The sequence below is a fragment of the Myotis daubentonii genome, chromosome 1 (assembly GCF_963259705.1).
Source record: "Myotis daubentonii chromosome 1, mMyoDau2.1, whole genome shotgun sequence".
Taxonomy (NCBI): Eukaryota; Metazoa; Chordata; class Mammalia; order Chiroptera; family Vespertilionidae; genus Myotis; species Myotis daubentonii.
In genome coordinates, this window is record NC_081840.1 from 1,701,373 (window position 1) to 1,806,971 (window position 105,599).

Sequence of the window (105,599 nt, forward strand, 5' to 3'; positions counted from 1 at the left end):
CGTCAGGCTGTTTGCCGGCCCAGGACTCGGACTGAGGGCAGTGTCCGGGGTGGAGTCCTGGGCTGCCAGGGGCTCCCCCACCCTCGGCCCCTGCCCCTCCTTTGTCCATCGGGTCTGAGGGTCCCTCCTCCTGGTGGAGCCAGTGCGAGGGTGTGTGCGCAACACCGCGCCCCGGGTGCCATTTCCCTGCAGTGCACGTGGCTTTAATCTGCAGCATTTCCCCTGAAGAAATCAAATCCATTTCCTCTGTGCTTTCCCCACCAGAGGTCAGAGAGCCCTGGCACCCAGAAACCAGACACCATTTAATCCAGCTCAGGTTTATTTTGTGCAAACAGCTGAGCAGTGGTCCACGGGCTGTGAAGTCTCACTCGGCCCCCTCAGCCCGATGCCACCTGCATGGTGCAACCTCTGGGGGCCTGGCTGGGCTGCGGGGTGTCCCTGCCCCCCGCCCCATCCTCACTCCTCTTCCTAGGACAGTGAGGGTGCTGAGTGGGCGGTCTGGGGCGCCAGAGCTGGGCTCCATGTCAGCAGAGTGAGTTCCGTGACAGAGTCTCACCTGCGGGCCTGCGGAGGCCGGCAGGGGCGTTCGAGGTGAACAGGCGTCATTTGGGAGCGCCTCCTGCCCCTCCCACGTAGAAACCACGCGGGGGTCCTGACAAGCTGAGGGAGGCCGTGAGTCCCTGTGGGAAGCCGAGGCCGCAGTGCCCCTCCCGCGCCGGGAATCAGCGGCCCTCCTGCTTCCAGTCCTCAGTCCTCCATGTCTGCTGACGGGATGTGACGCTGTCAGCATCCGGCCCAGGTGCCCTGCCGGCTGGCACGTGGTCTTTCTCCGTGTGCTGCTCCCACAGGGCACTGCTCACCCTTGTTTCCTGGACGGAGGTTTAGCCCCGGCCTCAGTGCCTCCGTGAGCAGGCGGCCTGCACTCCGCCTCCCGGGACCAGGGGCACAAGCCGCTGTGGGGTGACCCCTCCCGCAGGCCCACCACCCTCGGCAGGCCGGTGTGCATGTCACGTGGGTCGGGGCAGGCGATCACATCCGCTGCACTCTGCGGGCAGTGGGGTGGGTGGGCAGGGACCCCAGGCCTGGCGGGAACGTGACCTCCATGAGTACCCAGAGGACACCTGGTCACGGCTCAGACACAGGCTTGACCCGGCGTGGAAAACGTCCAGTTCGTTGCACTGTCTCAAGCACAACCGAAAGTCAGAACCAGGGAGAAACCGTGCCCAGCACTGCAGCTCTGTGGTCAGCGCATCGAGGAGACGGGGTGACGCGTGGAAGCCCGCGGGCCTGGAGGAGCCTGCCGTCCGCGGAGCGGTGAGGCCCGACCTCGCTGCAGCCCCCGGGCGGCCTCTGCTGTCACCAAACCCTAAGGAAGGACCTACGACAACGAGGTGTGCAGCAGCATCGCCCCAGCTGCCTGTCCTCACTGGGACCTGCAGGACCCTCTCCACGCTGCCTGGTGCCCTCGGAGGACGGATCTCCCGCTCGCCACCCAGGTCCTGGGGGCTTGACATGCTTGCGTTAGTAGGAAACAGGCCTCGAGTGCCTGGGCCCCGGGCAAGAGGCAGCTAAAACCAGCAGCCGCCAGAATGGGCAGCTGTGTCCAGGGGAGGGGGCTCAGGGTGGATGCAGGCTGGGCCCCAAGTCCTACAGCTCAGGTGCCAGCGAGGTGACTGGGCGCTGCAGGCTGACCATGGACTGACGTCTGACGGGGCCACAGCAGCCGACCACAGCAAGCACTAACCTAGGGATCAGCCCAAGTGCCGTGACAGTGCGGCGGCACTGGGAGCCGGCGGCAGGCCCAAGGGCTCCCCACACAAGGACGCACGGGCGACGCCCACGGACGGACGCGGCAGCTGAGGCTGCGGGCTCGGGACAAACCACGGAAGGAGCGAGGCCTTCCGCGGGCTTCAGGGAATAGGTTTCTCTCCTAAATCTGACATTTCATCCCTAACGAGGTATCTTATGCAGGTTTGTACAACAAACAAAAAGGCGACAATTGTAGATTGCTACTGAGGGTGCCCTAGTCTTGTGCCCTGCAGCACGAGCTGCACAGACTCCTGCTAGCGAGAGGGCGCTGCACGCCCTCCCCCACAACCTTCCTGCACCGACCCGCCTGGGTGCGTGCACGGCCAGGTCATCGCCTGCGGCCTGTAGTGCTGTGGCTGGAGTGTCTCCAGGCGGTGAGCGCATTCTGGCCTGGGCGGCTGCGGCGTGGCCTCCATCCTGGCATGGCCAGCGTCTACCCCTCCAACGCGGCCTTGGGTTCCCATCTGGGCGCCTGGTGTGGAATGTGTGCGGGAACCTGCGTCCCTGGGAGGAGGTGCACCACGTGGGAGTGTGTCCAGTGGTGGGAGCACTGACCTTCGGCCTCGACGTGGCTGCTGTGGCAGCCCACAGGGTGTGGTCAGCGACGAGACCCTGACCGCAGCCACTGCCCCACGCGGACAACCGCGCAGGCTCCAGTTACTCAGCTGAGGCTGTGGTTCTGGAACGAGACGGAAACAAACATGGTGAAAGCAAGTGTGGGGCGTTGAACGTGCCCACATGTCCAGACGCGTGGATGCGGTGTGTCCGAGAGCGCGGCTCAGAACCGATGGCGCACGGCACACCTGGCCGCCCTGAGCGCCGCCCGAGCTCCTTCAGATGACCTCCCACTCGTCCTCCAGGTCCTCAGGGTGCGAGGTGGCGGCCGGGCTGCTCTGGGCACCGTGTGCGTGGCTGAAGGTCCGTGTGAGCCGCTGGAGGAGGTAGCCGGGCGGGCCCACCGCCCACAGCTCATCTGACGAGGTCACTGCAGGGACAAGAGCGGCCACAGTGAGCACCCAGAGCTCCACGTCCTGACGGGGCCTTTCTGGGTGTGGGGCCAGACGCCCCTGACCTGTGCCTCTGTTGCCTCAGGTTGCCCTGTCCCCTCCTGGAGGCCCTGGCAGAGCCGGGTGTAGCTCCCCTCCCTCAGGGTCACCCAGGGCTGGCTTTGGGGACAGGGAGTCCGGGGGAGCCGCCTGGACAGCCGCTGACACGGTCCAGAGCCTGGATTCGGGGAGGCCCGCGCAGCCCACACCCGGACCTGCCTGTGAGGCACGTGGCGTGCCCGGGCACTTTCTTCCAGTAGTCCCCCGCGGGGTGCTTGTCGGTGACGCCGTAGCGCCGGGCGAGGTCCCCGTTGGGGCAGCGGGCCCACACGGTCCTGGTGCTGAGCGCCAGCTGGCAGGCCTGCAGCCCTGCAGGCAAAAAGGGCATCTGTCCTCAGACCCCGACTGTGGGCGGATGCATCAACCCTCCCAAGAGCCTGCTCTCTCCCCACTGCACCCGTCCCGCCATGTGCCCGTCCCGCCACTGTGCCCGTCCCGCCATGTGCCCGTCCCGCCACTGTGCCTGTCCCCACGTGACACCTGAGGGAGAGAGTGCCCTTCGGCAGAGCCGCCGAGAGCCCGAGAGCCCGAGACAGAAGGACAGAGGGTCCGGAGGTGCTGCTGAGCCCCGCTGAGCCCCGCTGGCCCGTGCACGGCGCCGGGGCCAGGCTGCAGTGGCACCTCGGGGTGGCTGAGGGGCAAGAAGCAGCCAGGCGACGGAGAGCCAGGGTGCAGGCTGGGCCCTCACACCAGCAGCCCTCAGGCACGAGGAGCCGGGTGTGAAACCTTGGCTGCCAGGCAAGGCTGATGGCCAGGGCCTGCCTGGGGGGACGGCGCACGCCGCCCACGCCCACCTGGCACGTGATCCCAGTCGGTCCCCACGGGCATCTCCTCGGTGATCCCGACGCGGACGTGCACGTTGCACCGGCTGTCGAGCGCCCACAGCATCTGGTCGTTGGGGCTGCAGTGGACGCTGACCAAGGTGACCCCGGCAGGCTGCGCGCGGGAGGGAAGGAGTGGGAGGGGGTGGTTATTTTTGGACAGAGCAAGGCCGAGAGGTGTGAACCGAGGTCAGTGACGCGGCAACGGGAGATTCTAGAAACTTTCGCTGATTCCTGCTTGCTAGCCTGCCAGCCACTCAGCCACACATCACCACCCACACATCCACTCATGCCCCCACCCAACAGGTGTACTTGAGCATCTACCACATGCCAGGCACTGTGCCAGGAGCTGGCAATCAATTTTCTTGTCTCCTGGATTTTGTGAAATTTTTTTTTAATGATTTCAGAGAGAGAGGGAGAGGGAGAGAGTGATAGAAACATCCATGATGAGAGACAATCATTGATCAGCTGCCTCTTTTAAACTGTTACTGGGGATCAGCCCCGCAACCCGGGCATGTGCCACTGAGCCACACCGGCTGGGTGTCTCCTGGATGTCAAGTCCTGTGAGAGACAGCCATTACTCAAATAGTCACAGAGAAACAGGAGGCCGCCCCAGGCAAAAGCTGCCCAGGTGAACGAGGCGCCCAGACCACATAACTGGGTCAGACCCAGAGGTCAGGGAAGCCGGCCTAGATCCCACCCTATACCCAGATGGCAGGATGAACAGGGATGACCCAGAGAGGAGGGCAGGGGAGAGTGTGCCAGGCAGGGGAAGTGTCTGCAAAGCAGGGGGCACGGGGGCACGAGGGGCTGAAAGCCTTGTGAACCACTGGAGGAGGTAGCCGGGGGCCCACTGCCCACCGCTCAGGCGGCTGGAGTGGGCGGGGCTGGGCCGGGCAGCACTGTGCAAGGGGCATCTCCTCCATCAGCAGTGGAGGCCTGCTGGGCACCAGGGCCCGGGACGCCGGGGCTGATGGTTCAGAGAGAACTCTGGAGACATGCCTGAGAGCAGACGCAGGAAACAAGATGCAACGTGCAAAACTGAGGACGCAGGGAGGTTAGGTGGGCGCACCCCTGCATCAGGGAGGTCAGAGGGCACACCACATGCATCAGAGAGGTCAGAGGGCACACCGCCTGCATCGGGGAGGTCAGAGGGCACACCACATGCATCGGAGAGGTCAGAGGGCGCACCGCCTGCATCGGGGAGGTCAGAGGGCACACCGCCTGCATCGGGGAGGTCAGAGGGCGCACCGCCTGCATCGGGGAGGTCAGAGGGCGCACCGCCTGCATCGGGGAGGTCAGAGGGCGCACCGCCTGCATCGGGGAGGTCAGAGGGCACACCACATGCATTGGGAAGGTCAGAGGGCACACCACATGCATCGGGGAGGTCAGAGGGCACATCGCCTGCATCGGGGAGGTCAGAGGGCACACCGCCTATATTGGGGAGGTCAGAGGGCGCACCGCCTGGCACTTGGAAGAATGGGGTTAAGTGGAGGCAACAAGGAAAAGACTGCGGGTGATACGGCAACAAAGGATCTCACAGATGTCACCCACTGTCTGCCACCCACCTGAGAGCTCCTGAACACGGCCCGAGACATACTGCTTCACAATGTCACCTGGGAAAGTCCCAGGGACCTTACTCCAGTGGCCAAGCAGGGCCAATCGGGTGAATAGCTGCAGTCTGTGCAGGCTGCTCTGTACACACACCGGCCATTTTCAAACTAGGAAACGCTCTCTTGTTGAACCCAAGTCCCTCCAGAGTAAGAACGGCTAGTGGTTCTCAAACCTTGGAGTCCCTGGACGTGTGTGGGGGCTGTTAAAACGGCACATTCAGGCCCTAGCCGGCCTGGCTCAGTGGTTAGTTTCAGCCCACAGTTTGAAGGGTCCAGGGTTTGATTCCGGTGAAAGGCATGAATCTTGGTTGCAGGATCGATCCCCAGCCCCAGGTCGGAGCTGCAGGAGACAGCCAACCAACGTCTCTCTCCCAAATGATGTTTCTCTGTCTCTCCCCCCCCTCCCACTCTCTCTAAAATCAATGACAAAATGCCCTCGGGGGAAGATTCACAAACAAACAGAGGCCGCTGGGGGCCGGGGCCCTGAAACAACCTGTAGACAAACACCCGGTGCTTCTGATCCAGGGGCCACTAGGCTCTCCACTCTGTCCAGCACAGGCAAGGCGAGACCACACACACGCACAGACATGCGTGTGCACACACACACATGCACACACGCAGACACACACACACACGGCCCAGCTGGTATTGAGGCAGAAATGGAAAAGCTCATCCTAGAATTCATGTGGGGCTGCAAGGGACCCCGAAGGTCAGAACAGTCTTGAAAAAGAACAAATTTGGAAGACTCGCACTTCCTGCTTTCAGGACGACTCGGACGCTACGGCGGTCACACAGCGAGGCCGGTCCCCTGAGACAGGCCAGTCCACGGAGCAGACCTGAGAGCCGTACCACGTAGTCGAGTGGTGCTGCCCAGGGCGCCGAGACTGCGAGTGAGAAAGAGCGTCTTCCCAGCAAATGGAGCCGGGACAGTCCTTGCCTCACGCCCCCTTCAGAGCAACGCGAACGGGTCAGAGTCAGCGTGGGAGCTAGACCTGCCAATGGTCCTTACATGACACCAAAGGCAGCAGCGACACAAAGGTAAAATGGGCTTCATCAAAATTCACAACTTCCGTACCTCAAAGGGCACCACAAGGAAAGTGAAGAGACGCCCCAGAAGGGGCGAGAACACTTCCAGATCACGTACTGAATAGGGCCTAGGGCAGGGGTGGGCAACCCCTGGCACGCGTGCCATGTTTGGCACGCCAGTAACTCTTGCTGGCACGCGAAACCTTCTCTTATAATCTTCCATTTATAATTTTTTTCTTAATACGACATTTTTATTTTTCAGATAAATTCAGTGTAGGTGCATCTTAGATAAATAAATAACTTTACACAACAGGTTATCTTAAAGACCATAGACATGGACTGACAAGAGAGGGGAAGAGCAATTTCTATGCCTCTGCCTTAACTCTCCCTGCCTTCCTAGATCCGACCAGTGTTTTGGTTTCATCCACATACGCTTGTGAATCTTTGTTCTCAGTGATGAATTTTGTTAAGTCTCGTCATAGGAGTAGCCTGACGGATGAAAGTGGTAGCTCGTGCATATCTCTGAAGGTCACGAAATATATACCTGATGTAAAATCTCTGTCATCAGTGATGCAGCAGCAAGACTTTTGCTGCTGCATCACTGATGAGAGATTTTACATCAGGTTTATATTCAACGGAGTCATAAAGTTTTCTGTCGGACTATCAGTGTACATGTATACATTGAAAAATAAATGTATTTTTCATCATCATAGACTGTGTTTTTGTCACTCGAATAAATTTTATTATTTCTTCAAGGTTCTTCACATACGTGCACCTTGAGAGCTATCAAGTAGGCGTAACATGTTCTCAAAAAATTAGGGTTGGCACGCAGAAGAATTTTGAGTCAGAGATTTTGCTGGTTTCGGCAAGCACTCACAGAAAGGTTGCCCACCTCTGGTCTAGGACCCCGAATACAGAACTTTTAAAATCCAACAACAACAAGAAAAACAACCACATTTTTTAAAGGACAAAGGACTTGAAGAACCACTTCTCCAGCCCTGGCCGGTGTGGCTCGGTTGGTTGAGCATCACCCCAGGCACCAGGTGAGGGTTCAAGCCCTGGTAGGGCCAGTGCAGGAGGCAGCCGGCCCATGTTTCTCTCCCTGTCTCTCCCCCCCGCCCCCTTCCTCTCTCTCTAAAAATCAACTAAAACATACATCTTAAAAAAGACATTTCTCCAAAGATATGCAAAGGCCAGCAAGCACATGCAAAGGTGCCCGGCATCATTCACTAGCCCGGGGGAATGCCAGTCAGAGCACAGCGCAGCCCTCCGCACACCCACAGGGCGTCTGGAGAAAGGAAACGGAAAAGAACAAGCTAGGGAGCGCGTGGAGAACAGGGACCCTCCTCCCTGCCATGGGTGTGAAGTGGCGGGTGTGGAATGGAGAGCAGGCTGCAGGCCCAGGGGTTAACAGCCCCACCCAGCAATCCCACGCGGGGACATTTACCAGAGCCCTGGAGCGGACCTCAGACCACAGGCAGGAAAGGCCACAGCAGTGGAAGTCTTCACAAGAGCCCACGTGCCCGCACCGGAGGCCCGGACACAGAAGGTGGTGCCTCGGCGCCCGCCTGGCCCGCCCCCAAGCGACACGGCAACAGAGGGAGTCACGTGAATTGTCGGCTCCCCAGGGGGTTTCACAGTGATGGTTACATTCACTGTAGCCTATTAAGTGTGCAACAGCATTACTTAAAAACAACCTCTCATTATAGGTTATCGTTACACACTGAGCAAGAAACACGTTACTGCCAAACGATGCTGAGCACCGCCTGAGCCTGGGGAGCGGAGCGTACTGTGCGGGGAGGTCGCACTCGCTGGACGGACACGCAGGCCTGCGAAGTGCAGAGAGCCAGCTCTGCCTGCAGGGGGATCTCACTCAGGACCGACCCTGACACAACACGGGCCTCAAAGCCCCCCTCAGGCCGCGTGCCTGAGCTGTTTCCAGGAGGAAAACCCATTGAGAGGAAGCGGGTCAGTGCTTCCAGGGGTGGGGACTGACCCTGGCTGGTTACAGGGCTTCCTTCTGGGTGATGAGAATGTTCCGGAGCCCTGGCCAGTGCGCCAAGTGGTTAGTGCCGGCCCGTGCACCAGAGGGTCGCAGGTTCGATTCCCCACCAAGGGCATGTACCAGGTTGCAGGTCCAATGATTTCCGACCCTGCTCGGGGTACATGTGGACAGCAACCAATCGATGTGCCTCTCACATGGATGTGTCTCTCTCCCTCTCTCCCTTCCACTCTCTCTAAAAATCCAAGGGAAAATTATTCTCACTCGGGTGAGGATTACAAAAAAAAAAAAAAGAGAGAAAATAAGGGACAGAAAAGCATCCCTGCAGATGGTCAGAGAGACATGCTTACAAAACAGACAGAAATGATCACATTAAAAAAAACAAAGCATGTTCTCAGCCTTTCTCATTGCGGGACATGCGGTGGGTCGGCGAGGCCTGTGGAGCAGTGGCAGGTCCCTGGGAAGAGCCCTGGAAACAAGGCGACCGGACGCCACGCACCTCCAGAGACCCGTCCTACCTTCCCCGCGTCATTGACCTTGAACCCACCTCCCGCCCGTGCAGGAGGACCTCAGTTTCCTTGCGGGTTCGGGCCTGCACCGCGCACCGCGAGGCTGAGTGGGGTGTGTCCCGTCCTGCCCCGTGGCCCTGCGGCGGCTGTACTTTCTGACCGTTGGGTCTTCCTGCAGAGCCCCTTCCTGCTCAGGTCTGTCACTTGCAGGTCAGCTGGGACTAGATTCCCCGGGCCAGGCCTGTCTCAGTGCAGGGGACCCTCAGGGCGAGGGGGCAGCAGGCAGGGAGCTGGGACACTTTTTCTCTGGTCAGCCTGTGACCGGGGCTGATCCCTCCGCCACCGTGTCCCCTGCCAGGCTGGGGCGCGGGTTCTGGCTGCCTGGCCTGCTGGCTGAGCCTCACGGCCCGGGGGTGAGCCTGCTCTGCCCACACTGGGTCCGGCGGGAGCCCCCGATTCCCGGAGCTGCTCCGCCGTCACCGTGGCACCCGCCTGGCTCAGGGCACTTTCCTGGGAGAAGGGCCCGGCCCAGGGAGCCCCGCTGCGGGCTCGGAAGCGACAAGCTCTCGGCTTCTTTCCTCTCCTGACCGGCAACTGCAGAGCCGGCGGCCCCTGTGACTGCCCCGCGCCTGGCCTGGGGGTGACTTCAGAGACTGCACCTGCCGCCTTTCCTGCGCGGCCGCCACATCCTGTTCCTCCCGCGCGGAGGCCGTGACGAGGCCTGTGACCCCTTCTGCCCAGCACCTGAGCCCGTCACGGCCGGCAGCACAGTGGCCGTGACGCTGCAGAAACTCTCCCTGCGCACTGGCCGCTGTCTCCGTGGCTGGGCACGCGGCAGCTGCTCAGATGGCCCCGGCGCCCAGGCCCTGCTGGCCGCCGCTGCACACGCAGGCCTGGGGCGGCCTCTGTGCGGGGAAGGCCCAGCTCTGCTCCTCCAGGACTGATGCAGACCCTTCCTGGGCTGGCAGCTTTGGGGAGCACTGGGTCACCCGATGGCAGCCCATCTGCGCCTGGTGGTCTTTGCTGGGAACCACGCCGTCCAGCGCAGGAGACAGAGGCTACGGACACACGCCCCCGGGAAGGGTGGTATTTCTCAGGACCAGGGTTGGAGAAGAGAGCCCCAAAACAACGGTGCTCTAGGAACAGAGGTAACGGGGGATAATGAAGGAAGTGGCAAACACAACCTCATTTTCCTCAAAACGGGTTGTTGCGTCAGCAGCATTGGCTACCACGCGGGAGGCGGCAGCGCGTGGTCCTGAGCAGCTAACGTGCCGGGGAGCCCAGGAGCGGGGGGGGGCGGGGGGGGTGTTGACGGCGCCCGGCTCTCAGCACGCAGCCCACGCTCTGCGCGCGCTCAAACACCAGCACCGCTTGGGAGACGATTCCAGAACCAACTCACACCTGCCCTTCCCCCCTCCCGAAACACGCTCCATGATGAGGGAGAGTTAAAAAGGTTGGGCCCAGCCAGTGTGGCTCAGTGGTTGAGTGTGCTCACGAGACAGCCCCAAAGTGGGCAACACCTTCTAGAAAGTAGGATAAAAGCAGAAAGAGAGGGAAAGCAGGAGAGAAAAGGTAAGCAGAGGCCAGGTTAGGAAGCCATGGGACAGAGCATGACCCCGAAAGAGCAAACAGAGGAGCAGGAGGGCCGAGGCAGGAAGGAGGCTGCTACCAGCACAGGACATGGCCCAGAACTAAGGCCATGGTCCGCTGGCACAAAGGACAGGCCTCCTGGGCACAGCGCCATTGTCCTCAGAACACGGAACAAAGAGCTTACAGACGTCCGGAGGAGAAGCAGGTCAAATCTCAGGGACCAGAGCGGCTCAGGCCACGCTGGGCGCCAGGAGGCGGTGAGGAGGACGTCCTGCTTCTCAGGAAACGGCCCCCAGCCTGGACGGCCGTGTCCAGCACGGTCAGGGTGACGTGGGAGAGACTTTTCAGACATGCAATGTCTCCAAGAGGTACCTACCACGCACCTCCTCAGGAACGGACTGGAGGATAAACCCTCAAAACAAAGGAAGAGGAAGACGCGGGATCTAGGAGCGAGGGCGACCCCAGCTGGACAGGGTGACCAGGCCGGACCCGAGTGGCCAGAGCGTCCCAGAGGGATCCTCCAAGATGACGACCTGAAGTGTCCGAGGGACGGAGAGGAAACGGAGCTAAGCGCCCGCCCCACGGGAGCCGGAACCGGAGCCTGCTTTCTGCAGCTGCGCTCTCCTCGCCCACAGCGGAGCGCTGACTCCCGTGTCCCCCAAGTCTAAACCCTTGTGTGTGGTGGGCAGGGAGGGAAGGCGGACGGGGAGGGGCCTGGAGCAGGGCTGCTGACCCACAAAGTTTGGGTCCTTTGTCAAATATGTTTTTCTCTCCGATTATAAAAAAATGTCCTGCCCATTATAGGTAAATACAGAAAACAGCAATGAGAGGTCATGATCCCTTAACCAAAAATAGTCACTTTGCTATTGATTCTTCTAGGAACGTAGTGGGATTTTCTCGTTTTGGTTTTGGTTTCTGTTTTTCACAACATGGAACCACACCACCTTCCTCTGAGCGCGCTGTGGGCACAGTGAGAACAGACGCCACTGACCGTCCCCGAACCCTGTGTGCACGTCCCCGAACCCTGGCGGCAGCGCCGGCACAGGAAGCGGGGCAAAGGCCGGCTCCAAACCACTAAAGCCCTCCTCCACTCGGAACAGTCCTCCGGATCCGTACTCGCCAGAACACGATTTTAAAGTGCATCCTCAATTATTTACATCAACTGTTGTCATGACCTGCTAGGCGGGCTCCTCACGCCAGGCAGGCCAGCGCGCTCACCAGGCACCCTCTCTGGGCCAAGGGTCATGTTTACGGTGACCACAAACGGCTTTGGGAACATGCCTGACCCTTTTCTGGGACGGGTTTGTGTTAGCAGGCGACTCAGAGCTATGGACTGCTTTTTCCATCACTGACGTGACCCGCAAGATATTCAGAAAAGGGGGGATGGAAGGAAGGAGGAGGGGCCTCAGCCAGAGCTCCTTTCGTGTGTCGCTGCCTTCACACTGCTCCAACGTGTACGCTCTTAAATGCAACCACAGGCTCACCAAACGTGTTTTGTAGCTGATGCTTTTACCCAGTGCTTCTGTGAGCACTTCTCCAGGGAACACAGCTCTCGCGCGAGGCCGTCGCGGCTGCAGCGGTTTCGCTGTGTGGGTGTCGTCCCTCAGCAAGGCCCCGAAACATCCCCTTGAGGAGCAGTGGCCTCCCAGGCCCTGCCCAAGCAGCCAGCAGTACTTCTGCTCTCTCATTAAAAGCCAGGGTGTCTTGCCCGGCTGGTGGGGCTTAGCATCGACCTATGAACCAGGAGGTCACAGTTCGATTCCCGGTCAGGGCACAGGCCCAGGTTAAGGGTTCAATCCCCAGTGTGGGGCGGGCAGGAGGCAGCCAATCAATGATTCTCTCTCATCATTGATGTTTCTAGCTCTCACTCCCTCTCCCCTCCTCTCTGAAATCAATAAAAGTAATATTAAAAAAGAGATATATATTTAAAAAACCCCCACAAAACCAGGACATCTTGGTACCCTGGGGTGAGATCCCAGCACAGAGGGTGGAGTGACATCGAGGGTTAGGCGGCACTGCCTTAGATTGGGAGCAGAGAGTAGAATTCCCTTCACCGTGTTCTGCTCTGGTGCTGAGACGATAGTTCATTCTGATGGATCAATGGAAGGCCCAGCCCAGGGGAAGGGGTGGCGGCGGGGGGGGGGGGTGGGGGGGGCACACTCTCTAACACCAGAGCTTCCCAGCGTCTCCCTGTGGTTGGGCCTGAGCTTTACTAAAGATCTGGCTGGACGTTGGAGTTCCATCTCGTTCCCTCCATCCCCAGCAGCAGCAGCATTGTGAGCGTGCGTTCTCAGGTACTAGCTATGCCCTGTTTGCATGCTTGTTTTATTTTGTTGCTCTTATACTAAGCATAACTAAAGCAGCTGAATTTAAAATAATTTTTAAGTGTTAGTTTGGCCATTTGCAGTCACATTTGTCTTGGTTTTCCAGGTTTCTGTCTTTTCCAGGAAAGCTGCAATCCAGGCAGAACCAAGGGCCCCAGAGAAACTGACAGCGCCAGTCCGCACAGGGAGTTGGCGGGAGCCTCCCAGGGGGCGCTAGGACCAGGGGGCGGAGGGGACCAGGGGGCGGAGGGGGCCAGGGGGTGGAGGTGAGCATAAGGGGCTAAGCAGATCCCTGTGAAAGAAGAGGGGGGCCTGCTGGGGTGTGGGAGCTGGACCACCTGCTGGACCAGCTTCCTTTATGCCCACCCAGCACCAGCAGCGCGGGAAATCCCATCAACTGTGCTCGCATCAGAGCTAATTTTCAGGTGGACAGAAAATCTCCAACTGATGCAGAAAACTCCAAAGAGATGCTAAACACAACTGTAAATGTTTTCTCCGAATCTTTCTACACGTTAGCAAGTCTGAAAACTGGGTCATTTGTTTGAGTGCTTTGTAAAACTTCACCCCAAACTGCTACAGGAGAGAGGTCTCAGGGCCGAGACTAGGAAAGAGAAACGGAGAGACTGCGGTAACCAGACTTCTGTGGCTCACACGTCGTACCCTTGAGCATCCATCCATCACCTCTTCCATTTGCCCCAAATGCAAACGTCCTACATGCAGACCAGGAAGCGCAGGCAAAGAATAAGACGCCGTAGAGAGAGGTGGGGCGCGGCTGAAACACGTGAACCTGTCTGCATTTGACCACCGGGACTCAACCAAGTCGTCCTGAAGTTCTAAGTCCTCTCCATGGACTCAGAACGAGCAGGGGCAGGGATAAGCACGCACTGGGAGGGGGGGAAGATGTGCTTCAAGCGCTAGCCTGGCACATGTGGAGTGCCCAGCAAGGGTGCCCATGGCCACTTCAGAACGCAGCAACAAAGTGCTCAGCCGCTGCCCAGGAGCAGCGGCCCCGCAGACGGTGCTGGGAGAGCAGGCCCGGGGCCCGTCTCGCTCAGCTACTCACTAGGGCTGTGGCGGCCACACGGAGCTGTCCAAGTACCACGCTTCCACTGCCAGGTGGGAGCCACTCCTGCCCTCAGCCCTGGGGAAGCAGGAGAGGGACAGAGAGCTGGGAGAGCCGCGCAGACAGGCTGGTGCAAGGGCAAAGCCTGGTTTCCCCACAGGAGCCCATTTCCCAGCCCCCTGTGTGAGCACATCCCACGGCGCTGTGTACCGAGTGCGACATGGCTCAGCTCAGCAGGCACTCGGCACGGCCACTGCTTCCCACACCGTTAGCAGTCGGGCTTGCTCAGAGCACAGCCTGCAGGCCTCCCAGGAGCCTGTGCCACAGTGGCCACTTCACTGGGCAAGGCTGCTGGTCACTGCAGGCAGCAGCACACTCCAAGTTCAGCTTTCTCCCCCCAGTTTCAGCTCTGTTTCCGAGAGGTTATTCTAGAATCTAAGAGGAGGAAGGAAGAGGAGTGTGGTTTCACGGTCTCCCACACAGCCCCATGGATGAGCTGCGGGCCGGCCGAGGAGCAGCAGAGGCAGGCTGGCCTGGCCCCGTGGCCTCGGCTCACTGCCCGGCACGCCCACCACACTCGGCAGCATCCTCACCACCACCCGCGCTCATCCACCCAGCAGCGCTCCGACCCTGGCAGGATTCCATGCTGGGGCCCCACACGCTTTCCAGTCCAAGGTTATTCCAGGTCGTCGACGGGCCTGGGAGCTGTCGGAGGATCACGAACAAGCCAAGTACAGGCAAGTGGGAAGCAAAAGGCTGACGTGACACAGAGGAACCAGAGGATAGAAAGAGAGAGAGAGGCCAACAAAACCAAAGGAGGGGTTTGAAAGGATCAACAGAATTATCAAAACTTTAGCTGGGTTAAGTAAGAAAAAAAAGGAGAAACAAATGACTAAAATCAGGAAGGAAAGAAGGGACATAACTGCCAACCTTACAGAAATAAAAAGGGTCATAAAGAAAAACACGAACAAGCAATGCCAATAAATGAGACAACGTAGGTGAAATGAACAACTTCCAAGAAAGACATACTGTTCATACTGAATGAAGAAGAAAACAGGAAGTTGTGAGCAGACCTATAAGAAGTAAAGAGCCTGAATCAGTAATTTAAAACATCCCTCCAAGAAAGGCCCAGGCCCACACTGATAAATTCTAGCAAATGCTTAACACCCACCCTTCAGAAACTCTTCCAAAAAACATAAGAGAAAAAAACACTCCTCATTTCATTTAAAAGGCCAGCAGCACCCTGATCCCAAAACCAGACACATGACAAGAAAAGAAAACCAAAGGCTAACCGCCCTTAGGAATATGGACACAAAAATCTTCAACAAAATCCAGCAAACCGAATCCAGCAAGGTCCAGCAAGGCCGTGTCCACGGCCAGCAGGGTCATCCCAGAATAAAAGGCGGCCCACCGCACAAAGTCGGTCAAATCCGCGCATCACATTCATAAAGGAGAAGCCCACACAACTATCTCAGGAGACGTAGAAAAAGTACCTGAAAAAATCCAACATCCTTTCGTGATAAAAACATTCAACAAAAATTGGAATAGAGCCCTAGCCAGTTTGGCGCAATGGATAGAGCATCGTCCTGCGGACTGAAGGGTCCCAGGTTCAATTCCGGTCAAGGGCATGTACCTTGGTTGTGGGCACATCCCCAGTAGGAGATGTGTAGGAGGCAGCTGACTGATGTTTCTAACTCTCTATCCCTCTCCCTTCCTCTCTATAAAAAAATCAACAAAATATATTTTAAAAAATACGATTGAGGGGAACTTCCTCAACTTGCAAAAGGGCATCTATGAGAACGCTCCCAGCCAGCAGCGTGCTTAACGTGACAGGCAGGATGCCTTCTCCTGAGGCCAGGCACAAGACAGGGATGTCCACTCCTGCCAGTGCCATTCGACACTGTACAGGCGGCTCCAGCCAGGACAATTAGGCAAGACAACAAAATAAAAGACATCCAGATAGGAAAGAAAAAAGTAAAATTATCTCTATTTGTAGACAACATGACCTTATATATAGGAAACCTTAAAGAACCTACAAATAAGATATTAGAACTAATAAACAAGTTTACCAAGATTTCCAGATACAAGATCAATATACAAAAACTTAACACTAGCAATGAATGATCTGAAAATACAATTAAATTCCATGTACAAAAGCATCCAAAAGAATTAAAAACATACTTTGAACATCCAGCAGCCCCTCACTACATTTTTCAACAGAAATCCACTAAGCATAGCAACCAGGCCCCTCAAATCTTTAGGGTAACCAGACAGGGTGCCGGAGTCAGACTTCCGCTTCTGACCCAGCGGCGGGACAGCCACGGGCAAAGGCAAGCCATTGAGATCACACTGCAAACTGAGATGCGGGGTGCGGGGGCCAGTGGAGGGGGAGTTCTTGTGTAAGCCAGGACAGATTACCTCCAGGCCACCTGATACTGACAGATTACCTCCAGGACGAGACTTTAGGGGACTTTCACTTTCTTCTCTACACTTCTGGGCACTGGCTTTTAAAAACATGCTCATTTTGTAAAACCCGCGTTTGGGAGGTCAACGGATGTGGCCACCTTGTCCCCCGACACGTCCCTGCCCTGCTGTGGGAGGCCACCTGTGCAGCGAGGCGCTTTTCCGACAGCCGCCCCTAGCAACGCCTGTCTCACGGAGGGGCATGTTGGGGCAGTTCCCTCGAGCTTACCTGGACGGGTGGCTCAATTGTTATCCAGGCCGGAAGCATGAGACTGGGGTTCAGAGGCTGGGTGCCCACGCGGAAGTACACGCCGCCCCTGGAATCACAGGCCCACACGTGCTGGTTTCCACAGGCCAAGCTCGTCAGTTTTGCAGCTCCTGGAGACAAGGAAACACACAAACACGAGTTACCTCTGTAAAATGACTACTCTTTCACGGACTCTATCAACTTTAACTTTATTTTGCAAAGGAAGAGATGAGGAGCGTGACCAAGACCACCTGCCAGGCGCCACACAGCAGCCCCTCTGTACCAGGCGAGGCCGTCCCGGTGCCGTCAGCCTGGGGCCCTGAGCCACTGAGCACGGGGACTCGTATCTCCACGTGGGCCTATGGTTAGCGCCTTCAGAGGCGATATTACCAGCAACAGCAATAGGGACAAGCGGAGAGGATGCTCCCTTCCCTGCTGACCCAGCTGGAGGTAAGGTGAGCGAACACAGCCCCCGAACCTTCACTGTCCTGTTCCTCTTTCTCCTTGTGGATTAAGCTGATTTGAAGAGGTAGGGAGGAAGGAGGAGCCTTTAAAGAGAAACCACATTTGATTGACAGTCTCTCTGGCAACCACCAACAGCTGCTGTGGGGCCGGGTTGCAGTCAGGCCCTCACTTTGAACCTCATCACAGCACCCAGTGTCCCGTCCGCGTGAGGCCATCGGGACCAGACACGGAGGCAGGTGCCCAGGGTCCCACGGCGGGGACGTGGCTCAGCCAGGAGGCTGAGGGTGAACTGAGGGTGAAGCCAGGGTGGCCTGACCCCACACCAGCTACCTTGGCCCCTGGAAACCACATCCAGAGCGCAGACCTCACGGTTCAGTTCCATCAGCTCTGACACATGGACCAACCTGGTCACCCCGTCCCGTCAAGTTATGGGCCATTTTACCACCCCAGAGGGTTCCCTCAGGCCCCTTCCCATCACTGCCAGGCCACGACCCTGTGGATTTCTACTACAGGGAGTCCGGCCTCGCCTAGGCCTCCACGGAAACAGTCCCAGGTGCACGCTGGGTGTGGCTTCTCCCGCTCAGGGCCCCTCTTTCACGGCCGAGGACGATTCCCCTGCAGCAAACACCACGCGAGCCCATCCGTTCACCTGCGAGGCACCTTTGGGCCACCTCCGCGCCTTGCTGTTGGGAGGAAAGCTGCTCCGCGCATTCTGGCAGACCTCTGGGAGCAGCGGTTTCTCTGGAGTAGCGCCCAGGAGTGGAGCTTCTGGGCCCCAGAACAGATGTCCACCTGGCCAGTGTCCCCAGTGACATGACACACCCACCAGCTTTCGTGCGGCACCTCTTCTGTCCCCCTTCCAGTAGGTGTGAGGGCATCTGGCCGCCTTTAACCTGCATGTGCCGAGCCCCGGTGCTGAGGCTCCGGGTGTGCTGCCGGGGCACTGGTGTGTCTTCTCTTGAGAAGTGTCCATTCAGGTCTTTTGCCCATTTTTCAAGCCGAGTGGTTTGTCATCGATGACGAAGCCAGAGGGCGGGTCATCTGGACTTTAAAACTGGGAAAGAGGTGGTGCAGCTGCCCCTGCTGGCGGTGCTGCCTTGGCACCCCACGCAGTTGCCCTGGCATCGGATGACTGCCACGTGTCTGCACCAATGGGCACGGGTCTTGCTGTAGCAATCCTGTCACGTGCCTTTAGTATGAGACAAACTTAGAAGTAGAACTCCCACAACACAGAAGTCCTCAGCACCCCTTGTGCATTTCTCAAAGATGATGATTTCTCTTATGCTGAAATTAACTGCCTTTTCCTCTCAATTCTATATAATAAAAGCCTAATATGCAAATCGACCAAATGGTGGAATGACCGGTTGCTATAACATGCACTGACCACCAGGGGGCAGACACTCAACACAGGAGCTTCCCCCAGCCCTCAGGTCCCAGGCCAGCCAAGGTGGGTGCCAGTGGTGGCGAGGCAATCAGGGGGGCAGGGCCAGCGAATGGGCAGCGCCAAGCTGGCCAAGGCGGGTACCAGCAGGGGCCCCCCAATTGCCCTGCTGGTCACCGCACAGATCGGCCCTGATTGCCAGCCAGGCTTAGGGACCCTACCTGTGCACAAATTTTGTGCACCAGGCCTCTAGTATTTTATAGGATGGCTTACCAGGGAGTTCAAGAGACTCCCTAGGGATCTAAGTTACATATTAAAACATTTGCACCAATCAAAGTAAAGGAGCTTCAGCAGTAAGTCCCAGAAGTAGCTGAGAAATGCTAACTGGAAGGCAATGCTATGCTGGGGTCTGCAGCCGCCCTGAGAGCAGCTCCAGGCAGCAGCTGCCTTGGGAGGCACCTGGGGGGAGGCACCTGGGAGAGAGGCACACTGGCGGCCGCTCAGAGCGAGGGGACACACCATGCAGAGCACAGTCACAGTATCAGGGGCACATTCCTTTAGAACAAATACAGAAGCTGCCGAAACCGGTTTGGCTCAGTGGATAGAGCATCGGCCTGTGGACTGAAAGGTCCCGGGTTCGATTCCGGTCAAGGGCATGTACCTGGGTTGCGGGCATATCCCCAGTAGGAGATGTGCAGGAGGCAGCTGATCGATGTTTCTAACTCTCTATCTCTCTCCCTTCCTCTCTGTAAAAAATCAATAAAAAAAAATAATAATACAGAAGCACCTGGAACCTCAACGGCCTCAACCAGCTGATCCTGGACTGAAGAGCAGAGAACGGCCCACGGGGGCTCACTCCGCTCTCCCGGCTCCGGTCCGTCCACAGAGGGAGGGGGAGGTCGAGGCAGGTGGCAGACACCCTGCCCTCTCACACACTCCATGGCTCCCAGTCCTGAGTTAAGCGGGGCCCCATCCGGCCAGCGGGCTATGAGCAGAAGTGACTGTCCCTCCTGAACGGAACCACTGGAGCTGGCGCAGGGCCCTCCAGCTGCAGTGCCTGAGGGGCCGGGCGCAGAGCACCGGGGGGACCAGTGCTCCCACCCCGGGCACGACGGCCCTAAGACCGAGGCTGACAGCCAAGCTGGCGGGAGAGCAGGCGGCGTTCACTGTGAAGTCGCTGATACTGGGGCCTGTCGCTACACAGCCCAACCAACACACGCAATTTTCCTGCCACTTTCGGGTTTTTCTCTCCCATTAAAAAAAAGTTTTAATTACTTTATTCAACAGATCAGACTTCTTCCCTTAACAGCAAGTGGCACCTACTTGGTGTTTTACTGTATCGGGCTGCACACTTTCCTGCACACATTTCCAAAGGCATGACTGACACCAAGCACTTCCCCATCCGGCGCTGAGACCCATGACTGTCATCACAGACCTCACTGTGCTGACCCCTGTGCCTGACAGTGCACATGTGCCAGGGCTCTTAGACATCCACAAAGGATGCCAATTGTGGGGAGCGGATATAGGGTTAAGCCTCCGACTGATCTGTTGGCAAAGTCACAAACAGGTCTTCGAGTCTTAACCCAATCTGAGAGGTGGCCGCTGATTTACACACGTTAGCATTTAAAAAAAAAGGGGGGGGGGGAATTTGCCAGAAGCTGGTCCATCCTTGCTGCTTGACAGTCGCTGCAGGAAGAAACATCTGCACAGCATATGTTTCAAGGGACCTGGGGTCTATGGCATACTGTTCTTAATATGTTTGCTCCCCTTCTTAGCGCTACGTGTTCTAACCAGGGATCACCTCTCCGGGAAAGGTTGTTTCCCCAGGTGGGGATTTTCCCCTGGAGTTAGGGATTAACAGGACTAAGGAAGGGAATCAGTAAAACCCCTTAACTAAGTGCCAGGCGGGTAGTTAATCACCTTAACTACGAACAATCACGCTTAAGCTACATAATCTTTACTTAGGATAATCTCCTTCAGTTACTTCCTTGTAGCTTAACAGAACAGTAGAGTAGTGACCTTGGAATGGAGATAAGAAACGCCCTAATCTTTGGAATAGAATGGATAGGATTAAAATCAAATGGTATAAATACAGATGTAATGGGAGAATAAAGGGAGACCCTCGCTATGCTGATCAACTGAACGCTGCCTCCGTCCACACCTTTGGGAACCTCTGGACCTGCTGGGGCTGGACCCCAACAGCCAATGTGCTTCGAAAAACTAAGGTTGTAATAAATTGCAAATTCCATGCTGTTGTTATAACTGGGCTCAATAGCGAAACATTTAAGAATTCTCTTCATTTCACCTAAAGTAGCAATTGATTTGGTAGTTTGCACAGGGGCAGAAGAGGGATGCTACCCCTTTAAGAAGAAATTAAAGGCAGAAACTGTGTTCATGACTTGACACTTTGCTCCTTAAAATTGCAACTTCTGTGTGCCATATGGGGAAGACCAGTGACATTCCAGACTTTACAATGACCTGGCACAGCCAAGGTCAATACCAGCATGAGGCAGCCCAGCTCGCGTGGTCGGCACCGGGAAGACAGGCTTCCACTTGAAGGTTGTAAGGCTGGGGCACTAGTACCGAGAGGCCAGGACTGAGAGCAGGGGCCAGGCATCTCTGAGGCAGCTAACATTCCACAGGATGTTCCCGCCACCATCTCTCCGCGGTGGGCGCTGTTCCCCGTAGGAAGGTGAGGAACTGGGTTTAATGGGAAGACAGCAGCTTGCCAGGCCCAGCTCTGGGCACAGCCAGCACTGCCTCTGCTGTGAGTCCCGCTCCTCAGCCTGGCCTCCTGCCACCTGCTGTGTGACCCACTCCGGGCTTGGCTGGATCCTGGCACTGGTTTGCTAAGGATGAATTTATTTTTTTTTTTTGCTAAGGATGAATCTGCAGGCAGGAGGCTGGGCGGCTCCGTTCTCTGCGCCTGCACCACCGGCAGCAAGCACCCACTGCCTGTGCTCAGACGGCCAAGCACATCCCGACTCAGATGCAGCTCCCCCTCGAATGGAGACTCACATCCCCCGAAGCTGTTTCTCCCCAGAAAGCATGGCCACCACCCCAGTGAAGCCCAAAGGCACCGCCAAGCCCTGCCGTGCCGCCAGCTGCGCCAGGAGGAACAGGCTGAACATGCAGGGAGGCAGAGCTGTGGGCTGGAGCCTCGAGCAGGGAGGCCCCGGCGGAGCTGGTGCGCTGGGTGGAGCCAGGCACGACGCCCACTCCCTCTGCACCAAGCTCTCAGCGTGGCAGGACACAAACCGCACCTGGGCTTTGCGCCTCCACCAGGAACCTCGGCATCTCCCACACAGGTCTGGCTGGGGCTGTGGGGGTGGGCTGGGGCAGGCAGGAGGGCCACGGCCATCAGTGACAACTAACAACGGCTGGCAAATGCTCTCAAAGGCGGAACAGTGGCCCTGGTGCTGGGATTAGGTTCAAAAGACAGTGTGAGGACGTGGACCTGGGTTGCAGGTTCAATCCTGGCCCTAGTCAGGCTCCTACGGGAGGCAACCAATCGATGTGTCTCTCTCACATCTGTCTCTCTCTCTCTAAAAGTCAAGGAAAAAAATATCTCTCGGGTGAGGATTAACAAACAAACACAAAAACATGACCCTGGGCGATGCCTAGCTCTGGCCAGAGCGAGCTTGCCTAGTGGAGGGCCGCTGGCTGCTGCAGCTGTGCTGGATGTGTGGGGCCTGGCTGGACAACAGATGAAGGTCTCAGCATGGCACCCTGTGGAGCCACCTGGGCCGACCTGTGGTGGGTGGTGAGCGGCCCCTGCATCAGGAGGTGCAGCCTTCTTGCTCTTCCCGCTCCATGTTTGTGTGGAGACTTGTGGCTGAATTCTCAAACAGCAAGTGCTTGCACAGCATTGCTGGCTGTCAGTTTACCGGGAGACCATATGGCAGAGTATTTCTAGGGCCCATCTGGACCCTCTGGAGCCCCTGGCACACCCTCTGCCTCAGACCAGCCACACCTAAGCTGCCATTCAATCAAGAATCTGCCTGTAGCCCTGACCAGTTTGGCTCAGCGGATAGAGCGTTGCCCTGTGGACTCAAGGGTCCCAGGTTCAATTCCGGTCAAGGGCCTGTACCTTGGTTGTGGGCACATCCCCAGTGGGGCGTGTACAGGAGGCAGCTGATCGATGTTTCTCTCTCATTGATGTTTCTAACTCTCTCTCCCTCTCCCTTCCTCTCTGTAAAAAATCAGTAAAATATATTTAAAAAAAAAAAAAAGAATCTGCCTGAATAACCTTGTTTGGGCTCATCCTATTACCTCATTTCTTAGAACACAAATGAATGATTTATCAAAGGCACCTGCTGTGTGGCCTGCCCTGTAACCAGAGGAGAATCGGAGAAGAGCAGTGGGAGGTGCAGTGTCAATCCCGTCTGACTGAGCACCGAGCCTGGCTAGCTGAGCACCGAGCCTTGCTAGCTGAGCACCGAGCCTTGCTAGCTGAGCACCGAGCCTTGCTAGCTGAGCACCGAGCCTTGTTAGCTGAGCACCGAGCCTTGTTAGCTGAGCACCGAGCCTTGTTAGCTGAGCACCGAGCCTTCCTAGCTGAGCACCGAGCCTTCCTAGCTGAGCACCGAGCCTTCCTAGCTGAGCACCGAGCCTTCCTAGCTGAGCACCGAGCCTTGCTAGCTGAGCACCGAGCCTTGCTAGCTGAGCACCGAGCCTTGTTAGCTGAGCACCGAGCCTTCCTAGCTGAGCACCGAGCCTTGCTAGCTGAGCACCGAGCCTTGCTAGCTGAGCACCGAGCCTTGTTAGCTGAGCACCGAGCCTTGTTAGCTGAGCACCGAGCCTTGCTAGCTGAGCAGCTATTCTATGCTGGGAGGAGAAAGTGAATGGGTCACTGCTCCTGGCGCAGGACACGCATTTTTCAGGCTGTAAAGCACGAAGCTGCATGCCATATTCAGACTGGCAGAGGCAATGGCACCAACGGGATTACTTGAAGCAGTTCTCTGCTGCAGCTTCCTATGAGTCTGCTCCTCCTGAGCCTGAAAACCCCCAAACAAGGTGGGAAGTGAAGCTCCTATAAAAGTAAGCAGCCCATTTCATCTGCAAGAGCAGCTAATCAACCTCCGAAAGCCAGCAGCTTACGAAGTGTCATACGAGAATTCACACAAGAGGGACCCAGGGGCCCGTCACACCCGCAGGCACGACACACAGGACGGCATACCTAGCTGGGCAAGGTCCAGCCGGGTCCAGTGCAGGCCGGTGGGGCAGCTGGCGGACAGCGTCCTGATGAACACCTGGCCCAGGCTGTCCAGCGCCCACAGAGCGTCCTGGCAGGCGGCGTAGGCTCTCATCTCGGTGTCGGGAGGCAGTTGCACCGTGGACGGGCGGGACTGCGCGTGCTGGGCGCCCACGCTGCACAGGTCCTTGCTGCCCTGGCACAGCCACAAGGAGCTGCCTGCAGGAGAGTTCAGGGGTGTCACTGACAAAAGCAGCCGCTGCCTCTGGACAGCTGACACCAACGGCTCCCTTGCTCCCTCGCCACCGTGACAGAAGCTCCATGTGCTTTAAGGTAGCGCTGGAGGGCACACCACGACTGAGCAAGAAACAAGCCCAGATATTTTAAAGAAGTGAGGGCAGCAGGGCTTATGGGGCTTTAGGAAGGCTACATGTTGGCCCAGTGGCTCTGACCCAGGACGTGCTATAATGAAACACTGGTGTGTTCCCTCCACGCTCTGGAGGGCGTGGGGTCAGAGGGCCTCAGAAGCACAGAACCCAGGGGCTGGCCTGCTCTGCAGGGGGCTGGGGCTGGGCCTGCCGAAGCTGGAAAGCCTTCCCTTCCTGTCCCTCCACCATGTTCAGATCCTTAGGTGAAGAAGATTCAGCTTAAAATGCGAATAACCCCCCAGGAAGTGAAAAGCTTGGGCACATGCATTATCTAAAACACGATCTAAAACCTGTGGCCAGGATGTTTTGGAATTCAAGACTGCTTTGGTTTGAAGACCTAGGGCAGTGATGGCGAACCTATGACACGTGTGTCAGAGGTGACACGCGAACTCCTTTTTTTGGTTGACTTTTCTTTGTTAAATGGCATTTAAATATATAAAATAAATATCAAAAATATAAGTCTTGGTTTTACTATGGTTGCAAACATCAAGAAATTTCTATATGTGACACGGCACCAGAGTTAAGTTAGGGTTTTTCAAATGCCGACACGCCGAGCTCAGAAGGTTCGCCGTCACTGGCCTAGGGCAGTACCTCGGCCTGTGTTAAGTCCAGGCCGGCAGCGCCCCGGTAGCAGTAACGCTGCTGCAGCGCGTCAGTCAGCGTGCGCAGGCCCCTGGCTGCTGTGCCATGGCCCGCTGAGATGGCTGAAGTCACTGCTGCCAGCCCCGGCGGCTACTGCATGTTCCCCTCCTCAGGACGTGCTGTCACGACTCACTCAGCTCCACTGCTCTGGATCCTGCTCTCCTGGTCAACTGGGCCCAGCCCCAGGGGCCCGCGGCTCAGCCCACAAGGGCTGCTGGCCTGTGACACAAGCCACCTTGTCTCTGGTTCACTCAGCCACGCCCCCACCCCAACAAGGCCACAGGCAGACTGTGGCTTTCACTACCACGGCCACGGCACTGCTCCCCACCAACCTTCCTTCGCGGGAGCAGGGGAGGCCAGCACAAAGGCCCATTTGGTAGCAGAAGCTGTCCCGCGGGGAACAACGTTGTTCCAGTGAGTGCCTGGAAAGAAGAAACAGAAGCAGGTGTTAGAGAAAGAAGGACCTAACCACCCCCAGAGCGTGGGTGCTAGACCACAGCAGGCCCTGCAGCTCACTGCTGGTCCCAGCCTATCCTTACATGGAGGGCTGAGCCAGCACTCGAGAGCCGGCCCGGCCCTCTGTGGGCACCGGCAAGCAGAGCCAGACTTGCCCAGGGACGAGGAGCTGGTGGAAACCCACAAAGCAGGGGTGCGTTTACAGGAAGGACGGGTGCATGTGGACTTGCACCTCATTACCGATCTGGCTAGAGCCTGGCATTTTCAACAGCATGATAATGTTCCTCCAGGAAACGGACTATTCTCTCTTCTTAGGCTCTTCAGGTTTTGGGTGGTTTTTTTCATTTAAATAAAAAATTATTAATGTAAAACTGAGCTCCATTTGCTTTCCATCATGATAGGTCCCCAGTGGAGACTGATCGCACACCACCAGACCCTGGGATCCAAGCGGCAGCAACGACAGATGAAGGAAGGAAACGGACGAGCACCAAGAATGCCTCCGTCCCGATCACCCCACACTGGCCTGTCGCCTTCGCAGGCTGAGCGCCTGACGCTTTCCTTGACGCGCCGGCCCCTTCCTCTGAGGGAAGCTGCCTCAGGCGGCGTGAAGTCTAAGCAGTGCACCCACCGATGAGACTCCCCTTGGCGACGTGGAGGTCATTCTTGCCCGAGGAGATCCAGACGCCGCTGTTGTTGACCCCCAGGAGGCTGGGCTGGCACTGAAGCTGCTGAGACCAGAACGCCGTGCGCAGCTTGTCGGCCACCTTTTCCACGGGCGCCTGGGCCGCCGTAGCCACCGAGTGTGTGGCGTGCAGGATGGTCTGGAACAGGCTGCACTGGTCGAACACCACGTAGTCTGTGATGCTCACCTGCGGGGACGGGCAGACACGGTCAGGGCCGCCCTCCCGCCGCGTGCACGTGCGTCGGTGAGGACGGAGACGGTCAGGCCGGACACCACCGAGCCGCTGTCGTGACCCCGGGGGGCTGGAGTTAGAGGTGGAAAATGTCCCCTTTCATACACTTTTCTACCACGTGGATCTGTTACAAGCCTGTGACTGAACATCACCCCCTTACACCTCCACGTCTTTTGTTCCGGTTAGTGAGAGAGAATTGTTTTGTTTTTAAATCTAGGTATTTCTCATGGGCACCCATGTACAATACTTAGACTATACAATAATAAGACTTAAGAAGGTAATATACGTAATAATTTATTATCTAAACTAGGCCTGTTAGTCCTTATGTCAGGCCAACAGCCTAAAGCCCCCTCTTGGACTGAAGGCAGCACCTGGCTCAGATGCCAGGCCCTTGCTTCTCTCACGTGACCTGAAAGGTGCTTTTCCAGGCGCCCCCTGAGGAGACCCCTCCTGCTCTTTCTAAAAGGCTTTCACGCACGTATCTGCCCTGCTGGGCTTGACCACAGGGGACTCGCTGCCCTATTCCTAGGACAGTCTCGTGCAGGTGACGGGCCCAAGTCTCGCACAAGGGACCTCCGTTTACAAACACAGGAATGAAAAGAAGGTTCCTGTAAAAGTCAGTACTGGGTGCAAACACTGCCCTCGGTCAGTGTGAGCTGCCGCCCTACCTGAAGCAGAAGCGGAGGCTTCACCGTCGGGCCCCCGAGGCCCCGTTCTCAGCCCGAGCCCTCAGAATGCTGGGCCCGCACACGCTGGCGCTGAGACCGCTCGGGGAGCCCGCGCTTCCCGGTGTGTGCACCTCGCCAAGGCCACACCAGGTCTGGGACAGACGCAGTCCCAGCACCCAGGACCCGCGGATGAGCAGGATGCAGATGTAAATAAAGTTGAGCAAACAGTGCTGCTCTCATGCTACAAAGAGTTAGTCTTTAGTAATGACACTAACTGCTTTCAAATACCTCAAAGGTGATTCTGCCGATTAAATTTCTCTAAAGATAATGATCTAAACATTATGAGAAAACGTACCTGCTTTCCTCTTGGCTACTTAAAAACAGAATTTAGTAGGCACGTACAGGTAAGCGTGTGTGTGTGCGTGTGCGTGTGCAACCATGTAACATGGTGACGAGTAGAGAGAAGGTATTTTAAGGCCCTTGTGTAACTCTTCGAGTGGCACCTGGCATGTAGATTAGAGACGTCTGTACACATACGCACACTCATCAAAGAGCAAACACACCGACTTCCCTGCATTCACACCTCAGGGACCAAGAGCAACAAGGCAGGTCTGAGGCGACAGTGACACCTGAGGCCGTGGACACCACGCTGAAGCGACGCTGCGTGTTCACAGGGGGAGTAGACGCCCCTTTGAGAACATCCCAGCCACCTGGCTGGCACCAAGCCACGGAAGGGGGCTGATGACACCCTCCCTTTCGGGAGCCAGCGGAGGGTTCCCCTGTTGAAATGCCTCCCACTCAGAGGACTTCCGAACAAGCAGAGAGAGAGGGACTGTAATTGTGGGTTGGGTTTCCCAACCCTATTGTCTAGTCTCTTTTCTTAGCGCGTCTGTCAGAATTAAACATTGTTATTACCCAGGTCTTCGAATGGACGCCAAGGATTTATTTCACGTAAAGCAGATTTCTAAACACCCACAGAAACAGCCTGCGCTCTGAGCAGAGCTCCGCGAGGCACCTCCTCAGGTGGGAAGTCTAGGGTCTCTAGTTGCTGGGACCCAGCAGTCTGACTCAGTAAACTGAGCACTGTTACTCCCCCCCCTCCCCCAACCTCTTTAGGGCAAAGGGAGGGGCTGCAAGGGGGCAGCAGCCCCACCCCAGGGAGACCCGGGCCAACCGGAACACCCACTTGCCACCAGTGGTCGTCCTCCCCTTGGGGCTTCTTGGGAACAATGCCGGTTCTGAACCACAGGGTTCCGTGGATGTCCAGCGCCCACAGGGTCTGCTGGTCCCCGAGCGCCACACAGACAGGTTCCAAGGCCTGCCTTTCGCTGAAATGGAGGAGGACATGGGAGTCAGCAGCCAGGCGAAGCCCCAGCGGGTCTAGGACTGCCAGCAGAGGGCACCCTGGGGGGTCGGCCTGGGAGAAGACACCCCACCCACAAGATCCCAGGAAGGAAGCCGCATTTTGAGTTAAGTTACTGTGCAACATCAATTGTTCAAACGCGTCGTAGCTTCTGAAAGACATACACAGACCCAGAATGACAGGAAAGCTCTTGGAAGAAAACGGCCTAAGAAAAAAGTGGGCAGAGGCCCAGCAGGAATCCAGGCCCCCAGGCGCCTCCCCTCCCTGTCCCCCCTTCGCTGTGCCAGGCTGTGCCGGGCAGCTGCAGCTGGGCAGACGCCGCTCTCTCTGGGCTTCTGGTGCCATCTCACCAGCCTCCAGGCTCTGCTGGGCTCCACTCTGCGCGATGCCCTCGGCCTCTGCAGGTGGAGCCGGGGGCCCAGTGCTTGCTCCGCTCCCTGGTTCAGGAGCATCTGCACTAACCGAGGGGTCAGTTCACACTCCCACTGGGAGCTCTGTGAGGCAGGGCAGGCTCAGTGGTCTTCGCACATGCAGTGCAGCAGCTCTGGCTTACAATGGGGACTTGCTCAACTTTCCTGGGTTGCTAAATGCAAACCAATATCCGAATCTAATTTTCTAAGGGCTATTAATAATTTCATATTAGCAAGATGATTGGATAGTAATTCTGTAATTAAAATTTTGCAAGGCATAATGTAACCAATAAATTACAGTTCAGAGGTCAATTTCAATTGACTAGGAGGATAATAAAGAAAAGTATTTGGCTCTACAGCATCCGAGATTCTAAAAGAGAACCCCCCCCCCCACCCGCCCCCGACACTGGGCAGTTCTGAATAGACAGTCCTGAGAAACGGGTGGTGTGTGCAGCTCGGGGTTGCACAGGAGGCAGCAGCATTGACAAAGCTGCGCTCTGAGCCAACATGCAGTGCGTCAGAGATAGACAGAATGTGTCTCCAAGGTCAGGCTGCTCAAGCCGGTTCTGACAACTGCAGAGAACACCATTACCATGGAAACCCCCAGGGAACCAGCTCTTCCCGGGAAGGCTCCCCTGGACGCCTGAGGGGCGCCCTGCTGACAAGGACCAGAGGAGGGACACACAGGCCCGGTACCTGACGATGTCACACTTCCACTGCTCCCCTTCAGGACAGAGGCTGCTCACGCCCTCCCGGTACAGGAGGGCTCTCTGCTCCGTCAGCGCCCACACCACGCTGTTCCGGGCTGTCACCTGGGACAGTGGGTACGGGCAGTCGACCTTTATGGCTCTGGCACAGGGGCGATCCACGCTGAGACCTGCCGGAGAGATGGACAGGAAGCCCCAAGCACACACAATCGGGCTGTCACACCTCACTGTCACGTTTACTTACTTTTCTTTTTGGTATTTTGCTATATTCCTTTGTAATAAGTGCTTTTTAAAAGATCTAGTCAGCCCCTGGTTGGGTGGCTCAACTGGTTGGAGCATCATCCCACACACAGAGAGGATGCAGGTTTAATCCCTGGTTGGGGGTATGTACGGGAGGCAACCGGTCCATTTCTCTCTCACGTTGAAGTTTCTCTCTCTCTCTCTCTCTCTCTCTCTCTCTCTCTCTCTCTCAAATCAACAAAAACAATCTCAGGTGAGGATGAAAAATAAATAAAATAAAAGGTCTAGTCAATTACCCAAGGGGAGGGAGGCGGGGGGAGGTAGAAGAGGGTAATTGGGGGATGAATGGTGATGGAAGGAGACTTGATTTTGGATGGTGAACACACAATATAATATACAGGTGATGTATTATAGAATAGTACCCAAAACCTATATAATTTTATTAACCAATGTCACCCCAGTAAGTTCAGTAAAAAAGGGAAAATAGGTGTTGTCAACACACAACGGGGAAATGGTGCTGAAATGTAACATCAGGTGCAGCATTTTAGACGCCCTTGGGAAACCCAGGAGTAACAACGGAGTCTGGTACGTAAGGTGTCCTGAAAGGCGCGGGAAGCCCGTGCCAGAGCGAGATGCTAGCCTCTGGCTCCATCTTGTTGCCTGCTTTGTTCCCACGGCCTCTAGGATAACAGCTTCTTGCACACAGACGTGCGAATCGTCAGAGGAATTCTCCTTACCAGAACGTGCCTCTCCCGAGGAGGCAAGTGAAGGATGTACAGAATGACTATTTATCAGAGATTTGCAGGAACCGCATGACCAGACTCACATCATTTGGCACAATCTTCCTTGGACCCTGCTGGTGCCCAGATGTCTTCAGTCACCCATCACCTCTTGCCCCTCCCACTCCCCCTTCCCCAGACATAAAAGAAGCCTGAGCCGCCCACCTTCTAGGCTGGGGACTTCTCCGTAAATAAACCTTCCCTCGCCCCAAATGCTGACATTGTGAGTTTGGCCTTTTGAAGCATCAGGCACATGGCCTTTGGACAGGTAACACCCAGAGCAAGAGAGCAGCCAGACCCCAAAGAACGGGGCCCAGGCCGAGAGCAGCCAGCTCTCAGAGATGCCCTTCCCTGTGGACATTGTGCCCCTTGGAGCTTCAGGGTGAGCAGAGGGGTCGGCAGCATCTGAGGCCTCCAGCCACCCTCTCAGAGCAGCTCCAACGAAGGGCCGCTCGCCCTGCTTTTACCTGGTGTGTGTGTGTGGAAGGGGCGCCCATGTTAACATGAAGACCCTGTGTTTCCTAGGTGAACAGCATGGCCCATTGCTGGGGCAGCACCTGACTCCCCAAGGGGCTCTCACCCTGACTCCTGGCACCTCTGCCCAGCGAGCAGCAGGCCCTCCAGGAGAGCGGGCAGGACCTGCACCCCATATTGCATGGTCTTCAATGTGCTCCCACTGGTCACACACACATCTTGCTCAATCGCAGGCCTTGGGGTGTACTTCCTCCCACAAACTAGGTGTGACTCACCTGCAGGACTTCTTACCCCACAAGTCCTCGGGCCTCCCTGAGACTGTAACCCAGTAGGTCTAGGGCAGTGGTTGGCAAACTGCAGCTCGCGAGCCACATGCGACTCTTTGGCCCCTTGAGTGTGGCTCTTCCACAAAATACGTGCGGGCCCTGACCGGTTTGGCTCAGTGGATAGAGCATCGGCCTGCGGACTGAAGGGTCTCAGGTTCGATTCCGGTCAAGGGCATGTGCCTTGGTTGCGGGCACATCCCCAGTGAGGGGTGTGCAGGAGGCAGCTGATCGATGTTTCTAACTCTCTATCCCTCTCCCTTCCTCTCTGTAAAGAATCAATAAAATATATTTAAAAAAATACCATGTGCGGGCACACATGTACAGTGCGATTGAAACTCCATGGCCCATGCGCAGAAATCGGTATTTTGTGGAAGAGCCACACTCAAGGGGCCAAAGAGCCTCATGTGGCTCGCGAACCGCAGTTTGCTGACCACTGGTCTAGGGGGTACAGGGCTCATCTGAAACCACTGCCCTGGAGACTGCTGGTTATGAGGCCACCCGCTCCTCACCCCCAGGCAGGAGCACCCGTTTCCCCACCAAGAACCAAACTCAAATCCCCAGAGCTCCTTCCACTGGAAGGAAGACACAGAAGTAGGCCAGGGGCCAGGGCTGGCCCATGACCCAGGAGCTGCCCCCAGGGCTCCAGCAGGCTTCTGGGATGCGCTGGCCCTCCCACAGCTGGGCTCTGAATCTACAGGAAATCAGCCCTGATAGTTCGTAAGACTGATCACAACATTTGGCACCAGCAATACTGCTGGTTAGAAGACTGATCTTTACGGAAATCCAATATGGTCTCTTGACAACCAGAAAAGAGCTCCTGGCTCTGGCCGGTTGCTCAGTGGTTAGAGCACCAGCCTGCAGACTGAAGGGCCCCGGGTTCAATTTCCAGTCAAGGGCACATACCTGGGTTGCAGATACCTGGGCCCAAGGTCGGGGCCCATGCAAGAAGCAACCAATCGATGTGTCTCTCTCACATCGATGTTTCTCTCTCTTTTCCCCTCTCCCACTCTAAAAATCAATGGAAAAATATCCTTGGGTGAGGATGAACAACGAATTCCTGCCCCCATCCTCCCCAGTCCCGTGAATCACTGCTCTGGGACCCACATGGACACGGACTCTCATTAGACCCCCCCACCTTTTTTTTAAAAAATATATTTTATTGATTTTTCACAGAGAGGAAGGGAGAGAGATAGTTAGAAACATCGATGAGAGAGAAACATCGATCAGCCGCCCCCTGCACATCCCCCACCGGAGATGTGCCCGCAACCCAGGCACACGCCCCTGACCGGAATCGAACCTGGGACCCCCCAGTCCGCAGGCCGATGCTCTATCCACTGAGCCAAACCGGTTTTGGCTCATTAGACCCCTTTTAATAAACAAGTCCCCCTGCATATCCTCCAGCAGCGAAGGCCCCCTCAGGGCAGTTTCCGTGAACTGCTATTTGGAGCAGACGACTCCTCGTTTTTGCTGACCTACATGTGAGTGCGTGCAGGGCAGCGGTCTCTCAGACCCCACCCTGCCACTAGGTAAGAGACACGCAGTGGCACGAGGAAGGAGAACAAGGTTCTGTTTCTGCTCCTCACTAAGTAATCCCATTCGTTCTTGCCCTACATTTGTCCTGGTTGAATCTGAATCAGTAGCAGGAAATAGCGAGTATATCTGTTGGCAAGCACTCTTTTTTTAGAAGGTGTTAATTTAAATGGCTTTTCACACAAAGCAGGGCGCAGACAGCAGCCATCCCCCCGGGCGCGCCCTTACCTGTCTGCAGGTACAGGTCTCCGTTGGTCCTGATGACCCAGGCAGCGTCCTCACTCAGTGCCACAAACACGGCCTGGGGCAGCGCCTCGTACCAGTGCCGTTTGCCCTTGATGGTCACTTTGCCACAAGCAAAAGCCCGGTTAGACTTCTGCTCAATCTTCCAGAGGAGGGCTCCTGTGCAGATAAAGCGCCCGTCAGATCATGTGGGAGCCTTCCCCTGGGCGCTGGGGAGGGGGTTCTCAACACCGCCCTGGCTGCAGCCTCACTGGGAAGAGCCCTCAGTGCCAGGTTGATCTGGGGCCTCCACCTGCCAGTGTGGCTCTGGGTGTCCTGTCACGTAGTGTCGCCCATCTGGTCTCATCTGTGAAATGGCAAGACCACCTCACCAACACAGCACACGGCACTCATCACACTGAACAGGGGCGGGGCCTTCATGCCCAGGTGGCCGAGGTGAGCCCCCGTGAACACGGGAGTCGCAGTGGTGCCCTGCCGCGGGCGGGAGTCCTGCAGGCGTCAGAGGGGAGTCGCTTCCGGACCAGCTCCATGGACAAGACGCAGAGGAGGAGGCACCTGACTGGGGCTGTGCTTTCTTCACTCACGGGGTCTGATGGACATGAAGAAGGGGAGGGACGGCGAAAGGGAAGATGGGGGCCTCGTAGACGGGGGTGTGGCACAGGCTGGGCACCCGTGTGTGAGAAGCCACTGCCCAGGAATGACGGAAAGCACAGCAGCTGGGCTAGAGGGTGCGCCTGAGGAGAGGAAGCAGGACAGGTGCCCCAGCAAAGCCCCCCTGAGTGCCATGGCTCAGGGCTCAGGTGCTGACACAGAACACCCACCTTCTGGAGGCAGAGCTCTCACTGGAGAACGAGGGACAGGAGGGTTGGAAACATAAGGCAATGAACAGGGTCAGGGAAGAACCGAAGCGTCTAAATGGCTGAGGAGATGAGCCCAAAGGGGATGACAGAAAGAACTGAAACACTCATAATGCCCACTGGTGGAGGAGGCGGTCTCAGTCAGCCTCTAAGGAAAGCACTTTTCAAACAAGCAAACCCGACAAGCTAGTATTTTAAACAGTGACAAAGCCCAGGGGGAGCTAAGGGAATCACCGCGAAGGCACAGAGGACAGTCCAAGGTCAGACGCACTCTAGGAGGACTTCCTACCAGCACCCTAGCAACAAACCAGGTACTGCCGGCAGACACACAGAAACACCTCTGTTCTGCCTGCCCGCCCCCCAACAGGCGAGGTGGGAAACACCACGACTGAACAGTGAGCAGGCACTGCAGCCCAGCGGCTCCTCATTCAGGGATGCCGGCACCCGTTAGGTCAAAGTGGACGATCGTGGCAGCACACAATGGGTGCTTTTTCTTTCTACAGTCAGGGAGCAGATCAGTCACCCAGAGAAAATATGTATATAGCTCATTTAAAAATGATTTCTCAAAAGGAAACCAAATAGCCTGAACATATCCCACACGTGCACCGGCCCATCTTCCTTAGTTCAGCTGCGTTAAAGCAAGGCTAAGAAACAGAAATGCACTTTATTTTTATAAGGAGCACGTTAACATCTCCCTCCACATCCTCAAAATTCAAGTTATTCGTCTAGCCTACGGAAAATGTTCACGTGTTACCGCTGCCATTAATAAAAAACAAAAACTCAGACTGAGCATCCCTTCACACTATTTAACTGACAGCAAACGAAGCATCTGTCTGGAGAAAGCCCTCCTCCTGGGGGTGGGGGGGGGGGCGCGGAGAGAAGCTGACTGTGGAATGGGCTGCAGGGACCCCCAGTGCGGGTGGTGACCCTGGGGCGGGAAGCAGAGCAAGCGAACCTGAGGGCGAGACTGCCACCTGCTGGACGGCATCTTCGAACTTCTGCCAGCGCAGCCCGGCGCCCCGCAAGGCACTGCAGAACAGGCCGCCTCTGTAGTCCAGGCACCAGACGTGCTTCTCGGAGACCCCCAGGCTGAGTACGCCGTGGCCGGGGCCAGAGTAGCCCATCCAGCTTTCTGCAAACTAAGGAGAGCGGTGAGTTCTGTGCAGGGCACGCGGCTGCGTTGCTGCAGTCACCCTGGGGGGCCCTGTGTGCTAAGCCGTCCTTCCTGACATCATGCTTCCAGGGCAGACCTGGCCCTGCCCACAGGAACAGCCCACCAACAGACGTGTCTGTGCAGCACCTCACCACCGACATTAGCAGGAGCAGCTCCGCCACCATCTTGGTTGTGTGTGTTTTCATCAATTTTAAAGGTATTTATTGTTGGAAATATGACAGATATCCATTTCCCCGCACTGACCCCTTCCAGCCCACACTTTCAGTCTCTGTCCCAATCCTCGCGCACAAGGCAATCTGGCCGGGATGCTCCTGGTTTGTGGGGTGAATTGTGAGGACTAAGGTTTTCCTCAGGGGCATGAAGGCAGGAGAAAGGTCCTCAAAGTGCCAGGCGCCCTCTCCTCTGGGGAAGGACTTTTCTAAGCTCTGGCCCGAATCCCTAGAGCCTGCCCCACACCGCGTCCGCCTGGTGATGCCGTTTGCTGTCACATGCACTGTGGCACGCCTGGCTCCAAACTGCTGGCAGCCGAGGCACTAGAACAGACAGACACGCCAGAGACTGACGGAGGCCAGGCCGTTGGCACTTCGTCCCAGAACCAGGGAGCTGTGCGTCCCACTTTCGAGACAGCAGGTCGAGAGGGGTCTGGGAGCAGCCTGGCCTTTCTCTGGCTATGTGTCTGCAACAAGCAGAATCCGAAGTAACCGCTTGAGCTAAAGCTGACCCGTTTCACTGGCTATGTGTAAGCCACTCAGCTGTCCCAAGGCTCAGTTTCTTTCTCTGTGAAGTGGGACAACAGTGCCCACCTCCTGGCTTGTTCTGTTTTTAGAGAAGTAACGAGTTAACTTGTGATGCCTGGCATGGTGCCTGCCCAAACGGCACTGTTACCAGCGCCGAGAACCTGGCGGGATGTGCAGGAAGCGCAGGTGGCTGCCGCTCACACTCACAACCGCACTCACCCCCACTTGGTAGGAAAAGTTACCACACACGGATCATTCTGAAACCAAATACCTCGAACAGTAATTACCTGCTCAGGGAAGTGAACACTAATTAAAAAGCACTTTTTAAATAAATGACCAAGGACGGTTCATAATCGTCTCCTGCTGCGTGGGCTCGGAGGCCCGAGGCACTGGACCCAGCCTGCGGGAGCCGTGGCGCCAGTGCTGCAGGCCGAGGAGCCAGCGCCGGGCTCCTGCAGCTGGTGCCGTGGGCAGCCTGAGGCGGCGGCGAGGACAGTCCCTGCCTCCCACCTGCTCAGAGCTCTCTCCACCGCCAGTGCTGGTCCTCTGCCCACCGGTGTCTGGAATGGCCCGGCCAAGTCAGGCCTCCCCGAGGCGACCAAAACTAGTGCCTGTGCTGGCAGGACGCTGCTCCTGCGGAGACGCGGGTTATGGAGCAGGGACACAGGTCAGCACGAATCCAGGCCATCCGCAGGCCCTGCACTGGAAATGCCCCCACCCAGACTTCAAACACTTGTCCCGCAGGTTTTGCAGTAGAAATAGAACCTCTTCCCATAAAAAGGAACACAGGTCGCCGATGACGTCCCTGAAGCTGAAGACCACATACCTGATCGGACTTCAGCAGCCCAGTGTCGTCGTCGGCCGGCTGGCTCAGGTCCTGCAGGGAGCGGCTGCCTCCGAGCTCCGCCACACTCGTCTCCGAGGATGAAGAGGGCAGCCCTTGGGCATAGATGTCCTCCTCGTCGCTGGACGTCTGCACCTGATCCCGTGAGGAATGCTGGGGGCGAGGGTCCTGGGCGCTGGCCGTCGAGGCACAAACGGGAGGAGTCAGCCATCCGCCCACACTCCCCAGGTCACATTCGGAAGCAACCACTGCTCTCTGGCCCGTGCCATCATCAGTGACGGCATGCCAGGGATGGGAACCGAGGTGGCCAGGAGCCGCCACGTGCATCAGCAGGCCCTGCTCTCCGCCGGTCTCCTTGGCGCTGCCTTTGTTCACTCTGGTCTCCAGCAGCCTGTCCCCAGCACTGGGGGCCCAGCTAGGGCTGGACGGCACGGGGGGCAAGTCCAGGAGAGAGGCTTCAGACACCGTGCACTGGGGATCCTCAGGCTCGCAGCCCCCCTCCTCCTGGGCCTCAGCAGGGCTGTCCTGGTCTTGGCAAGGTGACTGTCTGCTACTGGGTCCACTGTCCGCAGGATGAGGCTCCCTCTCGAGCTCTGTGACCTCGCCACCTTCCACGTCTCCCCTCGGGTGCAGGGGTAGGCGCAACCCGCAACCATGCAGCTCCGTCTCGCCTGCCGAGCTCCATCGCGGTATCTCCAATCTGTCATCTTCGCTGAGTAAGTCAGGGGCAGGCTCAGGCGCCTCCAGGACACTGAATGCTTCCGGGTCATCGTTCTCCTGCAGGACACCATTCACCTCGCCACTGAGGCTGCTCTCCCAGTCGGGAGACTCTGTGCTCACCCGATCCACGATGCTGCCCAAACTTGAGGTCGTGGACAGCAGGTCTGTGTTCAGGGACTGGGGACTGTCATCAGGAAACTCACAGCAGGGAGTCGATTCAAGGGAACTGTGCCAAGCGCTCCTGCCTCCACCTTCTAATTTAAAATAAGAATGTTTAAAATGAGGTATGGTCCTCCATAAAGACACGAATCAAAAATAACAATTTTAAGACCCTGGCCAGGTCGCTCCGTTGGTTAGAGCATCATCCCCAATACGCCAAGGCTGTGGGTTTGACCCCGGTCAGGGCTCACAGAAGTAGTGATCCATGAATCCAGACGTAAGTGGAACAATACTTCTCTCTCTTCTCCTTTCTCTCTAAAAGAGTTCTGGCTCGCCCTGACCGGTTTGGCTCAGTGGATAGAGCGTTGGCCTGCGGACTCAAGGGTCCCAGGTTTGATTCCAGTCAAGGGCATGTACCTTGGTTGCGGGCACATCATAGTAGGGGGTGTGCAGGAGGCAGCTGGTCGATGTTTCTAACTCTCTTTCCCTCTCCCTTCCTCTCTGTAAAAAAATGAATAAAATATATTTTTTTCAAAAAAAAGAGTTCTGGCTCAAGAAAAATATATTTTAAGTAAAGAAAAAAATGTTTTAAACAAATGAAAAAATACTTTTTAAACTGGCAAAGAACAAACCTCTTAAGTACAAGTGACACCAACGCAGGGATATTTTAAATGGATGCAAACATCCCACATGCCATGGGCTCTGAGGCTTCCCTCAAGACATGTCACTCAGAAAAATAAAAGAACAAATGAACCACAGACCAACTTTTAGAAGCTATGAAAGTGCTGAGGAATCTGGTAAAATTCCCTTCAATACTGCAATGTCTTTAGCTAAGAGGAGCCTGAAGTTGAAGATATTCCATGTAAACCCCGCGTCTGGTAGCAAACACACCCGGCCCGGCGGTCAACATGAATGATCCACCTGGACACGGGGTCACTCTTGTCTCATGCCCTCCAGTGAGGTTCCCAATGTCTCTGTCTAGGAAGCGGTAGACACGAGTAAGCCAGACTTTTATTTAAAGACCGAAGAGCACAGAACCTGGCCGGAGGCAGGGCGCCCCACGCACAGGTGGGCGCTCCTATTTACCCTCACGGCGACGCTTCCCGCGTCAAGGGCAGAACTTGGCAGCGCGCCTCCTCTGGGGGAGGAACACTGTTTTGAGGACCCTCTCTGCTGACCTGTCGTGTGAAGGGCGAGTGCCCACTCAGCACCAGCACTCCCAAGGCCCCCGGGAGCGGAGGCACTGGCGTGTGCCCCACACAGACGTACCTGCCTTCTTCTTCCTCCTCCTCTTCTTCACTTTGAGAGGCTTCACAACGAGCTCCTGGTCGAAGTCTTCTGAGCTAATGACACTGAACCTCTGCGGGGCGGGCTGGCTGCCCCTGCCCAGCTCCAGGGCTGCCTGGGGCCCGGAGCCGCTGTCGGTGGAGTTGAGCGAGCTGCTCCTGCTCCTCGGCTCGCTGGCCACGGAGCTGGCCACGGAAGCGCCCCTGAGCCTCGGCTCCGAGACTGTGGCCCCTGGCGGCCTCTCTGTGTGCTGCGTGGGGACTTGCTCTGTGCATCCTGGCGTCTCCAGACTGTCTCCTACTGAGAAAGAAGAGTTCCGTTTTACCACCGTGTATCCAGGAGTCGACGTGCTCTTATGTTAACTTATCCCACACACCAGCCTCTGAATGCAGAGAACTCACAAAACTCAAAGAATCGCACAAATTATTCCAATCAACGGTTTTTGTTCTCCAGGCAGCTCATCTATCAAAGTCTCCACCGCTGTCTCGTCAGTAACTGCATAGGAAGGGACCACCACTGCGTACAGAGCGCCTCTCACTGACTCACGAATAATGGACAGAGGAGGGGCCTGTCTGCAAAGGGCCTGTGCTGCCTGTGCCACCCCGGGCCCTGGATATCCGTTAATGTGCCCAGGGGCTTTGAAAACATCTGCATGCCTGTGGTGACACTTCTCCACATCAGGGAGGAAAGGCAGGTGTCCACCAGAGCGAATTCAAGACCATGTTCATTAGCCCAGGCAGCGCCCGCTCCAGGCAGAGGCAGGGAGAGGAGCGGCCGGGAAAGCGCCCGGGCTCTGGCCCAGCACAGAGAACAGGCAAGTGTCCCCCTCCATGGCCCGCCCTTCTCTCACTCGACACCAGCAGGTCCCCAGGGCCCGAGCGGCTCCAGTCACTCCTCAGCACAGGACCGGGGGCCGCTTGGATCTACTGCGTGCCAGACACCGTTCCAGGTGCTGAGACGCGGCCGTCACCGGCAGCCGGCCCTCCTTTCCCGGGGTTGTCGGGCAGAGAGCGGCTCCTGGGGCTCACGGGACCGCAGAGCAGGCCCTGCTGCGTGAAGCCCAGGGCGGGGCGGTGCCTGTGCCAGGTCACACAGCGAATGGACGGCAGCGCTCGGTCTGGCGCTGCGCTGTCCGGCACAGAAGCCACCACCCACGGAGCTGTTTACATTCAGACGAATTAAAATGAAACATTGAAAGGCAGCTCCTCAGTTGCACTTGCCACTCAGTCCTCAGCAGCCAGGTGTGGACAGGGCCAGCTGCCGGACAGTGCGAATACAGAGCGAGGGAGGGACAGTCACTCCAACCCCTGGGGTGGTGGGGGAGGATGAGGAAGGCGGTGGGTGGAGGGACAGGGGTCCTGCACTTCCTACAGGCTTGTTGTAAAAGACCAACAGAACCCCGTGGCACTGCTCTGTGACATCAGAGGCCCCGCAAATGAAGGGGCTCTGGGACCGGATGCCCCGTGTTTGGCTCATGCAGCGCAGAGGTGGTGTCTTTGGGCCCCTCGGGCACCTTGTTGAGACTGGGCACCTCCCATGCGGCTGTTCTGAGGGTCTGTAAGATCGGGAATGTTGAGCACGTAGCCGTTCTGGTTCCCACCAGGAGCCAGTTCACTAAGCACCCAAGCATTAGTGCTGTGACGTGTGCCCGAGAAGCCACATAAGGTCCTTTGCTCGTGAGAATCTGGGCTCGTGTGAATTACCAAACAAAAGTCAAAGGCACAGAGGATAACAGTTCTACAGGACGAGCTGTGGTAGGTGAAGTATGTCCCAGACGACGGGTTAAATGTTGTAAAATCTTATGCAAGTCTAGGTCTTTTGCAGCATTAGTCCCACATGCTGCCTGGAGTATCAGCGGTCGGTTGAGTGGGCACTGAGTTCTCGCTCCCCCTCACCCGACCTCCCACCTTCCAGACCCATGGGAGCAACTCTACCAAGGGGAGACCTGCCTGATGCAGGCCGCAAAGTAGGGAGCCTTCAAGGACAGTGGCATACAGAGTATTTTAAGAATCATAAGAAGCCTGCTAGATGCCTTCGTTGTTCAGATAAAGCCACAATCATTTAGCAAAATGGTCAGTGTCATAAATAAAAGCTGCCACTGCACACACAGTACCTGCATTTCCAATACAAACCTACAGACGCTAGTCCCTCCGGCCTGCTCGAAATCCTTATGATGTTCCTATCTCCCTTTAAGAGAAATATTTCATGTTCTGTGCAGGAAACAGACACGATATCACCCGATCCTTCCAAACCAGCAATCGTGGCCTGTCCAGAAACAAAAGCAAAATCACAACCCCAGGCAAGACTGCTCTACTAGACCTGAGCACACACCAGCAGCATAGGGACCCAAGTACGTCCCCTGTGTTTTGCTATGAAACTTCATGGAAGTTGGTAGGTGGTCCAACCCACAGTCAGGTGACACTGAGCGGGGTCTGACTTGGCGTCTACTCCTCACCAGTAAATTCACATGCGTGAGGAGCAGTCTCCCACCTCCTGGCCGCTCTCTGGACCTTGTCCTCACCTGCTCCCCACTCCCTATGACACGGAGCTCCTCCTCCCTGCAGGACCTGCCTGGCGACCTCACACAGCTCTGCTTGTAAAATGAGAAACTGAAACTTTTTTTAAGTGTCTATATCTGACTCTAATAGTAATAATCTATTATCACCATGATTTTTAAACAGAAATGGTAAAATGACGTGTCTCCATTTGGGCAGAGGGACCAAGGGTACGAGAACAGGGTGGAAAGGAAGCTGGAGAGAGCCCCGTCGGCTCAGGCCGCCCTGGGGAGGCCGCGGGAGTCACTCTCTGCTACTGTTCCTGCCAAGCTGGCCTTCATTCACACACTCAGCCACTGGCAGTCAGGAGAAACATGACTCAATAGACTACAAAGAACAAGTTTAATTTTGTGCTTAAGTGCAAAAAACCCCCACCATTTCTTGGCCAGAAGCAGGACTATGAATAGCAAACCAAGTATTTTTTCTTTTTCTTTTCTTTTTTTTTTTAAATATATTTTATTGATTTTTTACAGAGAGGAAGAGAGAGAGATAGAGAGTTAGAAACATCGATGAGAGAGAAACATCGATCAGCTGCCTCCTGCACATCTCCTACTGGGGATATGCCCACAACCCAGGTACATGCCCCTGACCGGAATCGAACCTGGTACCTTTCAGTCCGCAGGCCGACGCTCTATCCACTGAGCCAAACCGGTTTCGGCTCAAGTATTTTTTCAAATCTACACAAATAATCAAACCTTCACCTGATTTCCTTGACTGGCCCAGAGGGACAAGTAAAGCATGAGAACCTATTCCATTCCCACCAGCACCTGAGCGGCAGCCCCAGATAAGCCTCGAGACACCAGGACAGGGTGCAGCACCTACCTGGCTGACAGTGTCTAGAAGGTAAACACTATATTCGTTCCAACTCAGCACCCAGCCTTCCCGGAAGAAGCAGGAAACCAGCCCCAGGTGCCTCTCGGGTAAGCTGCCACTTCCCGGGTCGAAGGAGTCCAGGCGCGGGTACAACTCGAAGGGCTTGACTCCTCCAGCAAAGGCATCTTTTAAGATAAACGTGGCTTGCACAGTCCCCTGGACGTCAGCCCTCCACAGCCGGAGCCCTGGCCGGGATGCGTACAAGGTCAGATCGCTTTGCTTACAAAGTCCTGGTATAAAACAAGCACCAAATTTCCCGGTGCTGGAATTAAAGAAAGAAAGAAACAAGACACGGCTGATTGAAAGCGACCGCTGCTGCTCACTCCAACAGGCATGTTTGCTAAGCCTAACAAACAAGACAGATTCCTGAGGACCCTTTTCTGTTTCTCTTGCTAACGGAACCAGCCAGCCCTGCACCCAGCCGACAGGTCTCTCCTCACATTCCTCCCGACACCCAGGAGGGTGCACCCATGAGCGCACCTCCCAGTTCCCAGGCCACCACGTCCTGTGTTCCCTGTGGCGCTGCACCCACTGCTTTAGCTGCACGCTCTTGTGTAATCCCCACGACCCTGCGAGGCAAATATTACGACTCCTGTTCGAGAGAAAACTGAAGCAGGAGCTGGCAACTCCGGTCTGCCCGCCGCCCCGGCTGAGACCGCTCCACTGCTCACCGCCTCACGCCCACTCCCCACGCACGAGCTTCATGTCTGGGGTCCAGGCTGTCCTTCGGGAGTTTTTCTAAACTGTCAGAGGGACCAAATCTCCCTTCTGAAACCATGAAATATCGAACACTAACAAAAGAACATGTGTCATACATGTGGTATATTGTTTGTGACGCATACACCCAGGAGCCCTCCCTCATGCTCCCGGGCCCCACGAAGTGCCTGCTGTTCTACTAGGGGTGGCCGCTAGGCTGCTAGTGCTCCCTGGGCCCTTCCTTTCGCTGATGGGTGAGCCACAGCCCATGTTTCCTGAATGAGCACTGTGGCTGCTCTCTGCACACTTCTGACACTTGCTTTTAACATGACACAGGAGCGTTTCTCAGATCCGTCCTTCCCGGGTAAGGCTGTGGCTCATTCACCGTCACCGCCACACAGTACCCCACGCTTGCTCACATACTCCCATGTGGATGCGATTTGAATGATTTCCCCGTTTCCGTTCTGCACAGCTACGCGAGGCGCATTTTTGCACGTGACCTCGAGTACACAGGTGCCAGTTTGTGGAGATCGCGGAAGCGGGACTGTGGGTTGCTGAGTGAGAGAAACTGAAGTCTGGAGACCACTTCAAACTTTCCCAGCGACCACCCCGACGACACTCCCACCAGCAGTCTCTGCGCCTCACTGCTCCACGTTGGCAAACCCCAGCCTTCACCAGCTCATGTGTTAAGAGGTTCAAATCAACCCTAAGTCCTGCTGATTCTCTCTCCAAAATATTTCTCTGGTTTTGAACAGTAGAAAGAGGACTGGCTTGCCCAGCGGCCGCTCAGTGGTTGAGTGTTGGCCCAGACACCAAGAAGTCACTGGCTCGATTCCCACTCAGGGCCCATGCCTGGGCTGCAGGCTCGATTCCCAGCTGGGGTGTGCAGGGGGCAGCCTATCAATGTTTCTCTCTCTCTCTACCTTCTCCCTCTCCCTTCTTCTCTCTCTGAAAATCACTAAAAACTAATTAAAAAAGAGTACTGGCTTCACATCGACACCTCCTAGCTATGTGGTGTGCGGCCCTTTTAGACCTCGGTTTTCTAGTCTGTAAAAAGGGAGAGTAACTCCCATCTCCAAGGCTGAGGTGAGGATTGAGTCCCCACAGTCGCTCACCTGCATGCACGCGGCTGCAGGCGCTCACAGCTGGGAGCTGCCCCTCACTCTACCCACGCGCCCAGAGAGTGTCGGTCCTGTGTGCTGTGTCTCTGCACCGCACAGCACCGCAGAACACCCATCCCCGCAGGGGACCCCAGGGGCCACAGATAAAGTATGTGGGTGCTTCTCTGCCCTTTGTGTCTCGCTAGGTCCCCACGGCACCTCAGTAACGACAACCCTCTGGACAGGGTCCAAGGAGGATACCATGGGTCAAATTCACTTTCAAACGAAGACTGTTACCAACTGAGGGTGTCCACAGACACCTCTCTAACCAGCAACGCCGTCTCATCACGGCCCTGAGACGCAAAGGAGTTCCAGCAGGGCGGCCACCCCTCCCCTGCCTTTCCTGTCAAATCAATTCTGCTTGGTGATCCCATGAGTCAATATGCCTTTTCCAGGGCCGGCAGGAGGTGACTGCTATGAACAGACCAAGCTGCTGACGGAAGGGCTGCTCAGGAGGGGGGGGGGGAGGGGGGGGCTGCCATGCAGAACAGAGAATAAGCTCCCCCTGTGTGTGGGGCACAGAGATCAATGCTGGCTGCACCCGCTGACCTCAGCCGCCCTCCCCCGATGGCACCGGCACTACCAGCCTCCCCGGCCCTCACCAGCGTGTCAGTTCCACCACACTTCCAAGCCAGCCCGCTGCCCACTCACCACCCCCCACCCTCTCCTCCTTCCCAGCCCGGGCGTCCTCTCCTGGGTACTCGTCCAGCTCCCACTGTCCCTCCCTCCACCCCTCCTCAGTCCCCCCACGCCCACCCTGCACAGAGTCCTACCAGGGGCCTGGTCACCCACGGGCTGCTGCTGCCTTTTCCCACGGCAGGCAGGCAGGTGGGCTTGGCCTAATCCTTCTTGCCACTTTTTCTTTCTGGCATCAGGTCAAAGGAGGGACAATCCCAGCCCAGAATCCTTCACCTCTTCCCCGTCTCCTCCCTCCCCCGCTGCCCCCCCAGACCCTGGCACCCCTGGCAGAGTGGCTGAGGGACAAACTTCCTCAGAGGCCGGGCCGAGGTGTCCAGGGCAGGCTGGGGGCCCTCCGGAACCCCAGGCTTAGAGCCGTGTGGGCTTGCACGCGGCACACCGGAACCCTGGGAAAACGTCAGCCCGTGACCAGCAGGCTGCACTCCGGGAAACTCACCTCTTCCTCGGCTGGGCCCCGACCTGGCGGACAGACTGCTCCTCGGTGTGGAAGAGCAGGCTTCGCTGCAAGGTGGACACGAGCAGCACCTTCTGGCTGTAGTCCAGCTGCACGATGGAGGACGGCTCCTCCAGCACCAGGTGGGACTTGCAGACGCCCTGGCAGAGGCAGGCCGGTTACCCCACGCAGGGCCCAGCCCCCACCTCCTCCATGACTAGGAAAGCACCCGCTCTGTTACTTTTATTTAGGCCAAGTTCCCCTTAAAGTGCACACTTTGCCGAAACCGGTTTGGCTCAGTGAATGGAGCGTCGGCTTGCAGACTGAAGGGTCCCAGGTTCGATTCCGGTCAAGGGCATGTACCTGGGTTGCGGGCACATCCCCAGTGGGAGATGTGCAGGAGGCAGCTGATCGATGTTTCTCTCTCATCGATGTTTCTAACTCTCTATCTCTCTCCCTTCCTCTCTGTAAAAAATCAATAAAGTCTATTTAAAAAAAAAAAAAAGTGCACACTTTAACTCGCATCACATGCGGTGTCAACCCATCGCCCTGAAATTATCTGGAAAAGTTCTTACTAAAGAGAAAACAGTCAAGGTTAACATCTATCTCAGACTACCTCAAGCTTGACAAGAAACATTAAAAATTCTGTATAATTTATTTTAAAATATCTCAGTAGATCATTCAAAGAAAAATTCATAAACACCTAAGCAGAAACATGTTGCACCACAAGTATTATTTATCCTACTAGAGGCCCGGTGCACAAAAATTTGTGCACTGGGGGGGGGGGGTATGGGGGGGGTCCCTCAGCCCGGCCTGTGCCCTCTCGCAGTCTGGGACCCCTCGGGAGATAACGACTTGCTGGCTTAGGCCTGCTCCCGGGTGGCAGAGGGGCAGGCCTAATCCCTAGGTGCAGCCCCTGGTCGGGCTCAGAGCAGGGCCGATTGGGGAGTTGGGACACCGCCCCGTCAAGCACAGAGCAGGGCAGATTAGGAGGTTGCGATGCCACCCTCAGTCACGCTCAGGGTAGGGCGATTGGGGGGCTGGGGCACCGCCCCCTGTCACACTCAAGGCAGGGTCGATGCGGAGGTTGTGGCGCCACCCCATCACGCACAGAGCAGGGCCAATCGGGGGTTGGGGCGCTGCCCCATCACGCACAGAGCAGGGTCCATCAGAGGGTTGGGGAGCTCCCCCCTGTCATGCACAGAGCAGGGCCGATCAGGGGGTTGGGGAGCTCCCCCCTGTCATTCACAGAGTAGGGCTGATAGGGGAGTTGGGGCACTGCCCGCCCCGTCACACACAGAGCAGGGCCGATCAGGGGGTTGGGGCGCCACCACTGTCACACTCAGGGCAGGGCCGATGGGGAAGTTATGGCTCTACCCCATCACACACAGAGGAGGGCCCGTGGGGGGGGGGGGGTTGGGGCGCCGCCCTCTATCACCCACAGAGCAGGGCCGATCAGGGGGTTGGGGTGCAACCACTCTCACACTCAGGGCAGGGCCGATGGGGAGGTTATGGCTCTACCCCGTCACACACAGAGCAGGGCCTGTGGGGTGGGGCGGTTGGGGCGCCGCACCCTGTCACACACAGAGCCGCAGGGCGATCAGGGTGTTTGAGTGCTGCCCCCTGTCATGCTGATCCCGGTGCCGGGAGGCCTCGTGGCTCCACTGATCCTGGTGCTGGGAGGCATATTACCCTTTTACTATATAGAATAGAGGCCTGGTGCATGGGTGGGGGCTGGCTGGTTTGCCCTGAAGGGTGTCCTGGATCAGGGTGGGGGTCCCCACTGGGGTGCCTGGCCAGCCTGGATGAGGGGATAATGGCTGTTTGCAGCTGGTCACACACCCTTCAGGGTGGGGGTCCCCACCGGGGTGCCTGGCCAGCCTGGATGAGGGGATGATGGCTGTTTGCAGCTGGTCACACACCCTTCAGGATGGGGGTTCCCACTGGGGTGCCTGACCAGTCTGGGTGAGGGGCTGAGGGCTGTTTTCAGGCTGGGACTGAAGCTCCCAACTGCTCCTTTTTTCTTTTCTTTTTTTATACTGGGCCAGCTTTAGCCTGGCTCCAGCTCTGAGGCTCAGCTGCTGAAAGCAGGTATCTGGTTTGTTTAGGTTCTATAATCGAAACTCTGTATCAACTCCAGCTCTGAGATCCCAGCTCGCTGAAAGCTGGTTTCTGGGGTTTTGTTTAGCTTCTATTTTTGTTACAATGTTTCTTAAACTGCAGGCTCAGAGGCCGGCAAGGCAGGCGGGGAACGTTGCAGTCCTCCGTCACTGAAGCAAGCAAGCCTCATGTTCAGTTTAAGCTGCCTGGCTGCTGGCCGCCATCTTGGCTGGCAGTTAATTTGCATATCGCCCTGATTAGCCAATGGGAAGGGTAGCGGTTGTACGCCAATTACCATGTTTCTCTTTTATTAGATAGGATTATAAAGGACCACACGGTACTTTCCATAAAATTAGTGTGATTACAACCAGCTAAGTTCATACTATACTCCCCCCCGCCCCCAGTTCAATGCAATTTTGGGGACATTTTATTCCTGCAGACTGAAAGGTCAGAGAAAACAGGAGGTTAGAAAGAAATTAAAATGGTATTAAATGTATTAAAGAACAAAAGTAATATCTAGAAGGCACTTTGCTGTTAACACAAACTCTCCTTCTTGGTGGCAGAGATCTGCCTGCATCCGTCACTCCTCTCCTGAGCCAGTTTCTCCGGGAAGAAGTACTGCTGTGCTATCACAGGCCTTGAGGGCCGCGGAGCAGCACTCAGACTCACCGTCAGGTTTACAGGGGACAATTCGCCCTCCAGACGCAGCTCCATGAACTGTGACAGGACCCAGCCGGGTAACCGTCACCACGATGAGGACACAGAAGCCCCATCCCCTCAAGCTCCAAGGACTGTTCAGGCAGATTTCCCACCCACATTTGCAGTTATGCAAACGGCAGCTTTTTAGTTTCTCACTTACCTTGCAACGCAATGAAATTTACTGTACTGCATTTTACAAAAACCTACATCCTCCTATGGCTTTATTTTTATAAATCTCACAGAGTCTTTAAAAAACAACGATCAGAACCTCAATAAAGCCGGGGAAGAAAGGATCAGACTGCTCAGGACACTGCTTCCTGCTGAGTAGTGTCCTGTGCGCTGCCCACAGGCCGGGCCGGCGAGTGGCGGTAGGAAAGGACACACGGGCACCCTCAGCAGTGTCACAGGACAGCTTCCGCACAGCGGTTCTCCCAGTGCAGCCTGCAATAGGCCACACCAGGGTGTCAGGCTTTTCTGATCAGAATGGCGACACTAACAAAGCTGCTCTCCTCCGTATTACATAATCAAATGTGTCAACACTTGGAAGACTGCCCTCGCTCAAGGGCTCAATATGTTCTAAGTGACCTGTGCACGTTACAAAATCGCATGTGGATCAAAGGGCCATTCTGACTGCAAGACGGACCAGTGGATTTTATGGTAAGAGCACAAAAAATTCACCTCACGGCTTCAGTTCCATACTGTAACTAACCTTTCAGGACACTGCCATTAGTCAGTTTGTGACAGAACTAAAGAAGAATACCCACAATTCTCTGGAAAGGCTATTAAAACACTCCTCCGTTTCTAACCACAGGCTGGAGTTTCCTTATGTCTTCCAAGCAAAACAATGTAATTGCGACAGACTGCGGGCCGTCTTCCCCAAGCCGGGTATGAAAGAGACTCGCAAGCATGTAAAGCAATGCCACTCTTTCTACTTGTTTTGAGAATATTTTCATAAAAATGTTATTTATGTTAACATAGAATAGGTCTATTATTATTAAAAATAAATTTAATAAGTATTTTTTCCTCTCTCAGGTCTGACGTCTAACAGGGTGCACTGAGCAGGTAGAACTCGTACAGAAAACAGCACTTTGGGTCCCCACTTTAGGAGTGTGAAGGGGTCCTGAGACCAGACAGTCTGAGCTACTGCTGGAGAGGACCCATCAGAAGTCAGTCTTGGGTCGGAGGGACAGAGCCACTCCGCTAGTAGTTGCTGAAGTCCTACCCCGCGCTCGGCGTGAAGGCTACAAATAAGAAAATGGAAGGGCCATGCCACCTCGGAGGGCAATGTGCAGGGGGAAGGCAGGCTGGCGGTGGGAGCTCGGTCTGCAGCTGAGCTCTGCCAGGAGTTAGCTTGTGGTCCCACCCTGCTGACTGTGGCTCTTGGAGTGGTTTCCTCCACTGACTGGGTGAGAACACAGCTCAGGGGACTCGTGGAGGATTAAATAAAGAAACGTGAGGGTGGGGCTGGACCTGGTCATCTCACAGCGGCAGGGCCGGGCGAGGGGTGAGCTGTGCGCCACTGGAAGCGCTGGCCTCTGTCCAGCTGATCAGGGAGGGCGTCACCTCGTTCCTACAAACCCTCAAGGAACTAGGAACAACGGTGGCTTCTTTTCTTAGTAGAAGAGACAAGAGAATGAAAAAGTGGATGGTCCAGTACAAATAAAGGCCATGGCTCTTTTATCACGAAGTAGAGGCTCATGAAACATTAGAAAAGTCCTTGAAAGAAAATGTTCCTAACAATTGAGATAACAGGATGATGATGGAGAACACATGCTGACTAACTAAAAATGCAATGATGAACACCATTTCCCCAAACACCAGGCCAGCGGTGCTTCTGAACATAATTTTACCTGGTCTAGGTCCAGAGAGGAATAGACAATTCTCCCTCTGTCGTCTCCAGAGAACAGTTTCATCCCATTGGGGCTCCACGCCAGGGCTGTGATGCTGTTTTTGTGAATCCCAGCGACATCAAATCTCCGGAGCTAGGAAGAAACAGTCACCGTCACACAAGAGACAGGAAGGATCAGCACGGGGGTGGAGCTTTGGGGACAAGGTGGACGGAACCATCCCATTTATGGGGGAGCTGGGTCCCATTTGCCTATGTGTAGGGAGCGGCTATAGGGTCAAGCCTCAGACTGACCTGTGGCAGGACCACAAACAAGGCCCAGCTTGGAGGGCACAGCCCTCCTAGGTACCTAATGGGTGTGGGAGGTGCAGCAAGTGCTGCTAAAACAAGGTGAAACTCACAAGAGCATTGTAAACATGTTGACCACTTCTCTTGTTTTGCTTTGTGTGCTCTGACTATAAAATAAAGCTTCAGCTTGAAGGCTGGGTCTCTCTGTGTCAGAGATCCACCTACTCCAGCTGTATTCTCTTTGTGTTTTCTGATCCTTCACGGCCCCCCGCTCAGGTTCACCCATGGCCGTGCTGGTGTGGCACATATGGCGCCCAAACAGGCACCTGAGTTTGGGGGAACTGCAGTTGTCAGGTGCAAGGACGCTCCCGTGAGGCAGGTGCAGAAAGCAAAAGTAGGGTAGGGAGCGAGGTTTGGTAGCAGCTAGGTGTAAAACATGGGAAATTGAGGATCTCAGGAAAGGGACCTCTAAAACAATGCCCAATGAAGCAATTTTAAATTTCTTAAATTAAGACTGTCCAAATCTGAGGACTACAAAGACAGAGCAGATCCTGAACCGTAGCTGCCCTGAACGCGGCATCTGGCACCCCAATAGGAATCTGGAGGAGAAGAGTCGCCTAAGCAAAAAATGAAGTGAAAAAGGAAAAGTGGAAATTCACTGGAAAGGTGGGAAGTTGACCGGAAAGATGGGGAAATTCACCGCACACAAAGCCTGTGCCAGCTTCGGAGTTGCGACCGTAAGTGAACAAGGAACGTTTAGATTTCAGCCAGGTTATAATGGGGCAGAATTCGAGTAAAAGGCAAAAACATCATTGTAAATTGTTAGCTTGCATGCTCAAGGATAAAGGAATTAAGGTGTCAAAAGGTCCTCTCTTAAATCAGGCTCAAGGAAAATGAGTGCCCTGGTCATCTTTAACCAGGTGGGCTCTTGTTTGCCTGCATTATGCCCACTTCGTATTGGGATCAACAGTCTGTCACACCCAAGGCCCCGGACCCTCTGGCTCTGGTGGGGTTGGCTCCCCAGCTGGAGAAAATGGGCTAACAGTCCTTTCACAAAGCGCTCTGATGCTCGTCTGACAATCACCACCTGACGCCTCGGGATGGGCAGGTTTTAGCTAAAACAACTCTAGATGCCAGTCAGTGCTGTGGAGAGCAGGATAGGGTGAGATCTGTGAACAGGCTGAGGTCTAAGCTGCATTCTGGTTTAAGTCCCAGGCCATGTGAAACATCGGAAAGATCCATGGAAAGAGCTCCGATTTATTAAGTCTTGTCTATGTGTTATGCGTGCTTGTCTATTGATTATTGTTTTATCTGTCTTTTTTATTTGGTTTAATTTGTCTATTGTTAGTCTATTAAGCATGCCTTTATCTTCACAGAAAACAAACAGTAGGTGGCCAGGCCATTACTAAATTTCTCCAGAGCAAACGGGATGTGGGGGTGGGGAGAGAGAATATGAGCGATACGTGTGGCCCATAACACAGGACAGGTTCTAGGAAAATTCTCTAGATGAGTGGTTCTCAACCTTCCTAATGCCGCGACCCTTTAATACAGCTCCTCATGTTGTGGTGACCCCCAACCATAAAATTATTTTTGTTGCTACTTCATAACTGTAATTTTGCTACTGTTATGAATCGTCATGTAAATATCTGATATGCAGGATGTATTTTCATTGTTACAAATTGAACATAATTAAAGCATAGTGATTAATCACAAAAACAATATGTAATTATATGTGTGTTTTCCAATGGTCTTAGGCGACCCCTGGGAAAGGGTCGTTTGACCCCCAAAGGGGTTGAGACCCACAGGTTGAGAACCGCTGCTCTAGACAAAGGGAGGTAACTAAAAAAGGCCCCCCCATTAATTACTAGGTCTTTGGTGATCCTGTAAAATGGACGCCCACTCTCGGGAGTGTTATTAAAAGTCTCGTTTTCGTCATGTTTTTATTTCCCAGTCCGTCATTTGAAATTTGGATGAGACATTTCTCACAATTTAGGGATGCGTCTGGGATTTCTATATCCATGAAGAGAAAAAGGCTAGCTTAAGACAAGGCGCACCCCGCCCGATTTTGGTGGCCTCTTGGCCGAAGCCCCATCTCCACAGATGCTATAGAATAGGCCCCAGACTGTTTTTCTTTAAAAGATGACAAAGGTGACACAAAGGAAATACACAGGCTGGGTTTGGGCCATAATAATGGGTAATTCTTGAATAATAATGGACCTCATTCCAAGTTTGCCTCACAGGTCCCAGGGGCACTCCTGTTTTTATAAAGGAAAATAAAATAATACTTTAACATTAAAGCCACTCAAAGTCAGTAAGTCATCTCTGTTACAGAATTGGCCAAAGAAAATGCCTTGGGTAATAATAATTAGCTTTAAAATCTCAAAGTTGTTAAGGCAAAATATACATAACTAAAATGAAAGGTATATGGTAAATGTTTTTTAAGTAGTAATTATATATTACTAAACATAGTTTTCAAAGTCTCTGGTAACTTAAAACTTCGGAGTTTGCTGAATTATTATTTCTAATAATTGTTAGAAATTATTAGAGGATATTAATTAGTTAAGACCTTATCTAAAAATCTCTAATTTCGTGGCGCGCATGTAACAGCAGTTTGCAACTATCTAAAAAACATAAATGCCAATCGTTTTGGGGCCATCTGGTAAATCCTATCTTACCTAAACCAAGGACATTTAAAAGTAAGTAATTTGCATTTTGCCTCCTTAAACAAAGCTTATGTCTATATACTCAAAAAGACTGATAGCAGAAATCCAATTAGTGTCATTTACTGTCCACACCCAAGGACAAATGAAGTTAGAAGATAAACCTTATTTCAGACTGATTTAAATTGGCAAATTGAAATAAGTGAATATTCAGGGGAAATTAGTTGTCACCTACTAAAATATAAGTTACTACAGTTTTTATATTACACCCCTATTGTTATACCAAAAAATACTAGGCAGGAACCTATTCCTAGAGCATTAACCTATCATGCAATGAATTCAGACCGAGTCATCCAGACCAGTCATACTTCTGTGCAAAGAATTGAATTAGAAGCTATCAAGGCTGCACTGCAGGATATCCAAGAGCCTCTTAATATTATTTCTGATTCTGCCTATGCTGCTGGCCTGGTAAACAGAATTGAGACTGCTCGATTAAAATGACTCAGTGACACAAGCTGTCATTTCCAACAATTCTGTAAAAAATAGAAAATTCAACACATTACAGGACTACCATACAATTCCCAAGGACAGGCAATTACAGAACGCCAACATCAGTGGCTAAAATCCCAACTTGAAAAACAAAAAGGGGGAACAGTGGTGAAATCTCCTGTAAGTAAATGACACCAAACCTTAGTAACTTTGAATTTTTCCACTTGTAAATGCTGATGGCAAGACACCTATGGAATTACACTGTTGTCAGAATAAACCAAAGGAAAATGGTTTGGTTAAATGGAAAGATCCTGAGTCTGGTTTATGGAAGGGTCCCGACTCCTTGTTAACCTTTGGTCGAGGATATGCTGGTGTATTTCCAGAAAACTCCTCCAAGCCCGGGTGGATTCCTGCCAGAAACATGAATCCGCAGAGAAGGACTGAACAAATGAATTAGGACCTTGCACCTGGAGCCTCAACCTGTATCTGTGGCTGCAGACAATTGACTACTCCAGCCACAGATAGGAGTAGCCCCAAGCAGCACACTGAAGGAATGGAAGGAGAATGAGACAGAGGAGATGGAAAAGCGGCACCGTCTCCTGGAGATGGCGGCTGGAGGAGGTGCAGGGTGCCCAGAGAAGCTTCTTGTCCCTCCATTCAAAAGACTGAGAACTGCGATGTGGAGACGCAAGGCACCGAGGTGTCAACATGGGGTCAGCTGAAGAAGTTAATGACTGAAGTCCAGCAGATAGTAGAAAAGCAAGAAGTGGAAGCTACTCGCTCAACCATGTTTCTGGCTATGCTAGCATTGGTGAGCTGCCAGTCATCTGTAAAGCCTTGCACAGCCAAGTCCGAGGACTCTGAGTAGATAACTTTCATTTTATAGCTGAAAATGTTAACATGTCTGTAGTTTGGTTTTTGCATTGGCATTGTTTTGTTATTGTTTCAATAGCCAGAGTTTTGTTCTTGATATTCAAGTTTTACTTTTATGGATATTATAGTAGGTTAAAAACAAAAAAATGGGGAGATGTAGGGAGCGGCTATTGGGCCAAGCCTCGGACTGACCTGTGGCAGGGCCACAAACAAGGCCCAGCTTGGAGGGCAGAGCCCTCCTAGCATAATTCAGCTTAACCTTATAGTCCTCCCTAATTTCTTCCTAAGGAGCTAATGGGCTGTGGGAGGTGCAGCAAGTGCTGCCAAAACAAGGTGAAACTCATAAGAGCATTGTAATCATGTTGACCACTTCTCTTGTTTTGCTTTGTGTGCTCTGACTATAAGATAAAGCTTTGGCTTGCAGGCTGGGTCTGTGTCGGAGATCCACCTAGCCCCAGCTGTATTCTCTTTGTCTGTCTTTTCTGATCCTTCACCGCCCCCCTCAGGTTCACCCATGGCCGTGCTGGCATGGCACACCTATGTACCTTCAACACCCAGAGAACAGCCAGAGATTACCCAGCGGAATTTAAATCACCACATGTGCTTTTTGCCAAGTGTCCTACCAGAACAAAAATGCTACCTGGTGACCAAGAACACAGTGTGAGCTTTCCTGGCCATTGCTGTCTAGGCAGATGAGGGTTTTCACTTAAAACCCTGGGGATTTGCCATGATGGTCAGAGATGCTGAACCCTGTTGGCTCACCTGCTTGTTCCTCCCGGGCAGCAACGACACCAGCTGGAAGACGGCAACCCTCCCGGAGGCTGTGCCTGCGGCCACCAGGTCATCGAAGCAGCTCAGCAGCTTCACCACCGTGATGGCTTCTGTTTTCCCCTGAAAGAGGAAATGTGCAAACACCTGTCAGCAGGCGGCTTCCGGAGAACATCCTGGCGGAGAGGACCCTGCAAAGGCAGCAGCTCTCTACCCCTGGGAAAGTGCACACGGTGCAGGGAGATGACGGAATCTGCTAAACCCTCCTTCCCATTTCAGGTTTGTAATTGTTGAAATGACAACATGAAAAACTGCATTTCTGATGAAGGAAATGCTGATCACCCAAGTGTAACATACTGAGAGGTCTCCACCCAGACAGGGGTCAGGAGTCAGGACGAGAAGAGCCGCCCAGGCCGAGCTCTGCTTTCTCCTCTGCGTGGCCCCATCTCTCACACTGTGGGGGACCAGTCTCTCACACTGTGGGGGCCCAGTCGGCGAGACAGCACCTCCGCAAGAGCTTTGGAAATGACTTCTGGTGCATTCTGGTCCTTAGATCAGTAATCAGCAAGTGACACTGATTCAGGCTGACCACCATGGTTACTACGCAGCATGTGTCCGGCACTGCGCCGACCAGGCTTCCAGTCCACGTAAGTGATCATCTTTATCCTGAGACCATTCATTCAGAAAGTGACACCCGTTTTGACCTTGCTGCCATGGCGAGATCCCCAGTGCACCACTGTGACCCCACTGTGGTGATTTAGGTGGTGGTCAGCTGGTCAAACGGTACTGAGCCGGGTGCTATGGTAACATAAGCTAAAGCAGGTCGTGGTCACCCTTAAAGCTTTGCTGTGGCAACATGCACTGCCGCCCGCAGGCAGTGGGGAAGCTAATGACTAAGCTCAGCTCACGTTCCTCTGGCCCTTCAGGGCTTTCAGGGGTCCTGGGCTATAAATACCTTCGTGGCACAGGGTGCGGGTTTTGGTTGGAAACTGAAGGAAAGAAAGGAGGAGCCCTCGCAAAGTCCCGATTTTGCCAATGTATCAGTCAGAGGGGATTTGGAGTGGGGTGCAGAGGGGGAGGGCCAGTCAGGAAGACCAGTGGAGAGCCTTTGGGGTCCTTAGGCTGCAGGTAGTATATGCCACCCCGAGAAGTGCAAACTGAATGGGCAGAGGCAGTGCCCTTGGTGAAGACAGGAGACCCTCCACACCCGCTGAGTGACAGCAGCAGCAGTGAGAATCGCACGGGCCTCTCGTGGGCTGAGCGTGCCCCAGCAGGTGAAGCACATGCAGTGTTGCCGCCTGCAGTCCTCAAACTACCACGTGGGTAGGTGCTGTCCTCACTGCCCGGAGGGTCAAGGGCTTGTCGAAGGCCCTGTGGCCTTGGGGTGCCTCCCGGAGGCCCTGCTCGCCTCGCTGCCTGGGCATTCTCTGCAAGCGAGTCCACAGGCCCGGCAGCCAAGGCCAGGAGGCTCGTGGAAGGAAGCGAGGGAAGGACCTGACCACCTGGAATGCGGGTGAATTGACTGAGGTTCCATTAGCAGAATCCGTTGGTGCTGCTTCGAGGGGAGAAAGTGACAGGACGAGCCCCAATGTTTTAGACATTATGGTTATTTTTTCCATCTTCCTAGTAATTCACTGTAATTTACAAAACTACCAATCAATAATGGTTTGGAAATTAAAAACAGAAAATTGGTTTGAGAGGCACTTAGAGAATATAATTCATGTACTAAAAATATGAAGTAGATCCATATTTATAGATATGTTACATGAAAAAAAAGCAAATAACAGAACAATATAAAGATTTGATTCAATGTGTTTTTTATAAAAACACCAGTCATAAATGTAACAGATTTTTTAAATTCTTTATTTTGGTTGTTAGTTCAGTTTGTTCATTGAATTCCACAAATGAGTGAAATCATAAGGTACTTGTCTTTCTCTGACTGGCTAATTCACTGAGCATCACGCTCTCCAGGGCCGTCACTGCTGTGCAAAGGAGAATATTCCTTCCTTTTCACAGCTGAGTAGTGTTCCATGTGGAAACGTATCACAGCCGTGTTCTCCACTCACCCACTGCTGAGCACTGGGCTGCTTTCATAGACATGACAGTCTCGATGTGGTAGCAGGATGCTGGAAAGGGGCTATTTTCCCTGGGAGTTTGTGATTATAAAAAGTGCCACCAGCCCTGGCCAGTGTGGTTCAGTTGGTTGGAGTGTCGTCCTGTACACCAAGAGGTTGCAGGTTCACTTCCAGGTTGGGGCGGGTATGAGAGGCAACTGATGAATGTTTCTCTTCCTCTCCCTCTCTCTTCCTCTCCCTCTCTTTAAAATAAAAATAAGAAAGAAAGCCACCACATCAGGAATCAAAATCATTTACTGGAAATCTTACCATGTCTTAGCATAAATTTACAACAGTGTGTAATTTTTCCAAACGGTTTCAAAATAAAACTCGTCACACCTTTGGGCTGGAAGCCTGAATATCTGTGTGTGGCGCTCAGATACCTGCTCTAGTAAACCAATGTGCTAAGTCTAAGTTAATATTATTTAATACAATCTTCTATATATATAAAAGGTTAATATGCAAAGTGTCTCCTCAGAGTTCGATTGCTTCCTATGACGTGTGCTGACCACCAGGGGCGGCGCAGAACATGGCGGGCGACCAGCAGCAGTGGCAGGTGCTGAGGGAGCAAGGGAAGGAGGAGGCGGGGAGGCGGGAGGCAGGGAACCTGATTGGCCCTGATCACCAGCCAGGCCGAGGGACCCTACCTGTGCATGAATTTTGTGCACCGGGCCTCTAGACATTAATAAGTGTTACAGTTCTTGACTCAATAACCAAAACATCCCAAGAATCAGATTATCCACATTTAACTACACTTCACATAGAAACAAAATATGAGGCTTCAACTTCTGATCGTATCATCTAGCTATTCCAAAAAACATTTCTCTCTAAATATCTAGAAATGCTGAGTAAGATACATAAAAACATCCTTCTAAATGCATAGCTGATCTCTAAAAAGTAAAAACATTTACAGGAGCCAAAATCAAAGAGAATATTGCCAAACCAGGCCGGAAGCCAGGCCTGAAGCTGCAGGCTTCCCTGGACTACCTGGCTGGCACCAGAACCTCGGGCTTCAGGTCAGATGAGGTAGAGACTGGAACCCATAACCCCTGCCAAAGCCGGAACCCCTGTGAATCCAGCCCTCAGAGGAAGGGTGGACGAGGGGAACGGACTTGCTGGCAAAGGAGGCTGACAATGAACTCAGCTTTATCTCAGGCACTGATGACAGTGAGTAAAGAATCTTCCCTAAGAATCTGCAGTCACGAGCCTGCCCCACTCGGCATCAGACTTTGAATTTTTCATTCTTTCCGCTAAAAATAAACTCCGTGCCAGGCAATTTAACTGAAGCGCTTGCAGGTGAGGAGCACACGGAGGTGCCTGGCAGAGTGAATGTAAACCCCCGCCGCGTCCCCAGGTCCCTCAGCATCTCGATGTGAGGATCAGCCATGTACTTAGGAATGGCCACAGGGAAACAGGCCCACGAAGAAGAGTCAACTCCGGGAACATCCACCCCAAAGCACCTGTCAGAGGGGAGCTTTGTTCCCAGGCATGAGGTCGGCCCGCCTAGGTCCCGGCAGCACTGTCGCTGGCCGTGGTCTCAGAACGCGCATGTGGCGGACTGAGTGCCCACTGACGACGCCCCCACAGCAGGTCATTACCATGCGACACACAAAGTCAAAAGACACTGACGAACACTCTATTTTATTTGAAGAGATCGAATATTTGAGGGTTACTTTTCATGACTGAAGCAGGATGCACAAACCCTTGCAGGGTATCCAAACACTAGGGCTAAAATCCACTATTAGTATCTCTTTCGGAAGTATTTGTTTCACAAAACCAATCTTTCATGTTAACACATTATTTAAAAATGGGAATTTCACTACACTAACTTCATTAAACTCCAAGCGAGTCTGGTCTCTCACACCAGGCTACAATGAGAGGTGGGCCTCACCCGCATCACAGAGCTGCTGGTTCCGGTGAGATGGACAGTGAAGGGGTCAGCAGGAAGTGCTCACTATCGGCTTTGCTATGCTTGTGCAGGGACACCAACAGCCGGGCTGCTCGCAGGGGCCTAACGGCCTGGGCAAAGGAGCAAGACCCACCAGCCGCGCCCAGCGTGTCGGCACCGACACCCGTGCAGGTGGTCTGGGAAGGATGTGGTCCACTCCACAGAGGCAGAACAGGGGAGGGCAAGCACGGTGCTGCCCGTAGGATGCCTCGTGCATGGGACTGCCCTCGCTTTCATTTGAAAATGAGGAAATACGATCACATGAAAAGACAATTTACAACATAACCATACACAGCAGCGTGAAGGGTTATCATAGAACAAGCACCGCAATCCCATCTCGCTTGGGAAGGGGAACATCCAGAACAACTCCGAAGCCCTCTGTGCCCCTCCCTGACTCACAACACCACTCCCGAGACTGGGTGAACCCGGCCTCCATGTCCTCACACACGGAGGTGTGGCCCCCAGCCTCCCTGCCTCAATGCCCAATCTCCTTAGTGTCCTGGTGTTGATCAGCCCAGGGAGGCTGCCTCTCCATCACCAAATGCACAAGAAGTGCAAGTTCAAGCCAAATTACATTTTGCAGTGAATGAAGTGGCGAACAAACCAGAATGCTCTGTGGGCACGAGCCATACATTCCTCCTCTACGCCGATGTACATGCGCAGCAAGTTTTAGTCCAAAAGCTGCCTGACAAGCATGGAGCCATTTCTGATGAAACCACTGAAGTGTTAGAGCCAGCACGCCCAGGGGGCCACGGCTCCCAAAGGGCCCCGCCCTCAGCCGCGGGAACCGGCCTATGCTGCAGCAGGCCGCCCACTTCCTGTCACAGCCTCTTTGCTTTCGGGAAGGGGACAGCTAGTCTTATCCTGGCCTGGGCGCTGCGCTTCCAGCTCGGTCAGGGGCCTGCCCCTCTCAGACCTCATCCACTGTGTCGCCAGCTCCTGTTTCCCTCTTTTGCAACTTCCTCGGGGCACTTGTTGCCTCATTGTGACAACTTAACTTCCTCAAATAAAAGCCAATAATCAAAAAATTTAACAAGTAATTCGACAGGAGCTGGGAATGGCTTCCCGGACAAACACGTCACCATTAGGACAGCTGGCACCCCACTTAGGCTCTGGGCAGGCAGCTTTCCCTCCATGCATAAGACAAAACTGCAGGGGGACAGACGTGCAGGGGGACAGGAGTGCAGGGGGGACAGGAGTGCAGGGGGACAGACGTGCAGGGGGACAGGAGTGCAGGGGGGACAGACGTGCAGGGGGGACAGACGTGCAGGGGGACAGCAGTGCAGGGGGGATAGGAGTGCAGGGGGGATAGGAGTGCAGGGGGGCAGCAGTGCAGGGGGGCAGCAGTGCAGGGGGACAGCAGTGCAGGGGACAGCAGTGCAGGGGGGACAGGAGTGCAGGGGGGACAGGAGTGCAGGGGGACAGCAGTGCAGGGGACAGCAGTGCAGGGGGGACAGGAGTGCAGGGGGGACAGGAGTGCAGGGGGGCAGCAGTGCAGGGGGACAGCAGTGCAGGGGACAGCAGTGCAGGGGGGACAGGAGTGCAGGGGGGACAGGAGTGCAGGGGGACAGCAGTGCAGGGGGGGACAGGAGTGCAGGGGGGACAGGAGTGCAGGGGGGACAGCAGTGCAGGGGACAGGAGTGCAGGGGGACAGCAGTGCAGGGGACAGGAGTGCAGGGGGGACAGCAGTGCAGGGGACAGGAGTGCAGGGGGACAGGAGTGCAGGGGGGACAGGAGTGCAGGGGGGACAGGAGTGCAGGGGGGACAGCAGTGCAGGGGGACAGCAGTGCAGGGGACAGGAGTGCAGGGCGACAGGAGTGCAGGGGGACAGCAGTGCCGGGGGACAGGAGTGCAGGGGGGACAGCAGTGCAGGGGGGACAGGAGTGCAGGGGGGACAGCAGTGCAGGGGGGACAGCAGTGCAGGGGGGACAGCAGTGCAGGGGACAGGAGTGCAGGGGGACAGCAGTGCAGGGACAGGAGTGCAGGGGGACAGCAGTGCAGGGGGACAGCAGTGCCGGGGGACAGGAGTGCAGGGGGGACAGCAGTGCAGGGGGGACAGCAGTGCAGGGGGGACAGCAGTGCAGGGGGGACAGGAGTGCAGGGGGGACAGCAGTGCAGGGGGACAGCAGTGCAGGGGACAGGAGTGCAGGGGGACAGCAGTGCAGGGGACAGGAGTGCAGGGGGGACAGGAGTGCAGGGGGACAGCAGTGCAGGGGACAGGAGTGCAGGGGGGGACAGGAGTGCAGGGGGACAGCAGTGCCGGGGGACAGGAGTGCAGGGGGGGACAGGAGTGCAGGTGGGACAGAGCGAGCGGAGGAAAGGACCCCTGGCACGTCCAATGACCAAAGGACCTGAATATTCTGAAATATTTAAGAAGACTCAAATAAGATACGAATTCATTATATTTATAAGAATTGTTTTACTGGTTTCCTTCTTTTACTAACAAGAACCACAGTTTAAAGTGTGAATACTTAGCCTGGCTGGCATGGCTCAGTGGTTGAGCATCCACCTATGAACCAGGAGGTCAGGGTTCGATTCCCAGTCAGGGCACAGGCCTGGGTTGCGGGCTCGATCCTCAGTGTGGCACATGCAGGAGGCAGCAGATCTAGGATTCTCTCTCATTATTGATGTTTCTATTCCTCTCTCCCTCTCCCTTCCTGAAATAAATAAAAATATCTATACACTAGTATATAAAAGCCTAAGCGACTGGATGGCCAGTAGCTATGATGTGCACTGACCACCAGGGGGCATATGCTCAACGCAGGAGTGGAAACCACAGGCATGGAAACATGGAACAGACTGATGAATCTCAGAGGGAAGGGGGGAGGGGGGAAGAGATTAGTCAAAGATCTTATATGCATACTAGAGGCCTGGTGCACAGCCTGGCCTGAGGGGATCAGGCCGAAATTGGCTGACATCCCCTGAGGGGTCATGGATTGTGAGAGGGCACAGGCCAGGCGAGGGACCCGACTGATGCATGGTATTAAAACAAATAAAACGAAAAACAGTGTGAATACTTATACAATGTTTAATGACCTAAAGCAGTGGTCGCCAACCAGTGGTCCGTGAGGTCCTAAAGTTTGGCGACCACTGACCTAAAGGGAAACAAAGGACCTGCTTTTCTGGACTAAAGCCCTTCACTTCACTCAGAGCTCAGTTCTGACTCATTAGACTCCCAGCTGGGTTCTGATCCAGTTAGACTCCCAGCTCGGTTCTGACTCTCCTGTGAGCCTCCCAGCTCCATGTGGCAGGTACCTGGCCTGTTTTGCGCTCTCCTGCACCCCCAGGACCTCTGATGTGCCTGGCACAGTGAGTGCTGGACACATGCTTACTGATGTATGCACAGGACAGCAGGTGTGGCAAAGGGGCAAAAATGAGGACCAGCATGGCTGTGGATGGGCAAAGAGTTATGAAGGCAAAGCCACGAAATCTCAACAACCTGCTGAGTGCTAACAACGGAGATCATACATTTAATTCCAAAACAGAAAATCAGAAACTCAGGGCACGTTACCTTTCTGATCTATTCCTATGTATGTCACAGTATGTTTAACAAGTTTATAACACTTTTGTACTTATTATTAGCTCTCACAATATTTCTCCGTGCTTCTGGCACTCACTAGCAAGAATTTCTTGTGTCGCCATCTGCTCTCTCTAACTTGTGTAGAGAAAGAAAAGGTTTCCAAAAAGGATTATTCTTGAAAACACATGCCAGCCTCTGCTTATCACGTAAAAGGTCTGCTTTCTTCTTTAGGAACATACTTCATTTGAAAAAATGCTCTTTCAGCCCAGCCAGTGTGGCTCTGAGGTTGAGCATCGTCCCATGAATCAAGAGGTCACCGGTTCAGTTCCCGGTCAGGGCACATGCTCGGGTCGCAGGCTTCATCCCCAGTAGGTGGAGTGCAGGAGGCAGCTGATTGATGTTTCTCTCACATCGATGTATCTATCTCTCTCTCCCTTCCTCTCTCTGAAATAAAAAAAAATATGTTTTTAAAAATATATTTAAAAAAAATATTAATATAAACTCTAGAGCCAGTCTGCCCAAGTTCAGACAATATTGCCACCATTCACTAACTCCTGACCTTGGGCAAGTCCCTTAACCTCCGTGTCTCAGTGTCTCCCTGGTAAAATGGGGATCAAAATAACACCCACCTCATCGAATTTTTCTGAGCATGTGATGAGTTAATACATATATGTAAAGGTTAAGTGATGCCTGGCATATAGTAAGTGCTACATGCATGCTAACCATTTTTGTTAGTTCAAACTGAGTATAGCCCTAGCTGGTTTGGCTCAGTGAATAGAGCAGGCATCCTCAAACTACGGCCCGCGGGCCACATGCGGCCCTCCGAAAACATTTATCCGGCCCGCCGGGTGTTTTTGCCGCCGCTGCCTGTCCTGCTTAGCAGCCAACTCGTCCCGTGCCCGCAGTGCGCATGTGTGGAATGTCTGAGGGACAGTGAACTGGCCCCGTTTAAAAAGTTTGAGGACCTCTGGAATAGAGCGTCGGCCTGTGGACTAAAGGGTCCCGGGTTCAATTCTGGTGAAGGGCATAGGCCTGGGTTGCAGACTCGATCCCCATTAGGGGGTGTGCAGGAGGAAGCTGATCAATGATTTTCTCTCGTTATTGATGTTTCTATCTCTCTTGCCCTCTCCCTTCCTCTCTGAAATCAATAAAAATATATTTTAAAAAAATCCCTCCTTCCAAAGTTTCCTGCTAAGTATTAAACACTAAAATATTCTCTTTTAAAATGATGCTAGATTTTTCTGGAGGAAGGAGAGAAAAAAACAATGTTTTAATCTATAGCCCACCTCAACTAAAGATGACCTCAAAGTACTGTCGGGGTGAGAACCTAAGGCCAGATGCAGTAAATGGGCAGCAACCTGCCCCACGCTGGAACTCGCAGACAGCAGGCAGCAGCCGGGCTCAGGCGCGTGCAGAGCACAGCGGACTCACCTCCAAGTTGTACTTCTTCATCCGGCTGAGGCGCCGGCAGTACAGGTAGAGCATGCCGGTGCTGCTGCCCACGGCAATGTAGTCCCCGCTGGTGTCCAGGGCTGTCAGGTAGACCGCCACAGAGCGGAAGCCCTTCTGGATCTTCGTGGGAATGGCGTTGAGGAGATAATACAAAGGGCAGAACTCCCTGAACGTAACAGGCTCCGATGGGGACGCCATGGCCACGGTTCCCACGGCTGATCTTCAGGGAGGGAAAGGAGTGTTGGCTTGGCATCTAGGAACACCTGGGGGCTAGAGAACAACGAGAAGTCACATTGGGTAGTGAGAACAGGAGCTTTCAGGCAGGTAGGAACCACCTGGAGCTGCACTAAACAGAGAAAGCATCCAGCTGTCATTCGGACCACTTGTTGTTGTTGTTTGGAGCATTTTAATTCAAAATGCACTTCATTATGTACTGGCCCCTGTAATTTGCATTGTGATAAATACTGTGGAAGGGGTGGAAAGAATATTAAAAACAGTTTTTATTCCCAAGTAGCTTATGATCTAGCCAGGGAGCCAAAGAAACTGAAAATATGCAACTCCACACAGGCTCAGGTGTGCATCCGGGGGTCCTGATGAGAAGAGGGAGAGGGGTGCGGTCAGAATGGGACAGGCTTTGCGGAAAACATCCTGAACGCTGATGTCTGCCAGGAGGATGGAAGGTGGAAGCAGCAGGGACGACTCTGCACTGGAACAGCGGACCAGCCCCACGCAGCAGGCCGGCGGGAAGCCTGCAGGGCCTCTCACCCGTTCCTCCCTGAGGCCCACACCTCTTAGCACTTTGGATTCAAAGCTTCCTTAGATGCCCAGTCCTTACACAGCGCATTACAACTGACAAAGTGACCCGTTTAATCCTCACCCTCCCCTACAGGCCAGGTGCTGGCATCTTCCCCAACTTTATTTTTTATGTATTTTTTTAATTGATTTCAGAGAGGAAAGGAGAGAGAGACAGAAACATCAATGATGAGGGTGAATCATCGTTCAGCTGCCACCTGCAGGCCTCACACTGGGGATGGAGCCCACAACCCGGCATGTGCCCTGACCGGGAATCCAACTGGGACCTCCTGGTTCATAGGTCAACGCTCACCACTGAGCCACACTGGTGGGGCCGAACCCAATTTTAGAGGAAGGTACAGAAGGCCAGAGGCTCAGGACCAAGGGCTGGGACCCGAATCTAGGGCTGCCCTCCAAGTCCTTCCCTTCCCCAGGTCACAGGCACAGCTCTGACGGACCGGCAGCTACAGGTGGGCGCTGCGCACCTGACCAGGCAGGGGGGGCGCCTAGCCCTTGGGCCCACGGAGACCTCAGGCCCTCGCCCAGGCGCCCGGGGTGCTGGGTCGCAGCCTGTTCCATCGGTGGGTCCCCGGTGGGTCCCTCCGTCTGCGGAGCTGACCTGACGGACTGACCGCCAACCTTCTCCAGTGACACTCGCCAGGGGCCCTGCCGGCCCGCCTTCTCCCGGGATGCGCTCCCGGTCACTCAGCCGCTGCTCCTGCTGCTCAACCCCCGGTCTCTGCGGGAACGTCCCCTCCCGGCCCCCCGGGCCCCTCAAGCGGCTCCTGGGCGACAGAGTCCGCCCCGTGCAGCTCGCCCCCCAGCAGCCCGGGCGGTACCCCCTGCCGCCTGCAGAGCCCGAGGCGGCGGAACAAAGCCCGCAACCTGGCGAGAAAGCGGGCCGAGCCGTCCTTCGGCACCGGCACACCGGCCGCCGGCGCCGGGCCAGCGCCTCGCCTCCCAGACCCGTCCCCCCTCCACCGGCGCAGCAGGAACGGGCCGCCGGTTCCCGGGATGAACTGGGCTCCGCGCGGGGACGTCGCCGCCCGCGGACCTGCCCACCGCTCACCCGCACGGCCCGTCCTGCTCGGCCTGAGCCCGGGACAGAGGCGTCGCTGTGCGCACCCCCGGGACGTGCCGGGGCTGCGGCCCACGAGGGTCCATCCCGAGCCCGGGCGGGGGCGGCGGGGCGGAGCCGGGGAACCGGAGCCGGGCGGGGGGCGGGCGACAGCTGCTGCCAGGCGGCGCTCCGTGTGCGGACACTCAGCCTCGGCGGCCGCACGGTCGCCACGGGAGCGGGAGAGCGAGGCGACCCCGAGACGCGGGGAGGCGGGGGGGGGGTGCGAGGGGCGCGGGGCGCGTCGCAGGACTCACCTCCCGCGGCGGCCCCTCGGACACTCGGACTCTCCGCGCCGCCGGCGGAAGGGGCGGGTGGAGGCCGGGCCGCGGGGGCTGCCGGGAGCCCGTTCCCCCCACCGAGGGACAGCCGGCTCCTCTGGGGCTAGAGCGGCGACGGGAGGAAGTGACGTAACTTCCGGTGGCGTGGGCGGGGCCCCGGCCTCCTTCCTGGGATATCAGCGGGCCCCCATGGAAGGTGCGTGAAACCGGCCGCCGTCCGGGGCGGGTGGGAGGCGGGAGCCGCGCGTGGGACGGGTTCCGGGCATGGCACCAGCCCCGGCCCGCGTGGGCTCCGCATCGGCCTGGGGGCCGTCGGCCTGGCCGAGCCCCGGTTTCCCCTGCGTGGGGCGGGACAGTGTCTGCGAGAGGCGCAGGTCCCGACGCTCCCATTGCAATCGTCCTTCCAAGTGAGCGTCGCGGAGCCGGTGCCCCGACCTCCCCTGTCCGTGCGGGCTGTCCCCGCGCTTGCACCGAAAGCTGCCATTCGCGAGCGTGGTGCTCTGACTACGGGCCCCCCGCAGATGCGTACACACACTGTCAGCCGGTCTAGTCACCAGAATGCTTTCCTGAGTCCCGTGAGCCTCTCTAGCAACTGAACTACCCAAGGGAGGGGTCTTGGGAGCTCCCATCCATAGCAGGTAGGTCGGAAGCACAGGCAACAGCCAACCTGGGCTTGCTGTTGGCATGGGAAGTGGAAGGTTGGGGGAAGGGACAGGCTTGTAGGACTGAGCCCTGAACCTGCGGGATCCGAGGCCCGCTTCGGTGAGTGTCAGAATTGAGGTTACTGCTCGGTGGTGATGGAAAGCCGCATTGGAGAGGTCCTCGGGATAACACTGCGCTGGATACCTGCCAGGCCAGGCCCTCACAGCGTGACATACGTTATCTAATCTTTACATCCACTCTCTGAAGTAGCTGTATGGCATCCCCGTTTTACAGATGAGAACATTGAGGCCCCTAGAGGTTAACTAAGGTGCCCAAGATTGCACAGCTGGCAAGGGCAGAGTTGGGATTCTAACCAGTCAGTATGGTCTTCAGCATCTAGACTCCAAACTGTACCGCTGTGTGTGCTGGACTCCTTAAGGGGCCTCCCACAGAATGTGGACTTTATCCTGTGGACCAGAACCCTTTGAAGGGTTCTAAGTAGGGAGGGAGGGAGGGCACGGAGGTCTGGAAGAGAGCTGGCTTTTGCCGGTCTGAGGGTTGCTTCCCGCAGGCGCTGGAATGCGGGTGAGTCTTGGAGCATGGGCAGCACTGGCCCAGGAAAGGACAGAACTTTCCAGCAGAAAGGACTGCCTGTGCAAAGGGCTGCAGGTGACTCCACTTTCCAGGCGCTGCCAGGAGCTCATTTTAGCTGTAGATTAAGGGGCGTGGGTGAGGGTTGCGGTGGAGAGGAAGCCAGGTCCTGAAGGACTTGGGACTGCCTCCTGCGTCCTCAGCACTGAGGTGGCCACTGCATCTCTAGGGCCAGCCTGGCCAGTGTCTGGAGAAGCACGAAGCTCTGATCAAATGTGAGGCAGCAGTGCCTGAGGCAGGTGATGGGAGCCCTGGCTGGGGCCTGGAGGGCTTGGGCAGGAAGTCACACTCTGCCTTATCCCCAGCCTTTGAAAATGGTCCAAGTGCCCTGGCTCGGTTGGAGCATCATCCCACACCCCAAAAGGTGGTGGGTTCAAATCTCGGTCGGGGCACCTACCCAGGTTTCAGGTTTGATCCCCAGTCGGGGTATGTGCGGGAGGCAACCAATCGATGTTTTTCTGTTGCCCTTTTCCTCTCTCTAAAAAAAATCAATTAAAAAATAAGAATAAAGACATTCATTGAAAGTGGTCAAAGTGCTTAAGGCAAAACTTTGTGGAGCCATTAAGTTGGGAAAGGATCCAGCCATCTCCGGAGAGTCTTAAAATGTAAAAACAACTGTTTTTTCTTGTTCTGGGACCTTCCCCAGTCATCCATTCTTCTGTTTCCACGCTGTCTGTCCAGAAGATGTCGCGTGTCAGGTCGGCTTACAGTTGAGATTTATGAGGACATTTGCCCTCCAACTACGATCAAGGATTTCACAATAACTGTGTTTCTTTTACTTCCTGTCAGCAAAGACCCTGGGAAGTGCAACATCCCGGAAACCTGTCTTATCCGTTAGTGCGAGAAAAATTAAGGACAATGCAGCCGATTGGCATAATTTAATCATGAAGTGGGAAACCCTCAATGATGCAGGCTTTGCGACTGCAAACAACATTGCCAACATGAAAATCAGTTTACTGTAAGTACTGCCCGTGCTCCGAGCTCCGCAGCCTTACTGCTTGGGCACACGTTTTCAGGGAGGTCTCTATGGACAGGGATAAATTAAATTGTATTGAGTCAGAAAGTGGTAAAGCAGGATATGCAGGTGTGAACTATATGTGCACGTAAGTACAGATGACACTGCGTGCTGACCGTTGCACCTGTGCGTGGGAGTATCGGAATGGGTTGGTAGGGCACAGGCTCAGCCAGGACGTTGGTCTCTTCTAGGAAGAATGAGTATTGGGGGGGGGGGGGGAGGTAAAGGGGACTTTGTCTTCATGAGGTTGCATTTTATCTCGTGCTATTGTGATTTATAAGAAAACCATACTGGGTCTTCCTCCCTATTCCTGATACACAGCTCCGAAAATCCTTATAATTTCCTAGTTGCTAAGAGCAATGGGAGAATGTTTTGTTATAATGTTTGGTATTTTGTCCTCGAATAGTCCCCGTTCCTGAACTAGCTTCAGAGCGATAAGAGTGTCCGCTCATTCGGAACAAGCCCCTTCCCACCACATCTGAGTTTATGTAACTTTTGGTGACTTTTGGAAAGCCCCCAAGGAAGGGGGTGGTTGCCAAGGGAACCAACCAGGCCATTAGAGGGTTGCACTTTCAGCACCACCCCTTTAGCATCACCCCTCCGGGAGGTGAGGGGCTGGAAGTTGAATTAATCACCAGCGGCCAGTGGTCCAGTCCGTCCTGCCTGCATCATGCAGCCTCCATAACACCCCAAGAGCTTTAGAACTTCCGTGTTGTAAACAGGGTTACCTTGATGTGTGGGAAGGGTGTCCCAAACCCCAAGGGACAGGAGCTCCCGTTTGGGGCCCCTCTGGACCTTGCCCCATGCGCCCCTTCATCTGGCTGTTCTTTAATACCCTTTGTCATAAGCCTGGAATCTATTGAGTAACCTGTTTTCCCGAGTCCCGTGAGTGACTCTAGCAAATGACTTGAACTGGAGGACAGGGTTGTGGGATCCCTTGATTTATAGCCTGTCAGTCAGAAGTACAGGGAACAACTTGGACCCCTGGGAGGGTCACTCGTGGGGACTGAGCCCTTCACCTGTGGGATCTGTTGCTGTCTCCAGGTTAGATTATATATATAGATGGTGTCACCAAAAAATGTATACACACACTTTAAACAATTATAAAGGCAGTGTTCTTCATTCTCAAAATTAAGCTACCAGCTGTTCAGTGGGTATGCACTTTTGGGGACAGCCTGTATATATGTTTTCTTAACCTCCTCAAAGTCCTAATTACATACGTTTGTTCTCCAGCTCACCTGTGTCTACAGGCGCGTCTAGGCTTCCCTTGCTGGCCAGGCCGCTGGCGCCACCGGAGGCGCTTGGAGCCTCCACTGTGTTTTCCTGGAGCCGGCTCAGCCGGTCCCAGTGCTCCGCATTCTCCATTCTCTTTCATGTGGAATTTTCTCCTTCCGAGTTGCTTGTGACTCCCTAGGTCAGGGTCCTGCCCCGTGGGCCACAGGCTACACAGGCATCCCCAGCTTGTGAACTCATCTTCCTCACCAGCACCCCACCCTCCACCGAGGAGCCACAGGCTGAGTGTAATTGGCTTGTTCTCCTGGAAATTGAGTCACTGACAGATGTATTCATGGCATATGCCAATGAGTGAACACGTTGAACAACATGCAACACCTTTGCCGACCATCTGACATTACATGGATATCGAGTGCGCGCGAGTTTACCCTGACGTCTGAGGCGAGCTTAGCTTACGGACCGTGTTTTGTTGCCACTCTTCCATTTCGTCCAGGAGTAAAGACAAGATCGAGTTGGAGAGCCGCAGCCCAGCTTGCGATGAGAATGCAGAGCAGAGGCCGCGGGAATACAGCGCGGAGCTGGAGGCGCTGTGTGAGGAGCTGCGGGCCACCTTAGACGGCTTGGTAAGACCCGAGGCCCCGGGCGTGTCAGAGCTGCCTGGCTCTCAGGACACCGAGGGCGGTCTTCCCAGCTCACAAGTTGGATTTTCCCTCCTCGGCCTCCTCTGTTGGTCTCTTCCTCTGCCTGCCCTTTAAGTCTTGACGTCCCAAGATGCTGTCCTAGACCTTTGTTCTCTTGGTCCTACGTGCTGTCCGCTGCCAGGCCGCCCCCTCGCTGGGCTCCACGGTAAACATGCCAAGGCTTGGGGGCCCCCAGCGTCTCTGGTCACCTCTCAGCTCTGTCTGGAGGCAAATGATGGTAGCTGTGCTGCAGCGAAACCTTATTTATGGGCTCGGAAATTTCAATTTTATGTAATTCTCTTATCTCACATGTATTCCTCTCGATTTGTTTTCAACCATCTAAAAGGCCCATTCTTGCCCTAACCGGTTCGGCTCAGTGGATAGAGCGTCGGCCTGCGGACTGAAAGGTCCCAGATTCGATTCCGGTCAAGGGCATGTACCTTGGTTGCGGGCACATCCCCAGTAGGGGGTGTGCAGGAGGCAGCTGATAGATGTTTCTCTCTCATCGATGTTTCTAACTCTTATCCCTCTCTCTTCCTCTCTAAAAAATCAATAAAATATATTTTTTAAAAAATTTTTAAAAAAATAAGAGGCCCATTCTTAGCTGGCAGCTGGTACAGAAGTAGGCTCCATGGGCGGTGGCCGAGGGTCCTGGTTGGCACACAAGAACCGCTCGCAGGGGTTAATGGACTGATGTCCGAAGGTCAGTGTCCCCCATACTGGCCACCAAACGTGGACAAGACACGTCGCCTCTTTGCAGGGCACGGGGATAGGGGTTTGCACGTTTGAACTTGGATAACTATCACTCACCTGTTAACATAAAGTCTTTACTTCTCCTGATGGGAATGTTTTTTGGTGTGTTGGGGACTTAGCCTTTTCTTTCTTTTCTTTTTTAAAATATATTTTTATTGATATCAGAGAGGAAGAGAGAAACATCAATGATGAGAATCATTAATCAAGCTGCCTCCTGCACGCCCCCTACTGGGGAATGAGCCTGCAACACAAGCCTGTGTCCTTGACCAGAATCAAACCCAGGACCCTTCAGTTCACAGGTGGACACTCTATCCACTGAGCAACACGAGTGAGGGCCAGCCTTTTCTGTAGATTGAAATGCAGTACCGACTTCAGACGATGTGCGGGCTACTTGTCTCCTCTCAAGGATTAGGTTTTTGTAATTATCTCGTCCTTGGGACTCAGCCTTCCCTCTCGCCTGGAGCTGTACTGTTAGGAGACAGAGCAGGTATCCCCCCTCCACCCTCTTCTTCCTCCAAGAGGTTCCAGTAAACTCAGAGGCAGCTGATGAAAGAATCAGAAATGAAATCATTTACTGGCTCCCCCTCGCCTTCCACAGAAGCAGGAGCCTGCGTGGGGATTGGTTCCTGCCGGTCTTTGGAATCGGAGTGAAGGGGGGCTGGAAATAGGGTTGTTACTAAAGTGATCCAGATGAGTGGCGTCATAGCAGCCATCTGCCTCCGTTGCCTGGATTTGCTGTACACGGAGCCAACAGGGTGGAATTACTGGACTTTTGGTCTCAACAGATTTACATGTCTTAGCTTTGAAATCTTAAGGAGCTGTTGAATCTGAGACTGGAGTAGATTTCAAATCTTATTCTCATTCCAAATTAATATCGTTTCAGACCAAAATACAGGTGAAAATGGAAAAGCTGTCTTCAACTACCAAGGGAGTCTGTGAGCTGGAAAACTACCATTATGGGCAGGACAGCAGCCGGCCGCCCCTGTTTCACACGTGGCCCACCGCCCACTTCTGTGAGTCCTCTCTGCCTGGCTGTCGGTGCGTTTGGAGAGCCTTTGTGCCATTTGGACCTGGCGTGCCGAGATGCTGGCAGGCGTTCGGAGGAAGGAGCCCGGGGGTATCTTAAATAAATAGAGCATTTATTCTTGGCTTAATCATTAATCACCTAATCCAGTGGTCGGCAAACTGCGGCTCTCGAGCCACATGCGGCTCTTTGGCCCCTTGAGTGTGGCTCTTCCACAAAATACCACGTGCGGGCGCTCATGTACAGTGCGATTGAAACTTCGTGGCCCTTGCGTAGAAATCGATATTTTGTGGAAGAGCCACACTCAAGGGGCCAAAGAGCTGCATGTGGCTCATGAGCCACAGTTTGCCGACCACTGAAATCAAAGAATAATAAAAACACAATTAGAGACCCATGAAGCAGGTTGCCATTACTGGCCCTTTAAACCAGTGGGTAGAATGAAGAAGAAAAAAATTTTTAAGATGGTTCTTTTGCCTTTTGTTTGGTTTGAATAAGGATAATACTTCAGTGAACCTCATGGGAGATGACTGCTTGGGCAATGGAACCCTTTGCTTTCATAAGTCCTATGAAGTAAGGTTATTTTTAGCTTTATTAGTCAAGAGAAGGGCTAAGCTACTTTATATCGACTGAGATCTCACTTTTCAGTGAGAAGTGGGTAAAACCAGCTAACTGGTGTGTATTGCAGTGTTGTCAGTTTGAGGTTAACCTACCATTTTAGCCTTGCAGGTTCCCAGTAGTTGGGAGGTTAGAGTTAGTCTTTGTATCATGTACTTGCCGCGTCCTCCTGCTGAGGGCCGCAGCCAGGCGTGCACACCTGCCGGTCCTTGACCTCTTGACCTCTGCGCCGGAGCTGAATCTGGCGTTTAGCCAGCAGCTTCCTGCCCAGGTGCTTCCTTGCGTGGCTGCCATTAAGGGGAGACTCGCATTTCTTACAGACGAGGCTTCCCGCCGCCTCTCGGACATGTACGGGGCGGAGCTCCTCCTGAAGCGCACCATCGTGGATGGGCTGGCGCACACCGCGGACCACGACCTCTCTCTCACCTACCTGTCGCTGTGGCTGCACCAGCCCTACATACAGAGCAACAGCAGGCTGCTTCTTGAGAGCATGCTGCTCGAGACGGGGCACCGCACGCTGTGACTCCAGGCCTCCCGCTGCTCTCCAGGCCCGCCTGCTCCACTGGCCCCTGCAGCGCCCACGGTGGACTGCCTTGCATGTCATGCCCTGGGCTCTGGCCTGGCCACCTCCTTAGGGTCGTCCAGACTGGACCGGTTCACCAGCGCCCCACGGCCTCTGCAAATGCACTGTGTCTGCTGCATACTGTCTGCCGCACAGTGTCACCGGTCGACCCACGGTGAACCCAACACCCCTGAGGACCTCGGCACAAAATAAACGAGTTCAACGGAAGGATGGCGTGATCCTGTTTCTGTAAATCAGGTGTATTTTACACAGGTTGCATTTTGTAGAAAATCCCTAGTTGTAGTGTTTTTACTTTATATTTATCTGTATTGTTTGAGTTTTTGAGTTTTGTAATTACAGCTAATGTTCAAAATAATATAGAGTTTGCCCAGCTGGCAGGGCTCAATGGTTGAGCATCAACCCATGAACCAGGAGGTCAAAGTTTGATTCCTGGTCAGGGCACATGCCCAGGTTGCCAGCTCAATCCCTAGTGGGGATATGCAGGAGGCAGCTAATCAGTTATTCTCTCTCATCATTGATGTTTCTCTCTCTCCCTCTCCCTTGCTCTCTGAAATCTGTAAAAATATATTGCCCTGGCCTGCTTGGCTCAATGGATAGAGTGTTGGCCCACGGACTGAAGGGTCCTGAGTTTGATTCTGGTCAAGGGCATGCATCTGGGTTGCAGGCTCAATCCCTGGCCCTGGTTGGGGCATGTGCAGGAGTCAACCAATCGATATGTCTCTCTCACATCTATGTTACTTTGTCTCTCCCCATCCCTTCCACTCTCTAGAAACCAGTGGAAAAATATCCTCGGGTGAGGATTAACAAAAAGTAATATTTTAAAAAATACCATAGAGACCAAGATGGTGGCATAGGTAAACACCTGAACTTGCTGCCTTGCACAACTACGTCAAAACTACAATTAAAAGGCAAAACAGATATCATCCAGAACCACGGGAAGGCTGGCTGAGGGGAAGTTCAACAACTAGAGGGAAAGAAAAATGCATCTAGACAGGTAGGAGGTGCAGAGGTGCAGAAGAGCAGAGGTCCGGAGGCGAGTGAAACGGGCTGGCAACTCGGTACGCCGTGGTCTTTTTCAAGCGGGAGATACAAACTCCTGACTACTCTTAACTCCAGTTCCAGGCAAGACTCTGGGGACCAAGACTCATAAGGGGAGAAACTGGACTGTCTGGCATCCGGCCGGAACGTGAGGGCGGCTTTCTCTCAGAGGTGCTTGCAGCATACATTGTTCCTGCACGGTGCCGAGGGACATAGAGACCCAAGGACCTATTGGGGCAGGGCTGATGGCAACCATTGCTGTTTGCACCACCCTGTGATTCCCTGAGACCCCACCCCACCAATTTACAATCCCACCCAAGCTCGGAGCAGAGGCTTTTGCATGTGAATGGCCTGGCCTTTTGCAATCTAAAATCTAACAAACTGCAGCTGGGTCAAAGAACCCCAGAGCTCCAAAAGAAGGCCCAAGGCTTGTCAGCAGCTTGCATTGCTTCACAGCTGGGCCTCATCTGGGCACCTCCAAACCCCAAACAAAGAGGAGGAATCTGCAGATCTCTCTGTAGCTCCTGCTGGGTGGCCTCAGGCAGTGGCTGACTTTGCACCTCCTTGGAGATCCAAGAGCCAGTGTACCCAGTGGTCAGAGTGAGACCACACCAGATTACAGCTGTTCACATCCATAATAGACACACTTAAGGGGCAGACTCGGTGAGCCCCAAAGCCCCACTGAAGCAAGTCCTGTCCCATAAGGGTGTCTCTCCAGCACAGCAGTTCTCCCATTGTATACACAGCTGGTCCTCACAGCCAATTGGCCTGGTGGTCAATTTCTCCCAGTGATACCAACAGCATTCAAGACTTAACTACAACAAGACTGTGAACACAGCCCACAAAGGGGTGCACCAAGAGTGTCAACCTCAGGTAATTAGGAAGGCTGAGCCACTGGGCCCTATAGGACACCTAGCACACAAAGCCACTCTGTCAACACAGGGAAGCAGCCAAAATGTGGAGACAAAGAAACAGGTCACAAATGAAAGAAATGGAGGAAAGCAAACTACTGGATATAGAGTTCAAAACCACGGTTATAAGGTTACTCAAGAGTCTTCTAGAAACCTCCAAGAAATTTAGTGAGATCCTCACGGATATGAAAAAGGACCAATTAGAACTTAAGCATACACTGACTGAAATACAGAGATCCAACAGCAGACTAGAGGACCCCAAAAACCAAGTCAAAGATTTGAAATATGAAGATAGTATAAGGAGCCTCTGAGACAACTTCAAGCGTACCAACATCAGAATTATGGGGGTGCCAGAAGAAGAGAGAGAGCAAGATATTGAAAACCTCTTTGAAGAAATAATGACAGAAAACTTCCCCTATCTGATGAAAGAAATAGACTTACAAGTTCAGGAAGCACAGAGAACCCCAAACAAAAGGAATCCAAAGAGGACCACACCAAGACACATCATAATTAAAATGCCAAGGGCAAAAGACAGAGAACCTTAAAAGCAGCAAGAGAAAAACAGTTACCTACAAGGGAGTACCCATATGACTGTCAGCTGATTTCTCAACAGAAACCATGCAGGCCAGAAGGGAGTGGCAAGAAATATTCAAAGTGAAGAATAGCAAGAACCTACAACCAAGATTACTCTACCCAGCAAAGCTATCATTTAGAATTGAAGGTCAGATAAAGAGCTTCACAGATAAGAACAAGCTAACGGAATTCATCACTGTCATACCAGTATTATATGAAATGCTGAAGAGTATTCTTTAAGAAGAAGAAGAAAAAGGTAAAGATAAAAATTATGAACAACAAAGTGACAACTAATACATATCTATCAACAAGTGAATCTAAAAATCAAGTGAATAAAAAAATCTGATAAACAGAATAAACTGGTGAATATAATAGAATCAGGGGCATAGAAAGGGAGTGGACTGAATTCTCGGTGGGAAGAGGGCGTGGGGGGTGCGGGAAGACTGGACAAATATCGAATACCTATGGATGAGGACATTAGGGGGGGTGGTAAGGGCATGGGATTGGGTGGGAACCGGGTGGAGGGGAGCTATGGGAAGAAAAAAGAGGAACAACTAATCTGAACAAGACTGATTTTAAAAAAATACCATAGAGATACTTGCGCAAATATGGGATCATGAAATGAAAACTTCCTACAAAAAATCTGCCTATTTGCATACTGAGGATGCCACTGGCTGAGCGAGGTTTCTTCCACATCATTCTTCTGGCGGAAATCCTATAGTTTGGCAATATTTGCAACTGAACTTTGGAGGGGGTTGCTTCTGCCATGCTCCCAGACACAGGTCTGTGGAGCTTCGTGCTATGGGAAAGTGGGCTGTGAGGTCCCAGGAGCAAGTGCTTCCCGGGGAAGGAAAGAAAAGTGCCCCAAAGAAACGGCTTCATACGTGACAGGGACTGTCCCGAGAGAGTCATGCCCGTGCTGTGCCGTGGCCCCGTGCTGTGCTGTGGCCTATCAGAGCATTAAAAGTGACAGTGATTAGAGGTTCCCTTGCCTCTACCTGTGCAGTATTTGCTAAAATCTAATCTCACAAAAGCAGGACGCTGCAGCCAGGCGTCTGGCAGGAATGACGTCCTGCTGCCTCGGGGCAGGTTGTGGTCCCAGCCCAGGGCCACGGGCAGGGCCCAGAAATGGGGAGTGAAGGGGACTTGGAGAATAAATGCTCTTCAGTGGAGACATAGAGCAACTTCGAGGCTTTTCTAGGACATTTCATGTCCCGTGATGCCTCATCCCTGGACACCCAACTCGCCCAGAATTAATGGAAAGGATCGATACTTTCCATTAACAAACAGAAGTAAAAGAGGGAAATGAGGAACACATAATCTGGAAGCATTTGCCTGGAGATGTGTCACAAAACAGAGGGATCAAAGGAACGGATGAGCTCTCCAGCGGTTGTTTGCTGATTCCAAAGTCATTGCACAATCCTATCTAATAAAGACGGAATATGCAAATTGACTGTAACTTTGCAACAAAGATGGTGGCGCCCACAGCCAATAAGGAGGGAATATGCAAATTGACACAAGGCGAGAGGCAGAAAGGCAGCTCTGGGCTGGAGTGAAGGCGGTGCTGGCAGTCAGGGGAAGGAAGGCTTATTCTTGCACGAATCTTCATGCATTGGGCCTCTAGCTGTAAAGTAATCTACAGATCACTTCCTATTGGAAAGAGCAGTGATGTCACGAGAGAACAGTGCTCTCCTCTGCCTCCAGAAATCTGCCCAGTGGACAGTAAAGGAATAGAAAAGGACCAGCAAAACAGAGAATGGTGTTGGGGATGAAGTCATGATAAGTACCTCTGATGAAAACTAACTCCTGGGAACACAGAAACATACACAAAAGCATAAAAATAATACAACGTACTACACAGAGCTCAGCTGTGGACATTGTGTGTCATATTGAAGGAGGGCTGCTTTTACAAAAATAAGTCTTAGCCCGGCTGGTGTGGCCCTATGGTGGAGTGTCAACCTATGAACCTGGAGGTCACAGTTCAACTCCCTATCAGGGTACATGCCAAGGTTGTGGGTTCCATCACTAGTAGGAGGCAGCCGATCTATGATTCTCTTTCATCATTGATGTTTCTATTTTTCTCTCTTTTCCTCTCTCTGAAATCAATTAAAACAAAACAAAAAACAAAAGTCCTAGAAAGTTGACACTATCTATATGCAGATATGATTTTGTTAAAAAACGAATAGCAGCCGAAACCGGTTTGGCTCAGTGGATAGAGCGTCGGCTTGCGGACTGCAGGGTCCCAGGTTCGATTCCGGTCAGGGGCATGTACCTGGGTTGCGGGCACATCCCCAGTAGGAGATGTGCAGGAGGCAGCTGATTGATGTTTCTCTCTCATTGATGTTTCTAACTATCTCTCTCCCTTCCTTTCTGTAAAAAATCAATAAAATATATTTAAAAAAAATAAATAAAAAGCAGATCTTAAAAAAAAACACGAATAGCAAAAAAGAAAGAAAACTAAGCAAATGAAAAAAAACAAGGCAATAATCTCTAGGAAAAACAAAACTTACAAGAAAATGTTACAGTAGTGCTGAGGCTCACATGACCCATAGTTACAATTCAGTGCACGAAGCAGACGTGAACACAGTGTGTGAGGGGCACCTGTGCAGGGGTGTGGGCGGGAAGGCACACGCGCCAGGTCCCCATGTCAGTGGTTTGTCCATGGCTAACATCTAACATGAGTCAGTCAAGCAGCAAGGCAGCCAGGTTCAGACACGAGGAGAAAGGGAGGCGGGTACCTCGGCTGGGGGAACCGAGGGCTGAGGTTGGGGCCGCACTGCTCATCAAGGCCCTTCGGTAGTGCTTGACATTTATCAACTATGGCCGTGCTATTCCCTGGATGAAAACAAGGATTCATCTTAAAAATAAGGAGCCCTGCCCAGCCAGTGTTGGCTCAGTGGTTGAGCATCTACCTGTCATATGGACCAGGAGGTCATGGTTTAATTCCTGGTCAGGGCACATGACTGGGTTGCTGGCTAGATCCTCAGTGTGGGGTGTGTAGGAGGCAGCCGATCAATTATTTTCATCACTGACGTTTCTCTCTCTCCCTCCCTTCCTCTCTGAAATCAATAAAAATATATATGTAGCCGTGGCTCAGTGGATACAGTGTCAGTTCCCAGTTGAGTGCACCTACCTGGGTTGCAGGTTCAATCCTCAGTCAGGGCACATGCAGGAGGCAGCTAATGGGTGAGGAGGCAGCTAATGGGAGTGTCTCACATCGATGTGTCTCTCCTGTTCCCTCACTTCCACACTCTCTAAAAAACATCAGTGGAGCCCTGGCTGGTTTTCTCAGTGGTTAGAGTGTCAGCCTACGGACTAAAGGGTCGGGGGTTTGATTTACAGTCAAGGGCATGTACCTTGGTTGCAGGCTAATCCCCAGCCCTGGTCGGGGCATGTATAGGAAGCATCCAATTGATGAGTCTCTCTCACATCAATGTTTCTCTCTCTCTCCATCCCTTCTATTCTCTCTCTTAAAAAAAAGGAAAAAAATATCCTTAGGAGAGGATTATATATACATACATACATACATACATAACATGGACCTCATCCTTGCCTGGGTGGCTCAGTTGGTGGGAGCATTGTCCCCTGCAACCAAAGGTCACCAGTTCAATGCCCGGTAAGGGCACATGCCCAGGTGGCAGGTTTGGTCCCTGGTTGGGGCGTGTGTGGGAGGCAACAGATGGATGTTTCTCTCTCACATTGAATGATGTTTCCCTCTGTCTCCCCTTCCTCCCTAAGATCAATAAAATAAGTTAAATAAATAAAAGGACCTCAACTCTCCCAGGACCCTCTTCTTCCCATTCGGCTGTCCCCAACCCAAGACTTCCGAGCTGGGGTGGGGAGGGGAGGGGGCCTGTGCCTCCGGGCCTGCAGGAGTGCAGTGCTGACCACAGCCGGGCACCATGAGAAGTGCTGGAAACAGTCCCTCGAGGCCCACGGGCCCCTACGCAGCACTCAGGGGCATGTGTACAGTCTGTGCTCTGAGGCCTCCATGCCTACTCCTAATTTCAGCCTCTAAACTGTAAGCACGCCCTAACCGGTTTGGCTCAGTGGATAGAGCGTCGGCCTGCGGATTGAAGGGTCCCAGGTTCGATTCCGGTCACGGGCATGTACCTTGGTTGCGGGCGCATCCCCAGTAGGGAGTGTGCAGGAGGCAGCTGATTGATGTTTCTCTTTCATCGATGTTTCTAGCTCTCTATCTCTCTCCCTTCCTCTCTGTAAAAAACCAATAAAATATATTTTAAAAAATAAATAAATAAACTGTAAGCACTAGGTAGTCAGGAGACAGTTCCTGATGAGGAGGGAATTCCGCTCCCTCTGCCCGCATGGTGCTGTGAGGATGAAGCAGTGTAAAAGCTGGCTCGGGTTCGGGCCGCCAACGCTGCCCGAGGAGCGACACAGGCTCCCCGAGCAGAGGCCTGTGGCTGCTGCCAGGGCCTCCTGTGCTTTCAGGTGCAAGCCAGGGCACTTTCATTCCATCGTGAAATTCACTGCCCACTTATGTCCACAGTGAGGCTCATGCCCGGGTGAAGTGAAGACGCACTGGGACATGTAGCAGAGCACCGTCCTGTAAGTGGAAAGTAAGTGCGTGTCTGACCCGCTGCTGTGTGAGGTGCCCGACGGGCATCACAGGACGGGAGCTCCACCTTTCCCGCTCACTCACCTCCATAAAACCAAGCAGAGACCCCTGCCCTCCTGCTTCCCAGCACAGTGCCGCCCGCCAGGAGGGCTCCTTTCCCGCCTGCTGGGGGGCGGGGGGCTTTGCCTCCTGCTGGGGCCGGGGGGGCTTTCCTGCCTGCTGGGGAAGCTGCGGATGGGCCCCTGCTGAGGAAAAGCAGCACATGGCCCTGGGGAAGGGCAGGCGTTGGGGAGCAGGGAGGGCACCCAGGGACGGTGAGTGGTGCTGAGAGGCAGATGGACGGCCCGGAGGAATTCATCACCAATACCCTGCGGCCACCACTGTGATGAGAAGGTAGAGAAAAAGGTAGGCGTGGGGTGGAAAGACATCATTCTTTATAAATAAAAGGCTCCTTGGTGTCAGTATTCACATTAGAAAAATATACACGCCTTGAAATAGACCCTCTGCATAAAATCAGTCCGTCAGGCTGTGTTCTGACTCCCTCTCGCGGGGAGGGCTCTGCGCCTCGGTCTCCGGAGGAAGCCCTCCCGGGCCGGGCTGCAGGGCAGGCCGCTCCGCTCAGGGCCGGTGAACAATGCCCGCCTCCCAGACACTACGGCGCCCGGAGGCGCCAGGACAGTCACGTGGGAAGACAACGGCTCCGGGCACCCGCTGGTGATCTCAAAGCCACGGCCTCACCCTCGGGACGACGCTCTCCGGTTCCCTCTGGTCAGTGTGTGGCCGGGTCCGAAGGGCGACAGGTCCAAGCCCCGCACGTGGCCCGAGACCCACCGAGCAGACAGCGGAGGCCCGGCTGGGACACGGGCTGCAGGGACAAGACTTTCTCCGGCGGAGGGACCGCAGCCGCGTGAGCAGGGCCTCGCCGGCACTCCGGGGCTCCAGCCCCGCCAGGCAGCAGGGACGCACCCCTCCCGCGGACATGCAGCCGCCGCGGAGTCCCCGCCGCCCAGGTCTGAAGAGGCTCCCTGCGCAGCCTCGGTGGGGCTCGCTGCGGCCGGCTCCGGGTCAGCACCCCCGGCTGGGCTGTCCGGGCTGAGCGTGAAGGCCCGGCCCACTGACATCCCACGCAAGGGGGTTCCACACAGGCTCCTGGCTGCTACGCCGGCAAGCGCTCTCAGCTGCTGGCCCAGCCCGTGCTGCTGTTGCCCGCAGATCTCGGTGTGGTGTGGCCCTCCTCACGCCGGGGACAGGCGGTCCCATTGACTCCGGGGGCAAACCTGACGGCGAGGGAAACGGGAAGTCGCCCGCGGGCTGTGTCATGGCCTGTGCGCCGCGCTCATTGTCCAAACAGGCTGCCCACGCGCATGTGCAGCAAAAGGAAAACAAACTCCTGCTGCCTGGACGGGAGCTATCCGGGACGGACGGATGGACGGACGGACGGAGCCACGGGAGGAAGTGCAGCCCCGCGGGCAGGGAAGCTGGGTCCCGCGGGTCAGAGTTCTCCCTGTTCTCATGAATAAACCTGCCCCGCCCCCCTGCAGGATTAAGCAATGAGTTAGGAATGGAGAGGCCTCTTTAAATCAGCCCCGCACCAGCGGGCGGCCCTGCGAAGCTGGCTTGTAAGGGAGTTTCCCACGGTTCTCAACATGCCCAGGTTCAAGGTGCCCAACGAGGGCAGGACTGAAAGCCAGAATACGTCATGTTTGCAAGTGCTACATCTCGGCGGGCACTCGGAGCCCAGTCTCCGGAAAGACTAGCCAGACTCGGGGGAGCCCTGGGCCCCTCCTGGCACACCACCCACCACCACACGGCGGCTCTTCATTTCAACACGGGACCCAAGAAAACCTCCAAGACCTCGAGGTTCCTGGGGACGCATATGAGCGACAGAACGTGGGGAAGCCGAGATAAAGCTCTTGAGAAACCGGAGGGCAGGGCTCTCTTAAATGTGGCCACAGGGGCTCCGGCTGAAAAGCAGGCCCTTGAGTCACAGCTGTAACCACACAGCATCTCACCCTTGCTGGCCGCCCGGGGACGCCGCCGGTGTCCTCTGGCCGCTGCAGGCGGAAGCCTCGGGGGGCTCCTGGGGCAGAGCTGCCCTTCTGGGCCTTTTCGCTGAAGTCAGTGTCTCCCCTGCGGTCTAGGGAGAGCGGACAGTCAGCGGCAGGAAGGTGCAGGCGGCCGGTACCTCCCCTCCTGGAGCGGCGCTGAGAGTGAAGGCAAACCCAGCCGTCCCCTCGCAGGCCAGGCAGGCCCCGCCCCGCCCCGCCCCGCCGGCCCACCTCGTCCTCCCTCTTCGGCGGGCTGGCCTCCCTGCCGCTGCACGAGTGTCCGATGCCGTCGTCGGTGTGTGTTTCTTCCTTGCGCAGGAATTCCTCCGCGATTCCCAAGGACTCAGCCACCTGAGGAGCACAGGGTGAAGGACTGAAGGCCTGCCTCTGAGTCTGCGAAGTCCCTCTGTCCAGCGAGGCGCCGTCTGGACAGGGAAAGTGAAGGTCAGTGTGAGGTGGAAGAGCCAGTGGTGAAATGCCGCTCCCAGAGCCAGAGCCGCTGGGTTAGCAGGCCAGGAGACACCAGCAAGGTTTTTAATAAAATTTAAAACACTCTCTTTCGTGTCACCACAAGCTTAATAACGTTAGTCTGCTACCACGGCAGCTGTCTCGCCCACTGTGCCTTCTTTTCTGAATTCGCCCCGGTACTTCAGAGAAAGAATCCTGCCTATTCCAGAACCACGTCTCCTTTCCCAGTCGGTGGACGGGACGTGGATCTGGGAGGCTGGGAGCCCCTGGCTGGCCCTGGCAGCTGCCCATGTGGGACCACAGCCGCTGGAGGGGTGGGGGGATGACACCAGGTTCCATGTGAAGCAGCAGGTGTGAAGGTCATCGTGGACATCGGTCGGCATTTACACCCGGACCGTGGAGAGAACTCCAAGAACATGAGGGGGTGGCAGGGAAGCAAGGGCAGGTCAAGGTCAGAGGGGAGGCCAGGGGCCTGACAGTGTCCCCTGGTGAACAGTGTGGGACTCTGCGGGCCAGAGAACTGCTCCGGGGCATGGCAGTGGGATGAGGCGATTCTCCCTGACCACGTGGCACACGTCCTCGCAGCAAAGGCTTGTATCCAAAAGAAACCAAACCAGGGCTTTTTCAAAAACATTTCTATCAGAAACAAACAAGCAAAAAACACACACAAAAAAGAAGGAAAAAACAAAACAAAAAACCGCATTTCTGTCAAGGACCCAAGATTGCTAAAGGCAATTTGATGACAATGACATTGAAATGATAAATTTGTCAAAACAACCGCAAGCAAGACCGTTGGGCTGTGTGTAACCCCAAAATCTACATAATGAAGGACCCTATTAACCGTGGCAGTGACTCCGACTCCGATCAGCGGGAGGAGAATCGCGGTGGTGTGGACTTCCTGGAGCTTATCTGCATTTCCGAGTTCCCTGAAGACAGCATTCATCGCCTTCACGTGAAGAGAAAGAGTGGCAGCGCGGCCGACAGTGCCCACGTCACCACGGAAATGCACATCGTCCTACAGAACCGCTCGTCCTCCGAGCAGAGCGCTCCCCAGCGGGACCCTTACCTCGGGATCCTTTATTTCCAGGGGCTCCTGAGATCGCGGGCTGGGGCCACGGAGGTAATCCTGACACATTTTTTTAACCATCTGATGCAACTCTTCAAACTCCTTGTACACGGCTGGGAACACAGGCTGATGACCTTTCTCAGCCTTAATGAGGATAAAAAGGAAAAGACGCTGACACCGGAGGCAATGAGAGGGGAAATACAGAAGGACGCGTCGAGGGAAGGAGACGGGTTCCTCAGCCCTCGCCGAGGCCTGTCCCCGGCAGGCGTTCCCTCACTGCCCAGGGAGAGCCTGTGTGCCCAGCACTGCGCCCGCAGGGCTGCACGAGTGGGCCCGGAGCAAAGGGGACACAGAAAGGCCTGCGGGGGGCCTCCTCTCCCTGGCAGCTGCTGGGAGGTGTGCGGTGTGGGTGCAGGAGCCCAGGCGCAGCATCAGAGTGGGCTCACCAGGGCCCAGAGCCCGGCTTGGAGGTACCCAGCGTGGGGGAGTCCAGAGTGGAGGAAGCCAGGGAGGGAGGGTGGGTAGGTGCGTAGGTGGGTGCTGGGGCCGTGTGCCGCCAGGGTTTGCTGCTACCCCCTCGGTGCCTCCCACAGACGCTAAAGCTGCCCGGGGAGACCAGGGCCTCCGGCAGCACCAGCAGCCTCACCAGCTCTGTCCAGAGGGAAGGACTGCAGAAGACCTGGCTCCTAACCTAACGTGAAGGACACCTTTCTAAATGGCCCCTGGTCATCCCCTGGACCGTGCAGGAACACTCGCCTTCGTCAGCAGAAATTCATACACGGTCACGGCCTGGGCTAGCCGGGGCAGAGCCAACTCCACGAGGTCCTCGAGCGCACACTGCTGCAGAACCTACCAGAAGAGAGCGACTGACATCTTTGAAAGCCCACAAGAATCTCCCATTAGCCAACAAGCTGCTGCAACAAAGAACATAAAAGGCAGAAAGGTCCCTCAAATCTCAGTGATGAAGCCACTCTACACTACAAACGCTCTGCTTTGTGAACTCTCTCGCTTGTTCCCCATGAACAAAATCCTGAGATCCACCTGGATTCAGAGCCTGACTCCCCGACAGCCCTGAGCACGGAGTGGATACGAGTTCTGGATAACGACATGGCGACGGGGAGACGCGCTCCCTTCTCTCCAGGGCTCCAGGCTCACCAGCCTGAGAAGAACAGGCACAGAAATCCCAAGGCAGCCAGTCAGGGCCCCACCAAAGCACAGGTGAGAGAGGAAGAGGACCAGGTGACAGCCAGGCAGGGCAGGGGTGGTGGTGGCGGGGAGTGGTGGTGGCGGTGGGGGGGGAGGGTATCTGGGAGGCAGCAGGGAGGGTGCAGTCCGCAGGGCTGAGTGACCGCTGGAAGAGGAGGGGTGCGTGAGGGGAAAGGAGAGCCATGGGTGCTCTGGGTGCCCGGCTGAGCTCTGGGCAGACCTGGCAAGGTGGGTGGGACAGGAACCAGCTGTGGGACGTTTGGAATCGAGGCTGAAGCGCCAGAGAGGTCTGAACAGGAGGAACGGACGTGGGAGCCAGCAGGGGAGCGTGGGCCGAGACACAGGGGGATGGACGAGGGCAGCCAGGGCAGCAATAGGGTGGCGGAAGCGGAGAGCCCTAGAGACAGGAAGGCCCGAGGCTCAGGGAGGACATGGGCTCAGGGAGGCTGAGGAGCCATCAGCGGAGCCAGGGCTCAGGAAAGTCACAAAAGCAAAAGGAGGACCGTTCTCTGCGGGACCGGGCGTTTAACTCCGACTAAGCCCTTTGGTGACAATGACATTGTACACGGCTGGGAACAGAGGCCGTGCAAAGCCCTTTGTCACTGCAAAGCCCTTAGAGCAATGACCAGCTGGTTTCCAGCACTCGGGAGGTGTGGGTGGAGGGAAAGTGGGCGTCGTCTCGCCACACCTGGCCAACAGCAGCCAGGCACCTCCTCCTTCTCTGGCAACTGTCCCAGGCCGGTGTGGCTGTCATCTTTCCCCGAGTGGGGTGTCTCTCGCGCACACTGTCCCCCCCACACCCAGGACAGGCCTGGTCCGTGCGGGCAGCGGCGTGTGCTCTAGTGCCCGGTTCGGAGGGCCTCTCTGCGAGTCAGGGTGCGGTCAGCAGTCCTCAGCGTCCCGTGCCACCTCGCTAACGTGAAGGACCACCGTGTTCGAGTCCCCGTCACACGGAGCAGACAGGCCGTGCGTGGACACCAAACACTCTAGATCCAGGTTCCAGACCTGCCACCCCAGGGGGCCTGTGCGCGGTGCAGCCTCTGCGGTCTCAGCTCCTCACTGTTAAGCGAGGTGACCACCGTCAGGGACCGTGCGGGGAGCGCACCAGGAACTCCGCACGGGCCGGGGCCGCGGCTGGGCTGTGCAGAGGGCCTAACCGGGTGGGGGAGGCTAACTGATGCTAACGAGTGGTCAAGCCAAGGACTACCTCACCTCCTACTCCTGGACACGTCACCCGGATTAATGAACAAGCCCCCACCCCTACCCCCACAAGCCAGTTCACCAGGGCTCCATTTCCGCTAGAACCGTAACCTCACGGAGCTCTCTAGGAAGCCACTTCCTGTGAAACCACTTCCTCCCCTGTGTGTGGAGCCGGTGTCTCGCTGACTGGCCTCGCGCTCTCTTGCTGGCTCTCACTTCCCTTAAGACATCCATCCATCCGCCGTGGCCAGGCCAATACATGCGTCCTGGCCAAAGGCAACTTGAGTGAGTCCCACCTTTCCCAGTTAGTCCAGCTAGATTCAGTGCGCTGCCCTGGCTGGTGTGGCTCAGTGGACAGAGCGTCGGCCTGCGGACTGAAGGCTCCCAGGTTTGATTCTGGTCAGGGCACATGCCCGGGTTGCGGGCTCCATCCCCAGTGTGGGGCGTGCAGGAGGCAGCCGATCAATGATTCTCTCTCATCATTGATGTTTCTACCTCTCCCTCTCCCTTCCTCTCTGAAATCAATAAAAATATTTTTTAAAAAGAAGATAAATAAATAAATAAATAAATAAGTTCCGTACACCTTCTTTCCGGGCTGGGTTGGAGATTCCCGGACTCAAAACCTGAAACATGCTTTTATATCTTGCAACTTATGACAGTAACAACCGCAAAAACTACTTCTGTTGTTTTCTGAATGGCTTCCATGAAAACATGGGTATAATTTTCCAAAACGTATAAAGACAAACAGCCCTTGCTGTAGGTAAGACCCTCTGGTCCATTCAGACAGGTAAACCTGAATGGTTCTAGGTGAACAGCCTGGAATTAACTGCGGGCTCCAGCCAAGTGCACTCCAGGTGAACTGCCTACCCATCTGGGTACTTTACGTTCCAATTCAGGAGCCCAATAGCGAACGGCCACATTCCACGCCAAACAGGTCTCACCCCATGTGAGAGCGACGTACCTCCTGGAGCCGGGCTCTGCTCCTGGCAGCTCGGCTCTGGCCCGCGGGGGCGGGGGCGTAGCCCCTTTCAGGTCCGGGGCGTCTCTCTGATTCCCAAAGGGCTGCGTAACGTCCATCTGCTGGTTCCGTCACCAGCGCTGCTTCCCCTTCCATAGGCTGACCATTCTAGAGGGTGTTGGGAGGGGCAACAAGGGGAGAGGAGGCGCCCAGGTGTCACTGCCGATGTCCCAGGAGGCACCGTGGGCCGCTGCCCCCAATCCCGACCTTTCCCAAGACGCGCTGTCAGCTGGAGTGCGCTGCACGCAGCCCGATGACCACGCCGGAGGACCTGGCTGCGCCGGACAGACGCCTCCCTTCCCCGGCAGCAGGCCCACAAGGTGGGTCTCAGGTCCCCCAACAAGAGGACTTGGTTCTGCTTGAGCCTCTGCCTGAACCCCTCGAACACCATGAAGGCTACTTTAAGGGTGACGGCAGCAACAGGACACTGCCACCAGACAGAAAGCTCACCTGCGGGCCACCCCGAGCTGACGGGGCCCCTTCCGCACTCAGAGGAGCTGGTGTGGACGGTCCCGGGGGCGTGGGGCCACGGGGCCTGCCCTCCGCACAGCCCCGGGCCATGCTCCCCTGGGCTTTCTCAGACAGCAACGGCTCCGGCGGGGGCTGGCCGTGGCCCGGCTGGAGTTTAAAGTGCCGGGCCAGTCCCCCCTTCCCTATGTACGACTTCCCACACGTCTGACACCTGAAGGCTCTGGGCCTCAGGGAGCTGCTCGGCAAGTCAAAGAGCGCCTGCTTGTCCCTCTGCTCCTCCTCCTCTTCCACACTCAGTTCTGAATAATCGTCCGAGTCGGACGGGTGGCTGTCGGCCAAATCCTCCATCCGTATGAATTTATAATCTTTGGCTTTATACCTGGGAGGTCGAGATATCCGCCCAGAACGTGTTTTCACTTTGAAAGGTTTTTTTAGTTTCTCAGTGTCTTTTGTATGCAAGTTGGAACTAAATAAATTTGCTGAACTGGATGAAACAGATGTTACTGCCGGCTGGCCGGAGGTTGGCTGAGGGGCCGACGTGGCGCCGAGTCCATTTGGCGCCTGGGGAGCCACAAGTCTCACCGCAGGGACCGGCTGGAGGGCGGGCAGTGACCTCTGGAGCAGCACCTGGACAGGAGGCTGCGGCCGGGCGCTCAGGAGGGGCTGTGCCCTGGGCAGCCGAGGGCTGGCGACGCTGAGCCCCAACACGCGGCAGTGCCTCCCGGGCGGCTGGCTCGGCCGGGCTGTCCTGGGATGGACGGTGGCCAGCTGGGGCTTCGGCCTTTCCTGACCTTTCGTTTCTCCAGACGTTACCGTGACACAGATGGTTTCCAGTTGCTTTAAAAAGAAAAGAAGCATTTAGCTTATCAATGTTTCCGCAATTTTGCTCTCATCTTAAATCCACCATGGACATTTTTTCTACGTTATAAAATGCACCCCGGCCGCCGTGGCCGAGTTGTTGGGTGTCGTCCCGTGCACCGAAAGGCTGCCGGTTCAATTCCCGGTCAGGGTGCACGCCAGGTGCTGGGCTCGATCCCTGGTCGGGGGTGTGAAAGCAGCAACCAATCAATGTTTTAGTCTCACATTGATGTTTCTCTTTTCTCTTTCCCTCCCTCTCTCTCTAATTATCAATAAAAAATCTTCAAAAAAATAAAATTATGCCCGACCAGCATGGCTCAGTGGTTGAGCGGTAACCTATAAACCAGGAGGTCACGGTTCAATTCCCGGTCAGGGCACATGCCCGGGTTGCGGGCTCCATTCCCAGGTTGCAGGCCCCATTCCCAGTGTGGGGCAGGAGGCAGCCAATCAATGATTCTCTCTAGTCATTGCCGTTTTGATCTCTCTCCCTTTTCCTTCCTCTCTGAAATCAATACAAATGTATGAAAAAATAAAATTATAAAATGCATCTCAAAAATCTATGTAATAAAAAAAAAAGTCTATGTAATATAGGGTGTCCCAAAAAACGTATACACACACTTTGAATAATTATAAAAGCAGTGCTTATTCAAATGCATTTCATTCTTGAAATGGAGCCGTCACCTGTTAAAGTGTGTAGTTTTGGGAACAGCCTGCATATCTGTACCGTTTATAGTGATGTTCCTGAACCTTTCTGACCACACCCAGTGATACATTTTGTCACATCCACAGGTTAGTGTGGAAGCATTTGCACACATAAGTAATAGAAGTGCATGCGCCAAACCCTATTGTTTTAGAACGACCACAGCACAAACATGGCCTAAATTTTTGATCTGCCATGGCCACTGGTTTCCCATGTGGGTGTCACGTTCGTTTCACTGAGCAGACTTTCCGAGTCCCTCTGGGCGCCAGCGTACACATCGGCAAAGCCCTGCCTCCCCAGAGGAGGCCGGTAGTTAGTCCCCTGCCTGCCCCAGTCGCCTGCAGACAGCTGAGCGGGACCTCCTGCCCTGAAATCTGTACTTTCAACAGCTCCACTGCTGGTTCTGAAGGCAGAGAGGTTCCCTAAGGAATGCAGACAGGAAAGCAATGCCACCTGCCACCGTGAGGCAACTGGGGCAGTGACTCCCGGGAGTGGGTGGCTTCCCAGATGACCTCTGGGGTGGGGGTGGGGGTGGGGTCCTGGAGGCTGAGTAGAATTTTTCCAGGTGGGAAGGTATTCCAGGTGTAAGAAAAACAGGGCGCGGCTATTAGAGGAAGCTAGCAGTGTTTCTGCGGGGCAGGAACGGGAGGGACGGGAACAGCCTGACCCGTGGGTGTGTGTCCACTGGGGCTGTGCCTTCCGATCCGCACCACCCCACAGAGAACCCCCTTCTCTAAATGCACCCCCCGGCATGCCGCTCCTCTTCCGCACGTTCAACGGCACCCCTTCCCAATCTAGTGCGGACACCACCTCTTCCACAACCGCTTCTGACCCCTCAGCCAGAAACCTCTTCCTCTAATGCATTTAGCCCTTCCCCTGTGCCTACAGCTTTCTTTTCTTTAAATATGTTTTTATTGCTTTTAGAGAGAGAGGGGAAGGGAGAAGGATAGAGCGAGAACCATGTGCCCTGGCCGGGAATCGATCCAGTGACCTCTTGGTTCATGGTTGATGCTCAGCCACTGAGCAACACCGCAGTGTCCTCTAGCTCTCTGACTGTGATCAGAAGTTTCAGTCCTGTTTTACCTCCCTGGTTAGATTATTGCCTCCTTAGGGGCCAGGGGCACATCTTGTTTGCCGCTGTGGCCTCCGCGGCGCAGCTGGTGCTCCAAGAGTATTAGCTGAACAGGCCGCACAATTCCATTACTGTGATTCCAGGTAGAATTTATATCCTCCCTTGAAATATTAATGTTTATTGCATATAACATTATTATATTTAAAATAATTTTTCTTGAAATATTAAAAAATATTTTTTAAAAACCACACACACACACACACACACACACACACAAAGAATTTATATCCTTCCAATTAGAGGAGCTACAGAACACAATCGCGCCTCCTAACTGCAGTTTGCTTTCATGTGGTGGAAAATGTCATTTTTGGGCTCTTTCCTAAGTTGTCACACCAAACCCAAAAGGCTGTGGCCACATTCAACAGGCCCTGGAGGGCAGCCACACGCGGGGGACCCTGGGCAGTCACCTAACCTCGCTGAGCCTGTTGCTGGTCTGTAAACGCTGATACAAACCCTTGTGTGCGGCTGCTGAGAGCCACACTGTGCGCGGCACGGGGCCAGGCAGGGGGCGGTGCGTGCAGACTAAGGCCACCCTCACCCTCTGACTGCTCAGACGTGCCGTGTCCAGCGCATGCAGGAGGAAGCAGTTTGGGCAGAATCGTACTTGTCTTCTCCAACTTTAGCTAGACAACTCTCCAGGGTGGATGCGGAAGTGGGTACAGCTCCAAGAAGCCGAAATCACCGGGTGCGGGGAGGGGGCCTCGACCATGAGGACTGTCCATTCTGTTCTCTGCCCACCTGGAGGAGGAAGCGCCTGGGGAAGCTGGGATGAGGGGCGGCTGTCATTCACGGCCCAGTGCTGAAAGGGGACCTGGGCTTCTGCTTCGGGGGCTACAAGACCCTGTTTCATTCCCCACCTCCCTACTAACCAAGAGCCTGGCACCCTGGAAAGGATGCCACTGGGAAAGGCGGTTTTGTGGTATATTTTTTGCATATTTCATGCATGAAGGGTATGGCAGGCGCTGTGCTGAGCACTGAGTTACAAATCCAGGCGCTACGACTGCAGGGCGCCAAGTCCGCACCCCCCATCACCACGCGCCTAACTCTGCCGGCCAGAGGTTGAGCATCGACCTAGGAGCCTGGAGGTCACGGTTCCAGGCCCAGAAAGGGGGGGGTGGGGGCGTGCAGGAGGCAGCCGATCAATGATTCTCTCTCATTACTGATGCTTCTATCTCTCCCCCGCCTCTGCCTTCCTCTCCGAAATCAATAAAAAATATACTTTTTAACAAAAAATGTACTTAATTCTGTCCTGAGTCTCGGCAGCTGCCACCGGAAAAGTTCTCGGCGGTGGCTCCTGGGAACCCATCCGGGTCTCTCGCCACCGCGGCCCCTGCGGCTCCCAGCACCTGCCGGGGAGCGCCCGCCGGGTGTCCTGGTGACGCTCGTCCGCGGAAGTGCCCGTGAGCGCGCAGTGAGCGGCGAGGCCTGCGGCGGCGCTGGCGGCCGGCGGCAGGAGGGCCCGGCGCGGGCGAGGCTCCCGGCCAGGCGCGTCGGGAGCCGCAAACCCCGGCGGAGACGGCGGGGGTGAGGGCGAGCCGTCCCCGGGAGGCCAGTGCGGGGACCCTGAGTCTGGCCGGGCGGACGTGGCCTCCCCGGCCCCGTTCCCCACGTCCCTCCCGGCGCCTCACCTGGGGCGGCAGCGGGCGCGGCGGGCGCACGAGCTGGGCGCGGGGACCCGGCTGCGGGGCGGCCCGCGGGACGGAGGGCGGCGGCTGCGCCTGGGCCACCTGCTCCAGGACCTGCCGCAGCTGATCGGGGCCCAGCGGGGCCAGGCGCGCGGCGCTGCCGCTCCGGCCCGGGGCCCCCGGCTCGGAGCCCGCCATGGCGTCCGACGCGGGGACTCGAACCGGGGCCACCGGGCGACGGCGGCTCCGACTCGCCTCACGGGAAAGGGGCGGCTACGAGTGCCGGGCGGGCCCAGAAGCCTCGGAAGGCGACCGCGAAGGGATACGTCGGTGGGCGGGGCGTAGGGTCGTCCCGCCCCCTCTGGTGGCCCCGCCCCCTCGCCCAGGACAGAACCAGCCGGCCACGCCTGTCTGTCAAGGAAAGATCTCACCTTCAGGGGTCACGTCCGGCAGCTTTTGAAACCTGTCGGGCAAGAAAAACTTCCTCTTCCCATTTTGGTTCGGCTTTTGAGGGCCTGCAAATTAAACTGACAAAAGACAGGTTAATTAGAGAAAAGACAAAATGCAACCGTGTTTTTATTCATGTACCTGCCAGAATTCACAGGAAAATAAGTGACTCAAAGAGGCAGTTAGAGTGTGGGCTGTACACTCTCACCAGAGGAAGGAGGGAGAGGGGGCGCCGGGGAAATGGGGCTGTTGGGAAGGTGAATAGGCCCTTCCCTGCAGTAGGTGGGGCGATGATCGCTTGTGAAATGCGTTTAGGTGTCCCAAGTTAGTCTTTCCTGATTGCTCCCAGGGAAGGCGATTTATGACAGTCGCATTCTTCTGCGTTCTTTTTGGAAGGCTCTGCTTTTTTAGGCAGAAAAGACTGCTCAGGAATTCAAATGCCTTTTGCTCAAAATGTTTTTTATGTCACAGAGGCATATTCTGGACCCCTTCAGTCCTCGTTCAGGAAAGTGTGCGCTCTGAGGGCAGCAGTCTCAGCTGCCTCCTCTGTGTGTCCCTGCATCTAGCAAGGAGCCTGACACAGACATCCAAGATGCGACATGCAGCTCATGGGCCGGAGTCCATGCCTGGTGTCCGCAGCCCCAAATTCTTCTAACTGACCCCCCTAGGCCAGGCCCTCTTCTGGTTACAGATGTTCTCACTGAAGGTTTTATTTTAAAATATATTTTTATTTATTTCAGAGAGGAAGGGAGGGGGAGAGAGAGAAACATCAGAGATGAAAGAGAATCACTGATTGGCTGCCTCCTGGATGTCCCTTGAGCTCACAGCCCCAGCATCTGCCGTTGACCTGAATCCAACCGGAACCCTTCAGTCCGACCCTCTATCCACTGAGCCAAGCCAGCTACCGCCTCGCTGGAGATTTTTCAAAGATGTCTGGAACCCTTGCTCTGGACCCTGATATAAAAGGACATTGGCTCCTCTAACCAGTTTGGCTCAGTGTATAGAGCATTGGCCTGAGGACTAAAGGGCCCCAGGTTCGATTCCAGTCAAGCGCATGTACCTTGGTTGCAGGCATATCCCCAGTAGGGAGTGTGCAGGAGGCAGCTGATCAGTGTTTTGCTCTCATCCATGTTTCTAACTCTATCCCTCCCCCTTCCTCTCTGTAAAAAATCAATAATATATATATATATATATTTTTAAAAAGGATATTGACCTTAAAAGCTGGTGGGCTGGTGTCGCTCAATGGTTGAGCATCGATTGACCTATGAACCAAGAGGTCATGGTTCAATTCTCGGTCAGGGCACATTCCCTGTTTGCGGGCTTAATCTCCAGTAGGGGGAGTTCAGGAGGCAGCAGAGCAATGATTTTCTCTCATCGTTGATGTTTCTATCTCTCTCTGCCTCTCAACTTCCTCTCTGAAATCAATAAAAATATGTTTTGGGGTGTCTTGTGTTTTGTTTTGTTTTTTTAAAGATGGCTTTTGCTAATCTAAACACTCCTGACTACCCACCTGCAGACTTGAGCCATGAGTGAGAAATAAATTCCGTTGCCATCTGGCTGCAAACTGCAGAACCAAGAGGGAGAAATGTGAAGCCTAAGAGCTCTCTGAAAAAGCAAAAAAGTGGCAAGAAGCCCGGGGCCTGGAGGCTCAGCTGGCTGGAGCGTCGTCCTGATACCTCCAGGTCGATTCCCAGGTCAGGGCACGTGGAAGCTCTCTAACAATCACTAACAACATGAAAGACAGGCTTCCACACCAGACCGCCTCCTAAAAACACGGCGGTCGGGTCTGGTCACCGTCTCCAGAGCGGCTGGCATTTGCGTCTTTCGCTTTCTGTGCGGGACGCGCCCCAGGCTCTCTCCATAAACATCCGTGGAATGAATGAATTACAAGCCGGGATTTCAACTCTAAGAACTCCGGGAAACTGGGGTCTCCACCCAGGGCCCTGGAAGCTCTGCATGGGGAAGCCACTGTCGGTAGCCTCTGAGAGCGTCCTAAGAAAGACCCTCAGGGTGGCCGCGGGGTGCGGCGCCCGGGGACTCCGGGGGACAGGCACTGCCAGCCGTGCGCGGGATCCTGCTCTCCCTCCACAATGGCCGCTGCGACAGGTTTGAGGCGGAGTCCGGAATGATCGCGCGACTGTCTCCTGTTTGCACCCCGTTTACAGATCTCAAAAGCCGTATTTGAAAAGCATATTTTTAAATATGCTGTAAAAGAACTGGCAAGTGGATTTTGCTAAAAAAAGCACTCTGGCCCGTACGGGGATCGAACCCGCGACCTTGGCGTTATTAGCACCACGCTCTAACCAACTGAGCTAACCGGCCAGTTGGGATCTGGAATTCGCCACGATGCCTATGAGGGTTCTACGCCTGCGCTCGCCGCCAGCGGGCCCAGCGCCCCCGGGCGACTCCGGGACGCCGGCTCCTTCCCGCGGCGCCTGGCGTCATTCCTTCGGGCGAGGAAAAACCTGAGGCCCCGGGGCTTCCCGGAGAGGGTAAGCGGCCTCTTGGAGCGAATGGGAGTTTTTCACGGGGGAAATGCAAAGGGCCTCCGCTGGGAGAAAGGTTTTCAGATACCGCAGCTCAATGCTGACTTCATCTCGGAGAATCCGTGCCGCTTGGAAACTTCCTCTACCCAGGGCTTTCGCTTTGGCTAAATAAAGCTTAGAAAATAACAGAGAACCCGAGAGATGACGAAAGAACCACCGAATTTCCCACCGCCCATCACAGCCACGCTGGGGTCTTGGCATCCTTCCTGCCATTGTTTTTTAATTTTCAGACATATTCAGGCTGTCCCCCCAAAATGTATACGCACTCTAACAGCTCATAGCTCAATGGATGTTTCTTTCTTTTCAGATTTAACCCACAGGAATATATCATTATTCAAAGTGTGTATACATTTTTGGGACACCCTGTATCTGTATCTATATATCTACGTCTTTCTCTATCTCTATCTCGATAATCTATATCTGTATCTGTACCTATATCTATATCTATAATTCAATCTAACCTTGCTTAAGATACCATTTTAATCTTGCATTTTTTACTTAGTATTCTATCATAAGTCTATCCCTAATAATTGCAAATACCATCTTAAACGGTTCTTCCATGTCTGCTCCCCCTTTTAGCTGGAAAATGTCTTCATTCACCCTCTGACTAACTAGCACATGAATAAATCCTGGACTAGCTGCTGGGTGGGCAACTGACAATATTCACTCCAAAGGGCCAGGATCTGCATGCAATGAGAAAGTGTTGGGAAGACAACACTCAAACGTGTCGGTTCCCCAAACGCGGATGTCCCAGGGGCCACTGGCGCTCGGAGGGGGTCCCTCCTCTGGTCCGGATGCTCAAAAAACTGCTCCCAAGCCCAAGTTGCATCAGGGTTCTCTGTTGCGAGCAGGAAATCCAAGTCTCGCTCATCTTGCAGAACAGATTTAGTTGAAAGGATGTTAGGCAGGGCACCAGGAAGGTTAGAGACCCAGGCGTAGACAAAGGACCACTCAGTCAAAAATAGTCACTAAGCCTGAGAGTGCCCTAAACCCGCTCCACCAGCCGTGAGTAAAACACATGCCCAGTCCCCTGGGAGTTAGCTGTGGCAGGGGACAGAGCGAGTGGAGTGCTCGGGCTGTGTTCAGTGCCCCGTAAAGAAAGCCTGCTGGTCGTGGAGGGCTGGGCCGACTCCTGAGACGGGGACATTTGACAGTGTTCTGAAGGACAGCAGTGGGTAGGTGTAGACCAAAGTGGGTAGAGCCTGTGGGCAGAGGGAATGGCTGGTGATGGCAGGCATCCTCTCCATTTGCTTACACCTGAATGCCCGGAGCTTGGCACAGTCTGCAACAGTACGTGTTGAGGATCAGGAGGCAGATGGATGAATGATATAATTTTAAAAGCTTATATTTTAAAACATAGTCATGTCACTGTTCAAACTCTCCACTTCTGGCCAGGCCCTGATAGGATGGCCAGATTTTGCAAATAATTTCATATAAGTACATGTTATGCAATATTCGGGACGAACTTATACTAAATTGGTAGTTGTGTATCTGAAGTTCAACTTTAGCTGGAAGTTCTGTGCTTTCTCTGGCAACCCTACACCAGAGGAGCAGCCTTTGGAAAGAACCCCTCTAAGAGGGCGGTGCCCAGCATGGTCTGGGGGAAGGGGACAGAGGGGATGAGAGGAGGAGCACAGAGGCTTTGGTGGGGGAGGAGCGTGAACGGTGTGCTGAGCATTGTGGGGTGCAGGTGTCTTTGGGACCTCCAAGCTGGGAACAGATCTGGGGGTTCCCAGGAGAGGCCTGGGCTAGCGGTGCTGGGAGCCTTCTGGGAAGATGGCAGTGAAGGCTGTGGGTATGATCAGCTTGTCTGGGGCTGGAGGGGGGTGAGAGCGGGTGGGGTGCACCCCACGGTGAGTCACATGGAACACATAGTCCGCAGAAGGACGGGTGTAGCTAGTGTGGAGGCTGAGGGAGGGAGGTTCACAAAGGTAGGTCAGCGGGGTGGATGCCAGAGGTGCCAGGGGGCTGAGAAGGTGTGGGAGGCAGGCAGACCAGTTGGCCAGGCCCTGCCAAGACCCAGGGACAGGGGTGTCGGGGGAACCCGGGATGAGAACAGTCAGCTAAGAGGGGCGGGCACATTCCAGATCCATTCCAGACCCAGGTTCAGGGGAGCGACCACCTGTGGGAAGTGGAGAGAGGAGGGGTCCAGCCCGCACCCCAGGTTTTGGCTTCTGTGATTGACAGCTGGTGCCCTTGGATAAGCAGGGAGCCCAGAGGAGCCAGGGAGAGTGGGGGAGCCCGCAGCCCGGGCAGGGGGTCTAAGGCAGCGACCTCAGGCCTGAAGCTCAGGAGCGGTCAGTGCTGGGGAGCAGGTGGCTCAGCCCTGCAGAGGGGCAGGGAGGGGGCTGCCTCCACGGTGGAACCCGGGAGCAGGCACACAGGGAGCTTCAATGAGTGTTTGTGGAAAGGATGAGGGGGGACCCAGGGACCGGCCAGTGTGCGCCCTGAAGAGCTGTCCCAGATGGGGGAGAATCAGGGGACAGAGGCTGAGAGCTCCCAGGGGTGAGCGGTCAGGTTCAGACCCTGCAACAGCCAATGGCGCAGGGGAGGCGGCCTGCAGGGGTCCACACGCTCAGTTTGGCTCCCATCTTTGGGGAGGGCAGCTCGCAGAGGGGGCGGCTCCCCCAGGGGCAGGGCCTTGGAAAGAAGGGGAAAGGAGGCCACAGGAGGCACCTTACAGAAGAGGCTGGTGAGGGAGGAGGGACACGCAGGCGGCAGCTGGACGGCCGCCATGAGGTCAGGTCAGGGGGGAACTTCACCTGCCGTCCTCCTCCCTCCTCGGCCTCTTCCTAGTTGAGTGGCCTTGGAAAACCCAAGGATCATTTTAAGCTGAGCTCCTGCTGTGATAGAAATCCCAAATCAAAATGGGATTCCACTCAGAGGGACTGAAAATACACCAAGGCCTGGGAAGAGCGGCTGCCTGGAAACAGGAAACCTGGCTCCCCCTTCTCTGGCCTCCTGGCCGAGGGAGGTCTGCATTCCAGGGGCCCAGGCCCCGGGGGCGGACGCGGGGAGCCCGAGCCCGGGCATCGCTGCCAGTGACGAGCGGCGAGGAAATCCAGGACTCAATTCTACTCCAACTCATTTTATTACAAACCCATCCTTGTGCTCCAGCATCAATGGCTAATTCGTACACCTCACCGCACTCAGAGACAGAACACATTTGCACACCCAGTTCTTTCTCAGCACATCAACCCCAGTCCCCAGGTTAAGCCCATCCCAGGAGAGCACCTTAGTAAACCGGAAACCATGTGTCAGGAAACCGGCCATATTCACACTTGAGGTGCGACTCCCAAGGAGAAAGATTGAGGCCAACTGATGTCAATATAGGCTGTCCCCCAAAAAGGTATAGAGAGCTCAGGCTGCTGTGGACAATGAATCCCCATTGAATGTAAATACAGGCTGTCCCCCCAAACAGGTACAAAGAGGTCAGACAAGTGATGGAAAATTCCCTCCATTGAAAGTACGTGTAGTATCCCCCCAAAATGTAGACACGTTAACAGCTGATAACACACTTAATTTTCACTTCTTTTCAGTTTGAACAGATTTGAAGAAATGGGTGAAGACGGTAAGATTTGAACAAAGACCATGTCTCCACGAGGCTTTTTATGGGGACACAGAAAAGTTAAAGTTGGGGGGACCCAACACCCAGCAGTCGAGGAATCGAGGGCAGCTGTTGAGAGAGATGCGCACAAACACCGAACCGAAGGAACGATTCTTGATGTCTGCAACTCCGTGGCTGCGTCAGTTCTGGTCCCGGCGCTGCTGCTGCTGAAGCAATGGAGCCGCAAACACCGAGAATCGCTGCGTGCGGTGTTTCTGCGCATCCTCTGTCCACAGCGGCCCTGGGTGCCTGGACTGGGGCCCGTTCGGGACCAGACCCTTCATCCTGGACGTGTCCCCATCACAAACTCCAGAGGATACATCTTCTTGGTTCCAAGCTGAGTCTGGCTTCACCCATTCCGTCAAATCCGCTCGCCCTGAAAAGGAGGGAAAACTGAGTGATCAGCTGTTAAAGGGCGTGTACATTTGGTGGACAGCCTGTGGCACATCCATTAGGGGGACACCTCAAAACACATATATTTCATGAGGGCCTACACCGGGTATGGAATGTATTAAATTGGGTTTCTATCCCGGGAAGTGACGCAGAAACAAAGAATCCAAGTGTCATCCTCGATGGCGGACACCGGGGGCTACAGCCGCGTTACCAATCAGGCTGCACCCGCTCCCGCACACGCTCCCCTCTGCACACTGTGGCCTCTGCTGGGAGGGGGCGGGCAAGGCTTCTCTGCGCCCGGCGGGGCAGAGCCCATGATGGTAGAAAAGTGAACCCGGGGGCAGGTCCGGGGCCCCAGGAGCCAGCTGGAGAGAGGCACAGCCTGAGGCCACCTGCCCGGAAGGCCGCGGGCCCCGGGCTCAGGAGTGTGGGGCCCAGGCCTGGCTCGGCAACGCTCTGGGGTAACAGTGAGCCCGACTCCAAGGTCCACCCAGGGCCGTGAGGTCTTGGTCGTCTGGCCGGTCTGGGCTTCTCCTGGGAGCCCCAGGCTTCTGGAGATGGAGCCAAGTTTCCGGACCACAGGGCCCAGCCCTGAGAGCGTGCCTGCAGGTACCTGCTCACCCGCACCCGCACACATGGACGCTTTCATGGAGGTCAGGTTGCTGACACGTGTTCTAAGGGGCACAGCGTCTGCCTCAGGGGGGGTGTGTCACTGCACTGTGAGCATCCCCGGGCCAACGTGGATGTGTTCCAAAGATACCAGTTTCTGGAGGGTCAGACGCGTGCAGCCATCGTGGGAGTGTGACCCTGGGGCCCGGCACAGCCCGTTCACGAACCGAAAGCTGGGAGCAGCGGGGGGAACCCTTCCTCGTTCCAATGTCGCTCCCGGCCCCTCAGGCCGATGGGAGAGGGGGCCCTGGTGGTCAGAAGGGGCGTCAGGAGTTTGAAGGCTCAGGGGCTGCAGGTCCAAGAGACGAGTCACCCACGGCCACGCTCCATCCTCTGAGCTCCACCTGCTGGTCCCACGCAGCTGTGGCGACGCCCACCTGCTCTCTATGTTGTTCCTGTGACTGATGTTCTCAGGGGCCCGTTGGCGTGGGAGCCACGTCGGGTGACTTGCGTGGGCTCTTGGCAGGGAGCCCCTCTCTGTGGTCCTGCCCTGGACCCATCGGGCTCTGAGAAGCTTACAGCCGCCGGGACAGGGGCCACGGTGGCCACCTGCCCTGAACGCCCGGGGCTGAGGCCTCGTCCTGGCAGCCGGGGCAGCAGTCACTGCGCGGTGCTGGGGCTGGAGCTGCTGCGGCCGCCACCTCCCGTGGCCGTGGCGGGGCCGTGGCGGAGGCTGCAGGGGAGCCAGCCTCTCCTCCTTTGGGGGAGCCAGTGAGAAGCGCCTCCTGTCCAGTGGTTGGCACTGGGGACCCAGGCGGTGAAGGAGCTGGGGCACAGGGTGTGGCTGGCTGTTTCTGCCCCTCGAGTCCTCAGAACCCCCGCCTTCAGGTGACTCCTGTTTGCCGGCCTGTGGCCTGCGGTCCCAAGCAGCTGGGCTGAGGCTAGGCTGACCGCCCTATTTAGGGACAGGCACCAGCGGGCAGCTGTGTGGGAGGTGGGGGGGCGAGGGGCGAATGGGGTGGCCTGGCTCTGCCCAGACAAAGGCTCTGGGGAGGCAGGGCTGCCTCAGGGCGCACTGGGTGGGCCTCGGGCTCAGCAGGTCTCAAGTTGGGCGGCACACACCGCCCGCCTTCAGCAGCTTCCCCCGCAGGGGCTGACAGTCCTCCTGCGGGCACAGAGAGGGAGGGCGTCCTCCCTTTGCTCCTGGCAGGTGCGCCTGCCTGGCCCCCGGTGGTCAGGAGGTGAAGGTGTTTCTGAGCAGGTACCCTGGCAGGTCATCGGGCACCTGGGAGTGTCCTACAGAGAAGAGAGGAAGGATGGAGAGGACGGAGTGAGGGTAGGAGGGTTCTCGGAGAGCCCTCCCCTCCCAGGGCGTGCCCCGCACAGGCCACAGGGCCAGGACCAAAGTTTCCGCTCCTGCTCGGCCTGTTGACAGCCTAGCATCTCCCCAGCTCCCTCAGCGCCCTTGGTCAGGACGCCAGGCCTGGGTGCTGGGTCACAGAGGCACCTGAGTGGTCAAGGCTGCCTCCGTGGACAGCCACTCCCTTCAGTATCGGGCCCCCAGGGCCTGGGGCAGAGAAGGACAGTGAGACATGGGGCTGCAGCACCCCATGCCAAGGGGGGGCGACCACACCGAGGCCTAGCAGCAGAGGCAGCAGGGCCCACGGAGCCCAGGGACAGAGGTGGGGCTGTGCCTCATGGGCTGTGGTCTGAGTGGGAGGCCCTGGCCGCAGGCCTGAGCGGAGGCCTCCACTCTACCCATCGCTCACAGGGCGGGCCCGGAGCAGCTGGGAGAACTTGGGGCACCAACTCACGAGGCTGCACCAAATGTTGGCACAAGTCCAACACATAACTCCTGGGCACACCTGCTGGAGACACTGTCCTCAGATCCCTGATTTCAAAGCGCCCTGACCCGAGTCTGCCTAGGACCACTCCACACCTGCGGTCCGGGCCTCACGGGCCAGGAGGGCACCCTTAGGATTTGAGAACCAAGTCGGTTGCCACCCTAACAACCGTCTGTTTAAGAAGTCCTCCTCTCCGCATGGTGACTTTGACTGCACCATGGGTTTACCTTGTATTTTGTGCTTTCTGCAATCTCTGAATTTTCTACCATGAACGTATACTCTTGTCAAAGCTAAACAGGATCCTAATTAAAAAAAACATGAGGGCAAAACCCCTAAAAAACCTGCAGCTACCTCATCGTGGGACAGGCGATGGGCTCTCCAATCCCAGTGGCACAGGCGTGCGGTGGAGCTCCGGGAGCACGAGGACAGGCTGTCTGCACAGCGTCGGGCTCCAGGCAGCCCCGGGCTGTGGGCCCGGAGCCACACCCACTGTCGGGATTGCGGGCCCCTCCTCACTCTCCCAGGACCTGCCCCCTGCCCCTCAGCCACTCAATGTCACACCCACCGTGAAGTCTGAAGCACCCAAATCTTACCCCTTGACATCAGGCCTCCACTGCGTGCCGTCACCTGGAGGAGCAGAGCGGCGGACACAGCCCAGCCAGAGAGACCTCGGGTTTCCACCTGCGCCCCCGGGAGACAGGCCGAGGGAGGACCAGGCCGGGGCAGCCCAGGAGTTAGTGCCGGGGCAAGAGTCCAAGTAGGGGACACAGCAAGCGACTAAGTCAGGGCGATGGTGACTCCTGCTTTGGCGTGGCCTTGTTGTCATGGCGACTGAGGTTTCCATTTGGTTCAGGGTTTTTCTTTTTCCAAGCGAACTGGTTTTCTTGGGCTTTTTGTTGTTGTTGTTGTTGGAGTTTTTTGTTCTTTTAAAAGAAATTTAAAAATTTTCAGAAATAAAGGGTATATGATCAAGACAGGGATAAAGGGAAAGGATTATAAATCTTCGTGGTCGGAAAAAAGGGAGAGGCTAGTTAGGGAGGGGGGGGGGTGGGTGCATTAAATGCAGCCTTTCATGACGTCAGACCAAGCAGAGCTGGCCACTGGAGGCTTGTCTTTGACCTCGACATGCTTCTTTCTGCTCCAAAAGGCACTCTTTCGTTGTTCCGTTGCTAAATTGTCATCCGGATAACCAAGGGAGGACGGATAAAAACACAGAAAACAGCGAGGAAATGAACTGAATAATGGACAAATGACGCTACATTCGCCAAATGTACTTGGGAAACCAGAATCCAGTCCAGCCCGGGAGAGACGGCAACATTCCCCCCAGCACAACCAGCATCAGGGCCCGGTGAACCCTTTCTGCTCGGACTCCAGTCAAGTGATGGAGTGGCAGCTGGAGCCAGGGCTCCACGTAGCACGAGAGGAGCATTCTGTACTGCTCAAGGAGTCGACGCCTTAGACTGTTTTTCCATTTCCATGGGTTACATTGTTAAGCAAGGGTGTTTATTGATGTAGGGGGCAGCTTTCCTTACTCATCCGCTTTTTTGTCCAATGTGTTTTCATTGATTTTCAGAGAGGGGGAGGGAGAGGGAGATGGAAACATCGATGATGAGAACGATGGGTCGGCTGTCTTCTGCACGCCCATCCTAGTGTGCCCTGGCCGGGAACCAGAAGGTGATCTCCTGGTTCAGGGGACGATGCTCACCCCACTGAGCCACACCAGCTGCGCTTACTCATCCATTTCAATGACAGGCTCCCTGACATCCTGTCTCACACACAACTAACTCCTGCTCCTCTCCAAACACTTCGTGCCATGTTTCTGGCCTGCTGCAGGCAGTGAAACAGTCCACCTGCACTCCTCAGTCATAATACTTCTTTTTAAAAAGTCCTCACGGGAGGATTTTTTTCATTGGTCTTTAGAGAGAGAGTGGATGGGAGGACGTAGGTGAAGGGAGGGAGAGAGCAAGAGAGGGAAACATCGATGGGAGAGAGATACATCTACTGGTTGCCTCTCTCACAAACCCCAACCGCGGCCAGGATCAACCCTGCAACCGAGGTATGTGCGCTTGACCGGAAATCTAAGTTGCGCCCCTTCGTTCCTTCAATGCTCTAACCACTGAGACGAACGGGCAGGCTCACTAAGAATTCTGGTACCTCTCACAGCCTCTGATGGCAGGATGGCTTTGCACATAACGAAAATACCTACCTCTATCTGATACCCAAACACCCTCAAACTCAAGCATTGTTCCAGTGTAGATCGCGCCGCATCCTCTCCTCTGGGTTTCGCCCTCACAGCCTTTAAGTTCTAGTCTTATGAGAGCAGACAATTGGTCTAGTGACTTCCTCAACACGTCAATCCATGAACAGAAGGGATTTCTCCAGTTCTGATGGAGGATTCCAGTGCACAGCTGCACCTCTGCTATTTCTTCCCCCACAGCGCCACCTGCTGACACGGCTCACACCACAGAGCAGGGACCCGCTCCTCAGTGCTGGGGCCCCAAGTTGGCTGAGCATCTTCAGGGACCAAAGCAGCTTGAAGGGCAGGCAGTGCTCACAGCGGTTCAGAGTTCGGGCCCCGGAACCTGTCAGACGCGGGTTCGGGTCCCAGCTCCAACACTGATTCTCTGGGCCAGTGCTGACCCTGGTCAAGCATTCCTGAGCTCCCCTCCCAGCTCTGAACGGGGGACAGGAATGGAGCCGACCTCCCACGGCAGCTAGAACTCAAGGAGACGGACAAAGTGGGTCAACTACCGAAAGGCTGCTGAGCCCAGAAAGCCCCCTCGCACGGCTGCCGTTACTAACTGCAGCCCCTGACCTGCTCACTCACGGATCCGAACCACAGTGGGGATCCGTCAAGCAGTTTTTTCTCAGAAGGTTTTGCTAACTCAATTGGGCTGATTATAGCTCATTCACCAACGTAGCCAATCACACCAGTGGACGTGATACATGTCCAAAAGTGTGAGGAGCCAGGATGAAAACCCGAGGCCACAGAACCCTCTGGAGAAAACCAATGCTAACAAGGCAGTAAGCTTCATGATCATTTACCTGCACGTGAGTGTTTCCCTGACTTCACCTCCTGTGAGACCGGGAACGCAAGCAGCAGCCCCCAGACAGTGTGTCCGCGTGCGCACACTTCATGTCTGCATCTCGAGTGACACAGCAGGACTTGCAGTGGTGACTGCCACCCGGAACGGCTGGTGCACCCGTCACAGTCACAGGCGCCTTGTCACGGCCCCGGGTCCTGTCAGGTCCTGGCACCCCAGCCCCTGGGAGCCCATGAGTCTCGGGCCTGGCCCCGTCTTCAGAAAGTCCTAGTGGCCTGCATCAAATTTTTAACTTCCTCAGGGGGCATGTTTGGCAGGTTTATAGGCAAATAATCAATAAAATGATATTTCAACGTGAATGTGAGAACTAAACCACCTTTCAGTCGATGGCTTTAATTGGTTCTAAGAGGAACCCCCCCCCCAACCTTCCATCTCTGAAATCAGGGTGCAGCTTGGAGCATCCCTCCCAGTCACTGTCGGCTGGTGGCGATTCTGACAAAACCCTCACTGCCACCACCCGATCACTTTCTTTCTATGAGCACAAACTCGGGCAGCTGACAGCTGACAGCCTCTTAGATCCCAGGAAACACAGGCAGCACATGCAGCTGCAAATCCACTGTGGACCCAATGGCTCGCTCCCATCACAGCCCTCAATGAGCAGGTCCAGCGCCCCCTGGTGGGAGGACTCAGGGCCAGGTCAGGTGGGAGAAGAGAACCACACCGACTTCTCAGAGCCACAGAGAGAGCAGAGCCCGAGCCTGGCTGAAGGCTGGCAGACGTCCAGGACCTGGTACATGAGGGCTCTCCCGACAGAAATGGCTACCCCGAGGCCTGGCAGAGACACGGCGCCCCAAACACATCCCCTCCTGAGCGTGTCTCCGCGGTAACTGTCTGGAGATCCGCTCTGGATATGCGAGGTCCCACCACAGTGGACGTGATGGGGAGGCTCCTCATGCTGAAGGAGCTAACTGGTTCTGGATGAAACTGCCACCACAGTGACGTGGGCTTACATGTTCTACTTGGGTGTTCATACACCTCAGGGGGCAGATGGGGGCGTGCGGAGCTCCCTTCAGGCTCCAAGCACAC

At 55.0% G+C, this 105,599-nt stretch overlaps 3 protein-coding genes and 1 non-coding gene across 9 annotated transcripts; 1 reads left to right on the forward strand and 3 right to left on the reverse strand.

The window, feature by feature from the left end:
• Positions 1 to 301: 301 nt before the first annotated feature.
• TECPR2 (tectonin beta-propeller repeat containing 2) lies at positions 302 to 66,025 on the reverse strand. 3 transcript variants are annotated; one of them, XM_059685812.1, is made up of 20 exons: positions 65,911 to 66,025; positions 63,724 to 64,014; positions 54,705 to 54,833; positions 49,637 to 49,768; positions 44,991 to 45,148; positions 41,949 to 42,261; positions 40,704 to 40,836; positions 38,554 to 38,871; positions 36,388 to 37,379; positions 34,606 to 34,789; positions 32,779 to 32,952; positions 29,191 to 29,371; positions 27,908 to 28,049; positions 25,768 to 26,008; positions 25,016 to 25,105; positions 23,599 to 23,832; positions 16,556 to 16,704; positions 3,710 to 3,851; positions 3,075 to 3,224; positions 302 to 2,794 (listed from the first exon to the last, which is right to left on the reverse strand). In XM_059685812.1, the coding sequence occupies exons 2-20, from the start codon at positions 63,940 to 63,942 to the stop codon at positions 2,643 to 2,645; spliced, it is 4,233 nt and encodes a 1,410-aa protein (XP_059541795.1). In that variant the 5' UTR covers positions 63,943 to 64,014; positions 65,911 to 66,025; the 3' UTR covers positions 302 to 2,642. The 3 variants fall into 3 exon arrangements, with proteins under 3 accessions (XP_059541795.1, XP_059541804.1, XP_059541813.1); XM_059685821.1 differs by lacking the exon at positions 65,911 to 66,025 and adding an exon at positions 65,606 to 65,699; XM_059685830.1 differs by lacking the exon at positions 23,599 to 23,832.
• Positions 66,026 to 66,032: 7 nt separating this feature from the next.
• Positions 66,033 to 73,337, forward strand: CINP (cyclin dependent kinase 2 interacting protein). Of its 2 annotated transcripts, none has more exons than XM_059685870.1 (5): positions 66,033 to 66,134; positions 68,022 to 68,185; positions 69,969 to 70,098; positions 71,792 to 71,921; positions 72,868 to 73,337. In XM_059685870.1, exons 2-5 carry the CDS (start codon positions 68,112 to 68,114, stop codon positions 73,068 to 73,070), a joined length of 537 nt encoding a protein of 178 aa, XP_059541853.1. In that variant the 5' UTR covers positions 66,033 to 66,134; positions 68,022 to 68,111; the 3' UTR covers positions 73,071 to 73,337. The 2 variants fall into 2 exon arrangements, with proteins under 2 accessions (XP_059541853.1, XP_059541852.1); XM_059685869.1 differs by having other exon boundaries at positions 66,068 to 66,130; positions 68,017 to 68,185.
• Positions 73,338 to 80,643: 7,306 nt separating this feature from the next.
• On the reverse strand, positions 80,644 to 92,320 carry ZNF839 (zinc finger protein 839). Of its 3 annotated transcripts, none has more exons than XR_009451435.1 (8): positions 92,027 to 92,320; positions 87,688 to 88,545; positions 87,181 to 87,345; positions 84,564 to 84,662; positions 83,814 to 83,957; positions 82,511 to 82,704; positions 82,244 to 82,368; positions 80,644 to 81,508 (listed from the first exon to the last, which is right to left on the reverse strand). XR_009451435.1 is itself a non-coding variant. In XM_059685747.1 (8 exons), the coding sequence occupies exons 1-8, from the start codon at positions 92,219 to 92,221 to the stop codon at positions 81,406 to 81,408; spliced, it is 1,809 nt and encodes a 602-aa protein (XP_059541730.1). In that variant the 5' UTR covers positions 92,222 to 92,318; the 3' UTR covers positions 80,644 to 81,405. The 3 variants fall into 3 exon arrangements, 2 of the variants coding, with proteins under 2 accessions (XP_059541730.1, XP_059541746.1); XM_059685747.1 differs by having other exon boundaries at positions 82,511 to 82,630; positions 92,027 to 92,318; XM_059685763.1 differs by lacking the exon at positions 87,181 to 87,345 and having other exon boundaries at positions 82,511 to 82,630.
• A 2,398-nt stretch (positions 92,321 to 94,718) lies between these two features.
• On the reverse strand, positions 94,719 to 94,792 carry TRNAI-AAU (transfer RNA isoleucine (anticodon AAU)). Its single transcript has one exon. It is a non-coding gene; the product is annotated as a tRNA-Ile (tRNA).
• Between the last annotated feature and the right edge of the window lie 10,807 nt (positions 94,793 to 105,599).

Bases quoted from the DNA above. Each gene is read 5' to 3' on its own strand.
- CINP (XM_059685869.1), top strand. The intron at 68,186-69,968 runs GTAAGTACTGCC...CATTTCGTCCAG, and splicing joins AACATGAAAATCAGTTTACT to GAGTAAAGACAAGATCGAGT. The intron at 71,922-72,867 runs GTGAGTCCTCTC...CATTTCTTACAG, and splicing joins GTGGCCCACCGCCCACTTCT to ACGAGGCTTCCCGCCGCCTC.
- TECPR2 (XM_059685812.1), bottom strand. From the start codon at position 63,942: ATGGCGTCCCCATCGGAGCCTGTTACGTTCAGGGAGTTCTGCCCTTTG. The intron at 29,372-32,778 runs GTAAGGGCGCGC...TCTCTCCGGCAG, and splicing joins AGACCTGTACCTGCAGACAG to GTCTCAGCGTGGATCGCCCC. The intron at 3,852-16,555 runs GTAAGCTCGAGG...TCCCGCGCGCAG, and splicing joins CAATTGAGCCACCCGTCCAG to CCTGCCGGGGTCACCTTGGT.
- ZNF839 (XM_059685747.1), bottom strand. From the start codon at position 92,221: ATGGCGGGCTCCGAGCCGGGGGCCCCGGGCCGGAGCGGCAGCGCCGCG. The intron at 83,958-84,563 runs GTTCCTGCACGG...ATCCTCATTAAG, and splicing joins TTCTGCTGACGAAGGCGAGT to GCTGAGAAAGGTCATCAGCC. The intron at 82,631-83,813 runs GTAAGGGTCCCG...TGTGCTCCTCAG, and splicing joins TGGAAATAAAGGATCCCGAG to GTGGCTGAGTCCTTGGGAAT.